Source organism: Muntiacus reevesi, chromosome 1 (assembly GCF_963930625.1).
Source record: "Muntiacus reevesi chromosome 1, mMunRee1.1, whole genome shotgun sequence".
Classification (NCBI taxonomy): domain Eukaryota; kingdom Metazoa; phylum Chordata; class Mammalia; order Artiodactyla; family Cervidae; genus Muntiacus; species Muntiacus reevesi.
This window is the reverse complement of record NC_089249.1, coordinates 234,613,067-234,743,553: the sequence shown is the minus strand read 5'-3', so window position 1 is coordinate 234,743,553 and position 130,487 is coordinate 234,613,067. Positions and strand designations below refer to the sequence as shown.

Here is a 130,487-nt window from a genome sequence, read left to right as displayed (position 1 = left end):
CTCGTCCACAGCCGACATTTTAATTGCAGCCTGTGAGCCACCTGGAGCCAAGCCATTCAGCTCAGGCCTGCTCGGATCCCTGCCTGTAGGATGATAAACGTCGAGAAAATAGATGTTGTTTTGAGCCAGTAAGTTTGGGAACCATTTGTTACATAGGGATAGATAATTACGACAAGGTAATACTACCTTCTCTCTAGGTCTTTATTGACAGAGCATTTTGTTTTGTTTCCTTTCCTTTTCTTTTTTTGACAGATTTCCCTATGGAGAGGAATACTCGGAACGGTTTGTTCTTTGCTTAAAACTCAATTTATTAAGCTCATGAATCTAATACCCCAAATTGAAAATCAGTTTTTCTTGGGGCTTTTAAACATTGATTACAGATTTATTAAGCATATCATAGTAAACAGTTTAAGCTAACTGCAATTATATATTTAGAATGGCTGATCCTTTTAAACACTTCAAAACTTAATATAAACATATAAAAACAAAGGCTATAGAACTTACAGTTTCATATAAATTTACTCTAAAGCATCAATATCAAGGATTTAATGCCTCTCTATTTCTCTTCTTATTTTTCTATGTTAGTTTTTATATAGCCTCAGAGTTTCAGCATTATTATTTTTATTCCTTTCCTTGGATCACAAAATTCTTAGCAGATCCTGAAGAAAAAATAAACTTACCAGAACAGCCTAGATTGCAGGACTTGGTTTATTGACTGATTAATTCTTGGTCATATTTGTTTGTTTCTCTCAAGGTGATTCTAACCAAAATCACCTTTCTATGGTAAGCTTTTCTATAGTTAAATTACATCTATTAAGGTCAGTGAGACTATTTCAGACCTTATCTTATGCCTGGGGTTTTAATTTTGCAACCTAGTATCTATCTGTGATTAAAAAAAAAAAAAAGGTCCCTTGGCCATTGTTATAAACCTATTATCTTGTCATAATCAAATATTGATTTTGTCTCTTAGCATTAAAAAGTTACATCTCCCTTATTAGTATTGAGATTTAATCTCCTAGGAGTTGCCAGATTAAGTCTGTGTAGTTAGTGTTCCTCTGTAGGTCATCTGGCAAATGCTGTGGACCCCTCTTTCTGGTTGGTTATTTTGGGTGCCCACCCAAGTTGAACAGTCCTTCCTGTTCTTGGCATCTACTTTTCCTGGGGCTATGTAGCTTACACTGTCAAGTATTTATTCTTAATAGATAAAGTAGGCATATGACTGTGCTTTTAAACATACCAGATTCATATAAGAAATACTAGAAGAAATATCAAACCCTTCTAATTATTAAAGTCAATAAAAAATAAATATGATCTACTACAGTCACCACTTTCTATTAGAGTAATCTTTTGGTCAAGCTTCATATTAACTCTTCTGAGTCATTTTGAACTCATACTATTTCACAAAACTCATCTTGTCCTATAAACCATGGTGACAATGATGGTGATGATAATGCAAGAAATGTATCTTTTTTAAATGGGCAAGAGTAAACTATAGTGTTTAGAGATGAACATTTGGGTGATAAAACAAATGAAATACCCCAAGAAAGGCATTATTATATAAATGAAGATATGCAGAAGGGGAAAGAGGTGTGATAAGAATGAGGCTCAAGGAAGGAGCTTATAGAACAAGTGCCTAAGTTATATTTTTTGACCTGGGCATACATTTGATGTGTATGTGTGTATGTATTTTCTGCTCTATTTGTATAATAAGAATTTTATTTAAAAAGCTCACCATATGATTTTTTAAGCGCCCTTCATATTGACTCCTTTATCCTTTCTGTATCGCCCCTGATATTCTTGAAACCTTTCTTGCTTTTTTGGCAATGATTGGATGTTGGAGAGATGTTCTGAAATTTTTTTCCGTCATAAATCAGGAAATTCGATACCTTCTAAAGAATTTTTTTTTTAAAACAGAAAATAATTTTAAAGACCAGGAACTGTGTTCTGGGTATGTATTAATACATGTGAATGTGTGATGAACAAGAGTGAATTGCTGTTGGTACTGGGTCACTGAGAGCTGAAAACACATTTATTAAGGTTATTATTTCACACTGATATTTCCAATTTGACTTACGATATTGCTATTCCATACTTTTCTTGTCTTATGTAAGGTTTCATCAGCTACAAACCTTTCTCCTGAATTGACAGTCTTTTTGATCTGATGAAGCTCCTGGATGGAGCCAAGACATGCTTCATATCACATTCTGCCCTTTAGTACAATAATTCCAAAACTTCTGTCAGTCATAGAATTCATACCTTTTTTTCTATAGATTTGCCAAGTTCATAATTTTGTACCATTTATATTATTGTTTTCTTAATATTTTTGTTTGATCAACATTAAAGTGAAACCCCTAAGAGAATGATGTTCATATTAAGCAATAATATCTGTGATATTATAGGGTTTCATTCACAGACCATTTCTTTTTCCAGTATCCATTAAGATGGATATGAGTGTTAGAATTTGAGGGGACTCAATAAATATCATCTTCCTCACTTAAGGCAGATGAGAGTCAGGCAAATGGAGCTCAAAATATGAGGTTAGTGACTAATACAGGCTGCACAGGGGGCTGTTGCTTAGTGAAAGTGAAAGTCGCTCAGTCGTGTCCGACTCTTTGCAACCCCATGGACTGCAGCCCACCAGGTTCTTCCATCCATGGGACTTTCCAGGCAAGAGTACTGGAGTGGTTTGCCAGTTGCTTCTCCAGGGGACCTTCCCGACACAGGGGTCGAACCCTGGTCTCCCGCAGTGTAGGCAGACACTTTTACCGTCTGAGCCACCAGAGTTGCTTAGGTGCTGGGCAGTTACGGGCTCCCTAAGAGTAAACCCCAGGCTTGAACAGACACATTGGCCGGCGGGTCTGCCCTGCAGCATGGCCCATTTCCCCTCACAGCCAAGGACAGCACAGAAGTTGTTCTCCCTGAAGGGGGCAAATTCAGAAAGGTAGGGAGAGAGACTTCCCTGACGGCCCAGTGATTAAGAATCTGCCTTGCAATGTAGAGAACACGGGTTTGATCCCTGGTCAGGGAGTTAAAATCCCACGTGCGAGGGAGTAAGGAGGCCCATGCGCTGCAACTACCAGCCGGCACACCACAACTGGAGTCCGTGTGTTCAGTGAGAGATCTCCCATGACATAAGGACCGTCCTGCATGCTACAACTAAGATCAGACACAGACAAATAAGTAAATAAACAAATGAAAAAAGAGAGAGAGAGGAAGGGAAGGGAGAGAAAGACTGAGCTTCCATACTTGGTTTTGTTCTCCAAACTCACCACTCGGGCAGGAATGAGGAAGGGAGTAGAGCGGGGCCAGGAATATTAAGCTAATGGATGTGGTTTCAGCACGTGGCACGTGGGATCCTAGTTCCTGAACCAGGGCTTGAACCTGCACCCCCTGCATTGGAAGCATGAAGTCTTAACCACTCGACCATCAGGGAAATCCCAGCTAATAGATATTTCTGTAAATCAAGCACAAAGTCAGGGGAAATAACTACTAAGCATACATGTTTGTCCATTTATTGCGTTAAAGCCTCTAAGTACAACTTTGGGGAAATGCTGCTGTAGTGAACAGTGTTAGATGAAGTGCCTATGAAGTTCACCTTGTTCACGTACCTTCCCTGCCTCTCAATTTGTTTGTTATATTTGGGAGGAATACATTTAAGGTAGAAGAGTCTGTCTGAATCCAAATCAGAGTGAGTCATATTGACAATGTAGCACATATGCAGTCTGGGCCATTTTTCAGACAGTTGTGTTAAACAATCATTATGAAATCATAATGAAAATGTCCCAGCCCTTCTTATGCCACTGGGTGTTATTTTGACTTAGCTATTCAGAAAATGACTATACTATGGCAAAATCTTCTGAGTCTTCATTCTTTATTTCCTTAATCGAGTCAGGGACACTTACCCCATTCAAACATTTTGATATGATAGCTTCATATGATCAGGATCCGTAGAATGTCAGTTCTGAAAGGAAAAGGTAGAGACACCCTGGCTCCCCCTTCTTTTATAGAGATGAGAAGTGAAGGTCTGCAAAGGCAAAAAACTTGTCCAAGGTCACGCCCTACTTAACGGATTTAGTCCCAGATTTCAGGGTCTCCTAATTCTCAGCGCATTAACTTTTTAATGCACTCCTGGTCCTTTTAAAGTCAAAATGACAAAGCAATCAGTCTTGGCAGGGAAAAATTATTTCCTAATGTTTTGTACCTTTAAAAATATATTTTGAGGAAATTCTCTGGTGGTCTAGTAGTTAAGACATGGTGCTTCCACAGAAGGGGGCATGGGTTTAATCCCTAGTTGAGGAACTAAAGTCCTATATATACCAGCTCCCCATTGTTTTCTGTATTCCATACCACTGCCATAGTCCAATCAACATTGCCTCCTACTTGGATCACTACAGTAACCCTAAGTCTTCCCCATTTCAGCCTCCAATTCAGTTTCTTCCCTTTACATGAGCTGTTCACTGGAATGCTTTATCCTTTTTTTTTTTCCACCACCTTCCTTATACTCATTGCATTTCTGTTGCAAAAGACAGAAAAACACAATGCACTTGGTGGATTTAACTCAGTGTGGGATAAGTTATGCTACAATGAAGAACAGCTCCATGATGTCAGTGCTTTCATTTCTTCATCTTGGCGGATGGGAGCTCTGCTCTCGGTCCGGCTCAGTCAGGATCTTGGGTTGACAAGAGTCTCTACCATTTGGAACATATCTGACTGCCATGGCCAGGGAAGATAACATGGTGGGGTGTGTACCAGCTCTCAAAGACTTCTGCCTAGAAGTGAAATACACTGAGTCTGCTCACATTATATTGGCCAAATCAATATAAAGGAGTCTGACTTAAAGGAGTGAGGAAGTAGAGTCCCACCATACGTCCAGAAGGAACAGTACTAGAAAAAAAAAAGACTAACACTAAAGCTACCACATAATTTTTTAGCCAGAAAGGAATGTGCTATGTTTCAAATATCCGAACAGTTCTTGAGTTTTGGATATAGTCAGTGTTCAGTTACGTTAGTGGTGTCTGACTCTTTGTGACCCCATGGACTATAGCCTGCCAGGCTCCTCTGTCCAGGGGATCTCCTGGGCAAGAATACTGGAGTGGGTTGCCATTTCCTTCTCCAGGGAATCTTCCTAACTCAGGGAGTGAACCCACATCTCCTGCATTGGTAGGCAGACTCTTTACCACTGAACTACCAGGGAAGCCCAGGCACAGTCTAAACTGGAGCTTGCATAATGACAAGAAGATCCATTTCTTGATACAGAAATAGATCTCTCTGTCATACATCATCCCCCCTCCTTCAGTTTCAAGGTCATATCTTCGCAACACTCAGTGCAATGGATGAAACGGCTTAAACCAAAGACCCTAGATAGAGCCTTGCTGCTGTAATTGCCCTCACAGAGGTAATTTTCTGATGCATGCCTGATGCAATTGGATACATCTGGCCAGGGACATGAAATATACAGCCTAGGTCTTGGCCCCATCCTAGCCTTGAGGGGCGGCAGAAAAGTCTCTGAATTACCATTGCAGTGAGCATGGGAAGAATGTTCAAATAGTCTCCAGAAAGACTTGGATGATGGTTGTAGAAGAAGAATGTGAATTGATGCTAGGTAAGAAAGTAACAAAAGATATTTACTGCTCTTTTCTTTCAGGTCTCATATTTAATGTCACTTCTTCAGGAGGACTTTCTTTGGTATACACAACTGAATTACTTACTCATTTTATTATCTCCCAGGAGGCCCTTTCCTTTCCTCTCAAGGAAGAATATGTAATTTTGTATTTATTTGTGTGAAAATTTGTTCAATGTCTGTTTCCCTTCCTAGAAGGCAAGCTCCTTGAGGGCAGTAACTACAGTTGAGCCTTGAACAATGTGGGGGTTTGGGGTGCCCACCCCACACATTCAAAAATCTGTGTACTGCTCTCTCTGCATAAAAAATAAAGGAATTGATAGATAACTCATCAAGGGGCAGGAAACTGAAACAGTTTGGGCAGAATCAGACCTCAAGCTTTAATTTTTTTGAGTCCATATATTGTGATCTCTAAATGAACACAAATTTCAACCACACTCAGTTGATTTAAGATCTGTAAAATGAAAACAGGTATTTTTTGTTGTTGTTGTTGGAAAACAAACAAACAAACCCTATATGTGGAACCATACAATTCAAACCCGTGTTGTTCAAGGACTAACTGTATATCTATTTTGTTTACTGATATTTCCTCAGTGTTTAGAAAACTGCCTAGCATGCAGTGGCTACCCACAATATTTATTGAAGGAAATAACAGAAAACACTACACAGTGGATATTTACAGATTTTAAGATAAAGATATGGAACAGAATTTGGGGGATTTTGGCTCAAAGATACTATGCCTGGTATGTCCAGGTTAGCAAGGAGATACAGTTTAGTAAGAAAACACAGGTAACTAGTGGCAAGGATTATCAAATGTTTCTATAATAACCTTTGTATATGTGTGTGTTCAGTCACTCAGTCATGTTCAATTCTTTGCAACCCTATGGAATGTAGCCTGCCAGGCTCCTCTGTCCATGGGATTTTCCAGGCAAGAATACTGGAGTGGATTGATTTCCTTTACTAGGGGAATCTTCTTGACCCAGGGATCAAACCCAGGTCTCCTGCATTGGTAGGCAGATTCTTTACTGCTGAGTCACCAGGAAAGCCCATAATGACTTGTTCAGTTCAGTTTGGTTCAGTTCAGTTGTTCAGTCGTGTCCGACTCTTTGCAACCCACGAACGGCAGCATGCCAGGCCTCCCTGTCCATCACCAACTCCTGGAATTTACCCAAACTCATGTCCATTGAATCAGTGATGCCATCTAACCATCTCATCCTCTGTCATCCCCTTCTCCTCCTGCCCTCAATCTTTCCCAGCATCAGGGTCTTTTCCAATGAGTCAGCTCTTTGCATCAGGTGGCCAAAGTATTGGACTTTCAGCTTCAACATCAGTCCTTCCAATGAACACCCAGGCCCGATCTCCTTTAGGATGGACTGGTTGAATCTCCTTGCAGTCCAAGGGACTCTCAAGAGTCTTCTCCAACACCACAGTTCAAAAGCATCAATTCTTCAGTGCTCAGCTTTCTTTATAGTCCAACTCTCACATCCATACATGACTACTGGAAAAACCATAGCCTTGACTAGATGGACCTTTGTTGGCAAAGTAATGTCTCTGTTTTTTAATATGCTGTCTAGGTTGGTCATAACTTTCCTTCCAAGGGGTAAGCATCTTTTAATTTCATAGCTGCAATCACCATCTGCAGTGATTTGGGAGCCCAGAAAAATAAAGTCAGCCACTGTTTCCACTCTTTCCCCATCTATTTGCCATGAAGTGATGGGACTGGATGCCATGATCTTAGTTTTCTGAATGTTGAGCTTTAAACCAACTTTTTCACTCTCCTCTTTCACTTTCATCAAGAGGCTTTTTAGTTCTCCTTCACTTTCTGCCATAAGGGTGGTGTCATCTGCATATCTGAGGTTATTAATATTTCTCCCGGCAATCTTGATTCCAGCTTGTGCTTCTTCCAGCCCAGCGTTTCTCCTGGTTTACTCTGCATATAAGTTAAAAAAGAAGGGTGACAATATACAGCCTTGACGTACCCCTTTCCCAATTTTGAACCAGTCTGTTGTTCCATGTGCAGTTCTAACTGTTGCTTCCTGACCTGCATAAAGGTTTCTCAAGAGGCAGGTCAGGTGGTCTGGTATTCCCATCTCTTTCAGAATTTTCCACAGTTTATTGTGATCCACACAGTCAAAGGCTTTGGCATAGTTGATAAAGCAGAGGTAGATGTTTTTCTGGAACTTTGTTGCTTTTTTGATGATCCAATGGATGTTGGCAACTTGATCTCTGGTTCCTTTGCCTTTTCTAAAACCAACTTGAACATCTGGAAGTTCATGGTTCACATACTGTTGAAGCCTGGCTTGAAGAATTTTGAGCATTACTTTACTAACGTGTGAAATGAGTGCAAATGTGTGGTAGTTAGAACATTCTTTGGCATTGCCTTTCTTAGGGATTGGAATGAAAACTGACCTTTTCCAGTCTTCTGGCCACTGCTGAGTTTTCCAAATTTGCTGGCATATTGAGTGCAACACTTTCAAAGCATCATCTTTTAGGATTTGAAACAGCTCAACTGGAATTCTATCACCTCCACTAGCTTTGTTTGTAGTGATGTTTCCTAAGGCCCACTTGACTTCACATTCCAGGATGTCTGGCTCTAGATGAGTGATCACACCATTGTGGTTATCTGGGTCATGAAGATATTTTTTGTCCAGTTCTTCAGTGTATTCTTGTCACCTCTTCTTAATATCTTCTGCTTCTATTAGGTCCATACCATTTCTGTCCTTTATTGAGCCCATCATTGCAAGAAATGTTTCCTTGGTATTTCTAATTTTCTTGAAGAGATCTGTAGTCTTTCCCATTCTATTTTTTCCTCTATTTCTTTGCATAGATCACTGAAAAAAGTTTTCTTATTTCTCCTTGCTATTCTTTGGAACTCTGCATTCAAATGGGGATATCTCTCCTTTTCTCCTTCGTTTTTCACTTCTCTTCTTTTCACAGCTATTTGTAAGGCCTCCTCAGACAGCCATTTTGCTTTTTTGCATTTCTTTTTCTTGGGGATGGTCTTGATCCCTGTCTCCTGTACAATGTCATGAACCTAATGACTTTTAGACAGCAGCAAAATGAAAAAACAAATGAGCAAACAATTACAAGTTTCCAAGAATCTATAAATCAACATAGCAGGAAATCAATATTGAATATTCATTGGAAGGACTGTTGATGAAGCTGAAGCTCTAATACTATGGCCACCTGATGTGAAGAGCTGATTCATTGGAAAAGACCCTGATGCTGGGAAAGATTGAGGTCAGAAGGAGAAGGGTTTGACAGAGGATGAGATGATTGGATGGCATCACTGACTCAGTGGACATGTTTGAGGAAACTCTGGGAGATTGGGAAGGACGGGGAAGCCTGGCGTGCTGTAGCCCATGTGGTCACAAATTGTTGGTCACAACTTGACTGAAAAACAACAACAAAATAAAACTGAGCAAATCTCTATTTTTCATCCTTCATCTGTAAAGAAGGTGGAACACAATCCTGTTATGAACTGGTTTAGGCAAGTCCTATTGGTTGCAGTGTGGAAACTTTAAGATTTTCTTTTTGTTAGTCATTAGTTGTTTAAATACTGAGAATTTTCGTCTTAAGCAAAGTTTCTTAAAAGTATATGAGTAAATGTGTAGGATCTCAGTTTCTTCATCTGTAAACTGTGGACAATAATAGCACCTGACTATTGTGCTGGGAGGATGAAATAAGTTAACACATGCAAATTTTTCAAAGCAATTACAAAGAACAGTGCCTGGCTCATATTAAGTGCCCAAGAAATGTTGCCTATTATCATGAGCAGCTTGTATTAGTGCTTTAGTTCCTTTATTATTTTATTTGAACAGCAATTTCCTCTACCAGAGGACTTATTTATACATTACCTTATATGAATTGCATGAAAGATTCAGCACTTAGTGTTTGCAGGGTGCCAGAGATATAAAGAAATGTAAGACCTAGTTCCATCATTGAGAAATTTGCAATTGAGTTCCAGCAAAGTACTTTATCCTATGGCTTGGTTTTAGAAAGTACCTCTCCAGGGAAGCTAAATTTGGACTGCTAGCTTTTTACCAGTTAGGATTCTCTAGGTTGCAAGTAAGAGAATCCAGCTCAGGCTGGCTTGGATTACAAAGTGGATTTGGTAGCTCATATATGGGGCAATGAAAATAGTGTGGTGTTTGGGGCTAATTGGCAAGGGCTCCATAGTGTTCACTTTAAAGCCTGGATTTAGAAAAAAGAAAGCCTGGGACTTCGCTGGCTGTCCAGTGGTTAGGACTCCATGCTTCCTTTGCAGGGAACATGGGTTCAATCCCTGGCTGGGGAACTAAGATCCTGCAAGCCATGCAGTCAAACCAAGGCTGTCTCCTTAGAATGTCAACAAGCCAGAACTAGGGACATTTCCTTGTTCATGTGCATGTGTGTGTGCTAATTCACTTCAGTTGTGCTCAACTCTTTGTGACCACATGGACTGTGTACCACCAGGCTCCTCTGTCCCTGGAATTCTCCAGGCAAGAATACTGTAGTAGGTTGCCATTCCCTTCTCCAGGGGATCTTCTCAACTCAGGGGTTGAACCTGGGTCTCCTGCATTGCAGGCAGATTCTTTACTTGTCTGAGCCATGAGGAAAGCCAAGGAAGGAGGAGTTAATTAACAGAAGGTCCCAATAAACTTTTCTTTGTGTCTCACTGGTTCATGCTGACTCATACGCCCATTCTACTGCCGGTCAGTGGCAATGAAGATCATTCCTGGCCACTAAGGCCTACCACTGAAGCTAGGGTTAGAGTGAATCCTTGAAGAAAAACAGAGTTTATCTTGAAGACAGAGGACCGAATAAATGCTGAGTAAACAACTGACCATTTCCTGCCTACCCTTTGAAGAGGGGACCATATCTTACTTTTCTCTACATTCTAACAGCTGCATAGAAGATCCTTAATAAATACTGGCAGAAAGAATGGATAGCAGGTAGAACCTAGAAAGAATTCTTATTCACCTTACATAAGCTTCCTGCATCCTAGACATGTCTGTCCCAGGAACTAGCATGACCAGTTTTTTCTTGTTTAATTGCCTTCTCCCTGAGCAACATGACTATGGATTCCACCTAGTCCCAGGAGTACTATAGGGAAGGTCTGGATTGGCCCTTTCTTCTGGAGCCCCATCGCTGATTAATTATAAGTTGTGATGTTCCTCATTCATTCCCAGTTCATGGGCATATTTTGACTGGTTGGTATCATGTGTATCATATGTAGTGGATGAGTCAGTCTTCTAAGATCTGTGCCCAGGAGAAATTGCCATTTAAGCTTCCTCTTGATTCCAGCTCTAAGGTTAGGGAAGCAGATGTTGATGGATTAATTAGATCTTAGGATGACTAAGAACTATCTCCCCATCCTTTGCATGCTAAATTGTTTAATAGTGCCCAATTTTTTGCAGCCCCATAGACCGTAGCCTCCTCCAGGCAAGAATACTGGAGTGGTTAGCTACTCCCTTCTCCAGCAGATCTTCCCAACTCAAGAACTGAACCTGGGTCTCCAACATTGAGAGGCAGATTCTTCACCAGTAGTGCCACCTGGAAAGCCCATCCTTAACTGTTGTTTAATCGGTTGTCCCAGACAGACTCTGAGAGCCTCACTGGAGTGTTATTTCATGCAGAAACAACAGGTTAGTCTAGCCTCCTACTCATCATATATAATGACAGTGGTAACATAGTAAAAAAAAAAAAAAAAAAGAAAAAAAGAAAATCTCATGCCTGGTCACAAGTAAGAATAATGTTGGGTGCATGTGACATTGGTAAATGTGTTACCTCCCTGGAATTAACCCTTTGACTTGCATGCTCAGCATCTCTTTGATCTTAGAGATCTCTAAGAAAGGGTTCATGTTTTACAGACAGACTTGGGGTAACCAAGTATACACGACCACTGCATAATATCCTCAAGAGTCACTTAAACTTCTGGAGAGCTAAAAGCAAAGTCAGGAACCATTTTATTCTGAAATTTCATTATTATAGTAATTAGACATGCTCCTACTGGCAAGTTCAGCCTGCTTGGTGAGCAAGCAAAGGCAGTTGCTTAATGGCTTAGCTTAATCTTGATGTGACCATTCTAATAAATTTTTTTTTCCTACCAGGAGAGAACTGTTCAAAGTTCTTGCATGAATTGCCATTTTCTAGTGGTAATTTCTCCAATATCTATGATTACCTCTTGAATTTTATCTATTTTATCTTATGCTTTCATGAGTCACCAATTCCTCTTTTTGAAAAAATTTAATTAAGTTTTTTTTTTTTTTTTTTTTTTTTTTACTTTGGCTGCCCTGGGTCTTCGTTGTGGTGCACGGGGGCTTTCTCTACCTGCAGCCTGCGTGATTCTCTTGTTGCAGCAGAAGGGCTCTACAGTGTGCAGGCTCAGTCAGTAGTTGCAGTGCACAGGCGTGGTTGCCCTGAGACACGTGGGATCTTAGTTCCCCGACCAGGGATTGAACCTAGGTTCCCTGCATTGGAAGGTGGATTCTTAACTGCTGGACCACCAGCACAGGCCCTCTTTAGATTGGTTTTTTTTTTTTTTTTCAGAAGTATCAATGTGTTTAATCTGAGCCCTCTTGTGTATTCTGCCTTCAAATCATGCCAGTTTTCTTCCAGTGACTTTGTATCTATTAGTTTACACTTTTACAGGTAAAAATTTGGGGAGACTGGCTTATACTCGCTTTGGATGAGTTATACTCTCCAGACTTCCATTTATTCATCTGTAAACTGTGGATAATATTGATAATGGAGGTAGCACTCCATCTGGATCCCCTCTTCAGGTTCTATGCTCCCCCAACCCCCATCCCAGCTCTGCTCTTGATGGTAATTGTCCTCCACTGCCAGAGAATTGCCTCCCCAGCCCCTGGCCTCAGTGGGGCTTGCTCAGCATCAGAGCCTCTAACAGGGTGGGCTGAGACTCAGTTGGAGCCATATTTGGGGGCAGATTACCTTTTTCCTAAATCCTGCATTCTTAACTTGCTGCTTAACCTCCTGCTTCTCTCTAAAGCACACTCAATCCTCCTGTATGTCATTGGCTGATAACATTCTCACTTCTACCTGATCTCATCAATCAGATAGTCCTCTAAGAAAAGTAATAATTTGCTCAAGGCAGAGTTAAGTTGTGTTAAGTTTGTGATTTCTCCCTAAACTCACTCTTCCTTTGCCATGGGACTTTTCATGGGTACCTCTTTCCCCTCCAAGCATTCCAATTCTCCATCACCCTACTGCTGACACCTTTCCCTAGAAAAATAGGTGCGAAGAGAAGACTTGGTAATTCACATTGAGGCTGAATATGTTACCCCTTAGTTTTCTAAGTTACACTTCTTTTGAAATTCTCTCAGTATGTCTTTTGTTTTATTATTATTGTTCTCTTTGTTATGACACAGATGCCCTTCCATAATTTCTTGTCTTCAGCCTGGTGTGAGATCAGCCTTTTAAAACTGGCCTTCCCAGACAGGAGATTCTTTTAAAATGCGTATCACTAATTGCTATTGCTATTACAAAGAAAATTTCCCCTGAAATTGGCCTTAAAGAATGAATGGCCTTAAAGGTGAACTGGCATTACAGGATGCAGTTTTACCAAACAAGATGAATAAAATTCTCATTGGCTTTCTATACAATCAAGGTGTAAAACGTTAAAAGAGAGTTGAAAATATAAATGTGAAAGACAGCCCAACTTTGATAGGTCTCGGGAGTTGGATTGCTTTGCAGGTGGAATAATGCTTGGCAAGGTTCTTTTGTCTTTTCTTTTTACCCTCCTGGCATATGAACTTATATGAGCTAAAATTTTCTTCCACATTATATTAAGCAGGAGTCTCAATTGAAAGTAATAGAAAACTCTAGTTAAGCACAAAATATTTACTAGAAGTGTTCTGGAGAAACTCAGGAGCTTCAGGAAACAGGGAAGCCCAGGGGATTCAGGGACTAGACCTGGAAATCTGGTTCCACAAGACTCTCTGTCTTTGATCTCTGCTTGTTTGTTGTGTGGTATTGTGGGTTGACACCTTTGTTCTCTAAAAGGTACTAAATTCCTAAAGCCCAGAACCTGTGAATGTGGCCTTATTTGGAATGAGAATTTTAACAGATGAGCAAGTTAAGATGATGTGTTAGTTTGTTGGCTCTGCCATAACAAAATACCACAGACTAGGTGACTAAACAGTAGAATTTTATTTCCTGGGAATTCCCTGGCAGTGCGGTGGTTGGGACTCTGCGTTTTCACTGCCAAGGACCTGGGTTCAATCCCTGGTTGAGGAGCTAAGTTCCCACAAGTCATGTGGTATGGCCAAAAAAAAGAAATTTATCAATATTTCCTTACAGTTTCCTTACAGTTCTGGTGGCTAGAAGTCTAAGATCAAGGTGCTGGCAGGATTAAAATGGTCCTCAAAAAATGGCCCTGTCTTTTTAACCAGTGACTACCCTTCAAGGACTCTGTTCTAAAAAAAAATCAATAAACATGCTGATAAAAATTTATCCACCAGGATTTCCATAATAGCAGTAGATCATATCATGTCCTTCCCCAGCTCAAAGTTCTCAGTAACTTCCCATTTCACACAGAGATAAGGCCAAAAGTATCATCAATGAAAGACTATGTGGCCCTCATCCTTATTACTTTTCTGACCTTATCTCCCAGGACTCTGGGCCAGCCTCACTGGCCTCTGTTCTCAAATATGCCTGGCAGAGGAGTGCTGTCTCAGGGCCTTTGAACTTGCCACTCCCTCTGCCTGGCCTGGTGGTGGTTTAGTCGCTAAGTTGTGTCTGACTCTTGTGAGCTCATAGACAGAAGCCCGCCAGGTTCCTCTGTCCATAGGATTTTCCAGGCACGAATACTGGAGTGGGTAGCCATTTCCTTCTCCAGGAGATCTTCCCAAAGCAGGGATCAAACCCGGCTCTCCTGCACTGCAGGCAGACTCTTTACTAACTGAACTATCCGGGAAGCCCTGGCATGATTACCCCTCAAATATGAGCACAGCCTCCTCCCTCAGGTCTTCTACTTCAGTGTCACTCTGTCTGGGAGGGCTTCTCTTCTGCCCTGGCCCCATTCATCATCCTTCTTCTCCACTTTACTCTTCCCCCGTTAGCACACATACTTGTGCAATAATGGTTTACATGTTTCGTTTGCTCAGCATTGCAATTTGACCAGCTTCTAGGTCCTTTGTAGCATGCTGGATGGTATGGTGACCTTCTCGCCCTGAAACTTTTCTTCTCTGCCTGATGAAAATTCTTAAACTTCTTTGTGCTGAGCTGTACCCCTCTGGCCTTCAAGCCCTTTAAAGACTGAATGAAGAGCCTAGAGTCAGGGATGGAGAGATCACTACTTTAATAGATAGAGGTGGGGGGAACTTAACACATGTGAAGCAAGGTCCTAGAGTGACAACCTACCATTGCCCCACTGTCTGCAGATGGAGGGCAGGGCATGGCAACCGTCTTTGGCTGGGGAACGGGTGTGTGTGTTACCAGTTGCAGAGGGAATTGATGTTGGGTTACCAGGGAAGACAGCAGAGGGGCATGCCTCTTTGATAAACTATCATAGTGGAGACAGATCTGATTTAAAGATTAAAACAATCACTGGCAGGGGTTAGGGGCAAGCACGTAGACAGTTACTGATTAGGCTCTGTGATTTAGAGGGAAGGTGAGTCATGAGAGTAGGGTGTAGGTGAAGCAGAGACTGGTCGCAGAGGACATAAAGAGAACAAGAGAACACCCATTTGGGCAGCCTGACCCTACACTTTGTCTGATCAATGTCTTCCTCAACTGGGGGAAGAGAAGTCAGGTTCATGATGTCATGGGTCTACCTTACCCTGACATTGTGAACTTGTTCTGAGATTTTTGCCTTGTTTTCCCTGCAAATTCCTACTTTGTGCCCTTGTACCCATGGTGCCTGCCCTGAATCCATATCTGAAATGTCAGGGAGTTAGAAGGAAATTTAGAGATAATCTTGGTCCACTTGGTCATTTTTGTTGATGGTAAAGAGGTTCAGGGACAGGAAAGAACTCACTCAAGGTCATATTCTCTAAGTACATTCATAAATTTATTCAATATATACTATATGCCAGGTATTTTACTAGGCACTTGTGAAATAATAGAAAAAAAAATATATATTGGACTCTGCCCCCCTCCACCCTGCACTCTCCTCCTTCACACCTTAAATTCTGTCCTGCACAGACCTCCTAAAACTTTTGTTATATCCTAAGTGATAAAAGCATTAAGAGCATGGTCTTTTTCCCCCTCATATTTGTTCCTGGTTCTTGACACCAATCTCCTAAAACCCCTGGAAATTCCTGGGTCATAGGAGTGACTTTTGTTCTAGTGAAGCAACTCTAGGTGGGCTCCTGGATGGAAGCTGGTCACCAGAAAGACCAGTCCAGGATCAGAGGCTTGAAATTTTCAGCCCCACCCGCTATGCTCCAGAGATGGGAGATGGGCTGAAAGTGGAGTTAATGATGGATCTTGCCTCCATGTGATGAAGCCTCCATAAAAACCCCCAGAGTATGGGGCTTGGAGATCTTCCAGGGTGGTGAAGTGTGGAGGTCCTGGCCGGAGAGGGTGTGGAAGTCCAGTGCCCCTTCCCACCTGGTTATATGCATCTCTTCCACCTGGATGTTCATCTCTATTCTCTATCATATCCTTTTTTTTTTTTTTTTTAACTTAAAAATCACTATTCTATTAGGTAAAGGTATAGAAACTAGATTTCTCCTTTTTAAAATTTATTTTTAATTGGAGTATGATGGCTTTACAATGTTGTGTTAGTTTCTGCTGTAAATTTACGTGCATCAGCTGTAAGTATATATATATCCCTGCCCTCTTGAACCTCCCTTCCCTCCCCACATCCCACCATCTAGGTCATCACAGGACACCAAGCTGAGCTTCCTGTGCTATAGAGCAGCTTCCCACTAGCTATCTATTTTACACATGGTAGCTAGCGTAAATACGTGAATGCTCCTCTCTCAGTTCATCCCGCCTTCTCTTTCCCTCACTGGAATCCAGAAAAATGGTGCTGATGAACCTATTTGCAAGGCACGTATAGAGACAAAGATGCAGAGAACTGACTTTCAGGTCCTTTTATAATAAACTGGTAAACAGTAAGTAAATTGTTTCCTTGAGTCCTAAGAGCTACTCTAGCAAATTAATTGAACCATGGGAAACTCTGATTTATAGCCCACGGGTCAGAAGCATGAGGAACCACCTGGACTTGGGATGGACATCTGAAGGGAGGGGCAGTCTTGTGGGACTAACCTCTTAGCTTGTGTGGTCTGTTACTCTCTCCAGATAGATGGTGTCAGAATTGAGTCACATTGGAGGACACCTAGCTGGTGTCACAGAATTTCTCAATGTGGGGGAAACCCCCACACACCTGGTGTCAGAAGTGTTGTGAGTGTGGTAGTAATGTGAGAATAAAAGAGAAACACAACAGATGGACTGAGATTTTTCCTACTCAACACTGGATAGGGAAGAGTGAATAGCACACAGTTCTTTCCAGTCTGGACAACCTCATACTTCAGTGGAGAATTCACATGAACAGACAGTTATAAGACTCGATAAAAAAAGATCAGCGTGAAAAAGAGAGAGTCAGAAGAGGAAACTGAACCAGCGTAAAAAGGGTGAGTAAATGAAAACGGAGAGAAGTGCAGGGTCAATCTCTCCATCCACTTATATCTCACAACATGTGTAAAGGGCCAATCATCCATTCATTCCATCCAAATGTATGGGATGGTCTGCTGGGCCTTGCCTTAAAGATGCAAAGATGATTTTGGTATCTTAAAGACCACATAAGGTCTGAATTTGTGAGGCTGGCTAGTAAATTTCCAGACTTGAGTCCCTGACTCGTGAAGCCACCTGATTTCAAAGCAAAGGAAAGTTGTTTTGCAGCCCTCTTCTCTCCCCTGGGGACATAGTAAGCAAGTTATGCAAACTGGCTGTGATTCTGAGCCACAAGACTGCTTGTCAGTGGCCTCCCTTGTCCAGCTGGGCCCCTTTTCACCTTCAAATGCTCTGACGTCCTTGGAACGGGCAGGTGGCATTTGTTCTTACACAAGGCAGTTAGCCAATCAGCCCAAGTAGAGCCAACAGGTGGTGGGTCCTTTAATCTTTCAGTACACAGTCTTGGCCTTTTTGTGGCCAGTTCACCAGGAGTGGGTGAGCAGCTTTCCATGGATATGTTCTGGAAGAAATCGATGGTCAGGATGGAGTGGGAGCCTAGGGTCTAGCCTTATAGGAGCTTCTGTGTCACACTCAGTTTCCAGCTGCTGTCTGATTGCAGATGCAGATTAGAGACACCATAAACTCCACAAGCAAACTATCTTCCCTTTGTGGGGCTGTGTGTGTGTGTAATCCCTCAGGGACACTGGTTGTTTTTTCCCTCTAAGGATGGGTTGGTGATACAGTAGAGTTGCTTTATATGTATATTCAATGTGTAATGGCTTTGGAATCTAACCCTCCACCCCACTTCTCATTTAATATTCCAAGGAAATGTAACCCATAGGTTTAGTAAAGTGGGGATTAAGAATTAACTAGCGGGTTTCACAATTTAGTTCTTGGTGACCTTGACAGCAGTAGGTTCAGTGGAGTGCCAGGGGCTCAAACAGGTTGGAGTGGGTTCAAGAGATTATAGGAACAAAAATGAGCCAGAGAATTGAAATAGAACTGCCAGGAGATATGGGGTTGAGGGTGGGTGGACTTTTTTTTTTTTTAAGATGGAAGAAATCACAATGTACTTGTATGGTGGCTGGAATGACCAGTAGAGGCAAAACTGACAATGCAAAAAAGAGGGAGTGGATAAGGCTCGAGAGATGTCTTTGAGCCAGAAAGAGGAGGAAATTTTAGGGATGTAGTAGAGCTGTGTAAGGGAGAAAAAGTTTTCCTTTACCCTTTTAGGACCCCTGGCTGGATGTGAAAATTAAACTAACAATGATTATTCAGAGAAGAGCATTGTTGTTTAGTTGCTAAATCACGTCTGACTCTGCAACCTCATGGACTGCAGCCCTCCAGGCTCCTCTGTACATGGGGTTTCCTGGGCAAGAATATTGGAGTGGGTTGCCATTCCTTCTCCAGGGGATCTTCCCAACCCTGGGATTGAACCCATGTCTCCTGCATTGCAGGCAGATTCTTTACTGCTGAGGCACCAGAGAAGTCCTAGAGAAAAGGATTTATTAACTGTAAGTTTTATAAGTGACATAAGAGCCTTCATAATGAAATGAAGACCTGAAGAAATGGTTAAACGTAAGTGTTTTTATTCTAGCTTTGATAAAGAGTGGGTAGTTGTGGAGAAGTATAGGACAAAGGGTATGATGAGTAAGTGTAGTAAACTGGGGGAAACTTGGCAAGCTGTGTTTGTTCAGATTCTTCTTGGTGACCCTTCATCCTGGAGATAACTATGCTTCTTTCCTCTGGGTATAGAGGAAAGGTCTGCTTCAGGGGAGGAGGCTGGGGGAAGGCCAGAGGGATCTTCCTGCTTCTGCAGTTTGGGCAGACTTCTTCAGTTTAAAATATTCTGTATGCTGAGGTGCCATATTTTGGGCTACTGTGTTCTGAACCTCATCAGCTGGTTGTTAAACACAGCTGTTATTAAATATTAAATTATATAAAAATACTACTAAACTATATTTTGAAAGGTAATAGATATTCAAAAAGCTTCCCTTCCTAATTCCATTACTACCTTTACCATGGTCTATATTCTTATAGTTGTGTCTGTAGTGTGTGGGTGATGGAAATGACACCACCCTGGTCTTTTGAAATTGACTGTGGTGGGAGTGTTTACACCGCAGAAATTGCGGCCATTAGACATCAGGTCTTGTTTTGGTTTGATTTTTAAAGTAGAGCTGTTTGTTAACCATCTGCAGCCCACGACTGGATGTGGTGGACAAGTGCAGAGACTGGCCCCAAACTAAGCGTTACCAGTTCGTCCAGAAGAACAGGAGAGAAGGCAGAGCAAATGGACAGGTGGGCAGATATGGTAGAGAGATGTTTCCTGTTACTACGTGGAAAAGGAAGCTGCATAATCACTTGAGAATGAAGCTGGGGAGGGAGTGTTGGAGGTTTGAAGAGAGAGGAGCCTGGGACACAAAGTGGATTAGAAAATTGCAGGGTTTTTGTTTTTGGTCTAAGCGCCACTGAAAAGGCTCCTTGAGGTTGGTTATAAATTTAAATAGAAGTCTGAGTGTATACTTTTTCTCCAGGCTCTCTCAGTGGTAAGGCAGTGAGTAAGTGGAGAGATGGATTTATTCAAGGTTTTGCCAGATCAGTGTGACTCTATTTGTCAGGGGTAAGTGAGAATACACAATTATAAATGTAAAAGTCACCACCTCAGAGACCTCTCTGATTCCTCCTAGCTAAAATTATGTCTCCTGTAACTTTGACCTATTATTTTGTTTCTTTTTCTATTTTGTTTGTTGTTGTTTAGTCGTTGAATCGTACCAGACTCTGCGACCCCATGAACTGCATGCCATGCAGCATGCTAGGCTTTCCTGTCCATTACTATCTCCTGGAGTTTGCTCACACTCATGTTTATTGAGTCGGTGATGCCATCCAAGGATCTATTTTACTCACTGGGTGTTAAATCATCTGGTTAACTCATCCCACATGACAGAAGGGACTATACTTTCCTTACTGCATTGGGCTTAGCACATAGTAGGTGACCAGGAATTCATATGTTAAATAAGGTATTGGATTAATGGATTCACTGGCTTGTTTTTGTAAAATCTGTACAGTCGAGTGAAGACCATTCAAAATTCTTTTTGTATCCCTTGTTTCCTCGTCCCAAGGTGTTTAACCTTTCATGTGTTTAGGAATTTCTTTATGGAGTCACACGCAGATACAGGCAATTTTTAAGTACTTGAGATGCAACCTAGAGCCTCAGAGGCAACTGCCCAGGTCCTGTGAGGAATGCAGTTGTGGCCTCTGTCACGCTGAACTGGGCAACACTGAGGAGGGTTATATTACAGTCCCTAAACTCGGAGGGAGGGTAGTTTATGTATTTATTACATCTTTTTAGTGCTGCCAGTAGCGGCTTAAGTAAGGCTCCAGGCGAGGTGATGACAAAAGCCCCAGCTGCAAGGTTCAAGACTCCCCAGCTGTGAGGTGGAAACTCGCGCTTGGCGAGGCCTTGGGGGCGTGACGAGGCCATGGGGGCGTGGCGAGGCTATGGGGGCGTGGCGAGGCCATGGGGCGTGGCGTGGCGTGGGCGAGGTGTGATCAGACCGGGGAGGGGCGGAGCCGGAGCCAGGGCGGGGCGGCGCCTCTCCTGACACCTCCTGCCGACTCCGCCCGGGGGCCCTGCACCTCCCTCGCCTGCGGCCCAGACTGGCGGAAGGGGACTGGGTAGGGAAAGGGGGCGTGCCAACTGTCTGTTTTTCCGAGTGGACAATAAAGTTTCGAAAGTTTGAAAAAGGAAGAGAAAAAAACCCCCACGCCCTTTAGGCTTCCCGGGCTTGGACGCCTGCGGCCCGGCTCAGTCGGAGCTCCAGCGGCGGTGTGCTGGCGGAGGCGTGGTCGGCGCGCCGGGATGGGGGTCACCGTGGACGTGCACGAGGTGTTCAAGTACCCCTTCGAGCAGGTGGTCGCCAGCTTCCTCCGAAAGGTACTCTGCACGCTCGGGCTCGGCCGGGGGTCGCGTTCTTCCGCGCTGCCCCCGCGGCCAGGCCGTCTGCGCTCCCGGCAGCGGCGCCCGAAGTTCCCCTCCTCCGCTCGGCTCCCCTCTGCCCGCGCGGAGGTCCCCATCCGGCTGCGGGCTTTGCCTCTGGGATGTGTCGGGCGAGGGCGGGGGTGGATTTCCTCGAAGGCACCCCCTCCAGGATGAGGGAAAGGCTCGGTGCTTGGCATCACGTTCACAACTGCCGCAGCTGGAGGGAGAGGCGCGGGGAGCCCCGGCTCTGGAGCCCCGTTGAGGTTGCACAGAGCTTGTCGATGTCTCCAGTAAATGCATCATTTACTGAGTCAAAGCTAGTGGGGGCCGTTGATGCCGCCATTCCTAGTTTACTCTGCACTGTCGTTCTACCACTTCACCCCTTTCTCTTTTGTTAACAGCTGTGGGTGGGACTTTGGGCGCCTCCATGCCTTAGTTTTGTAATCTGAAAAATGGGAAAAAAATAATAGTACCAACTTAGGATTTGTGAGGATTCAAGTGAAATACTTCCCACACAGTGCTTATCACAGTGACCGACGCTTGCCTGTTAAGTTCTTTGAAAGGTTACGGTTATTCGCGCTACTGTAACTGTGCAATCTAGGCTCAGTAGTCAGTGGTTCTCTTTATCTCAAGGGCTTTTCTTGGAACTGTGGCTTGTAACGGTAGAATAGGAAATTCTTTGAAAAATCAAGCATCCAGACCCGGGATGTGGGATCCCTGGGTTCTAGTCTTGTTCTGCTTTTAGTTAGTTCACTTGATGATGTTGGTCAAGGGTCATCTTCTCTCTGGAGGCTTCAGTTTCTTCATCTAAGATGTGTTCTATTAAAAAGAAAAAAAAAAAGCACAGCCTAAGAGTTGAGAATTAGATTTTTATTGGGCAGACTTGCTGAGGACATAAGCCTGGATATAGTCTCTCAGATAGCTCTGAGGGATTGGTCGGAAGAGGTTAGGGAGAAGCCAGAATATATGAGTTTAAACAAAGAAAAGGATAGCTGACTGTCCAAAGATTACTGCTATTGAAAGAAAACCAGACATCTCAAGTTAATGGAATTAATGCTTTTCTGTGTATGGAATAATTCAAGAGTCTGGACTCATCCTTTGATCAAATTCCTTTGATAAGCTCCTTAACTGTCTAGGGCCTTTATCCTGTTTTTCTCTGTCCTGAATCCCCTCAGGGTGCACCCTCAGAGATGGCCTCAGAGGCTGAAAGATTTATGCCGTAACATTGTTTGTTTACTGAAAGAGCAGGTGACATTCTTTGTCCACAGATGAGAGTGTTGTATCAGAAGATCTTTCTGCTTACATCTTCAGGAGATTTGTAAGAATTGTATTTTATCTTGGGCAGCCTCCACTGGCAATACTCTCTGGAAGTCTGGAGATGGGTTTTTAAATTTATTAAAAAAAAAATTATTTGACTGCATCCAGTCATAGTTGTGGCCTGCGGGATCTTTTTATTTTTAGTTGTGGCATGTGAGGTCTAGTTCCCTGACCAGAGATTGAACCCAGGGCCCCTGCATTGGGAGCCTGGAGTCTTAGCCACTGGACCGCTAGGGAAGTTCCTGGAGATGTATATTTTTTTAAAAGAGATAAGACCCGACCTCCATTAGAGGAGGTGATACTGTTGGGGGCCCAGGTCACAGAGGAGTGAGTGGGACCCTGGTTATGGTGGGGTTGCTATGGAGGCCTTTTGGGGGTGGAATGCCAGCTTTTTGACATTGTTAATTGATCTCGTATCTAGAATAGTACCTGGCACTTCATAGGTACTCAATATACATCTAATGAGTGATGAATGAGTGAACAAATAAATTATTGATTGATCTGATGTAGACTTTGCCTTAGACTAGGCTTCTGGGCCCTAAAGAGAAAAAGCCACCACCCCATTTTTTGTTAGGACTGGCAGTAACAAATGTGAGTTCTCTAATGCCACTGCTCCTTTGGAAAGCCTTTCTGGGTTGTTCCCATCACAAGGTAATCTCTGCCTTGTCAGTATTCCCTCAATGATTATCTGAGTGCCTACTATGTGCAAGGTAGCACAGCCTAGTGATTAGGGGTATGGGCTTGGATTCAGATGTGTTGAGATCCTGGCTCTCCCACTTGCTAGCTATAAGAACTTGGAAAAGTTACTTAAACTTCTCTGAACCTCAGTTTCTCCAGACAGTGGAATGGAAGTCAACCATAACCACTTCCAGAAGCTGCTGGGAGGAATAAACAGGGTAATGTAGGAAAGCACTTTCTCCCCCTACCCCTAGGAAACTAGAAAACTCCTCTCATGCAATGTCCCTTGGCATTGAGGGACACTTTGGGCCTCAGTGACCATCTTTGACAGTATTGGATAGTTCTGCATGTGTCTTTTCCCTCATTAGACTCTAATAAGCTTCCCCTGGGTAGGAAGCTTGTTAGTGGAAGGAAGCTTACCACAGAAGCACATAGCTCAGGGCCAGACTCATTTAGAGAATACTTCACAAGAGTCAGGCTTCTGGGCTAAATGCTTTTCTTGCATTCAGCAGGTGTTTAAAGACACTTTTCTTCTGGGTGGCAGGCTCTGTTCTGGGTATAGGGCCCCATAGACAGACTCTCTTCTCAGGGAGCTGATGGTCTCTAGTGGGTGTGACTAACATGAATAAATGATTAATAAGTGAACACATAACTTCAGCTGATGATGTGTGTTTGCACAGGGCAAGTACAGAGGAGTTGGGAAGTTTGGAGAGTGCCATTTGGGAAGGCTTCCTCGAGAAAGTGGCGTTTGTGATGTTATGGCCAAAGCGTGAGAGGGGTTTCCTAGTTTCCTAGGAGTAGGGGGAGAAAGTGCTTTCCTACATTACCTTGTCTTTTCCTCCCAGCAGCTTCTGGAAGTAGTTATGATTGACTTCCATTCCATTGTTTGGAGAAGCTGAGATTCAGGGAAGTTTAAGTTACTTTTCCAAGTTCTTATAGCTAGCAACTGGGAGAGCCAGGATTTCAACACATCTGAATCCAAGCCCATACCCCTAATTACTGGGCTGTGCTACCTTGCACATAGTAGGCACCCAGATAATCATTGAGGGAATACAGTGTTGCAGACTCAGCTTTGCTGTGCTCTGTATCCAGTCTCCGTTTCTTTTTGCCCACAATCTTCACTCAGGGTTTATTCATCTCTCTGGACCCCTTATGCCTGGTTTAAGGGTATAGCTTTGAAGATAAGAGGGGGAGAAAATATATTGTTTCAGTTATCTCTTTGTTGATGTTGTTCAGTCAAATATGTCCTAGTCCTACTCTTTATGACCCCATGGACTGCAGCATGCCAGGCTTCCATGTCCTTCACCATCTCTCAGAGTTTGCTCAAACTCATGTCCATCGAGTCAGTGATGTCATCCAATCATCTCATCCTCTGTCATCCCCTTCTCCTGCTGCCCTCAATCTTTCCCAGTGTCAGGGTCTCTTCTAATGAGTCAGCCCTTCTAATGAGGCGTCAGCTTCAGCATCAGTGAATATTCAGGGTTGATTTCCTTTAGATTGACTGGTCTGATCTCCTTGCTGTCCAAGGGACTCTCAAGAGTCTTCTCCAGCACCACAGTTTGAAAGCATCAATTCTTTGGTGGTCTGCCTTCTTTATGGTCCAACTCTCACATCCGTACATGACACTGGAAAAAACATAGCTTTGACAATATGCACTTTTATTGGCAAAGTGATGTCTCTGCTTTTTAATATTCTGTCTAGGTTTGTCATAGCTTTTCTTCTAAGGAGCAAGCATCTTTTAATTTCATGGCTGCAGTCATCGTTCGCAGTGATTTGGGAGCCCAAGAAAATAAATCTGTCACTGTTTGCATTTTTTCCCCATCTGATTGCCTTGAACTGATGGGACTGGATGCCATAATCTTAGTTTTTTGAATGTTGAGTTTTAAACCAGCTTTTTTACTCCTCTTTTACTTTCAAGAGGTTCTTTAGTTTCTCATTACTTTCTGCCATTAGAATGGTATCATCTGCATATCTGAGGTTGTTGATATTTCTCCTGGCAGTCTTGGTTCCAACTTGTGCTTCATCCAGCCTGGCATTTTGCATGATGTTCTCTGCATGGAAGGTAAACAAGCCCAGTGACAATATACAGCCTTGTGGTACTTCTTTCCCAATTTTGAACCAGTCAGTTGTTCCATGTCCGGTTTTAACTGTTGCTTCTTGCGATTATCTCTTGCTGTGTAACCAATCACGCTAAAATGATTTAGTGACCTAAACCAATGGTAAGCTTTTAATTCTCATGTTTCTGTGGGTTGACTGGGCTCAGGTGGGTGGTTTCTAGGTGCCTTGTGTTGTAGCTGTGGTCACTTATCTAGCTGGGTTCAGTTAAGCTCTGGAAGGATTCTTTTCTAAAATTAATTAATTATTTAGTTTGTTTTTGGTTGTGCTGGACTTTCATTGCTGGGCCCAGACTTTCTCCAGGTGCATTGATGGGCTTCTCATTTTGGTGGCTTGTCTTGTTTTGTACCACAGCTCAGAGTCTTAACCACTGGACCGCCAGGCAAGTCCTGGAAAGAATTCTTATAAAATACTTAGCAAAGTGCCTGGCATGTGGGAAATAAAGACTGAGGAGGATATTTGAAAGGTAAGGCCAGGGAAAGAGGAGGAGAACACCTGTAGAAAAGGTCTAGAGATGGGTCAGTGCAACTCTGGTGCAGTGGACACTGCACATCTAGTGTGGACACTCCGTTCTTCTCGTCGCAGAGCAGTCCTTCCAGCGATCCCTGGATGGGGCTAAGTGACTGTCTCTAGGAAGTCAGTAAATTCGTTTCCTGTGCGAATCCTCACCTTCATTTAAAGTCATGAGCTGGAAGTCAGTAGACCTAGATTCCAGTCATTGTGCTTCTTTCAATACAGGCAGTTTTGAGGTGGGCTTGGGAAAGAGTTTCCACCATTCTATACTCTGCCCTTGTACAAATTAGCAAGAGGCATCGTTGAGGTGGTTTACTCCATAAGCTCCCAGTAAATGGGACTAGTGGGAAGTATGTGGGGCTGTTAATGCAAGTTAGAAAAAAGTGCTCCTTCTTCTATGTGGTTACAGTCCTGTGCTCACTGGCCGGCTTGCCTGGAAAACCTTGTGCAGTGAGCAACATGCACAACTGTATGAGTCAAACCTACTGTCTTAATTTCTTTTATATGAAATGTTATGCTATGTACCCCACAAATCTCCCAGTATTTTTGTGAGAATCAAACATCTAACAGTTGACTAGAATTTTTTTTTTTAAGCATAAGGTAGTAAGAATGATCCTTTTGGCATAATATACTTTTCTTTCTCTTTTAGTCTTTATGTATTTTTTTTTTTTTTTATTCAAAGGAAAGTGCTTTGCAGAAGGGACAATCATCTGAGGATCTCTGGGCAGCATTTAATCTGATTTTGCACAATGGTATGTTTGAAGGCGCTACAGCAGTGAAGAAATTCTATTTTAAATGGAGTTGACTGATCTCTGGCTTTTGGTATGTTAGGGCTTGCCTTCCAAGTTATAATATCCTACTATTTTTAAAACCTTAGGAATGTTTGCTCTTCTTACACCTGCCTGATGGATACCACAGGCAATATATTAGCTACATGCTTTCAAAGGTAAGTGGCACCTTGAAAACAAACACCTCAGTACTCTTTGTTCCTGGAGTGTAATGTTTCTCAATGAACTCTTCATGGAGGAATGCTGTGAAAACCAAAATGGTTTATTCATCAGATGCTAAACTGTACTTTCTGTGAACTACAGTGTCAGTGCTCTTGACAGTGTGTTTTGGTTTGTTTCTTTGTATGACTCTCAGCTTTGTACTTCTCATCATTTACAGCTGCTTCCTTTCTTTTACTTAAAACCACCCAGAAACAGAGCATACTGTTGCCTAGGTGGATATGGCAGCTGCTAGGCTTCCCCATCTTTGAAAGCTCATGTGGGCTCTTTCATGGGCTTGCCTTGCATGGTGAACTGGATTCCTATATTTTTTTAAAAGTTTCTTTCTAAACGATATCCTAAATTTTGTCTACTTGGGATTGAAAGTTATAAAGGACTCAGAGAGCATTGATTGTGCCTGGATTTTTCTTGTTTATTCTCAAATGAAACCAGAGAAGTTACGTTTTTCCTCACCATCGAGTTGTTCAGGTTCATTGTCTGTCTGTCTTTTTTGTTTAATTGTTTGGCCATGCCATGTGGCATATGGGATCTTAATAGTTCCTGGACCAGGGATGGAACCTTTGCCCCCCTGAATCGGAAGTGTGGAGTCTCAACCACTGAACCACCAAGGAAACCCTTCAGGTTGATTTTCTTGTTATGCTATAGGCAAAAAAGAGCCATTGTGAATAGAGTGTAAGCTTCATGGATGAAGGTTTTATCATCTGTTCCTAATGTATCTCAAATATCCAAAGAGATCCTGGAACATAGTAGATAGTCAGCAAATCCTTATTGAATGAATGAGTGAAATATTCTCTTCTGGGATTTAGTCTTATGCAGTTTCAGGCTGAAGTTGGTGTGGGATTCAGTAGCATGTCCTTACTTTGGGTACTGTAACAAAATGGACAGAGTAAAATAATTTCTTTGCTTCAACACATGGCTTCAAGTTTTATTTATTCTAGCCAGGAGCCTGATGTTCTGAACAAAATGGTTTGAATGTTTTCCCTTAAACTCATAAAGGAGATTTATGAATGGCTATTTCCATTTAGAGTAGAAAGTTGATGGGGTAATTAATAATGTTTCCATTTCTGATCCTGTCTTTTCTCCATTGCAAATCTGGCACTTAAATGTGTGGAACATCTCTCTGTGCAGAGTTCCTGAAATATTTGAGGTGGACCTGCATTTCCAAAATAAGTGATCTGACAAATGATAGGCCTGGGTTAACATGTGGTTATTTATCTTTTTGTTAACATTGTGATAGTCCTTCTTCACTTTTAACTTCCTCTCCTCAATTCTATTAGAAAATTAGGCACAACAGGAAGGAGAAGTTGCAGAAAGGAAGAGCATGGGCTCTGACATCAGCTGGGGGTCCGGAAGCTTCTAGCTGTGAGTTTGGGCAAGTCAGTTCACTTTTCTATGCCTCAGTTTCCTCATCTGCAAAATAATAATAATATCTTCTGGAGTCATTGGGAGGAAGTAAGTTGGATAATGAACACAGTGCATACAGTATTCATAGTTTAATGTAGCCACGCGGTAGGTGCCACACGGTATTCCCTGCAGAGATATTTACTAACGTGGACTAATAAAGGGGAGAAAGTGAATGTTCAGTCACTCAGTCGTGTCCGACTCTTTGTGACCCCATGGACTGGAGCCCACCAGGCTCCTCTGTCCATGAAATTCTCCAGGCAAGAATACTGGAGTGGGGTTGCCATTTCCTTCTCCAGGAGATCTTCCTGACCCAAGGATTGAGCCTGGGTCTCCCACATTGCAGGCAGACTCTTTACCGAGTGAGCCACCAGGAAAGTCAGTAGTGAGCATGAATAAAGGTGCACATTTGAATTATGATTAATTTTTTAATTGGCATTTAAATAGTACCAAAGCATACTTAGTAATCACCTAGTAGAGATTATGGCTTAATCAGTGCCTGAAAGATAGGAGATTTTTAACTGTCAAAGAACTAATAGTTAAAACATTCTTTATATGTTTTCTAATAGAAATTCCCAATAGATCTGTGTATCGTTTGGCCTCTGGGAGATGAAAAGCTAAGGAAAACATAGCCCTGGCCTCAAGGAGCTCACTATTATGGGAGATAAAGGGAGATAAGTTATTTTGTAGTTTTTGTGATAAGTGCCTTCTTAAGGACATATCACAGACATACCCTATAGGGCAAGATTGATGTTTTAATTATAAATCTACAAGAGCTTTTAGAGTACAGAGTACTCTCTGCTCCAGTGCGGTGCTTTCCTTCATGCTTGTGGGCAGGAGAGTATCTGGGAGTACTCATACAAATTATGAACTGGTTAAAGCATGAGCTTGTAAGGCTTTACTAATCTAGGAATATAGGAAACATCTTCTATTAATTTTTGAAGAATCATTTAAATATATCTGGATTGCAAATGGATACTAATAGTATACTTAATATCACACCACAGTAAATTACAAGATAAAGACTGAAATCTTGAAACTAAGTTATCAAAAATATTGATTCATTTTTTAATAGCAAACCAGTAAGGTGCCCAGTGTTACATTTTACATAAAATTATTTCCTTGAATTCCTGTAACAACTCTTTGAGGTAGGGACTTTTTGTTTTTGTTTTGTTCCTTTTTCTAATTTCACAGAGGAAGAAAGGAAGGCAGACTGAGATAAAATAATTTTTCCGAGCTTCCCATAGGTGGGCTTCAACTGAGGTCTCTTGGATTCTAAAATCCTTTCTGTTTTCCAGGGTGTCTTTATTTTAATTTTGTTTATTTCTTAAGCTTCCATCAACTTACAAAATATTGCAGAACCAGAAAATTCCAGTATCCTTAACTTCCCCAAACTACTGTATAGTTTATAAAACGAGGGACTTACCACTGATATCATGTTAACTCTTATAACAGACATTATTCAAGTTTTGGCAGTTGTTTACTAATATGCTATATTTTTTCAGTACAGGATTCAGTCCTCTGCTGTGGGATCCAGGATCCCGCATTGCATTTAGCTGTGTCTTTGTCTCCTCCTCAGTTCCTTGTGCTTTCCTGAATCATGGTTGCTTTGGAACAGTACCTATCAGTTATTTTGTAGACATTGTATCTCTAAATGCGCTGGGTTCCTGTATGCCTTTAATGTTTAGGGAAGAGGATTTTCCTTTGTACAATTGTATAAACCATTCTTTTTAAGGAATTTCATTATGTCGTTGCCAGTCATTGGGACATTTTGGCATGAATGAGGGTGGCTGGCCATTGTTTAGAATCAGAACTTGTCCTACCAGGAGGGCCTTTGAGGATCACCTGGCGGTCCATCGCCCGGGGTCCACAGGTGACAGCATCATGGTCTGCAGATCCTCGCTTCTTGTCCTTTGTTCTTCCTACTTCATCCTCCTACTGAAAAGGCCAGGGAACAACCATTTGAAATGTCTGTTGACTTCACTGTGTTTAGTCTTTGATATTGACATTTTGATTAATCACTTGATCTTGGTATTTTATAATATTTTATTTTACAATCAACTGTGCTTTTCTTCTAAGATAGACTGTTGCATGTAGCTCGTAAAGGGAGTTTGGCACAGCCCACGGTGATTTCTTTGTGTAACTAAACGCCAAATCTCTTTCAGCAGCTCTAGCCCTCTGCATGCATGCATTTGGCAGCAGCCTGGGTAGCAAAGATTCCCTTAGTGCTTATAAAACTAATATGTTAACATCCCAGACTGATTTTCAGTCCCTATGGCCTTCTTTGCAGGACTAATACAGATATATCAGCTAACTGCTTCCTTGCGCTTGTGCTCTCTTGGATAATGCTGTTTGCAAGTTGGTAAACAATGGCTCCTTTGGAGGTCATTGACTTTTTTTGGTGGGAGTTTTATAAAAGGCAGGCACTGACTTCTGACTTTTTTGGGAAGTTGGCATTTTATTTAGATATTTATTAAGAAAATTGTTTTGGCTGCGCCCAGTCTTTGTTGCAGCATGTAGGCTTTCTCTAGCTGTTGCCTGCTGGCTTACTTGACTGGTGCCATGTGGGATCTTAGTCCCCCGGCGAGGGATCAAACTCATGTTCCCTGCATTGGAAGGCAGATACTTAATTTGGACCACTAGGGAAGTCCCGAAAGTTGATATTGTAATAGCTCCACTCTCTTAAGAGTAAGCTTTATGAAAGCTTATTATATTTATCCCTCATGTAAATAAAAAAGGTAAATATACCCTATCTTCATGAATCTACTCCCAGAAGTATATTGACTGTTGTTCCTGTAGTTAGATACTCTTTCTTGGCCTCTCACTCTTCATAGCTAAGTGTTTTAATGTTTTTTGTGTTTTTTAACCTCTTATTTTGCAGTTTCTGGCTTCTTGCCTTTTAATATGTAAAAAACAAATGAAAGCAAGGTATATGACAATGTAGAAGTCTATATTTCACCCTTGTTAGACTTACATACATATATTATAAGCAGTGATATTTGCAACACATTTATATCTTAAGAAAAGGGTAAGGGACTAGTTTATCTATTTTGTGAAGAAAGTAAGAATTGTAAGTAAATTCAAAATGAACTCAAATATACCTTGAAAAATCCCTTGTGTCACCCAGAAAGCAAATTTCTGTGTGGTAGTTCTTAGCCACTACAGTCTGTGGTCCACTGGATGTACCAGGTCCAAGGACGGTAGGGTTCTTGGCTGATATCTGGGTCATCAGACCACTTTGCTTCCGTGAGAGTCATTAGTGTGAAGTAGAGACCAGAGGATCCCAGGGTTGCCCTGCACATGTTCAGGCTTTATGCCATTATGGTTTTTTGTTTGTTTCTGTTTTATTTTAAAGATTTTTTTTTTTTTAATGTGAACCACTTTTTTTCAAGTCTTTATTGAATTTGTTAAAATACTGCTTCTGTTTTTTGGCGGTGAGTTATGTGGGATCTTAGTTCCCTGACCAGGGATCGAACCAGCACCCCCTGCCTTGGAGAGCGAAGTCTTCACCTTTGGACTTTCAGAGAAGTCCCATATGCCATTATGTTTTCAACATGAGACTCCTTATCTTAATGCATTTTAATAGATTTACTTGTTTTGAGGATGAAATGAGGTATAATACATATGGTGACCTCTGCTACAGCACTCTGCACTGATAGTAGATGCTCAGTAAGTCTTTGGTGTGCTCGATCATGATCTGGCTTGATCCTGTCCACTGTCCCACTGTGTTTGTAAAGGTGTCCAGAGAAACTTGCTCACCTGCTTCCTGTCTTCCCAAATTGGCATTCCTGGTGGTGACCTTCTCTGAGCAGGCTTCCCTCTCCAGGTCCCTTGTTGTCCAACTTCAGATAAATGTTTGTGAGTTAAATCATGAATGTTCAAGTTACCACAAGATAGTGTCAGATCATTTCAAGTGATGCCAGGTAGGGGGAGCCTCAGCACAATAAATCTTTAAAGCAACTTAAAATATATGCCTTTTATGTCACAGTATTTAGCTTTTGTGAATAGACCCCTGATTTCTTTTCCCATTCTTCTATGGAAGGAAACTTGAGGCTTCACATCTATTCAACTGCAAAAGTAGTTGCACAGGAAAATGACTTGAGTCTTGCAAATGAGTTTACTGAAGTGAATAGTCTAGGATTTCTTGTGTTTGACTGAGACAACTTCCATTTTACTTAGTAAGTTATAAGAATTGTCTTGTTAGTGACCCTTAAGTATTTTACCTGGAGGAGGGCATGGCTACCCACTCCAGTATTCTCGCCTGGAGAATCCCTATGGACAGAGGAGCCTGGCGGGCTACAGTCCATGGGGTCGTATAGAGTTGGACGTGACTGAAGCAACTAAGCATAAGTATTTTACAATGGCCCCTCTTCACAATTTCCCATCCTATCATCCTTTAGTCTGATTTGTTTTCTCATTATTATATTATATTTTATTTTTCTAACATGTAAATTTTCTAAGAATCTACAGTCTTGTTTTATTCCTTTATCCTTAGTGCATGGAACAGTGCCTGCATAGTCAAGAAAATTGTTAAATGAAGAATATTTTTGCTATTATTTAAATTGATACCCTTTACCTTAATAAGCAAACATTAAAGTTTATAGAAAAGCATAAATAAACCATTTGAGTTTGTTGTTCAGTCGCTCAGTCATGTCTGACTCTCTGTGACCCCACGGACTGCAGCACAACAGGCTTCGCTGTCTTCTACTATCTCCTGGAATTTGCTCAGACTCATGTCTGTTGAGTCAGTGATGCTGTCTAACCATTTCATCATCTACTGCCCCTTCTGCTTTTGCCTTCAATCTTTCCCAGCATCAGGATCTCAAAGAATCGGCTCTTCTTTGAGTTTGTAATCTTTAGAAATTTCACTGCTAATTTTGTGCAGTAATCAGAACTTGGGAAATTTTTATCAGTAGCCTTCTCTGGTGACTACATTTACAGCTTCCTTTGTAATTTAGTTCAGCCATCTTCCTGCTATTTACAGTGTATTTCTAATATTCATCAGTCAGGGTATATTGATGATTATAAGACAAAGTGTAAACTAGAATTAGAGTAGGGCAGTATTCTCATACTCTGATTTTACCTTAATGTAAAAGTTCTGATGTATACATACACACACACTTAAAAATTACCGGCATCTGTGTGAGTCTCAGATACCTTGCTAACTTCAAGGGTGTTGTGTGAGGCCCCCTTGCTGAGAAACACAATAGTTAAACCTGATCCCCTGTGATGAACATTATCTTCAAAAAACAGTGAAAGTTAAACTCCAGGAAAACAGGCATCATAATTTTGAACATTTTCCCCCCTGTGGCAAACATGAATGAATGAATAAATAAATAAATATTTAAAAAGCCATGTTGGGGAATTCCTTGGTTGTCCAGTAGTTAGAACTTGATGCTTTCAGTGCCAGGGTTGAGTTTGATCCTTGGTCAAAGAACTAAGATACTGAAAGTCTTGCAGTGTGGCCAAAGGAAAAAAAAAAAAAGTATTGTTGATTAGTTCTCAAGGTTGCAGTTGTCCGGGTGGAAGTGTGACTGACAGAGCTTACGACCTGCGGTCTGGTTTGGCTTTGAGGATGCTGAGAATGGAGCCCACTGCCCTCTTCATAAATCGGTGCCCTTGGTCCCTGAGGGGGGTAAGGTTTAGTTTCCACATCCATCCTGGAGGTCAGTGAGGTTTATCTTCTAGATGGTTCATTCATTCAGCAGATATTCACGGAGTGCCTGCTACATGCCAGGCACTGCTAGGTGGTGGGATAGAGAAGCCCTGCCCTTTCAGAGTCTGTATTCTAATCCCTTGTCTTTTGGGGCCACAGATATCTTTTAGAACGTGTGAAAGTGATGGACCCTTTTCCCTGGAAATCAGTGAGTCAACCTCTCATCCACACATACATACACACACGGGTGCCCGCGGGCACACAGCTGCTGCGGGGTCGGGGGGAACCCTGCTCACTGAATTTCCTCCACCATTTCCTGGGTTCAGAAGGCCTACAGCTCAAGCCTACCAAGCGGAGGGCTCTGTCTCCTGCCCACGCCCCCACCCGTCCGCTGCTTTGGTCTCCCCCTCAGCACCTTATGCTGCTTTGGATAAGACTTCCCTGTGATTTTCCTCTCGGATTAGATCTCCAAGGAAGCAGTGTGCCTCTGGGAACAGGACCCGAGGGGCGGCCGGCAGGCCTGGTGAGCAGCCTGCTTGTCCTATAGCTCTGAGGACTTATACCCTCCGAGTCTTTTTTTTGCATCCGAGACCTGGAAAGGGTGGGATCTCAGTGACTGAGCTGTTTGAAAATAGGTTAGGTGGGCAGGCCTTGAAGGCAAAGGAAAGTATCTGTGGCTCAATTACAGTCTTGATGCTCATTAACTAAGTGATTTTAAGCAAATTACCTAGTTTATCCAAGCCTTATTTCTCACAGGTGGAAGGGAAAAAAAACAAAACAAAACACCCCAGCATGTAACTTAAGGAATAGTTTTGAAAATTAAACTGAAATAATGTATTTAGCTGCCTAGGACAAAACTGGTAGCTATTATCAGCTCTTTTAACGTCCAAATTGTGTTTCAGGGGAATTTAATCCATAAAGTATTTATTTTGCATGTTTTTCTTTATTGAAATGCAGCTGATGCAATGCTGTGCCAGTTTCTGTTGTACTGCTCAGTGACTCAGCCATGCACATAGACACACTCATTGAGGACCTGGCACAGACTCCTGTGATTACACTCCTGTGATGCCCACCCAGCCCCCCAGGCAGTAGTAAAGGGCGACAGTGAAGGAATGCACTGCTTTTAGGCCGGGTTTAACTCTGTGGCTCTACTGCTAACCAACTGGGCAACCTTAAGTTTTCTGATTTTCTTTAGTTTCCATCTAGTTTCGAAAGACAGTGATATCCCATGACCCAGTCACAACAGTGAGGCTGATTTTAAAAAAGATCATGCAAGTAAAGTGTTTAACACAGTGCCTCGTACAAAGAATACTCCTGAGTTATTCGAGGCTGGTTCAATATTAATAGTATTATTATTGTTGCTCTTTAGTGCTCAGTCATGTCCAACTCTTTGCGACCCCATGGTCTGTCCTCGGAATTCTCAAGGCAAGAGTACTGGAGTGGGTTGCCATTCCCTTCTCCAGGGGATCTTCCTGACCCAGGGATGGAACCCTGGTCTCCCGCATTGCGGGCAGACTCTTTACCGTCTGTGCTACTAGGGAAGCCCAGTATTGTTATTAAGCTTAACCTAACCTTCCCTTCTCCACCCAGAGCTAGGATGACTCCAAAGATGGTTTCTCTAGATTTCATACAGGTACAATTGATAACAGCATCTCACTGATCTATTCTGAATTAGTAAAATTAAGACACTTGATTGCAAACTGGCCTTAGAGATTGCTTGTGTGTGTTATGTGAAGTCACTTCAATTGCATCAGACTCTGCAGCCCCGTGGACTGTAGCCCACGTGGCTCTTCTGTCCATCGGATTCTTCAGACAAGAATACTGGAATGGGTATCCATTCACTTCTCCAGGTGATCATCCCAACCCAGGGATCGAACCTGCATCTCCTGGGTCTCCTGCATTGGCAAGCAGGTTCTCTACCACTAGCGCCACCTGGGAAGCCCCAAGAGATTGCTTGTAAAAGATTTACTGTTCCTGTAATAAGTGGTTGCTATAAAGTAATTCATTTTGGCAAAAAATGAATGGTAATTTTTCTTTGTGTGTTTTTATTTAGTATCCAAACCCCATGGATAAAAATGTCATCTCTGTAAAAACTGTGGAGGAAAGAAAAGGTAAGTGTTATTGAGTTTTGTAAAGATGTGTGTCTCTGTGTGTGTGTGTGGCCTGTGATATTTTAAACAGATTATTAAAACATATAGCTCTGTATTCGAGGTGGCTGATCAGAAAGAGCACCCAGCCTTTTCAGAAGTAGAAGGCTTGTCTTTCATTCTTGTCTTTTCCATTAAGAATTGATGACAGCTGTGACAGTTAACATTTTTCAATACTTAATGTGTACCAGGTGCTTTTATTTTTATTAACTTAATCCTCAGAACGATATAATTCCTTTTTAATGAATGAAGAAACCAGGGTGTAGAGAGGTTAAGTAACTTAACTGAGGTTACATGGCTATGTCCTTTAATATATTCACATATCATTTTATGACAAAATAGGTGTGACTAATAGCATGTATATGAGATGTGACTGTAAAGTGATTGGATTGTGGAGTCAGAACTGTGCCTAACAATATGGTTCAGTATTGACTAGAGCAGGGCTTGACAAGTTATCCTTGTGTTGCCTGTTGTTGTAAATAAAGTTTCATTGGCACCCAGCTATGCCCATTTTTTTATGTGTTGCCTGTGCCTCTTTCCTTATCACAACAGAGGATTTGTAACAGAGACTGTATGGCCCACAAAACCTAACATATTTATTTACTCTCTGGCACTCTACAGAAGATGTTTATTGACCGCTGGACTGGAGTGTAGGGGTCTTTCCTGTTCTGTCCTTCACATCTCTGGTAGAAGTGTTTTCACCCTCAGTGTTTGAACTCGAGAGTTAGGCAACGAAGGAAGCTATAGTAGTGCTCATTGTCAACGTATAAACCTTTGGAGACAGCCAGGCAGCCAGGTCCGGTCTACCAGGCTCTTGAACCTCTTCTAGGAAAACATGAGATGCTGCTCTTCATTTCGTGACGCTGAGGCCTTCTCTCTGCTTGGTGAAGAGACAACTGTCTTTGCGAGGGTCTTTTCTGCATTTCCATAGCTCTATAAATACGATGAAAAAAAACGATTTTCTCAGGTACCTGCACTCATGGGAGAAAGGTTTTACATGGTATTAGAGAAGTTTGATTTCAGGTCCTGATTTCGTTCCTATCTACATGACCTAACTTCTTGGAGGCTCTATTTCTTCATCTGTCAAATGGGAAAGTAATAACAGCCTGCCTTTAGGTTGCTGAGAAGAATCAAGCGATAGAACAGCATGCATATTCCAAAGTGGTTAATTATAATTTCTGCAATCGACAGGGGTATCTTTGCCTCCAGGAGTGGCTCATCCATTTTCTCTATGTGTGCTGCAGACATTGGATGAGATGGCCAAAGGGTGCCAGTGAGCAGAGGAGATGAACCAGGTTTTCATCCTCCCAACAACTTCAGAGCATTCAGGGTGTTTGCACCAAGGTTCAGGACTGTTACAGTGTTATAGTCCAAGCTTTGAGAAACCATGAAGGAACTTGGCTGAGTCATGTAATTCACAGAGCAAAAGACAACGCTTCAGAGTTATATTTTTCTTTGATTTGCTTTCCTTTTTTTTTCAATTCAAATTTATCACATTTTTTTTTTTAAATGCCCTTAATGCTATTCTGTAAACTTTTTTCCAGAACAGAATAGTTCCAGCCACAGAGAGTCTGCTTCCCTATGACAGAAGAGTATGCCTAATGTAATTAATAATAGGTTTAAATTCATAGCCAGAAATTGGTGCTTGAAAACTCATTTGGTGCAGATGGTGACAGAATTAGATCCTCCATTGTTTTGTTAAAACATTCTTAGCTGGAGCTGAGCAGAAGGCTCATCGGCCATGGCCACTGGAGTGTTGACATTGATAGTCCAGAGCAGTGAACAATTTGTGAGTCTTTTTAAAAGTCTCATTGGAGACTTCAGAAATAGACTTTCTTATTTTATTATTTAAAAAACTTCCTTTTGGCTGTACCCTGCAGCATGTTGGACCTTAGTTCCCAGACCAGGGATCGAACCCACGCCGCCTGTGTTAGCAGGAGGAGTCATAACCACTGGACTTCTGGGGAAGTCCCCATTTGCAGTTCTTTTTTTCTTGACTTTAGAATGTGCTTCACTGGTGGCTCAGCTGGTAGACAATCTGCCTGCAATGTAGGAGACCTGGGTTTGATCCCTGGGTTGGGAAGATTCGCTTGGAGGAGAGCATGGCAATCCACTCCAGTGTTCTTGCCTGGAGAATCCCATGGACAGAGGAGCCTGGTGGGTTCACAGATATTTGGAGGGATTTGGTCCAGGAAAGTGGTCAGGGAAGCTGGGTTTTGAGCTAAAACATTTTCTTTAGGAATTCTCCATATAGAAAATTGAGGTTGATATTAAAAAGTTTATTGACATTAAAATAAGAGTACATTTCCTTCAGTTTTTTTTTTTTTTTTGAGTGTAAACATTTTCTGTTTCTAGATGTGTCAACAGGGATCATCTATAGAAAGAGGATTGCAGTCTGTCAGAATGTGGTTCCAGAAATTTTAAGGAAGGTAAACTCATTTCAAAATTTAATCAGATTTTGTGTAACACTGGGTAATTTTCAAATAGTCATGAAAAGAAATAGCATTTTCTGATGTAAAGAAGTGTTAGAAATTTCCCAGTTCTCCTGTCTCCTAGCCTTTCAAAGGAAGACATCTGCCTCCTCTCCAGCCTCAGTTTTGATAGGTGCTACCAGAGATAGTTTTTTTTTTCCTGTATGTTTTGTCTCTCTTTTGTGGAGGCTGCTTAGTGTACATAGAAATGGACTGCAATTATTTTAAAAGATACTTTGGATATTTTGCATGAAGTGACCATCTTTTCTGATCTGTCCATGGTTAGATATGACTCTTAGGTAAGAATGATCAGAAGTGGGCAGGTGGTAAATATTTCATCTGATCTTCAGTAAGGAAGAGAAAAGCTTCAGTTTCCATTTCACTGTCAGAGAGAATGGTTTTGGTAGTATAATGTTCTCAGTACCCTCTGTAAGTCTCTTTGTGTGTGTTTCTGTAAAGTGATGGTGTTGATGATGAAATCTTCATGATAGCAAATTGTTTTTTCTCTTTGAAATCCTTAAGCATTCTGATGATTGCTGGAAAAAGGTGAGTGGAAAATTTTAATCACATTGCCTTAACCATAGAGTGATTATTGACAAAAATCCTTGGAATCATTAGGGAATAAGAGGAGAACGTCTTAATGCATATTTTAAAACATGTTTCATGTGATCTTTTCAACCCAGAAGTGATTGTGTATGTGATGTAAAACCCAAGGCTCCTGCCAGGCAGCTTGCAAATTGTTTAGCTGTGCTGTATATAGAAAACATGGCAGCTTCCATCACTTTCTAAACATGGATGAAGATTGTCACTTTCTCTACTGGAAAGAAGACTGATATGACAATGAAAATGAACTTTCTTTTATTTTCCAGATAGCAGTATATTGCAGTATATGCAGCAAATTATTGCTGGCTTTTTTCACAGAGTGTGTACCCTCCCTTTGCCCTATATACACGCTTTGAATCTATTATTTAAAAAGGCATTCAACTTTGTCTTGTATCTCTATTCTTAAATAATTTAAGGACACCTCTGACTTGTACGATTCTGCCTTTGTAGTTTTCCATGTTTCCTTCACCCAAGAAAGCATACATTTCTAGATATTGGGCAGAGTTTAAAATGAAGAAAAAATTTTATCCTGCACGTGAGCCGTAAGTGGGCCCAGTTAGAATCCGTCAATTTAAGAAGGCCATAACCAGCCCTAGAGGAGACATGAGGGAGGTTGATAACCTGCTTAGTGTTTAGCAGTTAGGGAAATTGGGCCAGAGACTGTACAGCCTGCATAAATTCTAGCCCATTTGCATGTCCTCACCAGCCTTTAGTGAGGTCGTTGTGTGTTTGATTATCGGGGACTTACAGCCATTGGTGAACCATCATCCATATATCAGGATCGCTTGTCCTCTTAATTCCCCAAGATTGGAAGCAACTCTGGACAGCGTCTTGATATATTAATAGCTTGCTCTTCCTAAATTCAGAAAGCCGTTCTCCCCCTTTTGGACAGGTGAACATTTTAAAGGTGCCTAATATCCAATTAGAAGAGGAATCGTGGTGCAATCCTCAGGAAAGGAACATGGCTATAAGGAGTCACTGCCTTACGTGGACACAGTATGCATCCATGAAAGAAGAGTCTGTCTTCAGGGAAAGTATGGAAAATCCAAACTGGTAAGATCACCTGTGTGTGTGTGCGTGTGTGTGTGTGCAAGCGCGCACGCACATGTCCATTTGTGTGTGTGTAGTAGGGTTCAGGGAAGCACAAATGAGCACACATATTAAAAAGCTATGATTTTATTCTTATAACCTCTGCTTAAAACTCACATAAATTATATAGTATTGATTTTTAATCACACAAGTAGTCAATAAATAGATTTCCCTTTGGGGGGGAAAAATGACAGCTCAACTCCTTTCTGATTGTCCTGTCTAATCCTGATGCCCTTTTGCCTTCTCCAGAGGAAGTGAATGTTTTCAATGCATTGAGTATTCTTCTAGACCCTTAAGAGATAACTTTCAGTTCAGTTCAGTCCAGTCACTCAGTCGTGTCCGACTCTGCAACCCCATAAATCGCAGAACACCAGGCCTCCCGGTCCATCACTAACTCCTGGAGTTTACTCAAACTCATGTCCATCGAGTCGGTGATGCCATCCAGCCATCTCATCCTCTGTCGTCTCCTTCTCCTCCTGCCCTCAACCCCTCCCAGCATCAGGGTCTTTTCCAATGAGTCAACCCTTCGCATGAGGTGTCCAAAGTATTGGAGTTTCGGCTTCAGCTTCAATCCTTCCAATGAATACCCAGGACTGATCTCCCCTAGGATGGACTTTAGATACTCATAAAACCTATATAATATAGTTTTGTTTATCCTTTTTACATGCATGCGTTCATTCTGTTCAAATCATTGTGCACTTATCTTTTTCATTTTGTAGAATGTTTCTAAGCCTTATCCATTTGATGTCTGTAAAATCTAGATTATTCCTTTGAACTGTTGCATAATGTTCAATCCTATCATTATACTACATTCTCTTTAGCTGTTTTCCTTTTTGACAGATGTTCAGATGATTTCTAATTACTCTTGATTATAAGCAGTACTGCTCTTTATTTTAAACAGTACTATAATATTTGTGAAGTGTATGATCCTTGAATATGCTATATGGGAATGTTTCTCTGAAGGAAAATTGATTTCATTATTGAAATATAGTTGATATATAGTATTATGTTAAAGGGGAAATTTTAATTGTCAGGCTTATTGAGTTATTATTTACAAACAGTGAAGTTCTTAGCATACAGTTCAATGTTTTTTGGCAAACACACACATATACAGTTATGTAACCACTGTCACAGTCAAGCTTCAGGTAGATTTTAAAGAGCCAGGATAATTCAATGGGGACAGAGTATTCTTGCACAACTGGATATCCACCTTCAGAAGAATGAAGATGGACTTCTACCACATGTCAAACCCAAAATTAACTCAAAATGGATCAAAGACCTAAATCAAAGAGTTAAGACTATAAAACTCTTAGGAAAAAACATAGGGCTAGATCTTTGTGATCTTGAATTAGGCAGTAGTTTTTTAGTATGGCACCAAAAGCCCAAGCAACAAAAGAAAAAAAAAAGGTAAATTTGACTTCATCAAAATTAGAAACTTTTCAACTTCAGAGGACACCAAAAAGGTGAAAAGACAGTTCAGAGATTGGGAGAAAGTATTTGCAAAATCTGATAAGGGTTTCAGTTCAGTTTGTATCCAGAATATATAAAGGACTATTATAACTCAGTAATGAAAAGACAACCCACTTAGTAAATAAATGGCTAAGACATTTGAGTAGATATTTATCTAAAAAGGTATACAGATGGCCAATAAGCATATGAAAAGATATTCAGCATCTTTAGTGTTTAGGAAAATGCAAATTAAAATCACAGTGAGATACCATTTTGAGCCTAGTAGGCTGACTATAGTTAAAAAAACACAGTAACAAGTGCTGGAAAGGATGTAGAGAAATCGAAACCCACACACACTGCTGAAAGGAATGTCAGTGGTGTAGCTGCTATGGAAAATGGTTTTTCAGTGCCTCAAATAGTTAAAGAGAGTTATCACTTGACCCAGCAGATCTACACTGTATTGTCCACAAAGATTTGTAGGAATGTTCATAGCACCATTTTTCCTAATAGGCAGAATGTAGAAACAAGTCAAACATCCACCATCCGATGAATATGTAACCAAAAATGGTATATCCATACAATGGAATATTATTCAGCCATAAAAAGAAATGGAGTAATGATTCATGTTACATAAAGTTTGAACACACTATTTTCAGTGACAAAAGCCAGTTACAAAAGGTCATATATTGTTTGAGTCAGTTTATTTTAAATGTCCGCAACAGGCAGATTCATAGGGATAGAAAGTAGATTTAGTGTTTGCCATGGGCAAGGAGGATAGGAGATGGAATTTTTTTGGGGGGATGATAAAAATATTATGGAACTAGTGTTGATGATGCGTAACTCTCGAGTATACAAAAACCACTGAACTATATACCTTAAAGGGATAAACATTATGGTATATGAATTATTCCTCAATGAAAGTTATGTGACTGGTTCTCAAGGTATGCATATTTTAGGTTTATATAGATTCTGTCACCAATATGGTTTTTAAGAAATATTTATTTGGCTGAGCTGGGTCTTGGTTGCAATCTTTGTTGAGTTGTGAGGACTCTCGTAGTGATACACAGGCCTGGTTTCCCTGCGGCATGTGGATTCTTAGTTCCTTGACCAGTGTTTGAACCTGCATCCCCTGCATTGCAAGGTGGGTGCTTAACTACTGGACCACAGGGGAAGTTCCTATAACCAATATGTTAATGTGTTAATTTACACTCACATCAACAGCACGTGAAAGCTCATTTCCTGTAACATTGCCAGAACTTAACATACTTTTTAATTTTTTGCCAGTATAACGGGTGAGAGATGATTACTTCCTTTGAGGTAGGTTTACAAACAAAAACAAACTATAACAAGCACCAAATGTTAATAGTGATTATTGCTGTGAACTGATATCGGAGGATAATTTACTGCATGTTTTGCTATTCTGTATGGTTTGAATTTTTTATTCACTTATCATTTAAGGCAAGTAAAGCCTCCAAACCCAAATAACTAAAAACCAGAAGTCTAAGATCCATCTGAAACCCCATCCCTGGCGCAGATCATTTCTGCTCCCCATAATTTTGGTACTATAGTGACAATTCTAGAATGCTCCAACAGCACACTGATTGTGAATGCCAAGTCTTACTAGCATCTCAGGTGGGTTTACTCTGAACCGCCCACTAGCTTTTTTTTTTCCCTGTCAGTTTCCCCATGCCAAGAACTTCACACAAGTCATAGATGTTTGAGACTAACTATAAAAATTATAGATAAAGAATAGAGCTCCCCAACCCTTTTTTTTTTTTTTTTTTTTTAAGAAATAGTAAAAGGACAGAGTTGGCTGATTTTATGTAAAAAATACAGAAGTCTTTCATTTCATATATTAGTACCTCATTTCAGCCTCATTTTGTCAGCTCTCTGGGTTATTGAGTCTGAAAAACTTTACTAAAGCTTCATCAGTTCTTTATAAAATGAAAACTGGCCCAGATAATCCAGGGAGAATATCCTTCAGGACTTTTTTCCTTTGTGTGTTTTTAAAAATTGGTTTTTTTTTTTGAATAGTCTGATTCTGGAAAAAAATGATACACGTATCTTGTAAAAAGTACTAAGCAATTCAAGTGAAAAAGAAGCAGTTTTCATCCTCTAACAGTTGTGCCTATTTGCATAATTTTCTTCATCCAATCCTAATTGGCATTTAGATTGTTTCTGAATTTTTTGCTGTTATAAACAATGGTGTGATAAAATTGCTTTGTTGTTGTTTACTTGCTAAGTCTTGTCCAACTCTTTGCAACCCTATGGACAGTAGCCTGCCAGGCTCCTCTGTCTATGGCATTTCCAGGCAAGAATACTGGAATTGGACCACCCAAGAGCCAATAAGTTTTACGATAACCCTATATGCAAAACAGAAAAAGAGACACAGAAGTACCGAACAGACTTTTGAACTCTGTGGGAGAAGGTGAGGGTGGGATGTTTCGAAAGAACAGCATGTATATTATCTGTGGTGAAAGAGACCACCAGCCCAGGTGGGATGCATGAGTCAAGTGCTCGGGCCTGGTGGGCTGGGAAGGCCCAGAGGAAGGGTGGAGAGGGAGGTGGGAGGGGGGATCGGGATGGGGAATACGTGTAACTCTATGGCTGATTCATATCAATGTATGACAAAACCCACTGAAAAAAAAAATAACTAAATAAAATTAAAAAAAAAAAAAAAGAATACTGGAATTGGTTACCATTTCCTCCTCCAGGAGATCTTCCTGACCCAGGGATCGAACCTGAGTAGGCAGGTTTTTTTTTTTATTTATTTTTTATTTTTTTTACCACTGAGCTACCTAGGAAGCTCTGATGAAATCATTGTAGTTACATAGTTCCTCACTTATTCAATCACCTTTTAGAGTAGATGCAGCAAGTGGGATTTCTGGGTTAAAGTTTATGTACATTTTACATTTTGATACATATTATCAGATTCTTCTCTAAAAAAGCTTTAGCCAACTACACTTTCTCCTTTCTTTGGTTTTTTAGTTCTCGTCCTCTGCAAAACACTCTCCTTTTGGTTAGTGACCCAGCAGACAGTATTTACTGACTTACTATGTCAAGGTCAGAGCTAGATCCTTGGCCTGTAGTGTTTTGAAGCTCAGGCTAAATAACGTACCCAAAGTGATAGCATCACTAAGTCACTGAGCTAAGATATGACCCCAAGTGGTGAGGCAGGAATATGGACAGTTATAAAAGGATGGACTTAATTTCAAACTGTAGATTGCTTTAGGTTCCAGGTTATGGAGAATGGGTTTTGTTCCTTTGGCAACAAGTGGTCACACAAAGGTTTCTGAGCAAGGGATGGTATGATGACAGCTGTGATCCAGGCTCTGGGAAACCTACATTTTCTTAGGTCTTGATGTGGATTTAGAAGGGTGTTTTAGGCAGACATTCTGAATGACTGGATGATCTTGGGGGGTACATCAAAGAAAAAGGACCCAATATTACTTCCATTCCCCTCCTTGGCAGAGAGTGTGAGTAGTGACTAGTCAGTGCACCCAGAGGATGAAATGTGGACAGTGCTTTTATAAAGAAAAAAAGAGGCTGTCACGGCTGCTGAGTCTAAAATTAGACCTTCACGCTGTGTGTTAGGTAGCAGGTGTGGGCGTATGATGGGAAACCAGATGTCATTCTGTCCTGTGCATGGCCTGTCGGCTCAATTCAGAGATGGCCCACAGTGAGTCTCCCGTAGACTCTGGCTAAGCCTTGCTCCGTGTCTCTTTACATAAATCCAGTTTTGGCCTCCTGCCGATGTCTCTGCAGCTGTGGCATCTTCTGGGGCAAGAGCTCTGTCAGTCTTTCCCTATCTGTGTATCACACAACTGGGCATTTCTAATATGCTTTCTTCCTTTGTTAACTTTGTAAGACATTTTCTTCCTGCAGTTTTTATGGAATGGAATTGGCATCCTTTCCAGAGCCTGGAGTGAGGTGATATTTTGCACTCGTCTCAGTTTTTCCAGAGTCCAGCTTAGCACTGCATGCCTCAGAGATGTCCTTTTATACACTCTCTCTACTTATTCTGTCCCCTCTTCTAATCAGGCTGCCTTCCACAGTAAATTGCAGACACCCTGACTCACCCAGCCGTCTCTTATATACGTTTGTTAAATGCCAGGCACTGTTTTAAGTGCTTGATGTATGTATATATTTATGAATTTATATATGTAAATTCATGTAATCCTCAAAGAAACTCCATGAGGTTAGAACTATTCTTATCCCTCTTTACAACCTGAGGCTTAGAGAAGGTAAGTAACTTATACTAGCTAACATGACCAGTGAGTGTCAGAATCAGCTTCAAGTCCAGGCGGTTTGGCTCTAGAGTGTATGCTGCCGGCAACGACACGACCCTTCCTCTCAGTGAGGAGCTCTGTTACCTTGTAACCAGGTGTCATAGCTGGTGTTCTTTGGGCCCCACCTTGCCCTGTATGTCCAGTTTTTTCCCAAGTTGGGTTAGCTCTTAGCTGCCGGGAGCAACTAGGGTAGCACACTTATTTGTCCTCATTTAAGTGAGGGAAAGAGACCTGTGAGTGCAAGAGAACCCATGCCAGCCGTGGGGAAAATGGCCTTTCTCTGAGTCTCTGAGTCAGCCTCGATCACCTGCTTCCTCCTGGGCCAATAAGAGTGGTCAGAGGCTGATATGGGCTGACTGACCCTCACCAGTCAGCATCTGCCCCTGGAGCTGCAGGGTGGGTGTCGGGGAGGGGGTGTGCCCTTCCCTCTGAAACATGTGAGCTGCATAGAAGACGTCGGGGCGCCTGCACGCGCGCCACTGGAGTCTAGTAAGAAAGACCACTGCACACCTTTTTCCTTTTCACATTTCCTCTTCAACATGGTACCCATTGTCTCCGTTACGCTTCGGGAAGTGATGGAAACTGACTTTAGTAAGTGAATACAGAGGTAGCTCTGTACCAGTCATCAGGCCTCCCAAGAGACAGGAACCAGGAGCTGGGAAACAAGCCCTAAGGCACCCGCAGAGCCTCTCGTCTTCCCATACCTGGCTCCTTTGTTCACACTATAGATCTGCTTCATTGCACATCCAGCCTGGCACCTCCAGCCCTGTGCAGGGGCTTTCCTGTCCTGTGTCACGGTAACTGACTAGATTCTGGGGTTAGAAACAACCTTGGAAACTAAATATATGTCCTTGCTAAATGTACTTCACTGCTCTAAGCTTCAGTTTCTTCATCTGTACATTGGGGATAATATCCTTATCTCAGAGGGCTGTTCTGCGGATCAAATGAGATTATACGCACAGAGAGCTTAGAGCAGTGCTTGCCTATGAAAGTGAAGTGAAAGTGAAAGTGTTACTTGCTAAGTCATGTCTGACTCTTTGTGACCCCAGGGACTGTAGCCCTCTGGGCTCCTCTGTCTGAGCGATTTTTCAGGCAAGAATACTAGAGTGCGTTTTCGTTCTGGCATGAGGGCTCCAGAGCACATGCTCAGTAGCCCCACAGCATGTGGGATCTTAGTTCTCTGATCAAGGATGGAACCTGCATCCCCTACATCGAAGGCAGATTCTTTACCATTGGGCCACCAGGAAAGTTCCTCCCAGGCAATAATCCTGGAGTGAGTTGCCATTTCCTCCTCCAGGGGATCTTCCTGACCCAGGGATTCAACCTGTGTCTCCTACATTGCAAACTGATTCTTTACCATCTGAGATATCAGGGAAACCCATCTGAGACATCTGAGACATCAGGGAAACCCATGCCTGCCAATAATGGTCAATAAATATTAGTGCTCAACATCATGACTTTTATTGCTGCTATTATCCTCATCTTCTTAAAAATTCATGTAACTTTTGATTCTAATCCTGAACGTGTACTGTTTTCATGTTGAAACATTATGGTTGTTTCCCATTATGTTTCAGGGAGTTAGTCCATGTTGTGATTTTGCATTCTGCAGGCTCACCATCTCTGGGGCTATAAGCCCCTCAATTCGAGAGTCATGGGAGTAGGAACCCTTCTCTTTTAGCTCCAGTGTGAGAGTGAAGCACTGAAGAGCATAACATGCAGGGGTCAGTGCAGGCGTTTGTACGTGTGTGTGCATGCTCTGTCACTCCACTCGTGTCCAACTCTTTGTGACCCTATGGATTGCAGCCTGCCAGGCTCCTCTGTCCCTGGGATTCTCCAGGCAAGAATACTGGAGTAAGTTGCCATGCCCTCCTCCAGGGGATCTTCCCGACCTGGGGATCAAACCTGTGTCTTATGCGTCGCCTGCATTGCAGGCAGATTCTTTATCCACTGAGCCACCTGGGAAGCCCAGGCGTTTGACTTGGACTGAATTGTCCTGGATTTTGGGTTCTCTTCTTGGCTTACGCTGTGACCCCACCTGCTGTAGTTCCAAGGTTGCATGGTGCTCTGAGGAACTGTCCAGATTTTCAGAGTCAGAGATGCTGGGGGCGATGCACTGCACAGCTTTGACACTTGGCCACATCACAGAATAGAAAAATGAATCCACCCAAGGTAAAAGAATTAAAAGTCAGTTTTTGTGGGCATGTACTTGAGTATATAGAGTAGGATACTGGCTTCCCAGGTGGCACTAGTGGTAAAGAACCCACCTGCCAGTGTAGGAGACATGAGAGACCCGAGTTTGATCCCTGGGTCGGGATGATCCCATGGAGGAGGGCGTGGCAGCCCACTCTAGTGTTCTTTCCTGGAGAATGCCGTGGGCAGAGGGTCCTGGTGGACTATATAGTCCATAGGGCTGCAGAAGAGTTGGACATGACTGAAGTGACCTAGCAAGTAGGCACAGGCATTTATTTACTCTTGGAAGTGGAGAATGGAGTGTTTTGTTTTAGATTTTTTTTAACTTAAAATGTTATTGGAGTATAATTGCTTTGCAGTGCTGTGTAGTTTCTGCTGTACGGGAAAACGAATCAGCGGCCCGTATACATTTATCCCTCTGTTTTGTATTTCCGTCCCTGTTAGAAGACCTCAGAGCGCTGAGTAGCATTCTCTCTACTGTACAGTAGGTTCTCATTAGCTAGCTGTTCTATACATGGTCGTGTATCTGTTTCAATCCCAATCCACCCCACCCTTTCTCTCCCCTCCTTGGTGTCCATACTGTACTGTTTTTCTAGATTCCACATGTATGCATTAATATACAGTATTTGTTTTTCTCTTTCTGACTTACTTCACTCTATATGATTTTTCAGAATGAAAAGTCATGGTTTTTGCCCTCTGAAGCCTTCCTTTCCAGGATAGACTTATTAGTTTCTTGCTAATTCATGTTTGCTTCTAGACTTTAAAATGTACTTCTGTCAGCCTCTGGTTCTTATTATTAACAGATTTTTGTTGTACCGTGTGGAAATGTAATTGATATGCACAAGATTTGGTTTTAATAGCATTTACTTTATCCAAGTAATGTAATCCTAAAAGAATCATCTTGTAAAACTATTTTCTTGGACTTTGCCCTTTCAGTATAACGGTGTGTGTTGGGTGGTAAATAAAAAGTTTCTGTTATCATGAAGCAGACTTTCAGTTATCACTGTCAGTGGGGACTCATGCTGTTCATGATAGTATAGAGCTGGATTTCTTTTGCTTTTGAGTGACAAGACCATAATCCCATACTCAGCATCAAGCATCGTGATGGCCCATGTCTTCACCTATCCGTGTCTAAGAACTTTGGCTTGTCCACTGATGCTTGCAAACCTTATTTCTGAGATATGGAGATTTCAGCCTAGTAGCATGTGTGTTAATATCATTGGTTATGTTGACTCGCCATTTATAAAATATCCAAAATGTTCCTCCTGGAGTATAGTAAAAGAAACAAAAAAACCCCTCAGTCAGATTAAATGACTGAGATGAGTAGCTGTTCTTAGTTCAATAAGTTTTTGTTACTATTGAAGTTACTCTGCATGCTGTTAAATAAGGTATACAACATTTTTACTTTTTAAATTTCTGGATTAAAACATCCCAAATCTCAAGCATTCATTTGGTGATTCACAAATAGTGTAATTAATTTGCATGTTTCTAGGGACTAATTGTTGGGCATTTCTTGTTGTGTATCTATTTTTTCCCTACTCTGATGTATTTTTCCCCCAGGAGAAAATTTGACAGGTAACTTCCTTGTGTTTGTTTGACACTGGCCTTTTTAGTTGACCTCCAAACTTGTTTTCACTGAAATATATTAAAATATTCTAATTTTGTCAACTTTACCTAGTAATTATTTCTAAGCCTTGATTGTGATGATAAAGGGCTTGAGGGTATTGTTATCTAATAAACAATAAGACAAAAAGCCTACTGTATTCATGCCCCCAAACAAGATGCCTCTGATTATATTGACCTTAATTTCCCATGTATCAGTGAATGATGAGACAATTAGCAGAATGAGCTTCTAGTTATTGAACATGGAAAACCAAGGACTTTTCTGTAAATATAGCATCTGGACAGGAGCCTTATTTTTCACTCAGTAAGAATCCCCTGCAATAGATATAATTGTCATCCTTATAATCAGGGTCTTCTCTGCTTTCCCATCCTGCTGAACCCCCACCTCTGGCACAGTGCGGGGCTCACAGAGACAGCTCTCTGGCCATTTGTTGAATGAATGCCAGGTAATTCTTCTTATGAGCTGAAAAGGGTACATGAGGATGAGTAAAAAGGGCGCTGGCAGGAGGGGCACGTGCAGATCAGGGAAGCCTGAAAGGGTTTGTTGGGAAATTCGGTGTAGAGGGAATCTTGAACCCAGTAATACAGAATACTTCTCTTCCTCTTTTTTCTACTTAGTTATTTACTTGCTGTTGGACTCCAGGAAGCGGGCTAAAGCTGGCCTGAGCTCCCTCACAAGAGTGAGTGAAAGTCGCTCAGTTGTGTCCGACTCTTTGCGACTCCATGGACTATATAGTCCATGGAATTGTCCAGGCCAGAATACTGGAGTGGGTAGCCTTTCCCTTCTCCAGGGGATCTTCCCAACCCAGGGATCAAACCCAGGTCTGCTGCATTGAAGGCGATTCTTTACCAGCTGAGCCACCAGGGCAGCCCTCACAAGAGTAGTACGGAGATTTAATAAGATAATAAATGGGATGCTCTACACTTGGAGAGTGTAAAGCACTAGATAATATAGGTTGTAATGGTGAATAAATGCTGTTTTTAGAGTGGTGTGGTGCCTTAAAGGTACTAACTTTGACAAGTGCAGTAAGCTGTTTTATTGAAAATGGAGGTGATGACTGAATTGGAAACAATGGTGTTTAGCCAGGAGAGCATTCTGTGCCATTTACAAGTAAGGTCTTTTGAAATATCTTAGTGAATGCCTATTGATTATTTTTCCTCCCCATCTCCTTTGCCCTTTGGTTTTGTGTTGTATATTAATGCAGCATTGAGGGGTGTTTAAAATGTGGATTCATTGTGATGATTCTTGTTTTATCGGCCCGGGCTGACTCCTGGGAATTAATATATTTACCGTTTTCCAGGTAAGTCTGTGGAGCCTCTAGATTTAAGAACCCGTAACAGCTCGTCAGTGTCCTGTGGTTCCAGTGGAAAGCAGACATATAGCTGGCACTCCTTTTGCAGCTCTGTTTTCTGCAGAGTTCCTGTTAATCTTGTAAAGCAGGACCAGTTGATAATCTGGCTCTCCGGCAGACAGTAAACACTTTTTGGCAGAAATACCATGTTGAAAAGTTTAGCGAAATTTGAATGAACTCCTCTGGAATCTCTTATGGAACAGAGATGCCAGTTTGAGTTCCTTCCTCCTCCCTCCCTCCCTCTCCCTTCCTTCATCTCTTTCTCTTCTTTTTATCTTTATCCCTTTCCTTCCTTTCCCTTCCTTTCTTTTCCTTTCTTTCTTCCTTTACCTTTCTTTCTTCCTTTTCCTTCCTCCATTCTTCTCTAGTAAATAAAAAGTTTGGGTGTTAAAAATTACAGTGATATTAAAAATTAATATCAACCAAGAATTGATGCCATGCAGAACAACCTAAAGGTCTTTTGGGGCTGTGGATGACAGTCCACCAGGTTGATTTTAGGGATCAGCAGTTTGTTCTTTGCCCATTACTCTGGAGCATTCTGTGGTAGGAGAATACTGCAGTTGCTATAGTTCATTTACTCATTCTGCAGAACAAATCATTTTTACAGACGTGTAGCTTGCTGTACATGGTACTCTAACTTTTACATTAATTTAACATTACCTTTGGGACTGTCTTTCCTTATTAAATGTGTCACTTTAAAATGATTTTTAAAAATGGCTGTTCAGTTTATTTATTGGATAAAATTATTCTAATGTGTTTAATTATTGGGAATTGCATCATTTGCTCTTGTAGCTAGTCATGTGTTGAGAATCTTTGTAGGCTGATCTATACCCTCATCTAAGATTTTTTTGCTCAAAGCCCATTGTTAGAGGTAGATATTATGGGTCCAAAGGTTTACGTATGTATGAGGGTTTTATTAGGTATTGCTGAACTAAAGTATGTATGCCTAAGCATCTCGGAAAACTTCCCAGGGACTTGGCAGTGCTGTACATACCAACATTTGAAATGGGATTGGGAACAGCTACATAATTTGCAGGAGCCAGTGCAAAATGAAAAGGCAGAAAGTGAAGTTGCTCAGTCGTGTCTGAATCTTTGTGACCCCATGGACTGTAGCTTGTCAGACTCCTCCGTCCATGGGATTTTCCAGGCAAGACTACTGGAGTGGGTTGCCATTTCCTTCTCCAGGGGATCTTCCTGACCCAGGGATCGAACCCAGGTCTTCTGCATTGTAGACAGACGCTTTTACCGTCTGAGCCCCCAGGGAGGTCAGTCTCCTGTTAAAAAAGAGTTAAGAACTTTGAAACAGCGACAGTGGCACATTCAGCTAAATGTGTAGCCCTTCTGATGGCGGAGGACTGTGTCACCCTGTAGAGCACACATCCTTGAAGCCAGCCTGAATGGGATGCACACGATGGTGGGCCCAGTATACCAAGACAAGCCTCCAGTTGGACCAGTCCACAAACTTGTATATTGTTAAGCTTTGCCCATCACTCAGGATGCCAGTGAACTTGCACTGAATAGGCACTTTCCTAGGTCACACGATTGTGGGAAGGGATGTGGGCACAGATGTTAACTGTGTGGATTCAAAACACAGCCATGTACTTACTTTTATGTGACCTTAGCCAGTTTGCCTCTCTGAGCCTCAGTGTTTTCGTCTGTAAAATGGGGTTAGTATTATCTGTGTCCTAAGATAGATGGTGAGAATTGAAAGGCATGTGTATCAAAGTTTTAATACAGTGCTTCTCCACAGCAGGCTATTAATAAGACAAATTGTGAAAATTAATGCTGTATTTTAAGAGGCTGAGCCACTCTGCCCTGTGATATGTACCCGCTCCTGCTCCTGAGATCCACTGTTACTTACTCCCTGCTCCGGCTCATGGCTAATCACTTAGATAGCAACCCATTGGTTCCTAGAACAGGTTAAAAGAGAACGGCTCAGGGGGAAGGACTTTAGGAGTGGAGGTTATAGAAGCCAGCAGACTGGTCTCTGTGACCACTGGGTGGGTATTTGATATGTAATAGCAGCACGGGAGGGCTTCCTTGTGGCTCAGTGGTAAAGAATCCTGACCGTAATGCAGAAGACCCAGGTTCGATCCCAGAGTTGAGAAGATCCCCTGGAGGAGGGCATGGCAATCCACTTGAGTATTCTTGCCGGGAGAATTCCGCAGACAGAGGAGCCTGGTGGGCTGCAGTCCATAGGGCCACACACAGTCGGACACGACTGAAGTGACTCTGCAGCAGCAGCAGCATGGGAGGAAAGGCTGGAAAGATGAGGGTCTGCAGCTCTGAGGGCCTTGAATGCCAGCATGGGAGGGAGGGACTCCCTGCCAGGTGGTTTATGAGGACTGAGTGCCACCTCGATGCTAATGGACTGGAAATACTTTGGAGTTTACTGGAGCTGGATTTCTTCTGTGGGCATTTACTTTCTAAGACACTGTGCCCCTCTTTCTGCAAATGTGGTAGCAGCTTAATAGCATTATTACTACCAGTATTAGTGTGATTAGCTTGTATCGAATGTTTACCATATTACCTTGAGTATTACCTTACAAATTATCTTATCCAAATCACCTTTGGAACAACCTTTGAGTAGGTATGATTAACCCCATTTTACAAAGGAGATGGGGCTTCAGGAACTTACCTATGTGGGTGAGTCCCATTCTGTGTTAGAGAGATGTGAGTCCAAGTCATCTGACTGCAGGAGCCACATGCCTCATCCATGTCCTGTATAAATATATATAAATATACATGTATATATGTATTTTATATGCATGCAAGTATAAAATATAAGCAATGTGTATAAAATTATGTGGGTTTGTGGTAAGGTTAAAAACTGCTTAGCGCTTATTGAGAACCCAATTCAACTATAAGCTGAATTGGGGCCCTGAGGAAGCACACCTTTGTTGGTGGATTTGGTAAGACTTTGGGGGGACCACGTGTCTTGGTGTGATAGGCTGCAGGACAGTCTCCACAGCAGTGTCGGGCCCAGGGGGTTAGGAGGGCTGACTCTGCTTGTCCCTTGGGCCACCCCTCTGTGTTGGTTACAGAATGTCAAAAACATCTCAGTTAGAACTGAGATGTCATCATAAGCGTATCCATGGAATCTTTTTTTTTTTCTCATCAAAGACACTTCAATTAAATTCCCATTGTGAAAACAATTAGGCCAGATTTGCTGTACCCAGCCAGTCAGTAACTCAGGGACAAGATCTCATTACGAGCTTTTGCTTTCCTGGAAACAGCCATTTTATGGATTCCTCACTGGTGGCTGCACACCCTGGGGATTAATTCCTGATCCATATTTCCTCTGAACTATTTCGTTTTCTCCAATTCTGAAGGAACCACGTTTTTACATGACCCCAACCTCGGAGACTGATGGTATAAATTGTCATTCATTGTCACAGAGGAGTTCCAGCCTTTGAGCTGTGTGCTCTCTGTCATGGTTCCAGTATGTTCTGTGTAGAATTCTGTTTGCCTGTGGACAAAGCAATAGATGGGACTCAGGTTCATGCATGCTCAATTTCTTAAGTCGTGTTTGAGTCTTTATGACCCCATGGACAGTAGCCCATCAAGGTTCTCTACCCATGGAATTCTCCAGGCCAGAATACTGGAGTGGGTTGCCATTTCCTTCTCCAGTGTGTCTTCCAGACCCAGGGATCCAACCGTGTCGCCTATATTAGGCGGATTCTTTACCGCTCAGTTATGTATGGCACCCCACTCCAGTGCTCTTGCCTGGAAAATCCCATGGATGGGGGAGCCTGGTGGACTGCAGTCCATGGAGTCGAGAAGAGTCAGACAGGACTGAGCGACTTCGCTTTCACTTTTCACTTTCATGCATTAGAGAAGGAAATGGCAACCCACTCCAGTGTTCTTGCCTGGAGAATCCCGGGGACGGTGGAGCCTGGTGGGCTGCCATCTGTGGGGTCACACAGAGTTGCATGCGACTGAAGCGACTTAGCATAGCAAGTTTGTCCTAGAGCGAGTGAGCCTCCTTTTTAAAGAAGTTTCCAGATATTGGGCTAGCTTATCTCAGCCAGGTAAAGGCTGCCTTCTACTGACAACTATGAGTGAGCTCCTGAGACATTTGGTTCAATTTCCCTGACCAAGTATTGAGATGTATTATAAATTTCTCCTTCTTTTGCTTCTTCCCTACTTCTTCCTTACCCTCCCTCCTCCTCTCCATTCTTCTGTTCCTAATGCATTATTGATTTCCTACCATCTGCTAGTCATTGCAATTGGAAATGATACAATAAAGAAAAAAATATATATAGATATTGGATTGGCCAAAAAGTTCATTTAGATTTTGCCATATCATCATGCAGAAAACCCTGAATGGACTTTTTGAACAACCCAGTCCAACCATTTAGAAAACCGTGGCATTTTTTTTTAAAGTTGAAACTCTATATGTCCAGTGACATAGATGTGTGACCACTAGGCAAATAGGTGGGAAAATAATGGAAATAGTGACATACTTTATTTTCTTGGGCTCCAAAATCACTGTGGACAGTGACTGCAGCTATGAAATTAAAAGACACTTGCTCCTTGGATCTAAAGCTATGACAAACCTAGACAACATATTAAAAAGCAGAGAAATTACTTTGCTGACAAAGAGCCGTATAGTCAAAGCTATGGTTTTTATAGTAGTCATGTATGGATGTGAGAGTTGGATCATAAAGAAGGCTGAGTACTGAAGAATTGACGCTTTCCAACTGTGGTGTTGGAGAAGACTCCTGACGGTTCCTGGGACTGCAAGGAGATCAAACCAGTCCATCCTAAATAAAGTCAGACCCAGCCTTGGGCTGCCCCGGTCTCCAGGTGCTCGGCCTTGAGCTGCTCTAGTTATTCAGCTCAGCCTCCAGCCGCTCCCGGTGGGCCGCCCACAGCTGGCACAGCTGTTTCAACGAGAAAGGGGTTCATGTCGTTGAAGGCGATCAGTGTGCATCAGCCTCCTGTGGGGAGAATGGAGTCAGAGTCAGCGGGTGTCCTGGAAGGACTGATTGGAAGGACTGATACTTAGGCTGAAGCTCCAATATTTTGGCCATCTGATATGAGGAGCCAGCTCATTGGAAAGGACCCTGATGCTGGGAAAGTTTGAAGGCAGGAGGAGAAAGGAACGACTGAGGCTGAGATGGTTGGATGGCATCACTGGCTCAATGGACATCAGTTTGAGTAAGCTCCAGGAGATGGTGAAGGACAGGGAAGCCTGGCTTGTTGTAGTCCATGGAGTCACAAAGTGTCAGACACAACTGAGCGACTGAACAACAGCAGCAAAGACACTCTAGAGACACTTGTGTACTTATGTAACTGAATATGTTATAAATGTTTCCTTTACAAAACTCCAAACTGACTCCATATTACATGTCCATCTTTGGGAGAGTGGATAGATAATCTGGAGTATTTTCAAACAACAGAACAGTATACAGCAGTGAAAACTAACAACAGCTTCATGTAACAGTATGGGTGCATCTCCACTAAGCAAGCAAGTTTTGCTCTCTGTGCCTTGGTGGACAGAGACAAGATCAGGATGTGCTTGGGAAGCTGCCAGGGCAGTGTGAGTTATGGGGAGCCCATGCTGGAGGCAGGAACCCCATTGGGAGGCAGTTGTGGTTCTGAAGAGACTGCGCTGTGCTGAACCCAGGTAGTAGCAGCAGCAAGAGAGAGAATGGCATGGGCTATTGAGGGGCTTGAGAAGTAAAATAAACACAATCTGGGGACTGAGTGAATGTTGGGATGGATTGGAAAAAAGAGCCATGTAACCTCTTGCTGAGATTTCTGATCTCATAGCCTGGGATGATGGTTGTCTCCTTCACTGAAATAGGGGCAGGGCTAGGGTTTTGAGCCTGTATATATGTGTCTGCATGATGCCAGGCTATGACCTCAGGCGAGTTATTTAACTTTTACCACCGTTTCCTCATGTGTAAAAGCAAGAAAACATACTAAGAGTGACAACCTTAGAAGATAATACTGTGTCTGATATATAATACACAATTTTACTGTACAGATTTTTGAAGAGTGCGTGTGACCCTGAGTATATAACATCGTGAATGGATGCAGGCATTCCTTTAGGCTGAACAGAGACAGGAGTAGGAAAACTTGAATCATCTTTATATCTCTTGAGTCAAACATCAGATGCTTAACGCTTGGGATCAAGGAGAAAGTCATAGGACAGAAAGCACAAACAACTGGAGTTATGTAGTGTGGGGAAAAGAAAGCCGAGAGGTGACTTAATGAGACTTTAAATGAAGGAGTTAAGTCAGAAGTTAGCGTGTCCCTATGCTAAAAATGGTTCATGGTTGCACAGAGCTTGTTAAAGATGATTGTTTATATGAAAATGATTCTTAAGGATTTATTAGTAATATTTTTGGTGATGCCAAGTAATACATCTTTATTATAGAAAATTAGTAGAAAGAACAAAGTAAATACATAGCACCTATAATTCTAATGCCCAGAGAGTCTGTTCATATTTCAGCTCTGTCCATTTGTCTGTCTGTTCATGTGCTCATCCATCCATCTTGTCTTTCTTTCTCTTTTTTTTTTAGAGTTGAAATTAAACCATAAGTTGTTGTGTAAGCTACTGTGTTTGGTGCTGGAACTTAAATGGAGGCTTACCTAGCATAAGGGATTTAGATTAGCTATATGTATTAAGAAGAAAATATCTGATGTGCTTTGTCAATGAGTTATTGAGAGAAAATACAGCAGTTCCTTCTATTAAAGTCTTAAAATATAATAGGATAAACTTTCATCTCACTGATGGCAAGGGCATGACCCTGCTTTACTGCCCTGTTATTCTCTGATATGTGGGTAAGCCTGAGTGCTTTTCTGAGCATTTACTTCTCCCAAAAGTGGTGGAAAGAAATATTGGTTAGAATATGATGTAAGTGAGACTTATATTAATCCCTCACCTACATTTTCCTTGCAGACTGAAGAGTACATTTCTCCCTAGAGTGTAGGACTGCTCAACTTTTCAATTTTAAATATTAAAATCACTAAAATTCTACTCTGACTTAATCTGGAACAAAGACAGGAAAGATTAATGTCACTAGGATATAGTTTTACATGGGCAAATCATTTTAAATAGGCTTAGATCTAAGAGGTGGAAGTTACTTTGCCTAGAGTATTTGTGAGATTGGCTAGGATAACTGTGTATGTATGTGAGAGAGAGAAGGAGGGAGAGATGGAAGGAGGGAGGGAGAGAGAGAGAGAAGTGTTCTGAAGGTTTCCTTTTAGTCTGTGCATCATCTAAATGTGGAGGCTACTGCTATTAGAGATTTAGAAAGATCTAATTAAGGGTTATAGTAACTATTTTTACCCAAATCATAGCTTTTTGGTTTCATAATTTTCTTAATATGTTCCTTAGTGAATGTGCTCATATATATATATACACACTCCAGAGTACATATATGGGAGATGTGGCTCCCATTTCCTTTTCTTAGAGATATAAGAAAGTATGGGCAATATTTTTTTAGTATTTATTTTTATTTATTTATTTGACTGTCTGATCTTAGTTGTGACACACAAGATCTTTGATCTTTGTTGCAGCATATGGGATCTAGTTCCCTGACCAGGGATTGGGAAGCATGGAATCGAAGCCACTGGACCACTAGGGAAATCCCTGAATAGTTTCGACTGTAAAGAAATTAAATGTTAGTTTATCCATTTAGCAAATACTCATTGAACTCATTGAGTGTAGACAGTATGCTGAAAATGGAGGATATGGGCTCATCTAAAAGCATTAGGGAAAGGCAGCAAGCCTTTTAGTTAATGGTGCACATGTAACTGTTAATCTGTATCTATTATTTGGTAGCCTCAGGTAAATCCTTGTCTTCAATATAAAGTCTAAACTCCTCAATCTGGGAAGACCATTTGCAATCTGGTCTCCATCTGCCCTGATAGCCTTATCTCCTAGCATCTCCCATGCCTACCTTGTACTTTTTTATGGAAAGAATTTACCAGCCCCTTACTAAGTATTGGATATTTTCAGATAACTAGCTCTTCAGACACTCTCTGCTCCTTCACACCTTGTCTGGGTCCTGTGGTTTTCCGCTGGTGGAACTCTTTGCCTCCGTTTGCTGGGTGACACTCACCGTCTCGTCTCTCTTTCCCACTAGTCAGTGGGATTCTGGAGGACAGATCCTGTCCTTCCCTGTAGGACTCTTGCACCCAGTGAGGTGCTCAGCGTATTGTAACCACACTGTCCGTGTGTGTTGAGCAAATGAATGAATGAGGCAGAGTCCAGTCTCTTGTGGTGGTGAACTCCCTCAGCATTTGTTTATGTGGAAAACCTTAATTTCGCCTTCCCTTTTGAAGGATAATTTTACCAAATATGATATTCTTGGTTTTCAGGTGTTTTTTTTTCTTTTTTTCCTTTAGCCCTTTGTATCTTTCTTCCTGTAGTCATTAAGTAGTGTCTGACTCTTGCGACCCCATGGACTGTAACCTGCCAAGCTCCTTGGTCCATGGGATTCTTTAGGCAAGAATACTGGAGTGGGTTGCCATTTCCTTCACCAGGGAGCCCTTTGAATATATCATCCCAATTTCTTCTGGCCTACTTAGTTTCTCCTGAGAAATCATTGAAAACTTTATGGGGGATCCTTTGTTTTATTTTTCTTGCTGCTTTTAAGATTCTCTCTCATTGTCTGTGACTTGATAATTTGATTATAAAAGTCTTGATGTGAGTCTCTTTAGGATTTATCCTATTTGGAATCATTGAGTTTCCTAAATTTGGATGTCCATTTTCTCCCTCAGATTTGGAAAGTTCTCTGCCATTGTTTCTTTAAATAGGCTCTTTGCTCCTTTCTCTCTTTCTTCTCCTTCTGGTACTTCCATAATGTGTACATTGACCACTCAGTGGTGTCCCATGAGTCCAGGAGGCTGTCTTCACTTCCTTTTTCCTCCATTCTCTCTCTTCTGATTTAGTAATTTCAAATGACACATCCTCAAGTTCACTAATTCTTTCTTCTGCTTGATCAAATCTGGTGTTAACTGTGCTAGTGAATTTTTCAAGTATTTTATTCTTTAGCTCCTGATTCCCGACCCCCATCCCCCCCCCCCCTTTTTTTTTCTAGTTTCTATCTCTTTTTTGATAGTCTCATTTTGTCATACCTCATTTCCTGATTTCATTTAGTTGTCTACTTATATTCTCTTTTAGCTTATCAAGCATCTTTAGGATGATTGTTTTGAATTTGTCGGGTAATTCATATATTTCTGTTTTTTTAGGATTGGTTTCTAGAGATGCATTTTGTTATTTTGGTTTCTTTTTTGGGCTAGTGTGTTTAATTGCCTAGTTAGAAGGTCTGCCCCTGTTTTCAAGAGCTCATTTTCTCTTGGTCCCCAGTGTCTGACTGTGGTACTACAGATTCTCTGGTGCTGTGAGAAGCCACCTTGCTTTTATTCTTAGCAGCCCCTTAGTATCCAGAATGTGCTGCTGTTCCCTTCAGCATTCTGAGTCAGGCAAGACAGAAACCAGTTCCTCAGACAGCGCACCCATAAAGCCAGAATGTTAGCCATACTTTCCACTCTTTTCTTTTCTCCCAGAGAAGCCAGGAGTTAAAGAGTTTTCTCCTGATTGTGCTGCACGTGCTGGATGCGTGGGGCTACGAGCAGGTCAATGCAACACATTATTATTCACTCTGATGTGGCTCTGCTTGGCTTTATATTCACGTGGGTGCTGCAGTCTTTTAACTGGTCTATGGACTTCTTACAAAGGCAAATTCGCTCATATGTTGTTAAGTTGGGTTCTTGATGAGGAGATGGGGGCCTGGGGCTTACTATTCTGTCATCTTTCTGATATTACTCTCAAGTATTGTTTAGATCTTTATTTTATGAAATGGAGATAATATTGGTAGAACTTTAAATAGGTCAGTGGCATATATAATCTGTCTCACCTCCTTTATTTTATAATTTTTTTTGGCTCTGCTGGGTCTTAGTTGTGGCATGTGGGGTCTTTGATCTTTGTCATGGCATTTGGGATCTTTAGGTGCAGCATGTGCAGTCTAGTTCCCTGACTGGGGATTGAACCCAGGCCTCCTGCATTGGGAGCATAGAATGTTAGCTGCTGGACCTCCAGGGAAGTCCCTCACCTCCTTTTCTAATCAAATATTAAAGAAGTCATTCCAGGCTTCTTTCCTATTTCTCTCTGTCTCTCGTTAGTAATGGTGGCTGTCTAACATTTAATAAGTTCCTTACTGTGTGTCAGGAGCTGTTCATGTTCCTGTTGTATGTATGTATTTATTTGTTTCTGGCACTGGTTGTCAAAGTAAGATGCTATAATTATTTCCAGTTTATATGGGGAGGTAACTGAGTTAAGAGACTCTAAGTAATCTACTCAAGCTGATAATTGTCTCAGACTTAATTTTAACAAGACATGTTGTAGCATGGGATGAGGATATATGTGTATATTTACTTCAGTCAGTTCAGTTCAGTTGCTCAGTTATGTCTGACTCTTTGTGACCCCATGGACTGCAGCATGCCAGGCTTCCCCTGTCCATCACCAACTCCAGGAGTTTACTCAAACCGAAGTCCATTGAGTTGGTGGTGATGCCATCCAACCATCTCATCCTCTGTCATCCCTTTCTCCTCCCACCTTCAATCTCTCCCAGCATCAGGGTCTTTTCACATGGGTCAGTTCTTTGCATCAGGTGGCCAAAGTATTGGAGTTTCACCTTCAGCAGCAGTCATTCCAATGAATATTTAGGACTGATTTCCTTTAGGATGGGCTGGTTGGGTCTCCTTGCTGTCCAGAGGACTCTCAAGAGTCTTCTCCAACACCACAATTCAAAAGCCTCAATTCTTCAGAGCTCAGCTTGTTTTATACTCCAACTCTCACATTCATACATGACTACTGGAAAAACCATAGCCTTGACTAGATGAACCTTTGTTGACAAAGTAATGTCTCTTCTTTTTAATATGCTGTCTAGGTTGGTCATAACTTTTCTTCCAAGGAGCAAGTGTCTTTTAATTTCATGGCTGCAATCACCATCTGCAGTGATTTTGGAGCCCCCCAAAATGAAGTCTGTCACTATTTCCATTGTTTCCCCATCTGTTTGCCATGGAGTGATGGGACTGGATGCCATGATCTTAGTTTTCTGAGTGTTGAGTTCTAAGCCAACTTTTTCACTCTACTCTTTCACTTTCATTAAGAGGCTCTTTAGTTCTTCTTTGCTTTCTGCCATAAGGGTGGTGTCATCTGCATATCTGAGGTTATTGATATTTCTCCTGGCAATCTTGATTCCAGTTTGTGCTTCATCCAGCTCAGCATTTCACATGATGTACTCTGCATATAAGTTAAATAAACAGGGTGAGAATATGCAGCCTTGATTTACTCCTTTCCCAATTTGGAACCAGTCTGTTTTTCCATGTCCAGTTCTAACTGTTACTTCTTGGCCTGCATACAGATTTCTCAGGAGGCAGGTCAGGTGGTCTGGTATTCCCATCTCTTGAAGAATTTTCCACAGTTTGTTGTGATCCACACAGTCAAAGGCTTTGGCAGTCAATAAAGCAGAAATAGATATTTTTCTGGAACTCTTGCTTTTTCGATGATCCAACAGATGTTGGCAATTTGATTTCTGGTTCCTCTGCCTTTTCTAAATCCAGATTGAACATCTGGAAGTTCATGGTTCATGTACTGTTGAAGCCTGGCTTGGAGAATTTTGAGCATTACTTTACTAGTGTGTGAGATGAGTGCAGTTGTGCGGTAGTTTGAGCATTCTTTGGCATTGCCTTTCTTTGGGATTGGAATGAAAACTGACCTTTTTCAGTCCTGTGAACACTGCTGAGTTTTCCAAATTTTCTGGCATTTTGAGTGCAGCACTTTCACAGCATCATCTTTTAGGATTTTAAATAGCTCAACTGGAATTCCATCACCTCCATTAGCTTTGTTCGTAGTGATGCTTCCTAAGGCCCACTTGACTTCGCATTCCAGGATGTATTTACTTAGAATCAGTCAAATTTATTGTGGTAGAGATTCTTAAAGCTTTTTGACTGTCTTGTGTCCTATCACATTTTGATTATTAAATAATTTGTTAGGTATAAATAAAACTTGTGTTTTATATAAGTTTTATAATCAGAATAATGTACCCATTTATTTTATTTTCTTTCCAGCTTTATTGAGGTCCAATTGGCATGTAATATTGTGTAAGTTTGAGATGTACGGTGTAATCATTTGAAATATGTATATATTACAAGATAATCACAATAAGGTTAGTTAACACATCCATTTTCTCACATAGTGACAGTTTTTGTGTGCATGGTGAGGACTGAAGGATATACTTTCTTAGCAATTTGAAAGGAATAGTTTTTGAGTATAATACATTGCTTATGTTATATAAAATGGAAGTCTCTTTTTAATAAAATCTTTTGTCTTAATAGGCAATTATTGAATTACTATGAATATTATTTTGTGTTTATTATAAATGGTAATTATGCTTTTGGAAATCCCTGTAATTTAAATATTCAAATATAGAAATGACACCAAGGGTGTATATTTTTATTTTTTGCAGGACAGAGTTCATTCAGAAAGGCAGGATTTCAATCACAGGGGCTGGTTTTCTCAACTGCGTTTTGGAGAATTTTGCTAGTACATTTTTAAGACAGGGTGTCAAGAAGGTAAGCTTCCTTTCACTCTTAATCAATATTAATTTTAAGAAATTATGGAGTTTCCCATTGGGTTCTTGAACAAGATTCCTGAACAGACATAACAAGAAAAAATATAGTTATTAAACAAATATATACAAAGATAATTACCCTCACTAATTATTGCATGAATCTAAATCAAAGTGAAACTAAAGTGACATTTGTGTCTCATTAAATTAAAAATATGCCAATGAAGAATATGTAATAATATGGGAATACTTGCAGTCTAATGAATAGAAATAAATCAAAGTGAATAACTGTGTTTACAGTATATATAATATGATGACTGTTTAGTAAAAAAGACAATAATACCTAGTATTTATGGGGTGCTTCCCATGTGCTACTCACTAAAAAGAATATTTAATCATTAATTCACTTAATGCTTGCAAATTTTGGAAATAGCTGTTATTTTTGTCCTGATGTTGTGGATGAAGAAGATGTACCTCTGGAGCTTCTGATTATCTTTTATTATGCTTTTTAAGCCCTATACCTGTGGGAGCTTAGGTGTCCATGAATGGTGTTCAAAGCCCGCCTTGGAGTTCTATGGTCCTGTGTTACCCTGTTTTAAGTAGAGCAATTCTGTTTTTAATTTTTTTGGTTGATTTACAATGTTGTATTCATGTTTTTATTTATATTTTAATTTTTGGCTATACCCTGCTGCATGTGGGATCTCAGTTGCCCAGCCAGGGATCAAACCACACTCCCTGCATTGGAAGGCAAAGTCTTAACTGGACCACCAGGAATGTCCCAAACTATTCTGTTTTTCACCTGTTTTGTATAGCATTACATCTAAGATTTCTATATCCTATTTTCTGGCCTAGGAAAGTCCATTTCTCATGCATCTTTACATGTCTACTGCAGGTGTAAATATTTTAGAATTGTTTTATTATTATTTAGCCCACCAGGCTCCTCTGTCCATGAAATTTTCCAGGCAAGGATATTGGGGTGGGTAACTATTCCCTCCTCCAGGGGTTCTTCCCGACCCTGGGATCGAACCTGGGTCTCCTGCATTGCAAGTGGACTCTGCCATCTGAGCCACCAGGGAATCCCTTATTATATTAAAAATTGTTTAATTGTCATTATTATTGTTATTAATTATGATGATAGACATAATTACTTATTTCCAGGGTTTGCTCAGGTCTGATGCATATGTTACCTAGTTTTGCCTTTGGGGTAGACTTAATGGCTGGTCTACAGATCTATCATTATGACCCCAGAGAATTTCTGGGTAATGAACCTTTGTTTTTGTTTTGCAGATCTAGGTTCAGTAATGAACCTGGACCACAGTGTGTTAGTCTGGGAGGCTGAGGGTGATGAATGAGTATTTGGTATGGTACTGTACTGCACAGACATATTGTTGAGATTAATGATGTGTTCCTGACCCTGGTGAGGACATAGCCAGACTGACCCTGCCTTTTTAAGCCTGGGCGTGAAGCAGGTAGTTGAGCTTCTGGAAGGTATGTTGTGATTATTATGACATTATGGCATTTTGGCAGACATTATGGCAGGTTTTTCCTGCTATACTGCAAAATAATGGATTTGTAAACAGCCCCATATTCTGCAAAATTGCTCTCTAATAATAATAGTGCTGATGAGAGAAATAACTTTGTTGCCATGTCCCTGACTGAGTTGACTTCTTGGACCTTGTTTAGATTGGAAATGGCAGACTTTTTCTGTAAAGTGCATGTATACTCAGTCATGTCCAACTCTATGCGACCCTGCGTGCTGTAGCCTGCCAAGCTCCTCTGGCCATGGAATTTTCCAGGCAAGAAGACTAGAGTGGGTTGCCTTTTCCTAATTCATTTCTGTAAAGAGCCAGATAGTGAACATGTTAAGACTTTGTGGGCCAAGAGGCAACATCAAAATACTGTGTAGGTGCTTTGTAACAAGAGAAATAAATTTGCACATATTTTTAATTGAATAAATTAACATATAATGATAGTAATTGAGTATAGTTTTTATAATACAAGTCTACTAAGCATATAATTCTTAAAAGAATGGAATTATTTTTGGGGAGAGATGATATTTACCTGTTCAGTTCAGTCACTCAGTTGTGTCTGACTCTTTGTGACCCCATGGACCACAGCATACCAGGCTTTCCTGTCCATCACCAATTCCTGGAGCTTACTCAAACTCATGTCTATCAAGTTGGTGATGCCATCCAACCATTGCATCCTCTGTTGTCCCCTTCTCCTCCTGTCTTCAATCTTTCCCAGCATCAGTATCTTTTCCAATGAGTCAGTGCTTCGCTTCCGGTGGCCAAAGTATTGGAGTTTCAGCCTCAGCATCAGTCCTTCCAATGAATATTCAGGACTGATTCCCTTTCAGATGGACTGGTTGGATCTCCTTGCTGTCCAAGGGATTCTCAAGAGTCTTCTCCAACACCACAGTTCAAAACCATCAATTTTTCAGAGCTCAGCTTTCTTCATAGTCCAACTCTTACATCCGTACATGACTACTGGAAAAACCACAACTTTAACTAGATGGACCTTTGCTGGCAAAGTAATGTCTCTGCTTTTTAATATGCTGTCTAGGTTTGTCTTTGCTTTTTTTTCCTAGGAGCAAGTGTCTTTTAGTATATGTGCTGCCAAAGCGAGCACGCAAGTGTCTTTTAATTTCATGGCTGCAGTCACCATTTGCAGTGGTTTTAGAGCCCAAGAAAATAAAGTCTGTCACTATTTCCATTGTTGCCCCATCTATTTGCCATGAAGTGATGGGACCAGTTTTTCACTCTCCTTTTTCACTTTGATCAAGGTGCTCTTAGTTCTTCTTAGCTTTCTGTCATAAGGGTGGTGTTATCTGCATATCTGAGGTTATTGATACGTCTCCCAGCAATCTTGATTCCAGTTTGTGCTTCACCCAATCGGGCATTTCGCATGATGTACTCTGCATATATGGAGAAGGAAATGGCAACCCACTCCAGTAATCCTGCCTAGACAATTCCATGGACAGAGGAGCCTGGCAGGCTACAATCCATGGGGTTGCAAAGAGTCAGGCATGACTAAGAAACTCATTCACTCTGCATATAAGTTAAATAAGCAGGGTGACAATGTACAGACTTGACGTACTCCTTTCTCAATTTGGAACCAGTCTGTTTACCCGAGTTGGGGTTAAAAATTAGTGTTCCCTACAGTGAAATTGGTTGCAAATGTTCATTGATAAAAACCATTCTTACTTTTGTGGACCATGCAAGCACAGGTCGTGACTGAATTTGACCTGTGGGCTATAGTTTACCAGCTCTTGGTTTAGATAAATAAATATTATTTGGTTATTCTAAGAGGGTCTCTTTTTGACCCACCCATCATTCTGAGCCTATTAAAAACTTAATCATACAGTGATTTTAATCATACAGTGAAGAGAGTGAAAGGTTGGCTTAAAACTCAACATTCAGAAAACGAAGATCATGGCATCTGGTCCCATGACTTCATGGCAAATAGATGGGGAAACAGTGACAGACTTTATTTTGGGGGGCTCCAAAATCACTGTAGATGGTGACTGCAGCCATTAAATTAAAAGACGCTTGCTCCTTGGAAGAAAAGTTGGTCCTAGGGACCAACTTAGCATATTAAAAAGCAGAGACATTACTTTGCCAGCAAAGTTCCATATAGTCAAAGCTATGGTTTCTCCAGTAGTCATGTATGGATGTGAGAGTTGGACTATGAAGAAAGCTGAGTTCCGAAGAATTGATGGTTTTGAACTGTGGTGTTGGAGAAGACTCTTGAGAGTCCTTTGGACAGCAAGGAGGTCCAACTAGTCCATCCGAAAGGAAATCAGTCCTGAATATTCATTGGAAGGACTGATGATGAAACTGAAACTCCGATACTTTGGCCACCTGAAGCAAAGCACTGACTCATTGGAAAAGACCCTGATGCTGGGAAAGATTGAAGGCAGGAGGAGAAGGGGACAACAGAGGATGAAATGGTTGGATGGCATCACCAACTCGATGGACATGAGTTTGAACAAGCTTCAGGAGTTGGTGATGGACGGGGAAGCCTGGTATGCTGCAGGCCATGGGGTCCCTAAGAGTCGGACGCAACTGAGCAGCTAAACTGACTGATATAGTGATTGCATACATTGTAATCCCGTGAGGCACATAAAGTAGACATTAGTATCCCCACTATATTGATGAGAATTATCTTGAAGAGATAAGTGCACCCAGCATGTAGGTGGCTGCTTGCCCATGTTCCTTACTTTTGCATTATACATACATATATGTGTGTATATATATGTGTGTATATATATATAGAGAAAGACCACCTGTTTTGTGGCAGAAACTGTGTTAAGTGTGGGTTGAATGAACTTACTCATGGTCACGAAACTAGCAAAGGGTGGAGTGTGCTGTGCTAAGTTGATCAGCCATGTCCAACTCTTTGAGACCCCATGGACTGTGGCCCACCAGGCTCCTCTGTCCATGGAATTTTCCAGGCAGAAATTCTGGAGCAGGTTGCCATTTCCTCCTCCAGGGGATCTTCCCGACCCAGGGATTGAACCCGTGTCTCATGCATCTCCTTCATTGGCAGGCAGATTGTTTACCACTGCCCCACCTGACTGGGACTCAAATTTCCATCTTGTATCAACAAGTCTTATCCCTTGCCACTTATATAAGATATGTTCAGATGAATAAAGCAGAATATGGCCTCCTCAGCACTGTGTTGTGTATTAGATGAACTTGTATTGTTGTCCTATTCCCTGTGTATTTATTAGAGCTCCTCGGTTTTGAATAACAGAAACTACATTAGGCTAGCTCAAGCTAGAGCAACAAGGGTGGTGAGGCTGGCAGGCTTCAGAATGGTCTGCATTGGAACTGAGAGCTTCCAGGAACCAGGTGATACTCCTTCTTTAGTCCTTGCCCTTAAGTCTATGTATCTGTTTGATTCTCTTCCTTTGTAGTCTGGCTTTCTCTGCTTCACAGGCTGTATAGGGTGACATGGGCCTCCACAGTCCAAGTGTACCACTTATGTAGATTTCTGGCTTAATAGAAAGGCTATCTGCTTATTTCTTCATTTCCAGATTCCCTGGAAGAGACTGTCATTGGCCTTCCATGGGTCATGCATGGCCAGGAGGGTAGAAACCAGGCTGTGTCATTATGACTAATCCTCTGTCATGACTACATGGATCATGGTTGGGGAGTTATTTCCCAGGGAAAGGGATGGTAGAATGGGTGAATACTCCCAAGGCTTCTGCCATTTGATGGCAGTACTCACAGTAGTACTGGACACTTGGCAGAGTGACTGTTTTATTCATCTTAAACCCAGTCCTCCCTGACTGTGAAACCTTGGCCAGTGCTCAGTGCATTTGTATGTAAATGAGTGAAAAGGCAATAGCCTACACTGGGAGGTCCACAGCTGGCTTCTGGACTGTTATCTGGAAGTCAAGTGACATTAAATTTTTAAAGTGAGGAACCAAGTGGTTTCTCTGAATTTCCTCTCATTATGCCCGAAAGTAAAAATGTATTTTTCCTGCTAGCTTTTGCCTTTTCAGACTTTTTAAAAGAGGCTTAGTTTAATTAGCTAGCTTTTCAGTTCTAGGATCCACTCATGCTTAAATGTCTTTTATCCAAGTAGTGATGTTTTCCAGTATCAGCCTGACTTCCTGATACATCTTCACAGCTGAGTCAACATAAAAGGCTTCTGGAAAAGTCATCAGTAGAGTGTTTTAGGTAACTAATTTTCCCTTTAGAACGTTATTCCTGAGGCTGTTCCATGGTGGTGTTACCAAATTGGTTGTGTGAACTCCCAGTTGGACCCTAGCTTATTGGAAATCCCCTGCCTCAGTGGTGAAGGGTCTTTTTCCATTTGGATTCACACAGCCAGTAGTGAAATTGATGCTGAGACTGAAACAGCACAAACTCTTTGATGACCAGAGACTGGAGAAGCGGGAAATTAGTTCACAAATCAACTTCTGGGAGTGGAGGGTGATCAAAGCAAGATTTTTAAAGGCAGGGTTAATGGTCGAGGGAGCATATGCATTGGTTTTTCGGGAAAAGGTGAGTTTCTTCCTGCAACTGGGGTGTCACTTCTTTTTCTTCCTTCTCTGGTCTGGTAATTCCTGTCATGGCACTGTAGGTGAGTCGTTGAGCATGCTGTTACCATGAGCATATGAGGCTTGGGGTCTACTGGAGGCCTGGTCTTCTGCCATCTTGGGTTTGGCTGATTCTAACCAATTCTGTTGGCCTCTTGTTTTTCTGTTCTGGTGGTTTCCTGTAAGACAAAGATAGCATTTATCTTTCTTCAAGGAAGAGGGTGGGTTAGAGCTTGAGGCTAACAGGCATGGTAACAATGGTGAAGGTGGGATTCTTTTTTTTTCCCCCAGAAAGAGAAAAACTTCATGCTCACGAAGTATATATCTCTGTATATAAATTAAAACCTAGTACTAGATATGCATCCCCAAGGTGAGGTCTCTCTCTCTCTCTTTTTTTTCTGCCTCTGGACACTTGTTTGATTGCTTTTCTCTCTCCCTTTCACCACCTTGAGATTTGCAATTGGGGGGGGGGTTGCCTTTCTGACACAAATGCTGCTGTGAACAAAGGCAAGTGAATATTTGTTCAAATCTTTGCTTTCAGTTCTTTGCGAGAGTATATGGTAATTCTGGGTTTAATTTGTCAAGAAACTGCTTGAAAGTTTTTTCTGAGATAGCCGTCTGTCTTTATCCGTGACAGTAGCCTGCACCATTACTGTGTGTTTTTCTCAGGAAAGTGAGTGCTTTCTATACTACACTCTTGGCCGATGACACTAGTGAGCATGCCATGCAGGTACTTTCTTCATTCTGGAAGATGCTCTCCTGTCTCTTGACTCTGCCGTTGTTTCTATCTCTTTGCCCTGATTTCATGTTCTGGTGGAGAGTTTTGGCCCAAGATGGCCAGCAGAGGATGGGCCGGAAGTGTTGAAAAGTGCCATGGACAGGCAGTATGCTGGATGCCAAATACATATGCCTCCAGGGAAGCAGGCACACTCAAAAAACTAAGGAAACAGGAAGATCGGAGGGAAAATAGGGGTTGGTGGAAATCTGGGACACTTGTAAGGCTTCATACACATTTCTGCTGCCTAGGGGAATGGCCAGCAACTGTGACACAGAGCTGGAAGTAACCCAGACCAGTCAAGTTCAACCTCAGGAATCCTCAGAACCGGAAGCAGAGATTAGTATATTCTGTGGGGCAGGCATGGCTCTGCCGGTCATCCTCAGTCCTGGGACGGCATCTCTCCACCAGTGTTGCTCAGTCTTCATTCTGTTGTCAGCCTCCAACTAATCCGTTTCAGGCATTTTTCCCTTGTCCCTCACTTCATGAAATGGTACTACCATAGGTATCCTAATGATCTGTGTATGTGCTGTATTTTATCTTTGTTAGATATGTAATAAGTGTAAGATATTTTTTATTCACTCCCATGAACAAATGATTTCAGTATTGTCCCCATTGAGAAAGCATACTTTGTACTGCAATGAGTGTAACTATCTTTTTCAGTTTTTGCCTCCATCTCCAAATCAAAACAAAACAATCCCCAGTTCTCCCCCACTCCCATCCCTCCAACGCCCCCCTCCCCACAAACCCCTCCAATTCCAAACAAAAATCAAAGGGACTTTTCGGTGAACTCCCACGTGGTTCTTGTAAATCCCACTCTTTTCTGCGAGAGGCGCAGGAGATAATACAGGAGATGACAGTCTTGTCATGCAGGTGTTCTTTTTTAGTCCAGTTGTCTGAGTACTTTAGGATGATCCAAATGCTGTGAATTGCAGGGCCCTCATTATGCACCCGCACAGAGGTGTTTTGTTTTTTTTTTTAAGTTTGTGAAATACATTTTCACTGAGTGATAAAATAATTTGTTATTTCAGCCACTCTCCTGGCAAGGCCCCATTATTGGTTCCATCATTATTCTTATTGTGTTGATCAGGAGGCTGAAGCAGAGAGAGGTAGAATTCAAAAGCCTGTGAAATATTTGTCACTGAAACAATGTGGGCAAGTCAAACAATTTGTGCGTCGTTTTGCAGAAGGTCTGGACTAGGCATGCTACAGCTGAAGAGATCTGAATACGTGGCTTCCTTAGGGTGTGAGCTTATTTGAGCCTTACAAAATCCATTTCAGTAGTGGAAGATAGTTCTCTGAGACCACAGATGCTGTTCTTGTATACTGTATACACTGGTGTGTATATATATATTTTGTTTTATATATGGATCCATACAATCTATATATGCACATACACTATACACTGTACACTGTGTGGATGTGGTTAGTCACTCAGTCCTGTCCGACTCTCTGCAGCCCCGTGGACTGTAGCCCACCAGGCTTCTCTGTCCATGGAATTTTCCAGGCAAGAATACTGGAGCAGGTTGCCATTTCCTACTCCAGGGGATCTTCCCAACCCAGGAATTGAACTTGCATCTCTTGTATCTCCTGCATTTGCAGACAGATTCTTTACCATTTGTGCCATCTGAGAAGCCTGCTGTATACTATATACACGTGTTTGTATCTGTATATATATATGTGTGTGTGTACACATACACACATATATACAGATGTATATATATACACAGATACAAACCACACCCTTACATGTGTGCGTGTGTGTGTATATGTATATAGTATAGTATACTGAGATATTATATATGTAGTCCAGATGGGCATTTGAAAAGTCATTTCAGTGATTTGTATGTACAGTTAAGGTCTCTTTGGTACCTATTGGAAATAGGTTGGTGAGGGTCAGCTGCACCCTCACAGTTGTGCTGCCAGCTTATTAAAAAGTTCTGTAATACGTGTAGACCCTTTGTTAATCCTTTGAGCTTACAAGTAAGCTCAAAGTAACTTTACCTGTTCTGTAAGTATTATTACATCTCTGCTCTTCTGGGTGCTTCGTTCTCTGAAGACGGAGCTGATGATATTCCTAAGGCAAGATTCAGCTGTTTTACATACAGATAACATCAGGTAGCCAGAATCTTTAATCCAGTATCTGGCTACAGGGCCATTTAGACATCGTGAACTGTGGGTGCCATCCCTGAGGTTGGCTGGTGAAGACCTTGCTAAATAGTCTCAAATCCTCATTGCAACGTTGAGTGTCTCTCTAGAATTTTGAGCTAATCCCCACATCTCAAGTTCTATTAATTGAATTAATGAAGTCCGTTTCTAACATCCATCATGCTAGTTAGCAAGCCACTAATGTTAACAGTGAAAATTCACAGTTGTAACATTTCTTATGCTAATTATCAAAGCCTCTGGTGTTTTCAGATGAAGGTAACTGAAGTTTCTGTAGAGTGAGATTGCTGATTAGAACACTCAGAGCCAGCACCTGGAGGGTGAAGCCTGTGTCAGGGCAACTTACGACCTGGTGTGTAACTTGAATAACACATGCGCCATAATATTATGCTGCACATGCTGAAATATTTTGAAGCAAATCATAGACATCCTAATAATCATTTTCCGGATGCCAACTCCTGAACTAAAAGCCTAGTATATTCTGCCTTTAGAAAGATTATTTGGTGTGAAACACGGTTTTGCCTATGAGTGTAACAAATGTTAAGCTTTAGAGAATTGCCCCTTAGTAAATGGTTTTCTCATTTCTCAGATGTCACATTTGACATCTTGGATGTTCAATTTTCTTACCTCTAAAATGGAGTGATAATAGTCCTACACAGGGTTATTTCAAGGTTTGAGTGCATATATATGAAACATACCTGTCACATAAAAAAGCTTAAATAATTACTAGCATTAAGATAAATTCTCTGATAAGAAGTATATTTTTATAAGTAAATAGCCTTTTACATATTTTTTAGAATTTTATTTATTTGATTTTGGCTGCACTGGATGTTCATTTTGGGCATGGGCTTTCTCAAGTTGCAGTGAGTGGAGCCTACTCTTTGTTGCAGTTCAAGGGCTTCTCACTGCAGTGGCATCTTTTGTTGAGAAGCCTGGGCTGTAGGGCATGCATGGCTTGATAATTACAGCTCTCGGGTTCTATAGTACAAGCTGAGTTGTGGTGCACTGACTTAGTTGCTTCACAGCATGTGAAACCTTCCCAGGCTAGGGATCGAACCCGTGTCCCCTGCATTGGCAAGTAGACTCCTATCCACTGCACCACCAGGAAAGTCTTTAAATATTTAGATAGCAGCAGTATGGGTAAGGTTTTGTTTCTTTAGATACTGTTTTGCAATCATCTTTTTTGTATGTAAATTTATTTATTTTTTATGGTAAACTCTCAGGAAAGTTTTTCATTATGTGTGTCTTCATTTGAGTTTTTAAAATTTTTATTTTATAATGGAGTATAGTTGATTTACAATGTTGTGTTAGTTTCAAGTATACAGCAAAGTGATTCAGTTACTCATTGCAAGGTTGTGATTTCTCTTTTTCAAATTCTTTTTTCTTTTAGGTTATTACAGAATATTGAATAGAGTTCCCTGTGCTATTCAGTTGGTACTTGTTGGTTATCTATTTTATTTTATTTATTTTTAATTAATTTATTTTAATTGGAGAATAATTACAATATTGTGATGGTTTTTGCCATATGTCAACTTGAATCAGCCTCAGGTATATGCATGTTCCCCCCAGCCTGAACCCCCCTACCACCTTTCTCCCCACCCTATCCTTCTGGGTTGTCGCAGAGCATCAGCTTTGAGTTCCCTGCTTCATGTATCAAACTTGCACTGGTCATTGTTTTACATATGGTAATGCACATGTTTCAATGGTATTAAAATTCATAATTATATTTCTCAGTGTGTCTACCTTTAACTTTTGATATGGATCCTTCCATGTGTCTTTGTGTATATTTATATATGTATGTGTATGTGTCTTTTTGAAAAACAAAATTGAGATTATTCTGACCTTGGACATACTGTGAACATTGCTCTACGTCATGACACATTTTCCATATTCCTTGAAAACATGATTTTTGATGCTTTCATAATATGTCACTGGCATAATAGCCCTTATTGTTGGTTTCTGTTTTTTTCAGTATTGTTAATAATATTGTAATGAATCCATGAATGTAAATGCTTGTGTTTCTGGTCAGTTTCTATGCTAACGAGTGTGCACAACTTAAAGACTTTTGATGTGTATCACTAATTTGCTTCCAGAAGAACTCTGCCTATTTTTAGCTTCCATTATGAGCTGGCTCTGGCTATTATCAGTTTTCTTTCTATATGACTTGAATGAAGGACAACCTCTTAGAATTTCTATTTGTTAGTAGGAAAGCAGGGCTAATTGGTCCACCCTCATAGGATTGTTGTGAAGAAGAAATGAAATGGTTAGTTCCAGTCTTTTAATTCTTACTCTAAAGACAGTGAGAGTTAATGCTTCTGTCACTAACTAGTTGTGTGACTTCAGTTCTCCTCCAAGGTTTGAATTGTGTCTTTGGGCCAGTTGCCCTGAACTACTCAATTCCTTTCCACACATGCATGGTAGTTACAATCCTAAAAAAGAATGACCATTTCCAAACCCAGTAATGATTCCGAGATAGAAGAGAGCAAATAAAACTGTCATTCTAAAGTATAAACTAACAAATCAGGCATAAGAACACTAGTGTAATGTTCTGCTGACTATATGGGAGACATGTATTTCCCACTTGATTATGTGAATTCTATTAAAATTCTTTGCATTATTGGAATCACTTGAAGAACTGATGAAATATATTCTGTCCATCTTATTTCCCAGCTTTCAATTTAAATCTGTTGATAATACTTTTTAATCCCACTCTTGAGTGCTCAGGTAGATTGATTTACTTGATATTTATTCATTAGATGGTGTGAGAATATTACCAGGATTCTGATTTTTAGCAGCTTATTTCTAGATCAGTTAAATAATGGTAACTGCACTCTCCTTGTGTACCCCCTCCCCACCAACTCCTCTCAGCCTGCTCTTACCTTTGGTGTTTAGTTCCAAGAAGCGTAACCTTCTCAGTGAAAGCATCTTAGTGAAAATGAGTGTTCTATCAGTGATGCAGTTTTTGTTCCTTTTGTGGAGTTTAAATCCATGCCTCTGCCTTGACTGTGAGACTAAGGAATTCAGAAATCCCTCCATGGCTCATTTGAATTCACTGAATTGTAATAGACTACTCAGTGGTAAAGCTTTTGGGAATCCTTGATTCAGCTAGCTGGAATTCTGGGGTTTTACTGTCTGTGAAACTAAGTGAAACTTGGGAAGTTAAGCTCTTTCATGAAATGATAGAAAGTGGGTTCCTGAGCCCAGGATGCTTCACTGTGTCATTATTTGCATAGTGATTGGAAGTCATGTCTCTGCACAGTGCAGTATGGAGTCCAAGGGCCAGGAATCAGGAACCTGGGCTCCAGCCCTGCCTTGACTGCTTTTTCTTGGCCACGGTGCTAGGACTAGTTCCTCTGAAGTTCACTATCATATATATATTTTTTTCTTTGTAAAATCAGGGATTAGACTAGGAGGTTGTTTTCAATTCTGACATTGTATTTTTTTTTGTTTGCTTGTTTTTGTTTTCAGCCCTCCCTCCTTTTCCCTGGTCTCCCTGGTAGCTCAGATGATAAAGAATCGACCTGCAGTGCAAGAGACCTGGGTTTGATCCCCGAGTCGGGAACACTCCTTGGAGAAGGGAATGGCCACCAACTCCAGTATTCTTGCCTGGAGAATTTCATGGACAGACCATGGGGTCACAAATAGTTGTACACGACTGACTGACTCACACTTTCACACTTCCTTTTCCCCCCAGTGTGTAAATACCAAGAATTTAAAATTTGTCTGACAAATAGTCCTGAAGTCTGCATAAAAATTCAGGAGTTGAAGCCAAGTAGAGATCCAAGAATATCAGGGATGATTCATGCAATGAGTAGATAGTCAAGGGTTGAGGTGACAGCAATAAAATATTTAAAGATAAAACACTTAAAAAAAGCATTTTTATTTATTGATTTTATTTTTGGCTGTGCTGGATCTTTGTTGCTGCACAGGCTTTTCTGTGGTTGTGAGCAGGGGCTACTGGTGCATGGGCAGTCATTGAGTGGCTTCTCTTGTTGCTGAGCACAGGCTCTAGGGTACACAGGCTTCAGTACGTGGCATGTGAGCTCCGTAGTTGCAGCTCCAGAGCTCTAGAGCACAGGCTTAATTGTTGGGATGCACAGACTCAGTTGTTCTGCAGCATGTGGGATCTTCTTGGGCCGGGGATCGAGCCCATGTCTCTTGCATTGACAGGCAGATTCTTTACCACTGAGCCATCAGAGAAGCCCTAAAAATAAGGCACTTTTTAGAAATACTAATTAGCAAGAGAGGGTGGTAAGCTTGTGGTAGGGATGTTGCAGTGTCTTTTTATAATCGTATTCATGTAAGCTAAATGCACTGCATATGATAAATATCTGTAAGTCTTGCAGGTATCTCTTTAAGAATGTTTATTTCTTTGCTTGTGTCAGGTCTTAGTGGCAGTCTGTGAGATGTTTGCTGTGTCTGTCACGTGGGATCTTCTGTTGCAGCGTGCGGACTCTAGCTGTGGTGTGCTCGCTCAGTAGTTGCAGCGCTTGGGTTTAGTTGCTGTACAGCTTGTGGGATCTTAGTTCCCTATCCAGGGATCAAACTCATGTCCCCTGCATTGCAAGGCAGATTCTTAAACCACTCGACCACCAGGAAAGTCCCCTCAGCTGTCTTTGAGTGTTGGTATCCAGTGATAGATATGCTGGCTTGTGTTCAGTCCATGCCTCTATAAACACAGACTTTTCTGGAAAATTTGGAGAAAGCCAGATACAATAGTAATACTAGTAACTGTAATTAGCTGAGTGTTTACCAGGAGGCAGGTCCTGCCCTGTCTTATGAACATTGAGTTCTCCCAATAACCCTCTAAGAGAGAGATGTTGTTATTGCCAGTTGTCCATTTTACAGATGAAGGAACAGAGGCACATAGAGATTAAGTTACATGCACAGTGTCATCAGCCAGTATCCAGAGTTTGGTACACACCTGACTTTGAACGAGAAACTTAAACCTTAAACTGTACACTTTGGCACTTGTTTTTCTGTTGAACTTTTATGCTCACACCCAACCAGAATCTTTGGAGATTTTGAAGTCTTGCTCTCCTCACTGTTTTGGTTGGAATTTCCAGCCAATCTATTACTTTTCTGAGTCTTTTCTCAGACTCTGTTGTGATGAGTTCAGAGACAGTGAGAAAGTAGGAATTGGTGGCCACTGTCAATCTTCACATACATTGCGTACACCTAAGATAGGCACAGAATTGAAAACTGAAACAACTGACCGGGCTGTGTTGAAATACCAAAAACTAGGGGCTGCCCCCACAGCATGTGTGGACTAAGTGCATTTTAGTCACAGATCTTTGGTGGATCAAGTCTGTTGTAGAATTGGGATTGGATTTAGCTAAATTCTTGGTGCTACATTAAGCCTCTCTGACCAACAAGGCCAGGAAAAGGTCACTCAGGCATCTCACATCAGGGGTTAATACAGAATTCTCTGTAGAGCAACTTGAATTGCAAAGGTAAGTTAATTTCTCAAAGGTACATCTAATAGTGAAACTTCAGTTTTGTGCTCAAGTCCTGGAGTGTGATAATTAAATGCCCCTCAAGTGTTCCAGCGTGTCCAGCTGTTCGTCTTGATCATTCTCTACCCCCTTGTCGGTGGTCATTTCTTATTTTATCTCACTCTGCAGTAGAACGTCATCTCTTCCTGAAGGGTCCCTCTGGTGTGTTCACCCTTTTTGGGCCTGGGGACATCAGGCAGAACCTGAGGTAGATGATGGGGGACAGGCTGGGGTGTCTGCCTGTTAAGGAGAAAAGGACCCTTGTATCTCAGAAACTCAGGTTTGTTGTGGTGATATTTCTTTCAATTGCCTTGGCATTGCATTTGCTGCTTAAGATTTGCTGCCTTATTCTTTGTCTAGCTTTCTTCCTTAGATTCTAGCTAAACAGCTTTTCTCTGAATTTTCTTGGTAAAGAAAAATGGTGGGTTTTTGAGAGTTAATTAACTCCTTTCATGTTGACACCCGGTTTAAGAAGAATTTAAAAGACTATAATTAAAATTTTTCTCGATCACTCGCCTTTGTTGAGGATGTAGCTTTTATTACTTTTAAGACATGAATATTTGTGAAAACCTACTAGTTTTTCTACTCTCTGCACTTCTTGATATGTTTGAAATATTTCATAATTTAAAAAATTGCTGCACTCCCTTCAGAAGACTCTTTCAGTTTTTAAACAAAGTTTTAAAAAACATTTTATATAAAATGTTTTGAGTAGGTATTACCTGCACATAAATGTTTTAAACCATATTTCCAGCAGAGGCATTTCTGTTCTTTTGCCCCGGCTTTCTTTGAAAGCAGCAGCATACCTTATACTGACCAGCTGTGTGACCTTAGGCACACCACTTAATTTCCTGAGTCTCATTTTTGTCGTCTGTAAAATGAGGATAATGTAGGAACCTACTTCAGATACCACTTGTGAGAGGTGAATGAGTTACGTACATAAAATGCTTGCTTAGCAGAGGACTTGGTATACAGTAGATGATCAGTTGTTACTACTATTTAAAAAGAAAAATGCAAGGATGTTATAGGCAAAAACTGAATTTTTCATTATGAGACAATAGACAAATATTTAGTGGTTACGATGAGTCTGTTTTTGCTAGTCAACTCAACTTGTGTTTAAATCTCTGAGTCCTCCCTTATAGGGTGGATTCGAATTTAACCTCTCTGTAGGTAAAGTATGAAAGTTGCACCTACCTTGTGAGTGTGAGAATTAAGGGAAATAACATAAACAGGTGCTTAAAATACCTTGCCACACAATAAATACTCCATAAATGATAGCTGTTATCTTTCCAGTATAACCCAAATTGGCGTATTTCCTTCCAGTCTTTTATGTGCAGATTTCAAGCACTCATAATTATAGTATAAGTACAATATTATGTCTTGCTTTTGTTCAAGTACTATTTTATCACAAATGCATTTCACAGTAACTACACAAACTTTGAAGCCATCATTTTTTAAAAATATATTTTGCTTATAGCAATTTTAGTATGTCCTCTGACCTTTAACAGAAACATTTCTTTTCAATGAATTCTAGAGTATTACATTTCATGGTCTCATAACATAGTCTCATTGGAAAATATAATTCATTCTTTATATCTTATAGGCTGATTTATTTACTTTATTTTTGGCTGCTCTGACTCTTTGTTACTTTGTATGGGCTTTCTCTAGTTGTGGCGAGTGGTGGCTACATTCCAGTTGCGGTTCCCGGGCTCCTCATCGAGGTGGCTTCTCTTGTGAAGCACAGGCTCTAGGTTGCCAGGGCTTCAGTAGTTGCAATGCACAGCTTAGAGCTCTCAGTGAAGCCATCATTTTAATGACTGCATCCAGTTCAGTTCAGTTGCTCAGTCCTGTCTGATTCTTTGCAATCCCATGGACTGCAGCATGCCAGGCCTCCCTGTCCATCACCAACTCCTGGAGTTTACTCAAACTTATATTCATTGAGTCATCGAACCAATGGATGGTTGATGCCATCCAACCATCTCATCCTCTGTCGTCCCCTTCTCCTCCCACCTTCAATCTTTCCCAGCATCAGGGTCTTTTCAGATAGTATTGGAGTGTCAGTTTCAGCATCAGTCCTTCCAATGAATATTCAGGACTGATTCCCTTTAGGATGGACTGGTTGGATCTCCTTGCAGTTCAAGGGACTCTCAAGAGTCTTCTCCAACACTACAGTTCAGAAGCATCAGTTCATTGGCACTCAGCTTTCTTTATAGTCCAGCTCTCACATCCATACATGACTACTGGAAAAATCATAGCTTTGACTAGAGGGACCTTTGTTGGCAAAGTAATGTCTCTGCTTTTTAATATGCTGTCTAGGTTGGTCATAACTTTTCTTCCAAGGAGCAAGATTTTTTTAATTTCATGGCTACAGTCACCATCTGCAGTGATTTTGGAGTCCCCCCAAAATGACTGCATAATATTTCATTAAGTAATTATATAACAATTGATTTCACCCTTTCTCTAGTATGGAGCACTAAAGTTCTTTCTGAGTCCTACCATTGTAAATAAGGCCACGTGAAACATCTTTATATACAGAGTCCTTCCTACTTTATACCATTACCTTAGAAAAATTCCCTAAATGTTACTGGCATGTAAGTATTTTCTTCTTTGTTTTTCTTTTTATGAAACCATTAGAATAAGGTTTATTATTGAATTGTACAGCTGAAAGATCAGGGTATCACTTCCTGCATTCACTTTTTTTTTAAGTTAATTTTTATTGGCCTATCGTTGCTTTACAATGTTGTGTTAATGTCTGCTATACAGCTACATGAATCAGCTATGTTTACATTTATCACCTGGTTTTTGGATTTCCTTCCCATATCCAGGGAGAAGGAAATGGCAGCTCACTCCACTATACTTTCCTTGGCAAGTCTGTGGACAGAAGAGCCCGGCGGGCTGCCGTCCATGGTGTCTCAGAAGCGTTGGCCGTGACTGAGCAATTACACAGACAGCAAAGTAGTTACTTTACAGTGTTGTGGTAGTGTCTGCTGTGCAGTGAAGTGAGTGAATATGTTTTCGTATGTGGCCCCTTCCTGGATCTCTTTCCACTCGGGCCACCACAGCGCCGAGTAGAGCTCTGTGTGCTCGGCAGTAGGTTCTCATCAGTCATCCCCTCTGTACACAGGACCAGTGGTCTGTCCCTGTGTGTCGGTCCGGGTCTCCCAGTCCACCCCATGCCCTGCTCTTCCCCTCGGTGTCCACACCTTTGTCCTCTGTGTGTCTGCGTCTCTATTTCTGCTTTTGCAAATAGGTTCAGCTATAGTATTTTTCTAATTCTATATATATGTGCTAATACTTGTTTTTCTGACTTCATTCACTCTGTATAATAGTCTCTGGGTCCCTCCACATCTCTGCAAGTGGCACGATTTCATTCCCTTTTTATGGCTGAGTAATATCCCACTGTATATATGTGCCACATTTTCTTCATCCATATTGGTTTGTGAGTATTTTCATGACTCTTTGAATGTATTTTTTTGTCTCCCTCATTGAACGACAGGCTTCTGAGTGGATCTTACCGCATTATCTTCAGTATCTGGCACACAGTTAGTGACCAATAAATATTAGTGAATTAGTGAACAAATGTATATCCTAGTGTATTATTTTCTAAAAGTAGTAAGATTGCTTAATATTTCCATTGTATTATCTTTTAAAAAATCATAAAAGCAGAGAAACTTTTTATCTCTTGGTGCAACAGGAAAGAAAACAGTAGCAAGTAATATTTTGTTGAACATGTTCTTGCCCCAGGCATCATACTTAATACATTACATGCATTAGCTCCTCCCAATTGCTCAACAATTCTCTGAGATAAGCATGATTTTTATAGATGAGCAGACTCAGAGGAGTGAGTTGACTTGCCGAAGATCACACACCTAGTGAGTGGTAGAATCCTTGTTCAAAGCAGGCAGTCGGACCCTGAGTCTGAACACTTGATGACTAGGCTGCATATTCTTGCTAATCTTACTTTTCCCACAGTGTACCCTTTCACACTCCAGCCAGTGTAACAAATGATTTCCCAAGCAGCCTGACTTTGTTGACCAAATCTCAAACAAGGTGTGAATCATACTTGTCCCTCAGCCCTGAGCATTTTGCATCAGCCTCAGAACAAGAGGAAGAATTACTTACCACCCTGCTTATTTAAGAGGAATTCTACCCTTGCAGTTCACCAAGTGAAGGGTGTTTGAATATATTTTTTACAAGCCTCAGATTTTTTAATTGAAGGGAAGAATTTTATTAGATTTTATTAACATTCAAGACAGCTGTTAGAGTTAGAACATTATCCACAGGGGGGTTATTCATCCACACAGGAGTATCTGGGACTGAACAGTACAAAGGGTATGAGCCTAAGGATTAACCAATAATGCCCCGTTTAGTTGGCAGTTGAAATATTAGAGCAACTTTTAAAAGTATCAGCTATGTTATTACTTTCATTTCTTCAGTCTCTCCTTTTCCCACATCAGTTCATTACAGGACCTGGGAATTTTGAAGAACTTTTGCATCTGTAAGTGCTACCCTGTATTTTTTTTCCCCCTCCACAAATGATTGATGCTTAAAAACAGCAGGTGGTTTATCTTTAGATTGTTTTTTGTGTATAGAGATTTTTCTCTTTTAGGCATGTATATGTAGCTTTTGGGGCTTCCCTGGTGGCTCAGAGGTTAAAGCGTCTGCCTCCAATGCGGGAGACCCGGGTTTGATCCCTGGGTTGGGAAGATCCCCTGGAGAAGGAAATGGTAACCCACTCCACTATGCTTGCCTGGAGAATCCCACGGACGGAGGAGCCTGGATAGGCTACAGTCCACGGGGTCGCAAAGAGTCGGACATGACTGAGCGTCTTGACTTTCACTTTCTTTCACTTCCATGTAGCTTTTGTTCTGGCTGCTCTTGTTTTGTGAAATTAAATGCTTTTAAAAAAAGCGTCTCCTCTTAAATGTGCTGTGGACTTACGGTTCTGCCACTTCCCAGGCCACATGAAGGATGGGCAGTGAAGGTGAGCTATTACCTCTCTGTTGCTCATGTTCCCTTGGATGCTGGCCAAGTTGTAACCTGATTCCTCATTTGTCCTCCTTGGGTTTTGTCCCCAAGAAACAAAAGATCATGCTTAGCACTGAAAGGCCTTTCAGGGGAAGTAAGGGCTCTCCGGATTGGCATTTGACGATCAAGCAAGGAGTTCTAATCAGCAGATACTGTGCTGAAACAGAAGCACTTCCAGTGCCCAAGTGTGTCCTCTGATTTCTGCAGGGTGCACGAGGGAGCTTCACTTACTATCGAGAGAACACGAAATGGATTTGGAGCTGTGGTGAGGTGCTTTTATTCTTAGGACAGTTCCACTAACTGTATGTAATTTGGTTTCACCTGCCTCCCCTACATTTGTAAGATTAAAACCACCCAGATATAGATAGAAATACCTTTGTGACGGCAGGAAGGACTATGCCCAAGGTGAAAAAATGACAAACAGGAAACCTCACAAATCTCTTTAGGGAGGTGGTGTGTTTAGGGCTTAGAGTCGCAGAAAACCTGGATGTGAATCTAGACTCTGCACTTACTAGCTGAGAGCCTTTGATCACATTTCTTCCTCCATCTGAATTTTGCTTTCCAGGTAGCTCAGTAGTGAAGAATCTGCCTGCCAATGCAGGTGATGTGGGTTCGATCCCTGGTTCAGGAAGATCCCCTGAAAAGCAAATGGAAACCCACTCCAGTATTCTTACCTGGAAAAGCACATGGACAGAGGAGCCTGGTGGGATACAGTCCACGGGGTCACAAAGAGTCGGCCATGACTCAGCAACTGAGCACAAGCACGCGTTCCTGTTTCACAGGTTGGGTTTGAGGGTTAAATAAGCCAAGGCCTGTGATGTGCTCAGCACAGCCCGCTGGGCCCAGCCTCTCACTGATCAGTTCTGTCAAAAGGCTGAGATTCTGCCTAGTTCTGTCTCTATTGCAGACGACTTCTGTGACCTCGGAAGGCTGGTTTACCCTGCTAAGCTCAGTGTTATCAGGCAGCAGTATTACTAACTCTTAGAGGTGATGTTGAGAGAAAGTGAAATATGCTCTGTGTTCATAAAATATGAACAAGCACAAGGTCATCCCTGCTTACATTTCCTTCAGGTCACTGACCACCAACTGAAGGAGGGTCCCTTGTTGTGGGCATCCCACAATACCGGGTAGCACATAGAGATGCAAAAGTTCTTTAAGTTTGTGAGGCCCCCCAGTCAGATATAGGTCCATAAGGAAATTGGTAGCCACTTTCCAGGCCATAGGGGGAATGGAAAGCAGTGGTTAATGCCACTCTGTCATGGGTCAGCAGCTTTGTGTGTTGCCTCCTTGAATCCTCACAGCCATCCTACAAGGATGTGTGTGTATGTGTCCTCTTCCCTCCCATTTCACAGACACAGACACACTGTGAGTACCCATTGTGGAAAAAGTAGGAGAGAGCCAGGTTTAAATTCCAGGTTGGCTACTTACTAGCTATGTGACCTTGGACAACCTATTCAGGCCCAGTTTCCTTACCTGTAATGGTGAGAGTAAAAATATCACCTTGTAGGACTGTTGAGAGGATTAAATGTGATAATGTAGGCAAAGCCCCGCAGCATTGAGTAAGCCCCAGATAAATTGTTAGCCTCTGTATTGTTGAGATCTGGTGGGATGGGTTGATTGGTTGTGTTTTTTTGGCTGCATCAAGTCTTAGCTGCAGCACAAGGGGTCTTCATTATGTCATGGGGATCTTCCATTGGGGTGCACGGGTTCAGTAGTTGCAGTGAGTGGGCTTAGTCACTCCACAGTTTGTGGGATCTTAGTTACCCAACCAGAGATGGAGCCCATGTCCCCTGCATTGCCAGGTGGATTCTTAAGCAGTGGACCACCAGGGAAGTCACAGGCTTTGGTGGGATGTGGTTTTGACCAAAATAAGGCTTTGGAAAATTATATTTTGTTCAAAGAAAATACATAATTCAAAGTCAACAGACTGGCCCTGCTTGTAAAGAAGGCTATTATAGAAATTTGAGAATTTAGGGGAAGGAGAAGAGTAGAGATAAAAGATTAAAAGAAAATTGTCTGGGCATCCATTGGATTTATCTATTGTCTAGGCGACGGTTGGATTTATTTATTCTTTTAGAGACAGTTCACTGATTAAATGTACAAGCATGCTGTTAGCCATTGTCTATCTCAGAATGGGGAAAAAACAAGGGGAAATTATGACTGAGCATAAAAATCTGATGAATAGCAAAAAAAAAAAAAAAAAGGCTAATAAAGGGAATTGATAGGAACCCTGTTGTCCTTTAGTTTGGTAGGATAAGAGTTGGCACAGGACTTAGTACTGGGACCCTTTGGTGGCACCAAGCCAGTGCTGCTTCAATGTAAGAAAGATTGTGTCATAATGAGGCCTAAGATAGAAGGAATAAGGAGTACAGAGCATCCCATCAATGGAGGTTTCTAAGCAAGATGATCACTTGTCAGAAATGTCATAGGTGGATGTGACACTGGATGGGAGGGTAGCCTGATGTTTAAAAAAATCACTGGGCTTCCCTGATGTCTCAGCAGGTAAAGAATCCACCTGCAATGCTGGAGACACAGGAGATGCAGGTTTGATCCCTGGGTCTGGAAAATCTCTTAGAGGAGGAAATGGCAACCCACTCCAGTATTCTTGCCTGAAACATCCTGTGGACAGAGGACCCTGGTGGGGTACAGTCCATGGGGTCTCAAAGAGTTGGACATGACTAAAAAAATTACTGCTAATTATATCTGATACATATGAACAAGGCATATTTTGCACGAAGTCTAAGGAAGCCTGAAATTATATACAAGTCACAATTAAAAAAATTAAAAAAGAAAATACACTTATTGAGTCACATTGGAGTGTGGGAGACCAATGATTAAAGGCCTTTAGCCACTAAAAGGTTGATTTCAAGTCAAGGATCATTTGCAAATTGGCAATATGGAAGAGGCTCTGTCATCTTTCACTGTGATACTTGATCCAAGAACAACTCCCTAAACTGGATGGGCCACTTTCTCATTTCTTTGCTGAGAGTTTCTTATCTGGACTAAATAATATAGTGTCCTTTGCAAGTTTTTAGATTTTTATTATTTGGGGATATATTCTTTTCCTTTACAAATCTGAGATTAAATATTCCCCTGAAGAAGAGAGGAAGATTTATAATGTGAAGCAGAGACATCTTGAATTATTGAATCAATTTAATGTTCTGCAGTTACACCTAAGAATTTTGAGTTACTTATCAAAATAAAAATGAATCTTACTCAAGAGTTTAGTAGCCCCTGTGGGAAAATGATACTGAAGTCATACAGTCTGTTAGGATATTCCTACTTGAAAAACATTGTATTTAAAATAATTTGTAGATGGATTAAATATTGATTTGTGTATTAAGAATCTTGTCATTTAGTTTGGGTGCATGGCTGAAATATCTGATTTATATATATATCAGGCTTTTTGAGCAGGATCGATAGGGAAAGGAAGAAAAACTCTTGCTGTGTACCCAACATCATACTAGGTGCATGCAGTCTCATGAAAACCCTACAGCCCTCCGGTGTTCTAGGATCCTGAATCCTGGACTTTTAATCCTGATTGTTGTTGTTGTTTAGTCACTAAGTGGTGTCTGACTCTGCATCCCAATGGACTGCAGCTCACCAGGTTTCCCTGTCCTTCGCTATCTCCTGGAGTTTACTCAAACTCATGTCCATTGAAGCAGTGATGCCATCCAACCATCTCATCCTCTATTGCACCCTTCTCCTACTGCCCTCAACCTTTCCCAGCATCAGGGTCTTTTCCAGTTCTTTGCAGCAGGTGGCCAAAGTATTGCACTGAAGCTGAAGCATCAGTGTCAGTCCTTCTAGTGAAAATTCAGAGTTGATCATGATTGTCTTGGATGAAATCAAGATGAGCCTTGGAAGGCAGATAGGAGGGTAAAATGAGCCAATGTAGATAAAACACTCAGCACAGTGCCTGGCACACAGTATGTGCCAGGACATTTTAACTCTTACTGTAGTCTGCTGTTATCCCAGTTTAATAAATGAGAAATGCCAAATATAAAAGCCTCAGAATAAAAGATACTTTATTGTGGAAAAGATCTTTTCCTGGAGAAGCATTGAGCAGTGTTTCTCTTACCAAATGTGGATTCCTCCCTTTTTGTCTCTCTCTCCCTCCCTCCCCTTCCTCATTCCTTCCTTCCTTCTTTTCTGTGGTTGAAGTGGGCTATAGGCAGATTACTTGGAGACTTCTAACCATGGTAAAGAAGGTGAATTTTATTTTAAAAGCAGTGGAACATTGAAGTAAGGGAAGCAACATTTTCTTATTCTGCCTTTTATCGGTACTGTTATGATTCTACATAAAGTAAATAAAAAGATTCTGGGAAAGTTTTATGTAAACCAACTTAAGTTGAGAATCAAAAGAGAAGGGAGGTTTTTAAAGTAAACTTGCTGCATATGTTCTTCTCAGGAGGTGAGTGGTTTTATAATGTACACTCAGCACCTGGACGACCTCTCTTTCTAGCTCCTCTTGGCTAATCCAAATGCTTTAGGTCCCATTTTCAGTCCCCTGTCTCTACTATCAGCTCTTTCCACAACATTCCCTCCCTTTTATTGTTCATACTTCTATTCCTTCCTTGTTTTTGTTTTTTTTTTTTCATTTCCTATGGCAACTCATATTATCCTGACCTTTTACCACACTTTCTAGGATGCTAACCACTGGGCCGATCGCACTATAATTCCAAACTAACACTCATAAGCCTGGAGTTCAGAACTAATCAGTTGATCAGCCTTATGATTCATAAATATTGAGCATGTATTTTGTGCCAAATTCTGCACTAGACAGTGAAGATTCAAATGTAAGTAACTGTTTTTCCCTATCTCTGAGCACCTTCTCATCTAATGTGGTAGCCTTGTAAACTGATGATTAATTGGTTGGATGATAGATTCATTCATTCAGTAGACATTCACTGCAGGCCTTCTGTGTATTGGGCATTGTTCTTCTAGGGGGTCACAACTTGTACAAGACAGACAAGGCTCCCAGTCTTCTGGAATTTGCATTCTAGTGAAATTAGATGATCACGAAAGAGATTTAGATGAGTAACTATTTATTTACTGAGTATTTACCAGAAGCTGGGTACTCTGGTAACCAGATCAAACATTATGATTTTGACTAATTCTTATAAGCTTATGTCACTACCTCATCCCCCTTCAAAGATGAGACTGTTGATGCTTAGAGAATCTAAGTAAAATGCCCAAAGTTTCACAGTTAAATCGGACTCGGTCCTAAATCCGAGTATTGTTGCGTAATTACAGGGCTATTTGTGGGATGTTGTATGTGCTTTTGTCTCTTCCAGGAAAGAGCAGAGCTGAGGTGGGAGGAAGGGTGTGTGTGAGCAGGTGGTGGTGGGGGCGTGGAAACACGGGAAGTGTAATACTCTCATTCCTGCTGCATCCAGTCCACCTCCTCCCCCTTCAGGAAGGCGGGCGCTTAACCGCACAAGCACTGACGTTCCGCCCCCACGCCTATGGTTTGTCCCCACTCTGCTTGACAGTCCCCTCGCTCTGTATGTGACATTCACAGCCAGGCTTGGGTCTTGTTCGAACCATTCATCTTCCAGCAGCTTCTCTGGGTCCTCCCTTCATGCAGGATCAGTCCCCACTTCCCTTCTTCCATTGAACTTTTTTTTTTTTTCAAACATGGTAATGCTTCTCAGAGGCTGTCTTATTTTTCAGTTATTTTGCATTCCTCGTAATTCCTCTCAAGAAGTTGATGACCCTTGAACAGAAAAATCATGCCTTACCTGCATCTCATTCCTCACAGCATCAGTGCAGTCTTTTATACACAATGGGCGCTCATACTGTTCCTGGTACTTATTCCAAAGCCATGATGCACAAGAAAGCTTTCTTTTCAATGGCGGGAAGAGAGGTCTTCCAGTGCTTAATCTGGTTATCGCAGTACCTAGCTTCTGGTTAAACACTAAGTATACAAATAGTTATTCTTCATCCAATTATGACCAATCTTTTATTATTGTGATAATTAGGTGAGCAGCTCTTTTGTTAAGAGAACCCTCCATATGTGTCTTTTAGAACTGCTTTGGAACTTTGTAATTTGTTTTTAGCTGGTGGGATCTTAGTTCCCTGACCAGGGATCAAACCCAGGCCTCTGTCAATGGAAGTACAGAATCCTAATCACTGGACCACTAGGGAATTCCCTAAGGACTTTGTAATTTTTGTGAGGTCTGATATTCCTCTCTTCTGCTCTGCTTGGACCTTTCCTTCACTCTGTCACACTCACAGCCAGGCTTGGGTCTTACTCAGACTGCAGCTTCTGCAGTCCTCTTTCATGCCAGCCTCCTCAGGACCTCCTGGATTTAATCAGAGCTTCTAAAGGAAGCATCTGTTTGATAATAAAATAAATATACTGTCTGGATCTAGCCATCTTTAGTAACTTTCTCTGCCTCCTCTTCAGGCAAGCTTTTCATTTTCTGTAGTAATCAGCTTTCTCAAATGCTCTGAGAATGGGGGAATTTGTGAAGTGTTTTGAATTTGAAAAATGCAACTCTGGGTCTCCTCGGTGGGGACCCGGCTGGCCAGCATGGCCCTGGAATGAGGGGGATGAGAGTGGGAGGGCTCCCATGTCTGTACATTGGCAAATAGAGAAAGATGGCTTGGAAACAGGGGGGAAAAATGCTCAGAGGGGAAGGAAATAATAAAATCAAGCTGCTTTATGGCTTATCAGTCCAAAAAGCTTTTCAGTTAAGCTCTATCTATAAAGGTGGGTCCAAGTAATGTTTGTTTTGCATTTCAGGCATTATTGTGTGATAAGTGGTGTAAATTTAGCCCCTTTAAGCCTGATCTCTTGGGAGTTGGATTTTAAGAGACTTTATTTGAAAGGACTCTATCGATTGGGTTTTGATTTGGTCCCTCCTTACTAAAGAGACATACTAAATAATGGCTGTGCCTCCCTGGTAGGCCTTTTTCGTTTTTAATTCATTTTATGGGTCTCTCTATTTGCCCTTGTTCTCCACCTTCTATTTCTAACTGTTCTACTTAAAAAGACTGAAGTGATGTGAAAGAGGGGGTAAAAGGGAAAGGAAATCAACTGTCACATTGTAAGCTTAATTGATTCAATAAATAACGTCTTTCAATTCCCAAGGCAAACCCCAAAGTCTTCACTTACGTCAGCTCTCGGCTCAGTAAATGGCGGTGTTCTTAATTTAGACAGATGGGAAGAGTTCACTGGTGCTCACTTCTAAGGAAGGAGTCTGCTTTTCTGGTTTTAAAGACATACGACTAGACTTTGGGGCCCACTCTATAAAAAGAAGCTTGCAACAGAATTAACATGGCCGTTTTTATTCATCCTGAAAAGAGAAGGAAGGCATTTAATTATTGTTCAGGGGTTTGTTGAACCAAAGGGGGAAAAAAAACGAGACAAGGGGAATGAAATCTACTAGTCCATATGTTCCACGCAGGCAGGGACTTAGATTTGTTCACCATTTACTCTCCAGAGTACATGGGCAGGTGCCCAGTAAATAATTGTGAACTGGTTCTGTTGTTGAATGAGTGAGAGCAGAATTAGTTTAAATGTCATTCCACTTGTTGTTTCATCCCCAACCCCTCCTTTCCCCTCTAATTGAAAAGGTAAATAGCTCTAAGAGTATGTGCTGTATCTTTAGAAATTATTAAGGACAATTGTTTCATCATTGTCTGGAGGTGGTATCCAGCTGCTTTTCTTTTCTTTTTTTTAACAAACTCTCGTACTTGAACGAGTCGTGCTTCAGAACCACAAGAGGACTGTCTGCAGACTCCATGCTCCAGCCTTGGAAGTTCAGATTGTAGGGATCTGGGTAGAGCTGGGAATCTGTATTTGCTTTTGTGGGTTTCCCTAGTAATTCTGGTTTAATCACTGTTTAGTCAGCCTCCGGGTGCCCTGAACTCTCTGGTCTAAGTGATGCCTTGGTAAAAGTGAGGAGCCTGAGGTACTCAACAGAATACTCAGCAGGGCTCCTGGCCCATAGTCTGATGTTTCAGTTCACCCCATACTCCATACTTCTTGGCATCAACAAGATCCTTTAGTTAATATTTCTTCCTTCCAAGATAGTGGCTATATTTGTGGTGCTGGAGAAGACTCCTGAGAGTCCCTTGGACAGCAAGGAGATCACACCAGTCAATCTGAAGGGAAATCAACCCTGAATACTCATTGGAAGGATTGATGCTGAAGCTGAAACTCCAGTATTTTGGTCATCTGATGCAAACAACTGAGTCATTGGAGAAGTCCCTGATGCTGGCAAAGATTGAGGGCAGAAGGAGGAGAGGGTGTCGGAGGATGAGATGGCTGGATGGCATCACTGATGCAATGAACATGAACTTGGGCAAACTCTGGGAGATGGTGAGGGACAGGGAGGCCTGGCGTGCTGCAGTCCATGGGACTGCAAAGAGTCGAACATGACTGGGTGACTGAAAAACAACAACAGCAGCTAGAAATCTGAAGGACCTTTGGAAACCTCAAGGAACCTCAAGGAAATGTTAACTTTTGTTTAGTGTACCTTCAGTTTTGTTGTTTAGTCACTAAGTTGTGTCCTGCTGTTTTGTGACCCCGTGGACTGTAGCCCACCAGGTTCCTCTGTTCATGGGATTTCCCAAACAGGAATACTGGAGTGGGTTGCCATTTCCTTCTGCAGGGGATCTTCTCGACCCAAGGATCGAACTCGTGTCTCCTTGACTGCAGGCGGATGCTTTACCATTGAGCCACCAGGGACGCCCTCGGTGTAATTTAGTACTCAGTGCATTGTGTTGTCTTCTCTAGAGATGCGTCTCCTGTGGCTCAGATCAGACCCCGAGTAGGAAGTCCCTGTCTGTCTCCTGTAGGTCCTCTCAGTGTTTCCCAGCCCTGCTTGCCTGTGGGAAGCACCGGTTAAAGATCCAGCTCTCTGGGGTCTACGAGAGTCCTCTGAAATCAAAGCCTTGCCGCGTGGGGCCTGAGGCCTGCAGTTGAAGTTAGTGCTGCTCGTTGTTATCCTCTGTCCTGTCCCTGAGTGCAGTCTGTCGCATTTCTGATAACCCAGCTTTGAATTCCTTAACAGTGCAGTTCATAATTACATCACAACCCTGCCTTTCCATCTGAAGGTTTAGCCTCTGATCTACAGAACTTGTCCTTCAAGAAGGAAAGAGGGAGTATCTGCTCTCTTCTTTCCTTCAGGGTAGAACTTGACCAGCTGAGGTGGACGGGCCGGCAACTTGATGTGTTCAGCCTTGGTGCGAGCCTTGTGATGTTAAGGGGTGCCCCTGAAACCAGAATTCAGCGTCTGTGTTCTTCCTCTGGCCTTATTATTTAATAGCTGTATAATGTGCGGGAAATTACTAAACCCTCCTTGAAATTCTGTTTTCTTCATCAGTAAAATGAAGGTTAAACAAGGTTGGGCTCTCGGACGCAGGCTCAGATGGAGATTTTTGTGCAGAGGGTTGTTGGAATGGGCTCTTGGGAACAACTCTTGCGAGGGGGTGAGGGAAGTGGGCAGAAGGTAACCGTGAACTGCAGTGCAGTCGTGATGAAGGTCTCAGCTGATCCCATGGGGGACTGTGGCAATGGGATACCCTTCCGAGTTGTCCCAAATTTACACGGGGGGCTGGGTCTTCCTTCCTTATATCGGCCAGCCATCCGATGTGGGCCACTCCTGGAGAGGGGCATGACCTTAGGTACCGCAGCTCCCTTTGGCTGAGGGTGGCTGGGCGCTGGCAGCAGCCTGTGGTGCTGGCAGAAGGGGGAGGATCTCCCTAGTCCACCTTGTACCCACCACCGGATAACGGTGCACCAGATAACGCCCATGCAGACCTTGGCAGCGAGCCTAGCACTTTTGTAAGTATTGAGTAAACACAGGCATAGCTCCTTTTATCCCACCTCACAGACACTGCACGTTTTACAGACTGAAGGTTTGTGGCCACCCTCCCTCAAGCAAGTCTTTTTTGTTTTTTTGGTTGTGCTGGGTCTTTGTTGTGGCATGCAGGCTCCTCTGGTTGTGGCTTGTGGGATCCTAGTTCTCTGACCAGGGATCAAACCCATGTCCCCTGCATTGGAAGGCAAATTCTTAATCACTGGACCACCAGGGAAATCCCCAGGCAAGTCTTTTGGCATCATTTTTCCAACAGCATCTGCTCACTCTGTGTCTCTGTGTCACACTGCAATAATTTCTGACCTGTTCGTTGTCATTATACCTGTTACGGTGATCTGTGATCTCTGATGTCACTGGTGTAGTGTTAACTCTCACCATGATTATTCCAACTCTGGCAGTGCAACTTAGTAGCTGGATCACTTTCAGTAAGTCTCTTAAATTGCTTTCTTATGTTTAAAATGGAAGATTCACAGCTCTGCTCTGCCTGTTTCCCCAAGTAGTTCCGAGCACATGTGGAGATAATGTATATAAAATTGCTGAATGGAATATTATAAAAATGTGAGATATGACTACAAGCCTACTTTTCTGAAATGAATACATGGCCATTGGTTGGATTCCTTGAAGGGAAAGGTTGTGATAAATGTAAAAGTGCTTGTCCGTGAAATGTGGCATTTTGATGTTTCTTTCTTCTCTCCCTAGGGAATTAGAATAATGGAGATGCTGCTAAAGGAACAGTGTGGTGCCCCCTTAGCCGAATAAAGAATCACCAGTGAGTACCAAAAGCAAAATCAGAATTATTTACTCAAGCCATGTCTTCATGCTTATAAGCCTAAGTATTATCCTCCAGCCTCCCTGGGCTATTCTTGCTGTATGTTTCCCAGTTATATTCACAGGATGCTTCTTGCAAGTGTTTTGTTATCTGTTCTATATACCTTTATTTGCTCGGTTCTTTGATTTTCAGAGCAGTTTTGCACTACGTGCTGGGTTGCAACTGCTCTTAGATTGTTTAAACTGCTCAATACAATCCGCCATGACTGCCACCCTCAAGATATATAACATAGGTTGTAGAGACTGCAGTTCAGAATTAACTGAAGCTTAATTTTATTGTCCCAAGAACAGTGAAAGCAGGGGTTTAAAGCTGTATTTGGAGCAGGAAAAAAAATAAGAAAGGGGAATGTTGATTGACCAGTGAAATACAGATATTTCATCAGTTATGTGTACTCCTGCCGATTGGGGGTGGCTGTCTGAAATGCTATTGAGGAGGATTCCAAGGCCTGGAGAATAACTCTCGGGCTCTGGATAAGAGTATTGTGATTGATTAGCAATGTCTACCATGGGCAGAGGATGGAGAGACAGTACTTGTGCTGGAGCACATGCCACTTTCGGGGCAAGTGATGTAGGGTTAACAGATAAGCAGGGGGATTCCAGAAGTACTTCCTTTTCATTTCTTTAAGTGTTTATTATCTACACAAGGAGAATGGCATGCTTGCTGGGAAGGGCAGAACAAAGTTATCTGAGAGACTGAAAGCCTAGTATAAGTTAGTGGATTTGCATGTTACACGGTTTATTTGACTTCGATTTTTAACATCTGAGAGAAGGTAGAACCTTTGAGTAGAGCAAACATTGTCATGGGTAATTCAGAATTACCTCAAAGTTCCTTATGTTGGCTTACCTAGAGCACACATGGTCTTGTGTAAACGACCTGGTCTCTAACTTTGATATCCAATAAAGTTTGAGAACAGTTAACCAAAGAAGAAGCAAAAGGAACATTTGTATACAAGAACCTCAGCATTCAAAGCATGCTGACCTGGCCTGTGCATGAGGATTGGAGAATTATAAAGGGTTTCTGCTTGTTTGCAAGTTTGACTCCATTCTGATGAATATTAAACCTTTGTATAGTTAACACACACTGATACATCTGGAACAGCTAAGCAAGATAATTTCTTAACACACATCTATTTATTCCTGGAACGGCTAAGCAAGATAATTTCACCTAGTGAAAGCCTGGCACATGGCAGGTGCTCAAACAATGTTGGCATGGAATCGACATGTGTGCTCCCACATCTGCTCTGTTCTTGGGAAAGTTGTGGAGAGTAACTTGGCCACATCCCCCTGGTTTTCCAGACTGGCCTCTCTGTGAGGCTTTCAAAGCACCTCTGGTGCTTGTGCACTTGGGCACAGAGCCTATCTTACCGTGCAGGGTGGAATCTAAAGTCAGGTTAATTGGAGAATGAGGAACTCAACTTACAACTATATGTTGGTTTTCAGACTTTACATCAGTGATTTGGAAACTTCAGAGAGCGTCAGAATCGCGTGGAGAATTTGGTAAACACAGAGTGGTGAGTCCCACTCTGGGTTCCTGATTCAGGAGGTCTGGGCGGAGCCTGGGGCTTTGTGCTCCTGACCAGAGTCCAGGGGATGCTAGTGAAGCTGGTCCAGGGACCACATTTTAAGAACGATTGCTTTAAATAAGTTCCCATTTTGGAGTTGTAGACAGATGAAATGCAAGGACTCTGCAAAAACTGATAGCTGGCGTTTTGAAATTATTGTGTACATCTTCCATCAACTTTAATCAGAGGAGGAATAATTTTCTGTGTGTGGCTTTTCCCTGATTTTAGCATCTCAGCCTCTTCTTATTTGCCACTTTTATCTTTTCTTCCCCCTCCTTGAAGGTTGACAGGCTTCACAGTGGAGCAAAGATGACTGAAAAGGGTTGAGACTCAACAACACCTCATGTTTGAAATCGTCAGCTTGTGGTTTTGATTTAAAGGGTTATAGTGAAAAAGAGGAAATTTAATAAGCATTACCTCCCATCTTAAATGACTCATGTTCTTGTTTTTTGATTTTGGTTTTACTGTGGTGGAAAGCTAAGTCATGAACTCGAGGCTTTTTGTTGTTTCTAAAAAGCAACCAGTTCTCCTCCCTGAAGTGAAGAAGTTGAGGTCTGGATGCTATGAGGAGTTGAGTGCAGGAGAACTGCAAAATGTCTTTAATGCAACAGAGTTCCTGAAGGATTTACATAGTTCAGACTGTCATCATTTATGACCAGTTCTCTCTGGAGCAAATATGAATTAAGGACTGTATACTCTTACCACAGGGGTCTACAGTCACTACAAATTAGGGGCTATGGCCAAGGCTTTATGCTTTTTTCAAAATTGGCTTCTTTGCTCAGTTAAATTGCCTTCATCAGCACAATTAAATTGACTAATTTCAGTGTATGACTTGGTCAGTCAGTTCAGTCGCTCAGTCGTGTCCGACTCTTTGCGAATCGCAGCACGCCAGGCCTCCCTGTCCATCACCAACTCCTGGAGTTTACTCAAACTCATGCCCATCGAGTTGGTGATGCCATCCAGCCATCTCATCCTCTGTCGCCCCCTTCTCCTCCTGCCCCCAATCCCTCCCAGCATCAGGGTCTTTTCCAATGAGTCAACTCTTCGCATGAGGTGGCCAAAGTACTGGAGTTTCAGCTTCAACATCAGTCCTTCCAATGAACACCCAGGACTAATCTCCTTTAGGATCTACTGGTTGGATCTCCTTGCAGTCCAAGGGACTCTCAAGAGTCTTCTCCAACACCACAGTTCAAAAGCATCAATTTTTTGGCACTCAGCTTTCTTCACAGTCCAACTCTCACATCCATACATGACCACTGGAAAAACCATAACGTTGACCAGACGGACCTTTGTTAGCAAAGTAATGTCTCTCCTTTTTAATATGCTCTTTAGGTTGGTCATAACTTTGCTTCCAAGGAATAAGTGTCTTAATTTCATGGCTGCAGTCACCATCTGCAGTGATTTTGGAGCCCCCAAAAATAAAGTCTGACACTGTTTCCACTGTCTCCCCATCTATTTCCCATGAGGTGATGGGACCAGATGCCATGATCTTAGTTTTCTGAATGTTGAGCTTTAAGCCAACTTTTCCACTCTCCTCTTTCACTTTCATGACTTGGTAAGTTTTGACAGATGTATACAGCTATGTAAGCATCATGAAAAACACGATATGGAACATTTTGAGGCGTTGCTGTTCCTGTAGTGCTGTTGCTGCAATGCTGTTGCCAGCTTATTGCTCCCACCTTTTAGCTCATTTTTTTGACTGTTTTTGCAAAATTTTGACAAGTTTGAAATATACCTATCTTAATGGAACTTTTTATTTTCTAAAAATTACATTTACCAGAGTGGGAGAATGTAGGTAGGGAAACTTCTTTTTAAAATGCTTCATTAAAAGAAAGGGCTGAGGGGAAGGTGAGGAGTGGGGATTAGCTCTATAGCTAAAGAGCAGAAGTCAGCCAACTGTAACCCAGAGGCTAAATCTAACCTGTGGCCTCTTTTGTAAATAAAGTTTTATTGAAACGCAGCTATGTTCCTGGTCATGTTCCAGCTACAGCAGAAGCATAGAGCTGTGACATATCTTTTACCATCTGGCCCTTTAAGAAAAGTTGTCTCTCCCAGGGATTAGAGTTTGATGGCTCCTAAATTAGCATGAGGTGGCCTCCTGGTGGTGGTATGGTCTTTGTTTGGTTTTAAATGATTCATTTGCTCACATTTTGCCTCTAGTCCAAAGTTGATAATAGCATGAGAGTTTTAAGGCATGAAAAAGCATTAAAATGATCACAGTGATGACGCTAAGACACCAGCAATAGTGGTCATTAAAATTGCTTCATAAGGTTCTAGTGCACGCGCATAGTGGGGTAGAAATATAGGCGTTGTGTTTAGCAGGTGCAGTAGCACTCCGGTGTGGCGATAGCGTAGGTGCCATGTGCAGTGTGCTCAGATTTTGAGCTTCGGAATGTTGCAGTTCTTAGCCATGCGGTCTGTACAAACGTGTCCAAGGAGGTGTTGCTTAATATTTTTATATTCTACTACACATTTCAAATGTGCATAATTTAAAATCACACACAGAACCTGACCACATTGTGTAGGGTACCACCTCGCACTAACGATGCTTCCATATCTCAGTGGCATGTGTATTCTAGTTGGTGTTGATAGTTAGAAAGCTTAGAAGGTGATTTTGTCCTGAGCTTAGGTGCATAAATCTCACTAACCAGTCTGCTTGCGGTGCGCTGCTGACACATCCGTCTGATAGATTTTTGATTTCCTGTCATTTTTGCAGAAAACAAATAGCCCTGACATCTGTTTGTTCTTGCTGCTGGCAGTTGGGAGGCCGGGCCTGGTGAGGTTTGATAACATAGTCACCTTCTTTCACATGGGAATGATTAAGACCTCAGTTTTCGCTATATCTTAACTTCCCTTTGAACCAGCTCCTCTGGGTCGCTGGACTTAATAAAATGAGGTGCTTGCTTTGTTCGAAGATGATTAGGAGGCAGAAATGCAATTTCTTTAAGAATTATCCATAGTGACAGAATTCAAGTGGCTCTTAAGAGTTGCTTCAGAAAAAGCGGGCAAATAAGTGTTGACCGTGAGACATGTTCGTTAGGTGGTAAAGCCTGTTTGCTTTCTCTTGCAGGGAAGTCGTGCTGTGTCTACTTCTGCCTGAGCATATTTCCTCGGACAGAACACATCCAAAGACACGGGTTTAGAGATACAGGTTTAAGGATGTGGTGTTGGCAGCTTAGAGAAGAGGAGACCTTCCTGCTGGCACTTGACGTGATCCATGCCCCTGGGAGTCGGCCCCAGAGACAGGCTCTTGTGGGGCTGACACCTTCTGGCTGATTCTTAATGGCACAAGCTCTGCAATTTTACAAATAAAGAAAAAATCCCAGAGAAGGTGATGTCCAAAGAAAAAGTCCTGGAGAAGCTGATGTCCGTCCTTCATCAGGACATCCTGCTGATTGCCTGGTGATGGTGTCAGGGCAGCTAAGGATGGGCCAGAGGCCTGGAAAGTGCTGCGTGTTTCTACTTGTTCTCTGCATCATGGCTCACAGAACTCACAAGAGGATGCTGGGGCAAATAAAGTAGTTAAACCCGACACGTGATTCTTGGCTGGCCTGAAACAGACAGAAACACACCAGACCTGTGTTGAAGTTAAGCCATATTCATAGAAATGTTGAAGAGTCTCAGAAGTCAGGAGCACTTGACTTTTTCTACCCAGCAATACACGTACCTGCCACCAGCATAACTTTTATACTCTGAACTGTGATTGGTCCTTAACACAACCTGGAGCAGGCAGAGGGGCTGTGGGCTATCATCTTGGCTCCTTCTAACTCATTCTGGGATGTGGAGCAGACCTCTTCTTTTTTTTCTTTTTTTTTTTTTAACTGGGCAAATGGGGATAATCAGGCACAGATCTTTCTACTTGTGATGATTAAACCAGGGTGTTTGGTGTAAAAAGCTCAAGTCTGGGAGCCAAATGGACAGAAGCGGGTTTGAACATACGCGCGGCTCTCAGCAGCTCCATGATCATGTACGTAGTTTAAAGTCTTTCTGATACTCATTTTTAAAATTGTAAAATGGGGTTATAGAGTTAACCTTACGAGGTTGTTGGAACAATTGGACAACATGTGATTAAGTGCCTAGCATGCTTTTTTGGTACACAGAAGTAAATAGAAGCCATTATTATTATGTGAAACAGTTTTGGAAATGTGCTTTTCCAGTGTAATGTAATGTAGTATTACTGTTTGAAAATTAGATGATGGTAGTTTGCGTTTCCTATGATGGGAAGCCAAAATGTAAGTACACACTATCTAAACGAAAGCTTGAAGAGAGGCAGTAATTTGCCATTCCTTTTAAGATAAAAATTGGACCATTACTGGAAAGTCTTGGGGAAATCTTTTTTTTAATGTTTAGAAATTTTCCATTTAGTGCACTGATGAATTTCAGAGGAATTGTATTTTTCTTTCTTCCTTTTTTTTTTTTTTTTAAATACAAGCCAGCTACTGTGGGCTCCTCTTATGGTATTTGAGCTGTTTGTGCTGCTTGAGTTTTGTGTCTCAGGATAATTTCCCTTCATTTCCTTAGTGTTTCATTCTTTGGTTGGGTTCAGAGGGAAAATGAATGATGGAAATCGGAACATGCTTTGACCTCCTTTTCTAGTTTGTAACGTAGATTTTTGGAATAATGGCACATTTCCAAAAGTAAAAGCTAATGTGAGTTATCATGGAGGTGAGAGGTGGGAAACCAGTATTTGGAAGTTGATGTTAGAATAATCATTACTTTGGGAGTTCCCTAGTGGCCTGGTGGTTAGGATTCCACACTTTCACTGCCATGGCTTGGGTTCAGTCCCTGGTCAGGGAACTGAGGTCCTGAAAGCTGCACAGTTTGGCTAGGGAAAAAAAAAAAAAAAGAGAGTAAATATAATGCTTCACATTCAGCAACTTGCATTCCCTGAAGGCAGGAGTTCTCAGCCGTGGCTGTCCATTACAACCACCTGGGAGCTTTCTGCAATCCTATCGCCGGGGTTTCATCCCAGACCAATAAGTCAGAGTCTCCAGGGGTGGATCCCAAACATCAGCTTTTTTCTTTCTTTTTTTAATCAACCTCCCTAGGTGATTCCAGAACAGCTAAGGACACAAACTCTACAGTGATTTCTAGGTGATTTGCAGGTGTTATCTGATGCCTTTTTTAACACCTCCAAGGTAGGAAAGCGTCTTTGTAGCAGGAATTACTGTTAGAGTAAGCACAGAGAGACTGACTTTAGGCCTTGATTCCTTAAAACTGGGGCAGCCGATGCAAGTGCCTGCAGGGTCTGGTGGACCCTAGGGAGACCTCAGGAATATGTGGCTGGCCAAAGGTGGGCAGCTGCCACCCAGTTCAGCACACTGCTGCCAAGTGGCTGGTTTTTCTAGTTCTTCCAATTTCCAATTTTCTGGGAAAGGATAGAGTTAAAAAAAAAAAAAAAAAACTCCCAATTTTTATGTGTTGGCAACGAATTCAGGATTGTTTAAAACATTGTGCTGGCTAAACAAAACATGTTTGCCGGTAGTTTCCAGCCTTTGCTTCAAGAGTGTTAAGGACCAGCTTAAACATCTCAGCCAATTTTTGAGAGATTTTCATTTCCCGATTCTGGATGTTAAGCTGCTCTATGCCTGTCCTCCAAGACTGCTTTCACGTGTATTTTTCTCCCCTTTCCCGAGCCGTCTCCTCTGAACTCACATCAGACACTTTTCTTCACTATTTTTTTTCCCTGTGGGCATCCATTATTTCAAGCTTACATATATGGCTTAGAAATCTTCTGTTCCTTTTAAAATTAATTAGGGCTTGTTAAATTTTTTTTTTTAATTGCATGTCAGAACCCTTTTCCTGTGATACAGCATTTAGAAGTCCACATCTAAGTTGACTGTCTATAAAATGTCAAAACCAGGAGTGTAGCCTTGTGGGCACATTAGCAACATGAGTGGGCAGGGTTAACTCCCAGACCTGGCCAGTCTGCTTCTGGCCTGGTTGCTGAACCTGCACGTGAAGGTGAGGCCGTATCAGAGTGATTCTCAGGCTTCTGCTTGTACTAGAAATCCTTGAGGGGGTGGGCTCAACTGCAGGTTCCTAGGGTCTGCCCCAGTGATTCATGAAATTTCAGTTGGGACTCAGGGATCTGCATTTTAAAACAAGTTCACCAGGAGATTTGGTTGTGCTGTTCCACAGACCAGATTTTGAGAAACGGTGATCCAGGGGAGGTGTTTGTGGCTTGTGTGTCTATCATGTAAGAAGGCTTTATAGTCGATGGGGCCCACTGATTAATACAGGTGAACACTCAGCACACAGTATCAAGCTCTCAGGCACAGAGAGGCTGACTTAGGCTACCCCTACATGATTGAGGTGCTTTCGCTTTTGTGGTTTCAGTCATGTGGATACAAAAGGTGCTATATTCTTTTGATATAAATTGCTTTGTGTGTTTTATAAGCAGTATTGTGTAATGATATCTCATTTATCAGACATCATGGGTACATGGCATAGCCGCCCCAAGGTTGTTCTTTGTTTTTTTATGGACTGTAATTGCTTTACAATGTTGCATTAGTTGCTGCGGGACAGCATTGTGAGTCGGCCATATGTATATGTATATCCCCTCCCTCGGAGCCTCCCTCCCATTCCACCCCTCTAGGTCATCACAGAGCGCTCAGTCGAGCTCCTTGTGTTACATACCACTTCCAGCCAGCTGGCTGTTTTACACGTGGTAGTGTTTATATGTCAATGCTAATTTTCTCAGTAAGGTTATTTTAAGTGGCACATCTTTTTTGCTCTAATTCAGTCATTTACGTGGAACTCTTAATTTAGTATCTGTTTCCCTGCTTTTGTAAACAGAATCGACTGAAGATAGGAATTTCATTTCAGGGTGGTCATTTATGTTTTGACTTCTTTCAGGTTCTGTTCAGGTTTGTTAAAGCCCCTCTGCTTAACAGCTCCGCTCCTTGAGTTTTACCATGGTTTTCCTAGTTTCTTCTTTTCCGTCACTGTCCCCTGTCATGTCTCACTGCCTTAACTCCGCATATCCCTATGAACTTCCCTCTCCATTGTTACCTGGGGTTGGGTAATGCTGTTAATTGCATACTATATGTCAAGTAACAGTAAACTGGAGCCAAGCGAGTCTTTGGGAGACTTTTCTAACAGTGAAATGGATCAGTGTTGCTGTGTTATTTTAGTGGCTCCATTACTTCCTCTGACTTACTTCCTGATCCTCAACTGCAGTTGTCAGATCTGTGACCACAAGATAATGGAGACATTGCTACCAATGATGTCCTTAGATCTGTACTCTGTGGTCTCCTCAACTCTGTTAGCGTTCTTATATATAAACATAAGTAGATTACAAATGAACATTTCTGGGCCAACTGTCTGTTTGGGATAAAGTGTTTTTGATTCAGTGTTACTGTGATTTAGAGCTACAAATTAGTTGTATCCCTCTGAAATTTGATCCTGTCATCCTTCTGAAATAAAGGTGTCACAACTAATATTTATGTGTGAGTTTTAATTTCTTGAGGGCATCACACCACCCGGCAGAGCTTGTGTGTATCATGTGTAGCAATGATAACCTAATGTAGTAATCTAGTCCTTTTTAGCAATCCCAGAGAAGAGTGATAGGCCAGTCAGATGTATTAGTCCGCTGCCTCCCCCGAGCTGAGCCATCGCTTCTCCCAGAAACAAGCAGAGACTGCCCTTACCAGATGAGAGGATGGTCCTGTGCTAATGGAACAAAGGGTGAGGCTCTGCAGGGCAAGGAGGCATGAGGCACAGACATGAAGTCACGTGGTCCCAAAGGGGCGGCAGACAGAGCAGCTGCTTGTTGACCTGTTTGTGAGGCTCAGCTATACTTTCTGTACTTTGTTTACATGAGATTTGCTTTTGTCCTTGTATTTGTCCACCTTTTACTTGAATGTATGCAAGTGGATTTCAGTGCCTTGCTTCCAAAGTGCCCTGTCCAAGTCCTGTTGATGCCTTTCCTTTGTTAGAGCCTGGGGGCCTTGAGGGGTAGAGTCCTTGGTTGGTTCATCCAGCACTTATTGAACACCTACTGTGTGCAACAGAAGGGCGGGATTTGTCTTCTGTTTTGACTTGATCCAGTGGGTTTCCAAGAGACTTACCACTTCCTTGTACTAAGAGAGGGCAGTAGTGGGCACCAATTGATGGTAAGACCAGACACGCTTATCCCTTGGGTTAATCACACCGTGATTGCTTATTTAATTAAAAGATGCAGAAAACAGCACAGAATGCATAGTGGAGAGCTCAGCACAAAATGTATATAGCTTGATGGTCCCACAGCCTCACCAGCAGCTTGCACGGTTGTGTAATCGTGTCTGAATTAGTGCGCGGCACATTGTATGTTTTGGAAGATGAGTTCTCTCCAGGCTCAGCCTTATACACAGAAAGGTGGAGCTGCCGTGTGTGGGACCACTTCCTACCCTGAGCCACGTCAGGAGTGCACCATGACTGCAGGGAGCGATACACAGCATAGAAGGCTTTTACTTTCAGACCCTTCTAACTACTACAACCTGCTCTGAGGACATCCCCGAATTCAGGGCTGCAGTTTCAGTGTCTGGTTTCCCTGATGTCTGGGCAGGTCATGCTAACTAATTCTGGCTCATCTTGAAAACGCTGGAGCCTTCACACAAGCCTTGGAGAGACTGAGGCAGGTAAAGGGGTAGAGTCTTAAGGACAGACCCAGTGCGATGAGGTCTCCGAATAAAAATTAACTTATAGAAACACTTGAGAGACTTAACTTAAAATGCAATATTTCTTACATTCCTCAACTGCCAAATGGAATCCCCTTGGAGCTTCAAAAATTCTGATGCCTGGATCCCACCCCCAGAGATTGTAGGCTGCAGCCCCTGCATCAGGGTTGCATCAAGCTCCCTAGCTGATCACGAACAACTGCAGCGATTCCATCAGGATTCTAAGTAATGCGGTTATCCTTAAGCTGGCTGGGAGGAGTTTGCAATATGAAAACTTTTTTCCCTAATATTTTGCCTGTGTGTGCTTAGTCATGTCTGACTCTTTGCAATCCCGTGAACTTTATAGCCCACCAGGCTTCTCTGTCCATTGAATTTTCCAGGCAAGAAACTGGAGTTGGTTGCCATTTCCTCCTCCAGGGCATTTTCCCTACCCAGGGATTGAACCCATGTCTCTTGTGTCTCCTGCGTGGGCAGGCAGATTCTTTACCACTGTGCCACTTGGGATTTTAGTCCTTCAGAAAAATATAATTCGTTGTCTAAGAAAAAGATGGTCTAGTGTCTCTTAAATGCTAATAGAAGAAAAGAGTCTAAAAATATGCCACCATGCACAGCCTGCTTTGTTAATTCAAAACTTTGGGTTGTATTTGGTGGAACAGAATCCCAGGCAGAAAAAGGATCCCCTAACAACTCAAGACCCTTACTTGTCCTAAAGGGTTAAACGGAGTGACTGCACTGCCGGACCTTAACATGTAGCTCTGTAAGCTATGGACAGTCATGCTGGGCAGGAGACAGCAGAGAGAAAATAGCAGTCACCATTCTGTTAAATTAAACTCCACGGAGCCATTCTCCAGCATTCTACGAGAAGGTTAGAGCCATTTCGTGCCTGCCATCTGTTAAGCTGCTGATGGAATCATTACTGCTTTGTGTCGGTGCCAGGATGAACTTTTAGATCCTATGACAAAGGAGAAAATGCTAACTGTTCAGTTGCATGCTTTTGTTTTCCTGTCTTGAGTTTAGGTGTCTCCCTAAATTCAGGAGTCCATCAGTTATTCAGACTTTGAAATGATTGCCTTGCCAGTTTCTTTAGAGGTTTAGGGGAAGTTATTTTTTGGGCTGAAACTGTTATTTGTGTAGTTTAAGGATGGAGTCATTAGTCAAAACCAAAGTCATTCTTGTCAATCAGTCAAAAAAATTTTTTTTCTGTGGTCCTCAGGACACAAAGTCTCCAAAAAGCAGCCAGAAAGAATTCAATAAATGAATTATCCCAGTGTAACATTATGGTAAAAGGAAACGGGATTTGGGGCAAGGAGGGGAGAAATGTACAAGGTCATACCTGTCACTGATTAGGTTAGGGTGATTGCAAGGAAAACTTTACTGTCTTAATTTCTTTCCCAAATGACATTTCAGAGCTGGGGAACATAGCATGGAGGTTGAGAGCCTTAATTCATTTGGCTCTAATATTTTTAAAAATATTTCTGAACGTATCCACAGATACAGCAGAAAAAAGTTCAATACAGCTCTTCTGGTATCTTGGTGGTTGGATCTAAAGCTTTGAAAAACTTGGAGTCACAGCTGAGGCACTAGATGGCTACGATTTTTAATTACAGTTTTAAATTGGATTAAACTATGCATCAGATTACAGTTGGAACCATTCCAGTATGAATAGTAGTCTTTTTGTATATGTGAAGTTAGAGTCAGCATCATAACTTGTTTCCTTAGGTGTTAATTGTTCTGTCAAGTGCTATGAGAACCATTTTGTCCTGAAACAATAAATGGTCACAATGGTTTGGGGGCCTTATTAAAGGCAAAGATTTTGCAGCGAAGAAATGGGGAATAGCAAAGTGCTAGCCAGTCCCTCTGATCTGCCTCTGAAACCTTTTCCTAGGGGTATCACCAGCAATTCTCAAAGCACGGTATGTATCTGTACTGGGAAAATATGGCCATCTCTCTGAAGGATGTGTGGAGCTAAAAGGCAGAAAGGCAAAATACTCCTCTTAGCAAATTTCTCTCAAGGATTTGCAGGAAAAACGTTTTTCTTAAATGCATAACTTCATGGAGTATGAGATTGCAATGGATTCTTAATTTTAACAAAAGGAGACATAAAAGACATCTTGCTTGGGACCCTGCTTCGCAAGCTGCATTGTACGTGGCAGGTGTTATATTAGGTTGAATATAATGGAAGTACTGAAGGATGGCAGCTATATATGCTCAGTCTTAAAGAAGCACTTGAAATTAGTACATCCTCAAAGCTTGGTGGCTCACCCATAAAGAAACTGCTTGCAAATACAGGAGACACGGGTTCATCTCTGACTCTGGAAGATCCGCTAGAGAAGGAAGTGGCTACCCACTCCAGTATTCTTGCCTGGGAAACCCCATGGACACAGGAGCCTGGTGGGCTACAGTCCATGGAGTGGCAATAGAGTTGGACACGACTTAGCAACTAAACAGCAACAAATCCTGCAGGACCCTGTTCTGCTGGTTAGAGGTCCCTTTCTGGAAACGTTGGAGAAACCTCATGGGAGACACCTCCGACCCCCAAAACTGCCAGAACCACTGTGCCCCTGAGTCGGCCTTCCCTCCCGGCAGCATGGCCGTTGCCTGCCAATATCTTGTAATAGAAAACATGTCAAATACCCAGGAAACTTGGGCAAGGCTTGCCTTCAGGGGCATCACAGATTATTTTGAGGACTGAGGTAATGAAGAGCTCTTAGTTGTTGAGAAGGAAGTACGTAAGTAGAAAGAGCCTTTACTGGCTATTAAAATTTAAATTATTTTTCACTACATTTTTTTTTGAGGAGAGCAGTCATGTTTCCACTTTTGTTCAGAGAAAACGTAAGTCAAGAAAATTTTATTTGTCAATATAATGCTTTAAACATGCTGTTTTCTTCTAAACAGAGGCAGTTCAGATGCAGCTATAAACCACAGCTTTCTCTGACTGGGCTGTCTGTAGTGTTTAACCCAGGGTGCTTGTTAAAATCAATGGGAAGGGGTGTAATTAGTCTTGATGGGGTAAAATAACAAACACAGGGAAAAACTAATGAAGCAGTGTTTTGATTCTTGTAATTATAGTGGTGCGGCTGTTTCTGCTATCATGAAGCTCTTATCATTTCCAATAAGAAAGCTCTTTTCTGGTTTATAGATATATTTTAACTGTCATGTAGATGGAAATTGTATGGCAGCTGCTAGCAGGAATAACCTTTATTTTTGTTTAAAAAAACACATGTTTCTATTGAGAGTGCCAGCTTTGGTATTACCCCAACTTCTTTGTTGAAATAACGCATCCTGGTCAGATCTGAATTTCCCTTCACAAAAGTGAAATTTGACAATAAATTTGGCATTAGATTAAAATACAAGAAATCTGATTGGCTTCAAATAGAGCCCAGAGGTTTAAACTGGAGTCCTAGTTATGCTCTGTGCTAGCTGTGTGCCTAATAAGCACTCTGGGCTTCATTTTCCTCATATAGGATGGAGTAGTAATAGGGCCTATTTTATAGGGTTGTTGAAAGGATTAAATGAGTATAAGACATGTAAAAACAGTTGGAATGGAAGAGCACCTGGCACATAGTAAACACTCAAGCAATCTCTAGAAGAGACTGTGGTATTAATTCTTTAAGTATTTGGTAGAATTTGCCAGTGAAAGTATCCAGGCTGGAAGATCTTTGTTTTAGGGAGATTTTAAATTACAAATGTGATCTATGTTATGGAGCTCTTCGAATGTTATATTTCATACGGGGTGAGTTGTAGCCTGCTTTTTTTGAGGAATTGCTGCATATTGTATAAATTGTCAAATTTTTGTGTGTAGAGTTGTTCGTAGTATTTTCATATTATCTTTTTGATGTCTGTCTGGTCTTTAATCAAATGCTCTGTTTGTCAATTTTATTGATCTTTCCAAAGAGCCAGCTCTTTGTTTCACTGACTTTTCTGTATTGCTTTTCTGGTGTGTTTTATGGACTTCTGCTTTTATTATTTCTGTCTCCTGCTTCCTTTGGGATTATTTTGCTTTTCTTTTGAAGGTCTTAAGGTAGGAATTTTAGATTATTCATTTGAGACTTTCCCACTTTTCTAATATATACATTTAGTGCTATAAATTTCCCTCCAAGTACTGCTTTAACTGTGTTCCACAAATTTTGAATGGTGTATTTTCATTTTTATTCAGTTCAATATATTAATAAAGTCTCTCAAGACTTTCTCTTTGACCCATGGATTATTTAGAAGTGTGTTGTTTAATCTTCCAGTTGGGAATTTTGTAGATATCTTTTTGCTTTTGATTTTAATCTCATTACACTATGGTTGGAAAATACACTCAAATGGTTTCAACTCTTTAAATTTACTGTTGTTTTTTTTTTTTCCTTGCCCAGAATGTATAAACTATCTTGGTATATGTTTCATGGGAACTTGACAAGAATGGATATTCTGCTATTGTTGGGGGAAGTGTCCTACAAACGTTGATTATATCCTAATGGTTGATGGTGTTGTTGAGTTCTATATTCTATCTGATGTTCCATGTAGCTGTACTATCAATTGTTGAGAGAAGGGTATTGAGCTCTTCAACTACAATTGTGGATTTGTCTGTTCCTCGTTTTATGTCTATAGATTTTTGCTTTACATGTTTTATAACTCTGTTCTTTTGTACATAGACTTTTAGGATTGCTATGTCTTCTTTTTGGATTAATCTTTTATCATTTTATAATTTTCTGTGCCCTGAACTTTCTTTTAGCTAGAGTACCTCTAATAGGAGTGCCTACATTTTTTTTTATTAATGTTACATTTTAAGTGCATTTCTTATAAATAACATACAGTTGGGTCATGTTTTTAAATCTGTTTTGCATTCTCTGACTTTTAATTGGTGATTTAGATCACTTATATTTAATATAATTATTGACTTATTAGGACTTATGTCTTCCTTTTTTTAGAGAAACATTTGTTTGTTCTTTTTGGGGGGGATGCCTTCCTTGGGGTCAAACACATTTTAGAAATTTGTTTGGTTTATCATGTGGCATTTTTGAGTGACTCTCTCTGGGTAACCTTTTCTTTTAGTGAGTACTAGGCTGCCTCTTTCCTGGTCCTCTGCCCAGAGAGAGAGGGCTTTTATTGTTTTTATCTGCTTTTTTTTTTTTTTTGGTCTGTGCCTGTTGGCATTTCCAGGTTGCTGGTTTCTTCAGCACTCAGTCTGAAGTATATGAGTTACAAGGAAACTCATTGTTGTGTTGTTGTTTAGGCCTCAAGTTTCCTAGTTGATTTGTCCTCTTTCCTTCACTTGTCATGGTATTGTTTTGTTTTTTTCTGTAATGTTCAGGGATTTAAGTTTAGTACCACTGACTTTTTTTTTTTTTTTTTTAATAAATCCAAAGTCATTGCGCTCCTTTCTCTACTTCAATCCTTCCTATCTTTCAAGTCTCAGGTGAAGTGTCATTTCTGGGAAGCTCCTTCGGAGCCTAAGCTAGCTCTGAGAGAGCCTCAGCTCACCAGGCGGGATCTCCATTACCCTTTCACATAGCACACTGCACTTCTTCCTATAACTTGTTCAGGTCTGTCCCTTCCATTTGACAGCTCTGAGGGAAGGGACTTGGTCCCATCCGGAAGAAATGAGTGACATCATCATTTGTAAAATGCGGGAGTTGGAATAAATGAACTTGGAGATCCTCCATCTCTCCTTTTCCTTTTCTCTCCCTATTTTCTCTCTTTCTCTCTCCTTTTTACCCCACTCCTCTTCCCAAATTGTTTCCAAAATAGAATCGCACCTGAAATCTTCTCCTTCTGTGCTTTGTCAACATTGTTTTGTTTTTCATGAAAAGCAAAATGAAAATTTTGGTCATCTGTTAGATGAATAATGACATCTTCCTATGGTTTTAGTTTGCACTTACTTATTTGAATCCCAGGGAACCCATACCATTTATCCATCCATTTATCCATCCTGTCAGTAAATATCAAACATCTCCTGTGTTCCAGACTTGGTGGAAGAAGGTGTTGGAGATAGAATAGTTCACAAAATAAAGACTTGGCTCTCCTGGAGCTTGTAGCTGAAATTTTTTCATATTATTTACATATCTTTTGTGAATTGCATCTCCAGATTAGTTTGGTCATCCACATGCTACCCTCTCCTCTTTTTCAGTATTCACTTAACAAATATTTTGCTCAGGAGTATGAGAAATGTAAAGTTAAGATAGTCTATTTCACAATTCACTTAGCATCTATTCTGCCTCACCAGTTCATACATTCAAACAAAAGTGTTTTTCTCAAAATACAGGTCTGAGCAGCTCACTTGTCACTATATTGTACACTCAGTAAAAGTTTTTTTTTTTTTTTTTTTTAAATAAAGGCCAAAATGGTTTTGATTTTTGGCATTTTGTTTTTATAATAAATTTGTGGCCTCACTGTGTAGCAGCAGTTTAATACCATACATTGCAAGAGGGAATTGAGCAGTTGGATTTAACGAAACCATTTTAAACAAGGGCCAGTGGCGGTGGTAAGTTGTATTTGCAAAGGACCCTGCCTGGATTTTAATTTGTCATCTTACTTTACTTAAGGATGATATTCGATTTGGCATTTCTCAGATGTCAGAGGCAGTGATGGAAGGTCCTGGATGACAAAGCCTGTAACATCAACAAGGTTTTACATAAAACCCAGCATTTCTCTGAGCTAAGGTTCTACTCATTTCAGAGGGAGCATGAATTAGCACTCATTAGTCTAATGACAGAGTTGGTCATGCTGATCATCCACTTCATTTATTTCACATGTTGTAATCATTTCTCATATATGTAGAGGGCATGTCAGTTTATTTACTAAGCACTTCCATATCCATTATCACATGTAATCCCTGAAGCAGCCAAGTGGAGGTGGTAGAAGGTGACATTCAGATGAGAACCAAAGGCTCACGGTGGGTAAGTGACTTGTCTGAGAGCACATAGATAGTAAGTGGCTAAATTGGAATCGTTGTTTGGCTACGTATTTATCATATTTCAAATGAAATTTCTTGATAATGCCATGTGATGCTGGAAACATCAAAGAGACATGTCTATATATCCCTTGATATTTCCTGATCACAAACTATTATTTGGATTTTGTCATGTCATTTTCATGTGAATTTTTTTTGCCTGCTTTCCTTGATGTGGAATAAACTTCCACTTTGACTCAGTTGATGGTTTCTGAGTGTGTATAAAAACACATCTTGTGAAAAGTCCTTTTTTCAGTTCCTTTCAAATTACCCTGTTTGACTATTCTGTTTCTTGCTGTGATTTTGACTACTATGGTGATAGAGCCAGACTTACTTATACTAATTGTAGTTTTTTCACCAGTAAAATAAGCTGTTTGGGTTAGCATCTGGGGAACATAGAAACTCATGTTTAGAAGGGGCTTTAAGAGCCTAAACTTTCAAATTGGATGGATCATGGATCAAATGTTGGCTAGTAAGTCTTCCATTTACTAACTCTATAGTCTGAGACAAGTTATTTAAGCACTCTGAATTTTTTCTCATTGGTGATATGTAATTGGAAACTATATTTACTGACAGAAATGTTGTAAAGTAATTAGCACAGTGCCTGGCATATAGCGACCAATCAAAAAAAGTGAGCTTTCTTTCTAGATTAGGAGGTTGGTTGGTTGGATTAATGAATACTTTCTGTTTCCCCTAAAACATGGTGACTGATGTCTACAGCATCCTGAATAATCACTGCTAGTATACCTCACTCACTTACCTGGAGAATTCTGTTCTCAAAAATTGAACTACATGTTTTGTAAGACTTGAATTTATTCCCAAAGCAGTTTATGTTCATTGCAGTTATGACTATTTAATTAAAGATTATGTAAATAGGTGTATTCATTTCCCATTGCTGCTTTAACAAATAACCATAGACCTAGTGGCTTCAGTTCAGCTCAGTCGCTCAGTCGTGTCTGACTCTTTGCGACCCCATGTACTGCAGCATGCCAGGCCTCCCTGTTCATCACCAACTCCCGGAGTTTACTCAAACTCATGTCCATTGAGTCAGTGATGCCATCCAATCATCTGTCATCCCCTTCTCCTCTTACCTTCAATCTTTCCCAGCATTAGGGTCTTTTCCGATGAGTCAGTTCTTTGCATCAAGTGGCCAAAGTGTTGGTGTTTCAGCTTCAGCATCAGTCCTTCCAATGAACACCCAGGACTGATCTCCTTTAGGATGGACTGGTTGGATCTCCTTGCAGTCCAAAGGATTCTCAAGAGTCTTCTCCAAGACCACAGTTCAAAAGCATCAATTCTTTGATGCTCAGCCTTCTTTATAGTCCAACTCTCACATCTATACATGACTACTGGAAAAACCATAGCTTTGACTAGATGGACCTTTGACTAGATGGACCAAAGTAAAACAATACCAATTTATTATCTCATTAGAGCTCAATCTGAAATGAGTCTCACTGGCTTAAGTTAAGATGTTAGTGGGTCTCCATTCCTTCCTGAGGCCCAAAGGGAGAACCTGTTCCCTCGCCTTTTCCAGTTTTCAAATGCCTCCCACATTCCTTGACTTGTGACTGGCTCCTTCCTCCATAGTAGCCACCAGTGCAGTATCTTCAAATTTCTCTCTGCCTCATCACCTCTCTCGTTCAAAAGGAACATTATGATTACACTGGGTTCACTGGGTAACCTGACATAATCTCCCCAGCTCAAGAACTTTGATTTAATCACATCTGCTATCATCTTTTGCCAAAAGTTATTATATTCATGGGTTCTGAGACTTAGAGCATGGTCTTTTTTTGTTGTTGTTGTTTAGTTGCTAAGTAATGTCCTACTCTTTTGCTACCCTATGGTGTTCTGCCAGGCTCCTCTGTCCATGGGATTTCCCAAACAAGAATACTGGAATGGGTTGCCATTTCTTACTTCAGGGGATCATCCCCACACAGGGACCAAACCCACATATCCTGCATTGGCAGGCAGATTCTTTACAACTGAGCCACCAGAGAAGCCCATGTTCATTTTTGGGGGATCATTATTTTGCATACCATAAGTATTAACATTAGGGAGCAGAGAGGGGATGTTTTCATGAAACCTAATTTCTTCCATTGGAAGGACTTATTGCGTTAAATTAAAAAAAGATTGCTTTTGAGTTAGATGTGGGCTAGATACTATAGAAAGTCAAGAAGGATTCTGGACTCAGGTTGCTTCTGAAGTGTCTCTATGCTCTTGCTCCATTTAGAGAAACAGTGGGAATCAGAAAATGCATTGTTTATTTATGGGAGAAATATAATATAGAAATCTAGTCCATGGATGCATTCATGAAAAGTCCTTGGTTCCACACAAGAAGACTGGCAAAGGCACTTACATGTAATTTATATAAGTTGAAGTGAGATATTTAAAATGTTTGAGCACTATTTTTTAATGTTTTCCCACTGTAAGATAAAATGTCTCACTTTGTTGGTTAACCAGAGAGTTGTCAACCACATGGTCAGGTAAAAGATTGTCTTTTTATTATTTAATCAGTCCACATTCCTTTCCTGTCCCATCTGTTTGGAGGTTATTCTCCCCTAGATCAGAGATTCTTGACATTTTGGTGGGAGTCTTCAGCCTTTTTGAGAATTTGGTGAATGCTAAGTCTGACCTTGAAAAACATCCATACAGACACTTTTTTTTCTTTCATTCTAGTACTTTGGGTACAGAGAGTTACTAAATCCTTCAGTTTGCGTTCAGCTATCATTTTTGTGTGCAAAGCAATCTTCTTGTTTTTACCTTCACCTCTCATCACCATTTTCATTCCCACTCTTATACCATCCTCCCTGTAGATACCCTTCCTAGTTTATTTAATACTTATTCTTGGATAGCTGTGCTACTGGAAGATAGTGTTGTTTTGCAAATTCAATATTTCACATACAATTTTAGAATAATTTATGCATCTTCTGAGGGCTGTTCTCAAAATTCAAATTTAAATTAAGATTATGTACAATTGAAAATTTCTCAGTTGTGCTAGCCACATTTTAAGTGCTCCATAGCTGTATGTGGCTAGAGGCTGCACCTGTATAGCACAGTGCAGATATAGAACATGTCCATCATTGTATAAAGTTCCGTGGGACAACATTTTCCTAAATGATCTATAAGAACTCCCCCAGTTCTAATGCTGTGGATTATTCTAGTTGGAGACATTTTCTATATTAGGCATGCCTTTGTGCTTGTGTGGAATAACTCATCCCTCAAATGAGAGTCTTTGACAAAGAGAAGACAAAGAAAGGCTCCGAATATGAAAAGTGTAAGTCATGATTCTAGATCCAGCAAGTTAAAGGACTGTAAATATGCCCTTACCCAGTTCCCTCTGGAGGAATTTCATACTGACACACACTGTAATCCTTGAGCTCAAAATTATCATCTCTCATATTTACATATATGGGCTTCCCTGATAGCACAGTTGGTAAAGAATCCGCCTGCAATGCAGGAGACCCCGGTTCGATTCTGGGTTGGGAAGATCCGCTGGAGAAGGGATAGGCTAATCACTCCAGTATTCTTGGGCTTCCCTTGTCACTCAGTGTTATGTTTACATGTAGCACTTTATAATTTGAAAGGCTGTTGATTTATAGCTGCTTTGACTGACAGTTATCACTGTACCCATTGGTCATACATGGAGTATCCACTCAGACATGCAGGTAAGAAAACAGAGAAGGTGACGTCCAATCGGTTTCGTATCTTTTGCATGTCACTGAGCCACCTTTCCTTCAGGTCTTTCAGAGGCCTCTACTTTCTTGGGTCTTCTTCTCTGTTTGCTCCTCCCCTGGGTTGTGGTCCTGGCAGCAGGGACCTGGGGTCCTCTGTTGAGATGGGGAAGGAAGACCCTTAAAACCTTTGCCTCCTTTCATAGACGGAGGCTCAGGTATTTATAATCCAATGGAAACAAGCAAGCCCTTCTCTGCTGAATGTGAGAGTTTCTTGCAGCATAATTTCAACAGGAGGGAGGGGTAGAAGGAAAAAAAGTGAGGCAAGGAAGAAAGTCATATTTTCTGTATTATAACCTCATTTTCTAATAAAGACAATGAAGTTAAGAATGATTCAATCACATGGCTATGACTACGCAGCTAGTGAGCCTCTGTGTTCCAAATCTTGTGCTCTGTCCAAAGTCCCACTCCACATTTTGGAAAAAAGACTCCACTGTACCCAGACCACTTTGAGCATGACTGTCTCTCTGTCTGATAACACTGGACTTACTGAATTCCAGTCAGTATGCATCTTAGTCACTGTGACTCTTATAAGTGGGGGGGCATTATGACTGAGAACAGTAGTTGATATGAACGTTTGCTGTGATTAATAGACATTATCGACAAATCAGTGAGTGGACCTGTCTCAAGCACTCCGTGTGCATGTGTGTTAAGGCACTTCAGTCATGTCCAACTCTTTTTGACCCCATGGACTGTAGCCCGCCAGGATCCTCTGTCCATGGGATTCCCCAGGCAAGAATACTGGAATGGGTTGCCATTTCCTTCTCCAGGGGATCTTCCCAACCCAGGGGTCAAACCTGCATCTCTTAACACCTCCTGCACTGGCAAGCAGGTTCTTTACTACCAGTGCCACCTGGGAAGCCCCTCAAGCACTTTGGTAGTCCCCAAATGTGTAGCAGTTAGATTCTCCTATGAAACCTAAGTGTACGTTAAGCATTAGTGCCTTTGCAATAACAGAGCAATGAAGCTGCAGTGTGATATGATATGGATGGTGGGAAGTTAGCTTGATTCATTTGCAGATAAGAAACTTGCTTTGGTGCTCTCTTCAACCAACCTTCAACCCTCATTAACATGTGATTTAAATCATGGCTCAGTAAAATTGCAAATGACTGCTTGTCATGGATCTTTCTGTCATTCAGTAAGAGTCAAAATTAAAAAAAAAAAAAAAGATAGACTAGCCAAAACCACCTTAGTTGGGCATTTTGAGAGTGTGCTAGTCCTTAGTTCTACTCATAGGTGTTACTTGCTGTCTACCTTTGGGGAATATGGTAGAATTGTACTTCTCTTCCCTTCTTTGAAATTGATCATGACCAAGTGAATTTCTTTGGCTAGTGGAATATAATTGGAAGAGACCTGAGTCACTTTCAGACAAATGCCAATGTACACTATGTGGGTGGAGTAATTCCTACTGTTTGGAGAAAACCTGTTTAAAATAGGTGGAAAGGTGAAAAATGTCAGTGTGAAAAACGATAGCTGATGTAAAAACTGGACTAAGGGCATATGGTGAAGAATGATTGCTAAATAAGTGTGTGTGTGTATGCTATAAGTGACCTATCCTTTCTTGGTTATCATGTTGGGTGCCAACTCCCTGATCCTAAATATAATCTCCAGTGGACATACTCATACATATCTGCTTGTCTGTCTGTCTATCTTTCTGTCAACCTGTCAACTATCTGCTGGTGTGGAGTTGCTGATAGGTGTTGATCAAGACAGCCCAAACACTCCCTTTAGCTTCACTAAACTTGAGGCAAGTTTGTTCATGATTGTAGGCCTCTTCCTCCCTTTCCTTAGGGCATCAGTTTTAGAAAACTTGCACTTGTAAAATTTCTATCACCCAGAAACATCTTTCTCTAGGACCTGAGAGTCATCTCATTGAAATGTAATCATGGAAGACTATCAGTGGGAGGGTAGGAGCCTAACTTTGAAGAGTGACAGCAAGCCTGGGTGGCCTAGTCACATCAACCAACCTCCCCATAATGTTCTTTAGTACCTTTCCATTAGTTCACTTCAGCATTTGAAGATTCTCTTGCTTTTTATTTCAGCAGAGTTGAGTGCAGTTTCTCTTTTCTATTGTAATAAAGTCAGCCTTGGCATTTTTAACAAGTGTTCAGTAAAGTTTTAAGGGGTGCCATTCTATTCCAAGGGGTGGAATGACCATGTCATTTATATTTCCATATTTGTACCTGTAGCAATTCCTAAGGGTTCCTATATCCCCACATTTCTACCAACGCTTAGTTTTGTTTTGAACTCTAACATTTGTGAATTGCTAGGGTTAAGTGATATCTCCTTGTTTTTTAAAATTTGCATATCTCAAACTATCCATGATTCTGAGCCCTTTATTATATGTTTGGCAGGTTTGGGATTTCCTCCTCTAAATTATCTGGTCAGAAAGCCTTTGTATTGCTTTCTGTTGGAGTTTCTGGTTTTTCTTGTTGCTTTGCAGGAATTCTGTTCATTCAGTCAAGGCCTTGTGAGTTTTAGACATTCCAAATATCTTTTCCCATGCTTGCAACCACAAGTGAACTTTGTCATTGTTGTCACTTACCAAACAGAATTCCAGATTTAGAACACTATTTTGAACTTCAATCTTGCAGAAAAGTTGCAAAAGTAATATATACGAACTTCAATGTATTATTTGCTCAGATGCACTAATTTAAACATTTTGCTCCATTAGCTTATTATTCTTTCTTATTCCTTTGCATGTTTTATGTATATATGTATATATATATATATACATATATATATATATATGCACACATACACAAGCACAGTCCATAGTTTTAAGTTTTTAATGAACCAGTTACAAGTAAATTGCAAGCATCTATTTCTTTACCTTAGTTATTTCCGTGGCACAGTGGTAAAGAAATCACCTGCCAATGTAGGAGATGCAAAAGATGTGGATTTGATCCTGAGTTGGGGATATCCCCTGGAGGAGGGCACTCTAGTATTCTTGCCTGCAGAATCTCATGGACAGAAGAGCCTGGTGGGCTAATCCGTGGGTCTCAAACAGTCAGATAGGACTGAGCACACATGCATTCCTAAGAATAGGAATAAACTATAACCAGAGTACAATCATTAAATCAGGAAGTTGAACACTGACTAATCCACTCTCCAACTTCAAATTTTGCCAATTTTCTCAAAGTTGAGTTTTATAACTATTTTCTCCCTCTAGTCCAGGATTCTGCCTGTTCCATCTCTTTTATTTCCTTTCTTTCTTTCTTCCTTTCCTTTTTCCTTCCTTCTCTTTCTCTCCTCTTCCACTCCTTTCTTTCCTTCTCTGCCTCAGAATTCTTTATCTTTCTTGGCTTTAACATTTTATAGACTGTTGCCAAGTTTGTGTGATTTTTTTTCATGATTATAATTTCTTTCTTTCTTTTTTTTTTTTGGTAGAAATACTACAAAGGTAATATTGTGTCTCAGGGCATCATGTCAGAAGGTACATGATACCAATTTTTACCTTTACTGAAAATGTTAACTCTGATCTCTTACTTAAGGTGAGTCTATCAATGACCATTCTCCTCCTTTATAATTAAGTTTTATGTAGACACTTTGTGACTATGGATATATAAATATATATGCACTATGCCTTTGTCACTAATCAAGTATGCCAAACTCACTGCGTATAACTCATATAGGGGTCTCTTTTATTTATTACAAAGTGTACCATTGTGTGTATCATTTCTTCCCCCAGTCTCCTATATATAGATACTTAGGTTGTTTCCAATGATTTTGTATTTACAAATAATGCTGCAATGGATTACCTAATGTGGTTGTATTTTCTTGTTAGCTTCAGGCTAAATTCCTAGAACTGAGATTGCTAAATTAAAAGGAAATGCATATGTAAATTTGTTAGAGATTGCCAAATTCCCCAGCATAAGGGTTATATTATCTGCATTCCCATCAACAGTGAAAAAGACTGCCTGTAGCCTTGCCAGCAGAAAGTGTTGCCAAGATTTTTAACTTTTTTGCCAACCTGATAGAAGAGAAATGGTATCCAGTGTAATTTTATTTGCTTTTATTCTTATTATGGGTAAAATTGAAATAGTTATGTATGACTAAGAACCATTGTATATCTTTTTCATAAATTATTTGCTTGGGCCTTTTATTCATTGTTCTTTTGAAGTTTTGGTCATTTCCCCTTCAACAGTTTTAAAGTATAATAAGAATAATATCTCCTTATCTGTGGTACATTTTGCAAATTTTTTCCCCCATTTTGTCTTCTGCCATTTTACTTTGATTGCGGTATTTTTTCCATGAGAAACATTTAAAATTTTTATATAGTAAAATTTATCTTAAAATTTTTTCAACTTTATTTTCTCCTATTTAGAAATTCTCTTTTTATACCCATGTTATGGATTAATTCAACAATGTTTTCTTCTAGTATTGGTATAGTGTTATGTTTCACATTTAAATCCCTGGATACATTTAGAGCTTATTTTTATGTATGATGTGAATAATGCCTTTAATTGTATCTTTATCCAAAAGACTACCCAGTTATCTGAGTACCTTTTTAAAAAAATTATTCATCTTTGCCCAGGAGTTGGAGCACCATCTTTATTATGTATTAAATTTCCGTATGTACTTGGTTATCTATCTGGGCATTTTACTCTATACTATTGCACCAGTGTGTCTGCCTCTTCGTGTGCCAGTATTATATAGTTTTAATTATAGAAGCTTGCTACAATGTTTTAGTATCTGGAAGGATTAGTCCCTTTTCATAACTTTGCTTTTTCAATGTTTTCCTAGCTATTCATGCATGTTTATTTCTTCATATGAACTTTCATTACAACTTATCCAGCTTCATGAAAAAAAGCTTATTGGTATTTTTGTTATTGCCTTAAATTTATAAATTAGTGTAAGAAGAAGTGATCTTTCTTTTGACCTTTAGTTTTCCTAAGAACAAGGGCTCCTCTTCATTTGTTAGAATCTAACTTTTTGCCTTTCAGTGGTGTTTTTAAGGTTTCACATACAGACAGTGCTAGTTATCTATTGCTGCATAGCAAATTACCTCTAAACTTAATAGCTTGAAACAATCATCATCATTTCTTGTCTCACACATTTTCTATAGGTCAAGAATTCAGGAGGAGTCTAGCGGGGTGATTCTGGCCTGAGGTAGTAGCCCTTGAGGTACTCCTTCTACCTCTTGAAGTAGTAGTCAAGATGGCGGCCGCGGAGCTGCAGATACCTGAGGCTTCGTTGGTGTTTCTAACGTGGCTTGTTCACGTGGCTGACAAGTTGGGGCTGGCTGTTAGCTGGCGGTCGTGGTTTCTCACCACTCTGTCCTTTCCTCACAACGTGGTAACTGGCTTCCATTGGACAAAAGATCCCAAGGGAGAATGAGGTAGAAACTACATTTAAAAAAATATAATTTAGTATTGGATATTACACATCATTTCCATAATTTGTATACTTGGGAAAACAGATCAGCGTTATTCAGTGTGGTGGGGTCTATTCAAAGCAATGAATATGTGGAGATGGGGATTGTTGGGACCATCTCAGAAGTACAAGTCTTATATACTTCCATAGTAGTTTTTACAGTAAGTAGGATTGGTGCTTCAGAATCATGGTGTGTGTGTGTGTGTGTGTGTGTGTGTGTGTGTGAATTTACTGGGAATAGATGTTGAATTTTTAAAAAGTTTCTAGGATTCATCAGAGTAATAAGAGTGATTTTTTTTCCCAGATTTATGGTATTTTATGGTAATGGGTTTCCTATATTGAGTGTACATGATATTCATAGAACAAATTCTGCTTGGTTATTGTATATTATTTTCATAGCATAGTGATGAATAATAAATATATTTTGTGCTAATTTTGAGAAATTATATGTTTGTAATTTGATTTTTAAAAATTTGGAACTATATCATATTTGGGCATCAATATTATATTTGCTTAATAAAATGATTTGAAAGTTGTTTTCCTTCATTTTCTATGTTTTAGAGCAGTTTTTATAGCACTGGGCCTATCTGGTTATTGACAGTTTGATAAAATTTCCTTTTAAAACCATCTGGGCCTGGTGGGCTTTTCTGTGAGATCTAGCTTTGCTTAAATTTCTCTCTTTTTTTTTTTTTTCCTATGAGCATTGGTCCATTTAAAAGGCTTCCTGGGAATTTTCTGGTGGTTCAGTGGTTAGGGCTCAGCACTTATACTGCCAAGGCCCATGTTCAGTCCCTGGTTGGGGAACTAAGCTCCTGCAAGACAGTGTAACCAAAAAAAAAATAAATAAATAAAAAGTGCTTTCTAACTCTACTTGAATCAATTTTGATAAACTTTATCTCATCAAATGTTTCTCATTTAATACAGGTTTTCAAATTTATTTGCATAGAAATATGTAAATTAATCTCATGATTTAAAAGCTCTTTTTTTGTCTCATTGGTAATTTCTTACCATTTTTTCATGTATTTGTGCCTTCCTTTTTGTTAATCAGGTGAATTAGTGATATGTCTAGTTTATTAATCATTTGAAAAAGTGTTTTATTAATAAGGTTTCTTGTCTTTTTCTTCTCTACTGTATTAATTTTTACTTTTATCTGTTTCCTTCTTGGTGCTTTATTTTTGTTAACTTTATTGTTCTTTTAAAAAATAATTTTTGAAAGTAAGCCTCAGAATATTGTGGAGGGCCCACCTATGTCTGGGTTCCCTTAAAGTTAAAAAGATGTATTTTTAGCTTGCAATAAATGTATAAATCGATTATTCTTTTCTGATTAGTACTTGAATGTATCACATAGATTTTAATCTGTAGTAGTTTCATCATTATTACATTTGAAATTTGGGGTTGTATTTCCTCTATCACTTAGTATTTTTTTACAAGAAAAAAATTTAATTTCAGGAGTTTTCTTATTTTTAGATATTGTTATTTATTGCTTATTTTATTGCAAATATAATTAAGGAGTGTTGTTTGTAATATTTCTTCTCCATACCACTTACTCATGCTTTTTTTTTGTGACTTAGCAAGTTGATTAGTTTTGTAAATGTCCTACTTGTTGCTTGAGAGGAAAATCTATGTTCCATTATCAGGGTTTAATGTTTGATGATTCCATAGATCTATTGTATTTTACTGAGAAGGCTGTTTAGGTATTCTGTAGCCTTGATAATTGTTGTTTGCTTATTCATTTCATAATTAGAGTGGTTTGAAATCTGTTATCAGGGTATTTTGTGTATTTCTACTTGCTTCTCCTGTAGTTTCTGCTGCTGTAAGAAGTTTACTGTGTTATTGGTGCATAGATATTTCTGAATGTTACATCTCTACTTTGAACTTTAGCTTTTAGCATTAATAGTGTCTTTATTGTCACATTAATTTTTTTTGGCTTGTGTCCTAATTTGATGTCATGTGCAAACACTGTTTTTGTATTGATTTCATTTGCCTGTTATGCCCGGATCCAAACCTTTTATGTTTAGCCTTTCAGAATCACTTTTTTCCCCCAGATGCAGCTCTTGTATAGCAAAGATTTGTTATTTCTTTGAGTCATTTTGAAAATATTTTAAAAAGATGAGTTAAGCTAACTCACATATATGAATGTACTTTTTATGTTGGGTCTCTGTCATTTCAAGTATAATTACTATCTCATTTTGTTAAAATTTCTGTTTCTCTAGGAAATGCATTTGCTTTGGTCTTTAATTGAAAAAACTTTTGATATTAGGATTAGTTATGTATTGAAAACCTCTGTACTTAACGCCTTTTAAACTGCCCTTCTCTGCTGTTTTCTTAGTTAACTTTATTATCTAGCATGTCAGTTTCTAATGTACATTTGACGACTCCTTTTTATTTGTACAACAGATGTTCTCAAAGTATGATCCCCGAAGACTCTGAAACCTTCAGAGAATCTGTGATGTCGAAACCATTTTCATAATAATACTAAGTAAGACTTTTTCACTCTTACTTCCTTATGAATGTGCACAAATATTATCCAGAGGCTACATGATACTTGATGATGTTATCCCTTTGTTGTTGTTAAGTTGCTGAGTCATGTCTGACTCTTTTACAACCCCATGGACTGTCATCTGTCAGGGTCCACTGTCCCCGGAATTTTCCAGGCAAGAGTACAGGAGTGGGTTGCCATTTTCTTCTCCAAGGGAATCTTCCTGACCCAGGGATTAAACCTGTGTTTCCTGCATTGGCTGATGAATTCTTTACCTATGAGCCACCAAGGAAGCCTGTTATCTCTTTAATAGCTACCAAAATGTGTGGAACACATGTAAGGGAAGCGCAGGAATACTAGAGCGGGTAGCCTATCCCTTTTCCAGAGGATCTTCCTGATCCAGGAATTGAACCAGGGTCTCCTGCATTGCAGGTGGATTCTTTACCAACTGAGCTATGAAGGAAGCCCTATGAAAGTCCAGGTGTCTGCTATTAAGCCAGACCTTGGGGTTTGCAAAAATATGAAAGGTACCACTCTTCTCACTATATTTTTTGGGGAAAGTATTATTTTAATAAAAAATGTTATTTGTTTCCATAATAGGCTTATTTTTATTATTTTTAAATAAATACCTTCTCAGTTTTAATTTGTAAAGTGGAATAAATTGATTCCTATAACTTAATAAATAAAAACTTTCTGAGATTCTCAAAAAGTTTGCAAGTGCAAGGACTTGGGAGGTCAAAAAATTTGAGGACTCCTTCTGTGCCACATCAATGAATTTATTCTTCTATCCATTACCCCTCTCCCTTCCCTTGTACTTTTTATTCATATATTTACTTTGTCAAAACATGCAGCATTTTATATTATTCTGATTAAATTAAATATATTAAATCCTTAGCATTACTCCTTTTGCCCAGATTTCCTCAGTCATAACCTGGCTGGATGAAATTTATCCTTTAGCAGATTAAGGACTTGTGAATACAGTATTCCCCAAGTTCTTAAATGTGTAAAACTGTTTTGTGTGTGTATGTGTGTGTTATTTATGCCTTGAAATTGAACAACAGCTTAGCTGGATATAAAATCCTTGGTTCACCTTTCCCTCCCTTGAGTTTCTTGCACATCCTGCTCCCTTCTTGCCTTGATTTGTATGGCACTCTTGGAAATTTTGATACCAGCTTAATTTTCTTGCTGTTTAAAAACTTTTAGTCTTTTTGTCTACTTGAGAGCTGAGATTTCTTTCTGTATCTGGAAAATCTAACACTTTTACTAGGATATATCTGAGGGTTGATGATTCTCGGTAAGTTTTCCCAGATTCCTACTGAGCCTATTTATTATATGGATTTAGATATTCTATAATTTCCTCAACATTTTCATGGATTGTATTTTAAAATACAATCTTATTATTAGTTCTATTCCACTGCACATTTTCATGGATTGTATTTTAAAATACAATCTTATTATTAGTTCTATTCCATTGCTTTTTTTCCCCCTGAAAATCCAGTTGTGTGTAATTGGATCTCCCTTGTGTAGCTTCCATTTAAACTACTTTCTTTTTTATCCTTTTAAGAAATGTTCTTATCATCTTGGTTGTTTCTCTACTTCATTTCCTCTTATTAATTGTTCACTTGAATATAATCTTTCTAGGACAACTTGTAATTTAATTGTTCATTTCTGAGACAGTTATTTCTTCCCATTTCTTCCCATATTTCTTCCAGCTTTATGGCCATTTCTGTTCTTAGATTTTGGTTGTCTGATTCAAGGTATTTTTTTTCATATTTCCACATGCTTACTGGAAAATACTGGATTTAATTTGATGCATTATGCTATAGTTTTTTCTACTTGTTTATTGCTTTTAGGGTGGTGTGGGAGAATTGTCACCAGTTTGTTTCAATTTTAAGTTTCAGTTAAAAAAAAAAAGTTTCAGTTTTTTTCTTCCAAGTTTGTAAAGATGTACATCATTTTGGAATTTTTTTTTACTTTTTCAAGTTTTATTTTATATTCAAGTATAGTTGATTTAAAATGTTGTGTTAATTTTAGATATATAGTAAAGTAATTCAGTTATACAAGTACATATATTCATTTTTTTCAGGTTCTTTTCCCATATAGGTTATTATAGAATATTGAGTAGAATTCCTGTGCTATATAGTAGGTCTTTGCTGATTATCAATTTTATATATAGTAGTGTGTATCAAATCTTTATTTTGTAGACCTACTTGGCAATTCAGATTGCATAAGTGTTTAATTCAAGAGCTTCCTCTTCTGTCTGTGAAGTGAAATACAGTTTCTCTAATGTCTGTTTATCAAAGTGGCCAAGTTGCAGTGTATTTCCCTGCACTGCAATTTAAAATATTTTGAAATTTTCCTCTGTCAGGTAGGATGCCAAATTTCTTTGACATGCTTTTATCCTTACACCTCAGATTGTAAAGTGATTTTTTCTTCCTCTTCAGATTTTGTGCCTTCTGAGGCTGCTATCTTGGGTCCTTGTCACTTTAAGTCTCTTCCCTGTAATCATCCCTATTACTAAGTTTCATCACAATTAGTATGGATTTTCTCTTTCTGGGACAGTGGTAAAGAATCTGCCTGTAATGCAGGAGACCCAGAGTTTGATCCCTGAGTCAGGAAGATCCCCTGGAGAAAGAAATTGCAACCCACTCCAGTATTCTTGTCTGGAAAGTCCCTTGGACAGAAGAGCATGGTGGGCTACCGTCCATGACATCACAAAAGAGTCAGACATGATTTAATGACTATACAACAACAACAACAAAAAAATTCTCTTTCTGGAGGTGATCTTCATTCACTTTTAGGGAATTTCACCCTTGTAAGAGGATAAGAGAATGAGGCTGCCAACTGACCCTTAAGCTGGATCCAGACAACTGGAGGGGCCTTGCCCCTCCACTGTCCCTGGAATATACTTTTCACTATGTGGAGAACATCTGGATGGTACATGTGACTGAACCCAGTTAAGCCTCTGTATACACTTCTAAGCTTCTGGCAGGTGAGTGTGCAGATCTTGTCATGTCAACTGCCCAGGACAGCCTCATGTGTTAAGTTCTGTACCCAGAGACAGTTTTGAGTTTCAGGGGAACTCTCAAGGATGTGGATAAACAACCCCTTTTCTCTCCCCCAAAATTTCTGAACTTTTCTCCCTCTCCACTAATGCTTTCTCTCTGGAAGGAAAGTTATGACCAACCTAGACAGCATATTAAAAAGCAGAGACATTACTTTGTCAGCAAAGGTCTGTATAGTCAAGGCTATGGTTTTTCCAGTAGTCATGTATGGATGTGAGAGTTGGACTATAAAGAAAGCTGAGCACTGAAGAATTGATGCTTTTGAACTGTGGTGTTGGAGAAGACTCTTGAGAGTCCCTTGGGCTGCAAGGAGATCCAACTAGTTCATCCTGGGGGAGATCAGTCCTGGGTATTCATTGGAAGAACTGATGGTGAAGCCGAAACTCTAATACTTAGTCTACCTGATGGGAAGAGCTGACGTATTTGAAAAGACACTGATGTCGGGAAAGATTGAAGGCGGGAGGAGAAGGGGATGACAGGGGATGAGATGGTTGGATGGCATCACCAATTCAGTGGACGTGAGTTTGGGTAAACTCCAGGAGTTGCTGATGGACAGGGAGGCCTGGAGTGCTGTGGTTCATGGATTCGCAAAGAGCGATGGGATTGATGGGATCACGACTGAGCAACTGAACTGAATTGAACTAATGCTTTCAGTGGAAGCTTCTGGTTTTGCTGAAGGGATGGGTTTTCTGTGGTTGTACTTGTTCTTCCGGTAAATCTGTGTCATTTGTTTTGGGGAATTGCGGAGTGAGTGAGCAGTGCAGTTCAGCCATCCCTCTGTCGTCCCCTTCTCCTGCCTTCAGTCTTTCCCAGCATTAGGTTCTTTTCAAATGAGTCAACTCTTCCCATGATGTGGCCAAAGTATTAGGGTTTCAGCTTCAGAATCAGTCCTTCTGATGAACACCCAGGACTGATCTTCTTTAGGATGGACTGGTTGGATCTCCTTGCAGTCCAAGGGACTCTCAAGAGTCTTCTCCAACACCACAGTTCAAAAGCATCAGTTCTTCGGTGCTCAGCTTTCTTTACAGTCTAACTCTCACATTCATACATGACTACTGAAAAAACCATTGCTTTGACTAGATAGACCTTTGTTGGCAAAGTAATGTCTCTACTTTTTAATATGCTGCCTAGCTTTTATTCCAAGGAGTAAGCGTCTTTTAATTTCATGGCTGTAGTCACTGTCTGCAGTGATTCTGAAGCCTCCAAAAATAAAGTCTCTCACTGTTTCCATTTTTCCATCTATTTGCCATGAAGTGATGGAACCAGATGCCATGATCTTAGCTTTCTGAATGTTGAGTTTTAAGCCAGCTTTTTCACTCTCCTCTTTCACTTTCATCAAGAGGTTGTTTAGTTCTTTGCTTTCTGCCATAGGGGTGGTGTCATCTGTGTATCTGAGGTTTTTGATATTTCTCCTGGCAGTCTTGATTCCAGTTTGTGCTCCATCCAGCCCTGCGTTTTGCATGATATGCTCTGTATATAAGTTAAATAAGCAGGGTGACCATATACAACCTTGACGTACCCCTTTCCTGATTTGGAACCAGTCTGTTGTTCCATGTCCAGTTTTAACTGTTGCTTCTTGACCCGCATACAGATATCTCAGGAGGCAGGTCAGGTGATTTGGTATTCTCATCTCTTTAAGAATTTTCCACAATTTGTTGTGATCCACACAGTCAAAGGCTTTGGCATAGTCAATAAAGCAGAGGTAGATGTTTTTCTGGAACTCTCTTGGTTTCTCAATGATCCAGCAGATGTTGGCAGTTTGATCTCTGGTCCCTCTGCCTTTTTTAAATCCAGCTTAAACATCTGGAAGTTCACGGTTCACGTATTGTTGAAGCCCGGCTTGGAGAATTCTGAGCATTACTTTGCCAGCGTGTGAGATTAATGCAATTGTATGGTAGTTTGAAAATTCTTTAGCATTGCCTTTCATTGGGATTGGAGTGAAAACTGTCCTTTTCCCATCCTGCAACCACTGCTGAGTTTTCCAAATTTGCTGGCATATTGAGTGAAGCACTTTCACAGCATCATCTTTTAGGATTTGAAATAATTCAACTGGAATTGCATCACCTCCACTAGCTTTGTTCATAGTGATGTTTCCTAAGGCCCACTTGACTTCATGTTCCAGGATGTCTGGCTCTTGGTGAGTCATCATACCATCATGGTTGTTTGGGTCATGAAAGTCTTTTTTGTATATTGCTTTGTATTCTTGCCACCTCTTCTTAATATCTTCTGCTTCTATTGCACCCATCTTTGCATGAAATGTTCCCTTGGTATCACTAATTTTCTTGAGATAGCTCTAGCCTTTCCCCTTCTATTGTTTTCCTCTATTTCTTTGCACTGATCACTGAGGAAGTCTTTCTTATCTCTCCTTGCTATTCTTGGGAACTCTGCATTTAAATGGGTATATCTTTCCTTTTCTCCTTTGCCTTTATATCCTCTTCTTTTCTCAGCTATTTGTAAGCCCTCCTCAGACAACCATTTTGCCTTTTTTGCATTTCTTTTTCCTGGGGATGGCCTTTTTCTTGGGGAGAGCCCCATGTGATTAAATAAGGTGCCACTAATTTCCTCAATCCACTCAGGAACAGAAATCCTTAAATGTGCAGCAACCAAAATAAATCACTTCCCCCTCCCTAATATAACCCTTAATTTAATTTCTGTTATTAATTTGTAAAATCCAGGATATTTTCTTCAGTTAGCCTAGTGGCTCTGTGGCTTTTCTATCTTTTTAAAACTGTGGTGTAGGTGATTTACAATATTCGTTCCAGGTTTCCAGCTTAGTGATTCAGTGTTTTTGCAGATTATACTCCATTTGTTGCCTTTTCTTCTTAAACCTATCAAGATTCTCCCTTTTTATCTGGTGTTATGAAGACTTTTGGTTTTATTTTTCTCCATGTAGTGAATGAGTTTTCCTTATACTCTTTCTCTTTAAAAAAAAAAAAATTGATTGATTGATTTTATTTTTGGCTGTTCTGGCCTTTGTTGCTTTGCATGGGCTTTCTCTAGTTGTGGCAAGGGGGCTACTCCTCATTGCGGTGTGCGGGCTTCTCATTTCGGTGGCTTCTTGCTCTGAAGCACTGGCTCCAGGGCTCGCAGGCCTCAGTAGCTGCAGCATGCGGCTCTATGGCGCTGGCTCAGGAGTTGAGGTGCATGGGCTTGTTTGCTCCTCACATGTGGGATCTTCCCCCAGTCACAGAGCGCACCTGTGTCCCCTGCATTGGCAGGCTGATTCCTATCCTTGTGCCACCAGAGAAGTTCTTCTTATATTCTCTCTTGAACAGTCAATTGTTTTCTTATTTATTTATTTTTTTTTTTGCATTTTGTCATATATGAGATATTCATGTACAGATGCCTGTGTTTTTGAGATATATTTATTCTGTTCCATTGGTTTGTTTTTCTGGTATCATGACTTTATAGATAGTGGACAGCTTTTTAATTTTCTGTTTTATAATTGACTTAGCTATGAACTGACCTTTCCTATTTTAGAGTAAACGTGATGAATTTCTCAAAGGTGTTTAAGTTGAAATTTACTGGGAATTTATAGATTAGTGATGGGAAAGTTTAAATTTGAAGATTATTATAATTGTCATTTATTCTGATCACCTTTTGTGTTCTTTATTAGATTTAAAAATTATACTTTAGAGCAGTATTAAGATTTGTTGCTTAGCTGAATTCATAAATATTTAATGTTTCTTGCTTATCTCATTATGTTCTCTGTTGGTTATTACTGATATTGGGAAATACTATTGATTTTTGTAGGTCAATCAATATTAACAGCATGACTAAACTCTGATTTTTTTCTAGTAGTTTGTCTTTAGATTATGCTTGTTTTTCCAAGTAGATAATTATATATAATCTATAAGTAGTGTTTTTACTTTTTCACTGTTATATTTTGAGCATTTTATTTTGTACTCGGGTGAAATAAAAATAAGAAAATATAGTAATGTCAGATTTATTCTTTGTTGTCCATAAACTTTAATTGTTCTTACTGCACTGTGAGATATATATATGTATGTGTGTATAAATATTTAAAGGTGCTGCCCAACTCTCATTCAATATACATATACATATATATGTTTAGTATGTTAAAACTCATTATTAGTCCAAAAAAGTCATTCTTTGTAACATGAAGAGAAAATATTCAGCCTCTAAGGTCACATGTACTGAGGAGCAAAACGTTTCTCTGAAATGCTTTCATTTGTATGATATCTGTTGATCTTTTTTAAAACTTAGTTTTTCGGAGTATAGTTGATTTACTGAAAGGTCTAGTGGATTTCTGTGTTGGAGAAGACTCTTGAGAGTCCCTTGGAGAGCAAGGAGATCCAACCAGTCCATCCTAAAGGAAATCAATCCTGAATATTCATTGGAAAGACTGATGTTGAAGCTGAAACTCCAGTACTTTGGCCACCTGATGCAAGGAACTGACTCATTTGAAAAGACCCTGATGATGAGAAAGATTGAAGGCAGGAAGAGAAGGGGATGACAGAGGATGAGATGGTTGGATGGCATCACTGACTCAATGTACATGGGTTTAAATAAACTCCAGGAGTTCGTGATGGACAAGGAGGCCTTGTGTGCTGCAGTCCATGGGGTCGCAAAGAGTCAGACACGACTAAGTGACTGGACTGAACTGAACTGATAGTTGATGTACAATGTTGTGTTAGTTTCAGTGTATAAAGTGATTCAATTATACATATACATAGGTTCATTCTTTTTCAGATTCTTTTCCCATATAGGTTACTATAGAATATTTAACATAGTTCACTGGGCTATACAGTAGGTCCTTGTTGGTTATTCA

At 40.8% G+C, this 130,487-nt stretch overlaps 1 protein-coding gene across 1 annotated transcript; it reads left to right on the top strand.

Annotated features, from left to right (window-relative positions):
- Positions 1 to 21,030: 21,030 nt before the first annotated feature.
- PRELID2 (PRELI domain containing 2) lies at positions 21,031 to 102,892 on the top strand. Its single transcript, XM_065918832.1, has 7 exons — positions 21,031 to 21,176; positions 35,962 to 36,019; positions 38,411 to 38,484; positions 40,022 to 40,182; positions 63,613 to 63,718; positions 93,760 to 93,829; positions 98,521 to 102,892. The coding sequence occupies exons 1-6, from the start codon at positions 21,102 to 21,104 to the stop codon at positions 93,817 to 93,819; spliced, it is 534 nt and encodes a 177-aa protein (XP_065774904.1). The 5' UTR covers positions 21,031 to 21,101; the 3' UTR covers positions 93,820 to 93,829; positions 98,521 to 102,892.
- The last annotated feature ends 27,595 nt before the right edge of the window (positions 102,893 to 130,487 follow it).

What these genes read in the sequence shown, in the direction of transcription:
- PRELID2 (XM_065918832.1), top strand. Translation starts at nt 21,102, where the DNA reads ATGGGGGTCACCGTGGACGTGCACGAGGTGTTCAAGTACCCCTTCGAG. An exon ending in TTCCAGAAATTTTAAGGAAG is followed by an intron (nt 38,485 to 40,021) that starts GTAAACTCATTT and finishes CCTTTTGGACAG; the next exon opens with GTGAACATTTTAAAGGTGCC. An exon ending in TAAGACAGGGTGTCAAGAAG is followed by an intron (nt 63,719 to 93,759) that starts GTAAGCTTCCTT and finishes TTCTCTCCCTAG; the next exon opens with GGAATTAGAATAATGGAGAT.